Source organism: Strix aluco, chromosome Z, assembly GCF_031877795.1.
Source record: "Strix aluco isolate bStrAlu1 chromosome Z, bStrAlu1.hap1, whole genome shotgun sequence".
NCBI classification, from domain to species: domain Eukaryota; kingdom Metazoa; phylum Chordata; class Aves; order Strigiformes; family Strigidae; genus Strix; species Strix aluco.
In genome coordinates, this window is record NC_133971.1 from 75805958 (window position 1) to 75909636 (window position 103679).

Sequence of the window (103679 nt, forward strand, 5' to 3'; positions counted from 1 at the left end):
GGGTGTTATGTTGGAATTTCAGCACTTATTACAGAAACAAGTATTTCAGCCCTCAAAATCCCTGGAATCTGTAAGTTACAAATTGTATTGCTAGATGGCATTTATTTTATTAAAAAAAAAAAACCCCAAAAAAACCCTAAAAAAACCCAACCAGATCTGAATGTTGAAAAGCAAACCAAATCATTTAGATACATTTGCACTTACATGGTGATCTGCCAGCCATGCAACTCCAGACTAGTGCTCCCAGCCTTTAACAAAAGGCATCTCTGCCAGAACCTTTTTCTTTCCCTCATGTCACTCCTTAGACTTCACAGTTCTGCTATTTCTGTCTCTCCTCCTCAGCACCTAATGAGCAGTGGGGCCCTGAAAACAGAGGTGTCAAAGACCCTGATGCTGCCTATTGTCCTATGTGCTGACCACTGTCCCTGTCTCCAGATGCCCCTTACCTGTTGGGAATCAATGCAGCAAAAATTCATCTGCCAAACAAATCGGAATGGCTGCATTACAGAATTGACTCTTGGCATTAGCACTGAAGGTTTCAAAGGCCAGATTCTATCATGAGTTTGACGCCAAGCATGTCTTCAGTGAACTCCTACCACCATGTGTCTGTATGGCAGTGTTTTCATTGGCATTACACAGGTGGGGTACACTTAGTGACAAGCAACTTTCCTTTGCTGTCTACGTACAAAAAAAGAGAACTGATTGGAGCAGTGTATCACTATAAGGAAACTTCAGAGTAAGATAAAACAGAGAGGGTCAGGACTGAGGTTAAAAAGCGATTCAAGGAAAGGGAGCTCCTACGCTCTGGAGAAGTGCTATAATGTCATTGAACACTGGGGGGCAAACAAGCACCCAGCCTTCGGGGAGGAAAGTGCTTGATTCTTACTTAAAAAGACAGCAGCCCCATTCCCTCTTCCCCTCGGGGAAGACATAGCTTTTGATAATTATCCTTTCAAAAAGCAGTCCATTTTTTAGAAGAGGTCACAGATCTCTCTCTTTGAAAATAACATACAGGATCTGCTTATCTCAGTCTACTGTGCAATCCAGAGTGGAAAACACAGAATTTTGTTTTCCCACTACTACAAGTACTTACCTGAAGCAAAACAAGGCAATACTCTCTGGTTTGATGTCTCTGCATGATGTGAAGTCATTATCCTTAACACACAGGTAAAATATTAATACATGGGGAGGTAAAAAGTTCATTTCCAAGAAGAAACTTTAGGAAATACAACCGATGAACACACCTTGCATTCCTAAAGGAGCAATGTATGAAACTGAACACTCTGTAGAAAGCAACAGAATTACAAATAGCTTTTCACAGTTTGGTCTTGGACAAGTGGCCCCAAATACTTGCTGCTTAAATAAACAAAGAAGGAGCAGCTAGGGAATAAGAAATGAATGCTGGAAACTTGGAGGGAAAAGTTTTGTTTTATAGATAATATTTTATAATAGCATTATCATGCCAAAAATCATTTGAAGACGTTTTATAGCAGATAATTTCACCCTTTTCCTCCATGAAGCAATCCCTCTTCAGTTCAAATGTCATCATTGCCACATCCCCTACTCACACCATTCTCCCTATCTTTTGACATGCTACTGGGACTGGTACCGATTCATGGGCACCGATGCTAAAGATGTGAGTTCTGCCAAGGCAAAGACATTTATCATTCATCCTGACTTGTGTATCTGGAAGAAAAGTGTCTCCCACAAATTACCTGAGTTACTTCTTTTCAAGGAAGTCAAAGAAACTTAATGAGATCACTGTGAAAGACAGAGTGGACATTCAAAAAAATCCAATTGTGACATTATTAATACTGTAAGTCCTCTAAACAAGAGGACCACAATTTTCTTGAATGTCCACTGTTTGCTTGCAGGACATGCCTGCTTATTAAATGGGAATAAGTGGCAGGCATTCATAAGAGAAAGAAAAATAAAAGTGTCATGAAGATAAGATGGCAGACTTTTTACCTGCCTTGTTTCATTCAGCCATGACTAGTTCTGTTAAAGTGGGAGGAAGGAGAGGTTTGTTATCTCAAGACATCTTGTCTTCATCTAAATGTATCATTTGTGTAAACACGATATAGAGGAGATATTTATTTGATTTTATGTATATGGAAATAAAACCAGATGACAAAGATCAGACCCAGGGTACTTCCAACTTTGAAACTCATATCATTGCAAAAAAAGCTGATATTAAGTACATCTGATCATATTAACTCAAGTCCTGAACTAATGCAAAAGGACAGAAAAAGTGGAACTTCTTAAATTACTAGCAACACAGTACAGTTCTTCAATGCCTTTAACATTTTTAACATTTTAGAATGTCTACTGCTGAAAGAAATACTTATCCTCACAAATTAGTAACATTTTAGATTGTTTTCAGTAACACCTGAAATACATTTTTGACTTCAGAATGAGCACCATCATAATTTTTCTGTTTTAAACACTGCTTTTCAAATTGTACATAGTTTTCTGTCTGCTTGCTATTTCTGATGAAGACTCATTAGGAAAGATATTATTTTGAAGCCTTAGAAACAAGTATAGGATTTTCATATGGAGAGATTTCCAAAGAAAAATTGACTCTATTCTGTTCTGTGTTCTGTAGCATGCAGTGAATTTTAAAAGGAAAGATCATGAGAAAGATGATAATGTGAGTTCCTGGAACAGTTTTCTCTGAATTTGTAAATAAAAGCATTGATATATGTGATGGTTACATCTCTCCTTTCTCTGAAGATTCATAATTCTTGTTATGTTGCTACAGGTCTACAGTCACTCCGTGGGCCTGAATCAATGCCAGCTTTCTCTTTGTGTAACAGAGCAGAGATAGCATTGACCACTCAAATTTTGATGTTCTGATGGCATTAAACCTCAAAGAAAACATTGACAAAGACATAGGTAAACATTGCAAAGTTCCTTTCTCAGCCTCACACTGGAATCAGAGATTTATGACCTCAGCTCCTGGAGCATGGGTTTACACGGTACTTTAAGTCCTGAAGTCCTGTAAAACCAGATCACCTCCTCCCTTCTCCATTTTTATAGCTCCACAGAAGCCTTGCTCTTGCCTTAAAAATTTCTCCTCCCAGGACATACTGAGTTAATGGAAGTTAGTGAGTTAATGATGGCATAAAGTGAATTGAGAAGACAACCATTCTTCATTTTCCGGTCTTGTCCTGTTTGTCCCGGTTGACCCTTGTGCTCCAGCCATCTCAGCACCTACAAAGTGTTCCAAGCACAGTCTGGGGGCTCAGTCTTCCAACCTTTTCTGTTGCATGGGTGTGGCATGAGGGGGATTCATGAAGAGCCACAAAATGAAGAAAACGCTAAAACATGGCTTTTTCATAAGGCAGGATGAAGGAGCTGTGAAAAAAGGTAAGCTTTGTCATGCACTGAGCCCTGTTTTGGGCCTACAAATGGGGACACAATCATCAACAAGAAAAGGTAGCTGAGGCTGTCATGAGCTTGTTATAATTAATAAGCATTTACCTAAGGGAAAATTGTTTTTCCTGAGAATAAATGACCCGTTCTACTCTTGAAAACATATGAAAAAGATGAAGTTGGTACATCTCAGCGGAGGCACCTTATGCTCAAATCTAGCCATTTATTTGTGGTGTTGTCTGTTTGTATCAAGCAGAGCTCCTAAGAGCTGATAAGCTTAACAGTGCATTTGACTGAACAGTGTTGATTATATGTGTGCAACATTAAAAAAAAAAAAAATCTAAACCAAACACTATACCGGGCAACAATATTGCATTAGCAGATGGCTCCATGTGGCTTAGCATATAACATAGCATATGGATATGACAGTTTTCAGGACAAAAGAAACACAGCATAAACACAGTTATCACTTTCACAAACATGGGATTTTCAAAACTGTGGGAATATTATTAAATAAGAATGAAGCTTCATATGCAATTAAATACAAATAACTGGACTTAAGTATTTACTGTACAATAATTCCTGATAGTGCTTTGCAGAACTGAATTTATTTACAATATTCTGTAAAGAACAAACACCATTTCACTCAAAGCTAAATGCATGAAGGCAAACAGAGAAAACAGAGATGCTACTTTAAGGTAAATACCATCATATCCAGTGTCAAGATTTAAGTGGCTTACAACCATTCATAAAATTGTTATGTTGGCCAAGTTTATGTTTTCAATCACAGTATCAAAGTCAAGAGGCCAATTTTTTAAGAGGGAAGAAATGGCAGCTGTTTCCCATAGATGGATTGTTTAGGTGCCTACACATGGATTTGCAGAGCAGCCTTGGGCAGACTTTTACGATAAGCTCAGCCAGTACTTTCATTTCATTTATACAGAAGCAGCAGCATTCAATATAACATAATTACTTTACAGTTATGCTTTTAAACAATAGGCTTCAATCTTTTTTATATTCCGATCATTTTTCACACCCAAACCTGCTTGTGACAGTAGCTGGGAATTAACTGATCCCATTGAACAGTACTACTAATCATAATGCAATTGCACCTTTCATGGCCTCTGGCACCTGTTTGATTGTCCTGTAGCTTTTGACTACCAGACATAATATCCCCAAACTTAAGATACTTGAAAAACAAGATAAATAACTTCCTAACTGTCCATTTTTGTTACTTCTTCAATTTATCGCATACTTCATCTATTAACTTCCACAAATTGGTAATGAGTAGTTTTGTAATGATGCCTCATGTCGGGCAACTGAGATACCATGGGTATACACATTGTCATGTGTAATAGCACATTAATACACTGATGTCAGCAGGAATGAAGAAATAAAGCAGTAAAAATACAGAAGCTTTCAATCTGAGCCATTAGGCAGCCAGTATTATCAAGTCTCCATTTCATAAAGCTCTGGAATTCCAACTGCTTCAAGGAGGTAAGAGAGGAGGATGTGCCAGCAGTATCAGCACAGCAACAGCACCAGAAAGAAATTGGGAGATTTCTTCCTATCACTTCACATAGTCCTACTCCACATATCGAACACAAAAAGCAACAAAGCAGCAGCCAATCAGTGCCACTGTAGATGCAGAAATCACAGTGACCACGCTGCCGGCAACAATAACCAGGAGCCCCAGGCCCACACCAAGAATGATCTGGGCCAGCTGGACCATGCAGGTGAGAGCAGCACAGTCAATGCCCTTCCCTCGCCCCTGCTCTACAGCTTGTTCCCCATTCTGCAGCTTCAGGATCTGCAAATAAGCACAAAACAAAAAGCAGTGAAATGAGACAGTGCCGACAACTTACAGGTCTCAGCCAATGCTCTGTCACAACCCTCAGGTGCGCCAAGACAGGCCAATAGCTCTCTGCTTCCCTTCCATTTTTTCTGTTTGTACCACAGAGGTTACAGAATTCAAACAGAGATTTTACAAGTGATAATGAGTTTTCCAAGCTCCCTCCAAATTGGCCTTTTCTCCCATCTGCAATTTTTCCTTCTATCCCTTCTCTCAAGGAAAGAATTGAAACTTGATCAGAAAAATTACCCATTTCCTTCAAGTTCAGGTCTATTTGAGCTTTGGCAAACTGACATTTCACAGTACAGGACACCCCGTCATGGATAATTTAGCTCCAACTCTCATGGTTGAAGGAGAGCCTCAAAGGGATGTTAAGATGAGTCATACTATGTCCCACACACACACAGAGCGTTATTAGTTATAATGGACCACTGTGCTCTGAAGTTATAGCTCAAAGCACATAAAGGAGTTCAGTACTAAAATCTACATGTAATGCTTTTATTGCTGGGGAAAAAAATATCTGAAAACAAATGTCCAGACTAGGATTCTTTTACACCATCAAAGACCATTATTGATTACTGATTATCTATTTATCTGCCATGATATACACAGCAGAGCAAAAGGCTCTGCTCATCTCACATATAAGCACCCTGTGAGGGTGGTTGATCACTGGAACAGGCTGACCAGAGGGGTTGCAGAGTCTCCATCCTTGGAATTATTCAAATCTGACTGGACATGACTCTGGGCAACCTGTTCCAGGTGGCCCTGCTTGAGCAGGGGCGTTGGACTGCATGATCTCTGGAAGTCCCTTCTAACTTCAGCTATTCTGTGATTCCCTCCAGAAGGGAACTGTTCTGTTTTGTTGTGAAATTATGTGACAGTTTACATATTTATTGTTCTTTTTGCATAGACTGTTGAATGGAGAAGGTTGTATTGTAACAAACGAGTTTTCCATTCTGTAGGCTAGCTGTGCTGTCTTCTGGTATCCAAACACTCTCAGCCATTAAGATGCTTTTTGCTTTTCACAGGACCTATTAACATTGCCTTTGAACCTTTACCACACAAAGCTCAAAGTACACAAAGTACTGGAGACAGGGTCTCTTTCTAATCCAGTAGACAAAACTGAATTTGGATCCTAGGGAACAGCAGCACAGAACAGGACTCGAAATGGCAGCACTTTAAAACCCAGCACATGATTTTGGTAGAATGCATAGCGAGGAGAAATGTCTGCTCTTTGTTCTGGAATAATACAGTCCTTTCACCTGACGTATTTCCAATTTTAGACATGATTTCTTTGTGACCAGTGTTCCTATATGCCAGTAGTTCTGACCACAATTATATGAGTGTAAATGAATGCAATCTTGCACTTGATGTTTCTTCTTTATTTTTTTCTATCTTGTACATTATAGAAGATTTGAGCTAAACCTAATTCTGTTAATATCAGATCTAACATAGAATTATATATCATTTAACATCTGGCATAGCCAGTACCATGCACCAAACAAGAAACAATTGGTTGTCTTACAAGTAACATTTTAATATATTAGCCTATTAAATATAAAGTCCATGCACACTTCAGCATATTTTATTTCAGTTTTGACTTGGAACAGCTCTGAATCAGAGCTAGACTACAATTTTGTCTTTCTTCCCTCTGAGTTGGCTGGTCCGAGGTTAGGATCGTGATCTCACCCTAAACTGGGCTCATTCCCTGTCCTTTGTTGTATCTTTCTGAAACTCTTCATCATCATTCTCTGTTGGAAGGAACAGAGAAATTAACTGGAGAATCAGGAATCAGATCTATGAAATATTTAACCACATTGAGACAGCCTCCCAGGATTCAATAGAATAATTAAGAGTCTTCTTGTATTCATCATTCAGATGGTGATGCTTAAAAGCTGTACAGAACAGTAGGACATGTTCTCAAGGACTTGATCTAGCCCTCTGTTGGTCTCAACTATGTTTCTATGTTGTTTTTCAAGCATTCAGCATTTCCTTTATTAATGTCCCCAGATATAATGAGAACTTTTCCTATATCCTCCCAACTCTCTTTAATACTTCTTGTTTCCATCTTTCTCACTAACTTAAGAGACTTGAGAGAAATTTTCCATCAAAGAGCTCAAGACTTTACAAGATATGAAGATCCCGCTGTGCCTGGTAACATGACATAAGGAATGCAAGCTTTTCCAGATTTTCCTTGGAAACAGGATTTCATGCTGTGGAAGACCAAAAACCAACCCCAGACATTTAAAGAGATAATGAGAACGTGCTATATAATTTAATACTGAACTATATAAAACTGTTTGTACTTGAATTTCATATCTTTATTAGCTAACAGCTTTTGTAACACATTGCAGTTAACTAAAATTCTTCCAGCCTTTACAGTGTGGTTATTAACCTTAGGAACTCAGAAGTCAAATCCCAGCTAATACAGCTGGAAGGAAGGATATAAGGAAGGTTGCACTTGAAAACAACATAAGCGGAGCTGTGTTACCTGCTTACTACCCAAACATGTCCTGTGATCGGCTCTGTTTCAGTTGTGATGATAAATAATTATTTGTTTCACTGCAGGTCTGTTTGAAGAGTTTGGAGCTGAGACCTTAACTCTCTCTGACAGAAACTTTCCATTCATAACATGTGTCACCATAAAGAGTTTGAAATTAAAATTAGAAGCTGCTCACAAGTTCTATCCAGTTTTCTAACAAAATAGACTAAACAGACCTAGACAGATAAAAACTTACCCCTCCTTAGACACTGAACTCACCTCTTCTTCCCTGTGATACTCTGCAATGAGCTGGAAGGGCACTGTGTAAAGCGTGCTGGACATGACACCAAAGAGGGAACACAGAGCCAGAGTGGCATAGACATTGGGAAACAAGCCAATTAATCCAGTACTCAATCCAAAAAGTAGGTATCCAATGAAATAAAGTCCCTTTAATCCTATGTATGGCAGAAGGATTTTCTGCACATCTGTGAAAAGAATGAAAATGCTGATAAGGCTGAAACAAAACAGGTCACGTTTCATCAGGGAGTCCCTTTAAGGGGTTTTATTTTGTAAAATGCAATGAAGGAGATAATCTTACTGATTTTGGAACTTGCCTCAAATTATTGTAGGTATAAACTTGCCAAAGAATACTTGCTCTCTCTGGGGATAGCCTTATTCTGGCATAGTCAACTTCAAAGAAGTAGTTCACCAGTCTGGAAGAACTGCTCCCATTGACAACCTCAGACATTTCCACTGTTTGATTATAATGCAAACGTTTGGCATCAGGCTCTCTCTGACCTGAGAAAGGCGCTACAGAAATGCCTGTAGCTAAGCTCCAAAGGGGTAAAGGTTTCCCTCAAGCCTCTTTCAGATGCTTAATTAAGCCCCCCAAATGCTACTCATCTGAGTTTTCAGATCGCAAGTAGTTTTTTTAATCCTTGGAAAGAGCTATGGTGAAATCTAGCTGGTGAACTGTGCTAACATATTTACACATAATTTTGGAGAGCAAGGTTCATGCTTCTTGCAAGAACTTACACTGCATTGTGAAAGAGTTATTTTATGAGGAATGCAGATGGGGAGAGGCCATCAGAGGCACCTTTGAGAACCTACAGCTACAGCACCGCTAGGTGAAAGAGCATCTCAGAATGATGCCCTGGCATCCATTTTAGTCTGGCATTTAACTTCAGGATGATTTTCAGTGTTCAGGGTCAATTCACATGCAGAACAATGCCTTACTCCCAAAGTGACCCCTGCTCATGTGGTCAGGAACTGTTCATGTTAAGATACAAGTTTCTCATAATGCTGAGAATGCAACATTTCTTAAAGATTTATTGTGGGAAAAACCCCAGTGAATTTGGCATTGCTTTATTTTTTAAACAATGGCAAATAGTGAACAGTTTAAACACTGTTTCAAAACACAGTGTTGGAGTACATTCCTGTGTACTTACAAGAATAGACTGATGAAGAAATTGCATTGATGCACAGTCCCCAGCATCCCATCTCTACTCCTGCTTTGTAAGTAAGGTAAAGAGTGGAGTTATGAGGAGCATAAGGACTACCCTGGTATACAACCTGAAAGAGACCACAAAGATCACAGAAGACAAGGATGGACTGCATGTATATAATACCTCCTTCTTATGGGAAGAGGGTACTCAACACAGAGCCTTGTTCCTGGCAGGGGAAATAGCACCCAAGAAATATGTTAAGCAGTGCCCTAACCATCCCTTCACAGTTCTCCAGGTTTCACACTCATTTCTCCCAGATTCTCACATCCCAGGCTCCTCATCATCTGTTACCCTCTGTCTTTTCCTGGACTGTCCACTCTACACTGACTTGTTTGGTCTTTTACCTTTGGGTGTCTCATTTCCCACTCTCCTTCTCTCTCCCCTTCTGCCTTCTTGTCTTAGGCTTTCTTTCCCTAATTTACCTACAATTAATTTTTTTGTTTTCTCTTTCAGGCTTACCCCAACACACTTAGTTTTCCACCCACTAATTGTCTTATTCATTTCCTTATCTAGGCAAGCAAAACTTTTTCTTTCAGTTGTTCATATACACTGCATGGGAGAAAAAACTTCTCTCTTGCCTACAGAGACAAAAAAAGGCAAGGAAATGGGAATACTGCACGGAGACCATGGAAAAAAGGAAGTGGCAATGAGAGGATTTGTGCCAGGAGTACACTGGAAGAAAGGAGGCAGATAGGATCGTATTGGCAAGAATCACTGGCAGGGACATACAGTCTTACTGCCTGGGAATGGCATGGAAAAGGGAGCACTGGGTATCACAAAGGCAAATAATTGCTGGCAGAAGGGACTCAGGGAAAGGTTTAAAGAGCTATGGCAAGAACAGCCAAATTCAAGGAGACAAGAGCTTTCAGCTACCAAGTAGCTCACTGTGTGCAAAGTCTCTGTGCTGCAGAGCCTGAAGCCAGGGAGGCTGCAGTGTAGGTGAACAGCCTAGCTGTTTTACAAAACTCTTGTTGAGCCATACAGATACATCTGGCTCTGCCACCACTGTCATTTCTTCAGAACTGTGACACTGTCTCATTTCTTTTTGGTCAAGGAGGAGATGCTACAAGGAAGGATAAGCGAGAGGATTTTACACTTTTACCTGTCCCATGAAATCCGTGAAGAAGAGCATGTTGGACAGGAAAGCCATCCATCCAAAGAGGTGGCTCACACAGAGATAGCGATAGTGGGATGGCATGCTTAAAAGTGTCTTCAAGAGTGATTTAAGGGTCATCCGCCTTTGATCCTGAAAGCAAGTATTTGACAATAATACTGTATTATTGCCCTGAAGGCTAACAAAATAGCTGACAGCTAATGAAGAAGACCTCAGCATCTGTTCATTGCTAAACTTCTAAAGTTTTAACTTTGTTTTTACTAGGAAGGGCTGCTTGGGTACTGGATGTCCTTCACCATGTATTCATTTGTAGAGTCGTTGCCTAATAAAGTAATCTGAAAGATTCACAGAGCCTCTGGGAGAGCTGGGGTACATCAGCAAGGATGTAACATTTCTTGCTGTTATAATCAGTAGGATTATTGTTTACTTGTAGAAGCAAGTTAAAAATTGTCTGCCAAAACAGATTTGGTGGAGTTTCAAAAAAAAAACCAAAAACCCACAAACCAGAAAAAGAAACAAAAATAATTTCTTTCTGGACACAATCAGCTTTCCATCAAAAATGTAAAGCTCCCATGGAAAAAATTAAACTCAAAATACTTCCTGAGAATTAAAATGTAACAGTTGTGGAATTCAGCACTTCTGAGACCTTATTCCTATTCCCTTCTATGTGCTAAATTCCCTAGAAAACTTCACCTCTTCTGGTGTATCATTACCATGAGATTTCCACTATGCACTCTCCTCCCCTCCACGAAGCCGGGAAAGACTGTGATACACCACAGGAGATAAGCACCACTCAAAATCCTAGTGTCCAGAGAACATGAGCTCCAGCATCTGAACACCTCATCCCAAGGAAGAAATAACTCATTTCAAAATGAAAATGTTTTTGGTGCTGGTTAACAAATCTCACTGATGGGTAAAAATGAAATTTCTCACCATCTTCAATGTACCACCTTATCTCCCTCCTCCTTTTTTGAGCTCTGTGCCCCAAAACTCTCTCTCAGTTTCTTTTTCAGTCACAGTCATCAGATCATTTCACAGAATCACAGAATCACAGAATCAACTAGGTTGGAAAGGACCTTGAAGATCATCCAGTCCAACCGTTAACCCAACACTGACAGATCCCAACTACACCAGATCCCTCAGCGCTATGTCAACCCGACTCTTAAACACCTCCAGGGATGGGGACTCCACCACCTCCCTGGGCAGCCCATTCCAATGCCTAATAACCCCTTCTGTAAAGAAATGCTTCCTGACATCTAGTCTAAACCTTCCCTGGCGCAACTTGAGGCCATTCCCTCTTGTCCTATTGCTTGTTACTTGGTTAAAGAGACTCATCCTCAGTTCTCTGCAACCTCCTTTCAGGTAGCTGTAGAGGGCGATGAGGTCTCCCCTCAGCCTCCTCTTCTCCAGACTAAACAACCCCAGTTCCCTCAGCCGCTCCTCGTACGACATGTGCTCCAGACCCTTCACCAGCTTCATTGCCCTTCTCTGGACATGCTCGAGTAATTCAATGTCCTTTTTGTAGTGAGGGGCCCAAAACTGAACACAGGAATTGAGGTGCAGCCTCACCAGTGCCGAGTACAGGGGTAAGATCACTTCCCTGTCCCTGCTGGCCACACTATTTCTGATACAGGCCAGGATGCCATTGGCCATTTGTATCACCTGAATTTTTTTTAGTACTATAGGTGTGCTTGATGTCAGGCATTTGCAACACACAATTCTTACTGCTTTAAAGCTCCTGCATGGTTCTTTGCTTTTAAAGAAAAAAAGATACTATTTTATCTGCACATGATAGAACACTTCCAATTTTCTCTAGTGATATTTGAGGCAACAGTGTTGGGAGAGATGGTAAGGGAAGCTGCATGGTCATGAAATGTGGAAGAACTGTAAAAGTTCGTTAATGGAAAGCTGAATTTTGTCTTCAATTTGCTGTAAGATAATGACATTTCTTCCTTCTTCAATGTTCTACTTACTTTTCACAATTCTGCTTTCCTTTGAACTAGGTTATGCTGCAAGCTACTTTATGAATAATCACAACATATAAAGTTGGAAAATAATTTGCTCTAGTGGGAGGCTTTTAATCCTCACAGGAATGCCAAAATTCAAGTTGCTGACTTTCACCTTGAACTGCATATTGTCCAAATCCCTTGGAATTTCTCTTGACATCACCGTCTCTTTTAAGCAGGGTAAGCTTTCTATTCTTCTACGGTTATAAAGAACAAATCAGAAAAGGTTCCACATTGTCTCATTAGTGTTATTTCAAGGATAATTACTATCATTTGACTTGGCTTCTTTAATTTGTTCAACTCTTCCACTCAGTTCTTTAAAAAAGCCTCTCCAATCAAAGTGCTAACATAAGGCCAGGGAACTACAAAGGGCACTGCTGTAACTACAAACAATAATTTGACAGCTAGACAGAAGTGCTTGCTTTCTATTTAGATATTTTAGAGAGTGGAAATGGAAACTGAAATATTTAATGCACACATGCAATACACATCAGCACACAAACCCTGCACTGATTTAAATGACGTGCTGAAGTTTGCCTACATTTAAGTTCCTTATCCTTTAGAAGCTCACAATACCCAAGCATTTTCTCTATAAAATCACTACAACTCAAGGCCTAAGATGATTCATAAGGATACAGCAGAATCAATATGACCTGGGTTTTAAGGCAGTAAATCCTGAGTAATTTGGCACCAAACTAACGAGCAAAAGATGAATCACTTTGGATGCCTGTTCATGTTGTAACAGGTCAAATCTCATTAATAATCATGGTAGCTATTAGCATGTAAGAGCACAGTCCTTAATTTATAAGATACAGGGCTATGATGGGCCTGCAGCAAAAAAAGAGACACAGAAAAACAGGAAGCCAAACCATTTCTTCAAGGAAGCAATTACAGTAATGAATTAACTCCAAAAACATGTGCCACAAGAGACAGACCATTAAGGCAGTGAGTGTCCAGAATTTATACATTCCTAGGCACATCAAATAAACATGAGACAGATCAAAGCACTGTGAGCCTCTAATGGGCTGTCTAGCTAAAAATAGAGAGAGGAGGGCAATGGCACAAGCTTGCCCACAATGGAGATCAGAGATTCACCTTGGGTGTCAGATGTTACTGATTCAGTGGAATTAGTTCTTGACAAGGTAGAGGCTACCCCAATCTATAGTCTGCTCCCCTTGCTTTCACTGCATCCCTTCATTTACTCTCCTTTCTTTAGAGCCCACATGGGTCAAACAGTCAATGACACTCAGCATCTCTGACAATTTGGAGGATGATCAGAGCAAACAGTGCTGGTGAAGGATGCTGGCTGCTCAAGCTGGCCTATGGTGGGGAAAAAAGGACAGCAACACAGTGTGCTAGCCATATTCTCCTGACAAACTGCTGCTTTGATGTCTGACCCTCTCTGTGTCTGTCTGGTGTTCTCATCAGGCAGCATTCATCTTTTATTCCACCTTTGTGTTGCATCTGGTGTAATAATATTTTTCTTCAGGTTAGAATACCAAGTGCTATTATAATACAAACAATAAATAGTAAAAGATAATAAATCCCTTTAATCTGTAGCTTAAACATGAGTTTAGGTTTCTAACTTATAACCATCTGCACATTCTCAGGTTTTTTTACCCGATTTATCAAAACCTATATTGGGGATAGATATACATAACGCCAAGAGATCAGAAGTGAGATTAAAACAAGCAACTGTTTCATGGCTTATTGCTACACTCAGAGCCAGACATACACATTTAGCCTTTGCTTACCTAGGGTACCATGAGAGTGCAGTGAGAATTTCTAGCACTAAAAGTCATCAACAAAACAGTAAAAGGTATTATCTGTTCCCAAGACCATTCTAGAAATATGCTCTCCAGATATTTTTCAGGTAGATTCACCTTTTCCTAGCTGCCTTAGATTGAAGCAACCTCTTATAAAAATGCAGTAGAAACAAAATAATAGTGATGATTTGAAAGTACTCACTATTCTCTCCCACCTAAAAGTTCTGCCAGGGACACAGCTACAACAGCACTTCGAAATAAAACTAAAACTCCAAAAGTGAGGTAGCACTGATATAGAAGTAGCAATTTTAAGCCTGTCAGTACTGTCAAAAAATCCTCAATGAAATGTTGAATAGCAGTAAACCCCAATGTTTACTAGACTAGGGAACAAACACTTCTCATGTACCACATATGAAAGTGTGCAGACTTCAGCGGGAGTTACAGATTTATATCAAAGATTAATTGTCTGTAGTCCTTGTCCACAGTTTTATGTTAATTCTATTGAGACTAAAGGACAAAGCAGATCCTATTGACAAAATTCACATGGCGAGGATATCAAAGCACTGACACAGAGCAGAAACCTGAAGTTGGTTCTCCCTCATCCCTGCCAATTGTTCAAAGCACCAGGACTAGTCTGTCTCACCCCTCTTGCTGGAAATACTTTATAAATAAAAAAAGTGAAAAGAAAGCAGCCTTTCTCCTGACCCTGTATGCTGGTGGAGGATTCTTCTTCCATGTGTGTGAAAGGGCTTCATTCCCTCCATGCCAAATAGTCAGCATTAGCTAATAAAAGGGTCTCCAAGGATGCAACGATACAGTTTACAAAATCATCTCTGCACTTACCTCTGTACATGACGTAACAGCACATTTCCCTGGTTCAGCTGCAGCCTTTATTTCAGTACATGTTGATTTTAAGTAATCATTCTTGATTTCCTCCTCTATGGAGCTATATTTATAGGATTCAGTCACTTCCAACAAGAACTTCGTCTCTTCATTTTCGTATAGGAGTGGGACTTCAGGAATACTGCGTAGATGTACAGTAAGGCAGATTATGAAAACTAAGGCTGAGATGAAGAAAATCACCTGGAATTCCGATATCAAGGAATATCCTAGTACAGTTTGACCCCAATCCACAGCACCTGTCAGGTAACCCAGGGCTCCTCCCAAACCTATAGGGGTGGGAAAAAAGGAGAAAAAAGGTCTACTGGCATTGATAAACAAACAGTACACAATACCCTCAACATGTGATATCCTCTAGAAATCACTTTTAAGATATTAATCACAAGAAACAGGAATACTGAGCTAATCACATACATGAGCAGTTACCAAAACATCTTTTGAAAAATCTCAGCGCTGGTGGACAGAGCTCTGCAAAAAATACCTGAACATATAGCAACATGGGCCTCCATCTCTTTTCTTGACTCTTTGAAGCTTTGTTTTCTTTGAAACAGTGAGTAATACAAAATAAAATTCTACTGAAATTTATGGGTTTTTTAAAACTTCACAGAACAAACATTTTTAAAATTCTATCGAGACTACCTACAGTTTAGACTTTGTAAAATGTATTTTATGTAGTTGAATCTAAACAGAAATATTGTCTCCATGTGAAATATTAAAAAAAGGAAATAAACACAAAAGCATTGTTTGTAGTTATCAAAATCCAAGTACCTCACCACTCGGAAAAGAAAACAAGAAGGATCAAATACAAATGTGTAAGTCCGTTTACTGATTTTCTCAGAAAAGTTAGAATAAAAAGTAAAATGAGAATGCTACCTTGTGTCTTGGAGTTACTAAAACCAGCATTCAGTCTTGATTTTTTTACAGTGTGTTCTTGTTACTAGTGCACAGTTTCAGAAGCACAAGTGCACACTTACTTACAGTACAGAGCTCTGGTAGGGGAAGAAGCTTTGTAGAGTCCTGACACCTTGTTAACCAGGTGGCTCTGCAGGATGTGGGAGTTAAGGAGGATAGAAGCATTTGAAGGACTTTGAAGTATTTCTACTCTTCTGCTTAGGAGAACTTAAGGCAATGTATGGCACAACCATTCTGTCTAACAGGACCTACATTTGTTTCACCTACAAAACATGGGATTTTTATTTCATTCTGGGCTTCCTGTACTTTCTTTTCCTCTTGGGTCTGACTATGGGCCTTCTTCATTGTGTCCTACTGCATTTTACAGGGAACTGTATCCTTGCTTGTTCTCATGAAAAACAATTAAGCTGTTAATAACTTTCTGAAGAAAACCTACACTAAATGTTTGCACAGAATGAATGATGTTTGAGGTCATCTTTGCACACTGTTTTGGCAAAAAGCAATTATGATACTGGAATACAGTCTGAGTGTTGCATGTTGGATATGTGCACTCTTTCTTCCACTTGTCTCAGTGGTCATAAATTTTGTAAAGCTATTGAGCTTCATGTTCAAACTTTAAACTGGAGAACCTTAAACTGGAGAGCAAAATCTTGGATATTTAGTATAAAAAGAAGGAACTAAACAGAGGAAACAAAATAATACCTAAAACATAAGCCAGAAAAGAAATGGGAAGATTGCTGTCTGTGTCTAATAGGGATAGAACAAAGAATGATAAACGTAAATTGTAGGGAATGGATATTAAGATTAGATTTTAGCGAAAACTGTCTAACAACAAGGCCAGTGAAGTGCTGGAACAGACTGTCTTGGGAGGGCTGCAGAACTCCTGCCAAGGGAGGATTTCAAGAATGGGCTAGGTAATTACGTGTCAGGAAGGGTTAAGATCCCTGTGAACTCACTATAGAGGGCACAGAGTGCTGGACCAAATAATGCAATGTGTTCCAGTCTTATTTGATGTGCTTTGACCCACATCCCTTTCCACAGCTCAGTACACAAATGAATCAGCTATATCAGTAGCTCCAAATTTGGAAATCAAGCCTTTTTAGTACCATTCAAGGAAAAATTGCAACCACAGTTCTGCTAAAGGCAAGAATACACATAGAGACTCACTCCCCTCTCTGACCAAACAAGCGATTGTTAAAAATTGTATCTCTCAGTTTCTAATGGATTATAATGATTTCATTCCCATATGGCTTTAAGATTCCCTTATAATCTGTTTCGTATGTCCAAAATCAGCCTGTTGTCAATAGCTACTACACCTCCTTCCTTGGCTAGAGTAACCTGCCACTGAATCTACATGCCTCTGCTTTTGGTACAGCTTGGTAGCCGCAAAAATCTGCATCAACACAGATTGCGTGACTTCTCATCTAGTCTGCTTTTTGTCTAGTCCTTTCACAGTGACTGCTCTCAGACACGGCTGGAAGATCCTCCAGATGCACATTACAGGTACACAGCCCTGTGTGAATTCCCTGTGCATTTTCTTAACACAGGGCTCATGTACTGCAGAAGGTTTCCTTCTGTAACTCAGCAACATTTCAAATGTATAAAGGCAAATGAAGCTCTTATGTCATTTGCAAGAGCCTGGACTGAACCACTTGGACTTTTTTTGTGGAAGTTGTGAAGTTCTGAATTTTACACAGAACTCCTGTGTAAGGAAGGCAGCACATACTGGAGCACTGCTGAAGAATAGAAATTAACTGTTCTAGTCTGTGCAGCTCTTGATTGATGTCACATGCCAAGTCAAAACTGTTATTTTTGTGTGCTATAGCAGGAAACAAGTTATGTCCCTTAATTTTTGCTTCACAAAAAACTTGAAAAAAATCAGAACAAGCTGAACAAACACTACTTCACTTTTTTAAATAATTAATTGCTCTTACTTAAATCGTGGCTATGTTGCTGTAAATGTTTATCTCTGCAGCCTTCTGCAGCAGAATTCTTTTAGCAGCAACCACAAGTTGCAGTTCTCTGGAGTAGTGAAAACCCAGCAACAAAGGACTCGTGACTGAAGCGCGGGATCAGATGATCAGTTCATTCAAGATTAGAAACACAGTGAGGATAAAATCCATGCAATTACTTCCCCCCCCTTCAAGAGGTAGGGAGGAAAAGAAGGGATCTGAGTACCTGTAAAGAGGGCGTGGTAATGCAGACCCTTCTCTTTATCCTGATGAGAGCAGACATCAAATAAATATGCTTTGATGGGGCCATCAATAAAATCAGCTGCAAAATCAAAAAGTACTACTCCCAGCATGGTAACGACTATTGCCCACGTCCGCTGCTTGTCTCTCTCACCGATGAAAGCTACAAAAAGAAAAACACCCTCATTCTGACAGCAACAGTGCCATGTTCTGCAAAACCACATTTTATCTTTCCTGATCCAAATCTAAACAATGCTTACTTACGTAAGAGAGAGCAGTGATACCAGAATCACATCAGAGAAGCAGGGTAACTGAGTCTGTGCAGCACTGAGCTGTGCTAGGTTGAATTGCTGCCTTGAGTCAGCACAAGCTCGGGGTACTTCCAGCTCCACAATCAAGAGCATCACTAGCCTTAATCTACTCCCTTGCACCTTCATGGTTAGGCTCTGGCAGCCTAACACACATGAATTTCACAGTACTTTTTTGTTTTATTCTATTTGTCCCACCCTTCCATTGTTTTAGATAATTGAGAGGTGACTGTAACACCTCTTTTGGGGCAAATCAATACAAGTGTGTTCAACACCAGTGATATCCAGGAAGAGAAAATAGATCAACCCATGAAAACACACACCTCCCCCCCTTGCCAAGACATAATGACAGCAACAGCTTTCCATCAAGACTTTGAGAAGTTACATCTCAAACTGAAATATAACAGTGTCTAAGGATGTCACTCCTATTTGATTTTGCACATTCCAGGTACAAGATGGTTTCCAATGAGTTGCAGATTTCTGTTATTCACCAGGATAACACAGTCCTGAGTCAAGCCAGTGCTGCAATAATTAAAGACGTGTATTTTGAATGCTAATCCATCTACAATAGGGATTAACAGATACTCAGTTTGGATGTGTATTACATCACACAAACAATATTGTTAATTTAACTTAACAAGGAAGATTTTAGTTTGTAAAAACTCTGGGCCTGAGCAGTACTTTACTTGTATGAACTGATCAGGCAACCACACCGACATACAACACACTGTAATCACGCGCAGAAACCACAGAACACTATGTACAGGGTACATAACATGCAGCATTAGGATTGAACGTATATGAAGATTTCAGTGTTCCCCAGCTCCTTCAACGCAGCCGAGTAACATGACACCCAATTTTAACAGTCCATTTTAGCAGGGAGAAAAGGAACCCTTCTTTTTTTTACAATTCAAAAGGCTAGGACGAGTTTTGTCTGTCAGCACAGCACATGCCCCTCACTCACCTGAGATCATCACGTCCCCATTGAGGTACAAAGCCATGCCTAACAGCATTATGATGCCCAGACCCAGAATGTAAGGCCGCCTCCTGCCCCAGCTACAGGTGCAGTTATCACTGGCTGAACCTACCACGGGCTGCAGCACGAAGCCCAGGACAGGGCTGATGAGCCAGACCAGGCTGTAGAGGTTCTTGGGCAGCCCTACACTGAGCAGCACCGGTGTGACAAAGGCGGCCTCCACGGCATAGCAGAACTCCCGGCCGAACATCGCCATGCTGTGCATGACCAGCCTTCCCACCGCACGCTTCCTTGGCACCACTGCTCCAGTCCTCGACACAGATTGCAGCCCAGCCTCCTCCTTCTCTCTGGTGCTGTCCATATTGGCCTTGGCCACCTCAGAAGGGGGTGGAAGAGCCCCGTGGAAACTCTCTTTCATTAAGGTCATCGCTCTGGCTACGCACAGCACTCCGGCAAGTCAGCGCTGCCTGCCCTGGCTGACATGGAGCCCAGGTCATATGCCAGGTGGGATTGGTCTGTGCTGGGGGAGGGACTCACATACTTTCATGGCTCTGCGATCACAAGTTATGCAAGGAAGGGGGCGGGGAAGCGTGTGTTAACATTAGCAGATCTGAGCTCTTGGGTGTCTGCAAAGCTTCCAACTAGCCACAATTAAAGAACTATTTAGGCATGAAACACAAATATAACGGGAACATACATCACATGGGCAAGGCACAGGATTAGCTGGACACAAAGCTGTTCCTCTTGTTGCTGTAAGACAGCAGTGATACTAAGAATCTAGAGCCCTCATCTTTCCTGTTGATCAAAAGGGGAAAAAATCTGTAATACGTATCCAGAAAAGGATTTCAGTGCATTTCATGAAGATAAGTAAGTGAACCTACCTATTGTCCTAGAGTGTTAGTGGGAGATAAAAAGCTTGACAGAAGTCTGTCAAACAGCAACTCTGAGTATATTTTTTTGTATCTGCTGCGTGCCCCCCTCAATGCAACCAATTATTTTCTCAGTTTCTGAAAAACAAAGGATATCAGAATCACTTTGGGTTTTTTTAAACAGTCTTACCTGCCAAGAGAAGGCCTTAAAAGAAATCTCTAGTGACATACCATAACTGCACCTTTCAGGTTAGCCACCTAGGTGAGGTAGCTGATACAACCTATGCTGAAGTTAACATGAGTTTTTAAGTTGACTTCAATTTTGGAGTCAAGGGTGCACTGGAGATTACATTTGACAACGTTTATTGCTCTCCAACATGATCAGATACATCTGGGACTAAGCAAATTGTCAAATCTTACTGTAAAGGCGTATAATATTCAGTAATTTACATTAGAGTGATTATTAGCTGGAAACTTATGATGACTGTTGACTGTTTATCTAATTGGTCAGGACCTATCAGATCGTTCTTGCTTCCAGGCAGATGTTTATGTGGTAGAATGTAAAAGATTTTTTTATAGTAATAACGCTGACATTCCTGGCATGTAAAATGAGCCAAAGTATATCTCAACTTTGGAAGTCTTTGTAAGCAACAAACTAATCTTCAGCAAGGTAAACTGACAAAATTATCAAAAAATCCAGCTCCTCATATCATAATTCCCGACAGTCAGACTACAGAAAGCTGCATTAAGGCCATATAACTAATTCTTTTTAAAAGCATATTTTCTTTTGCCTTGAAGGAGACTGTTTGAAACGATGGTTTAATTTTGAAGGAAATTAAAACCACCATGGAATAACCACTGTTTAAAATCTGTGCAGCTAAGCTGCCTGCCATTTTTCCAAAAAGAGGGGAAAGGATTAATACTTGGCAGCTATTTTAAAATAAGAAATTTTATTGTGAAGTGATTTTCTAGGCAAACTGAAATTCCAAATGTAATATAATCAGGAGACTGCAATTAAGAAAATGTAGTCAGGCTATTAAATAGAATTACTTTATGATAATAACTCTGCAGCAGCACATAAGAAAACAGCATTATTTCGATCATTATTTTGGCATAAGGCAAATTAACTAATATGATAGGATAGAGAAAAAAAGCCCTTCTACATAACTGTATTTTATGAAAAGTATTGCCTTCATGTAATTACAACATCTATTACAAAGCCACGATGTAATTAAGAATCAAAAGAAATAAACATTTCAGAGGATACAATATTTAAAGAAACATTTTGAAGATTTACAGCTGCTTACTAAGCAAACTGTGTACATCTTCAGAACACAATCTTGGTATCATTCTAGACTGCAGGTCTTCCAGGTACACAAGTACATGATTTCCACTGTCTCAATTAAGTTTAAAACTTCAATAATTTTAAAAAAATTATTTAAAAGCAGTATCAGGCAAACATTTATTTGTCATATAATTAAATTTTAATGCATAAAAGTTTACTGTATCAGCCTGAAATCTGTCTGATCTGCATAGTTAGAGATTATAAATTAGCTTTTGGTTTATTGGATTCTATCACTTTATCAGAATAAAGTTTAGAAATCTCTTGCTTAGTAAATCCATATTCTAGAAGTATCTCTTCTGTGTGTTCTCCTATAAAAGGATCTCTTTTAAACGATGGAACAGCGGGGGTCCTTGATAGAAGAGGAGCAGGTCTAGGACTTATCTCTTCCTGATCATTTTTGATAAAAGAATTTCTTTGTTTGTTATGTTGATGTGAGGCAACTTCATCAAAGGATAAAACAGGGGTCACACAGGCATCAGTACCCTCAAATATGCTGCACCACTCAGCTTGTGTCTTCTGTGCAAACGCGGATGCAAATTTTTTCTTCATTTCAGACCAGTCAGAGAAACTCAACTGACTGGGAAGTTTATCTGAATCTAGCCCAAGACCTGAAAGGAGAAAAGCAGAGTTTAACTATAGTATAGCTTAGATAAATTACCAAGTGCTGCCCTCACCTAAGTATGTTACTCAAGAAGCTAATATTTTGTAGGCAGTCCAACACAGCAGAGCACACTAACTGAAAGTCACTTCAAACTTTATTAGGTTATCTATGAGGAGGGAGCAGAAGAATAAAATGTTCTACTACTTGACTAAACCACAACAGCTACAGCCTTTTAACTAAGTACATACCATAAACACTCAGTTGTATAAACATAAGAGCAGCAGCTGCCTAAGGATAACATTTTGTCCTGAGAACATCTTTCTTTAACAGGTATTGTACTCTCTACCTGGCAGTAGCAACACAAAAGTCTGCTGAATGGATCTTGGACTACAGTAACATACTTACCTCATAGAAGCCAGTACATCTGCTGGAGCTGGACATTCAGTAGGCTAGAGTGTTTGAAGTCCAACACGATCGGGTTATTTCTAGGCCAGTGATGAGAAGATGTTGTGGATGGATATACCCAGGCTTGATGTACATGAGGTAGCTCAGCTGCAGGTGCCTGCAGGCTAACTGACTTGCTTCTCGACCCCCTCCCTCCAAATGGACTCCAGCAGTGTTTGCTGCTCTGCCTTCTTCTGCACACTTCCCAGATTCCAACTCTCCACTGCTGCTCTTTTGGAAAAGTGAAGCCCATAGCTAACCCATAGCTTTTGGAAAAGCTAAACCCATAGTGAGTTACACTCACTAACTGCTTAAGAACTCTGTTCCCAGATCAGTCACATGGCCCATGTAGGTATGCAATACACACATCCCTTCTAAAACACAAGAGCAGAAGATGGACACACAAGCTTTGTACTGAAAATTCTCTGAACTAGGCAAGCCCTAGGTCCTTCTCTTAACTAAGCACCACCTTCCTTCTCCCTGGGGAGTTTACTTCTCTCCTGTGCAGCCAGTTTCCCATCTCTGTTTCTGTTCTCAAGGATTCTGCTCTCTACATTCCCTACCCTTCCATTCTTCTACTTCAAGGAGATACAAGAATTGTTATTTCTTGTAGGGTTTATCTCAAAAAGGAGGTAAGAAACAAGAAAGAGAAAAGGCAATTAAACCACACTTTCAGAATGGAGATAGTACAAACAGAGGTACAAACAGAGTCTGTGATATCAAACAGAAGTGGTATATTGAAGGCTGTCCAAACAGCCACATCTTGAAATTCAGGAGCATGAATATAGCAGGAAAAATTCAGAAAAATCAGGGATAAGAAAGAAGTTAATGTGAGAAATTAGAAAGGCTAGAGAGCAACTATCATAATGCTTCACAAACAACAAAAAAAGGGAGCTGCTTAGAGCTCTGCATAAAAGGCAGAGAAAATGTGGAGTTCTGCAAAAATTTAATTTTGAACATTCTCTCTTTTATCTTTGGATATCTGGTATCAGACTGATGATTTGACTTGCAACTGTTAACAGGCTTGGCTACCAGATGCCTGTTTACAGGTAAATTGACACAGAACTCCTCTAATCTTTAGGTGTAGATAGGCAGAAAAAACTTTCTGTATCTTCTGTTTCTATAGCTTCCTTATCCCTAAGAGAAGACATACAGCTATTGAAACATAAAGGGGAGAAGAAATGGAGATAATGTCCATTCTTCTGCTCTTTAAGTTCTTTCTTTCTGTTCATAGACTTTACTACATGCACGTCTTGGGGCTCATAGTTTCCCCCAAGTTATCATAACATTTAAGAATTTCACTGTTGATCACAAATCCTTAAATAGTAACTTTGAAAACAAATACATGCTTTGAAATCTTACTTTAGTACTGCAAAGGAAAACACAGAGAAATTGCCAATCTCTAGACTTAGAAATACAATAGTGCAGTTGATGTTTAGAAGAAAATCAACACCATCAGAATAAGCATCGTCATACCTTATGAGAGATTCCTACAAATGTCAGGATAAGAACTGCTACAAGGTACGCGTCAGTCCTTATCAAGTTACCAAGTCACATGCACCTTAAATCACTAAACTTACAACCTAGTCTTCATAACCATTTATATCATCCTAAAAAAAGATCAGCTGAAGATTACTCATACTGGTTGTGCATTCAAATTAAATAGAAGCTAACAATGCTTTCAAAATTAATTTGATTATTAATCTTCAAAGTACAATATTAAAAGATGAACAGTGCTATACAGTTTACTTAAGAACTAGGAGCTTAGTCAAATTTAACTTCCACAATAAGTAAAGCCAAGTAGCAACACACTATCTGAGGCTCCATCTCAATGCATGAAATCTCATCAGTTGGAAACATTGTTTCATAAGTATTTATTTGCTTATTAATTATGGTTTGTGTTCCAGTAGCCAGTCCAACATGAACAGAGCCCTACCATTATTATCCCATTACACAATTATATTTGAAGATCATGCCAGATGGAAAGTTGGCTGAACCTAACCATACATGCTCTAGCAAAATAGAACAATATGCAGAACCTGGAATTTAATATTACATGCTCATTTTCCACTGACCACTGAAGACTTCAACTTTAAATAGCATGAACCGACAGCATTTAAGCACTACAGCTTCTCATTTTCCAGCCTGTACTAACCGTTTGTGGTGCAGACAAACAGAATCACAGCTGGAGTGACTGAGTCAACAAGGAAACACACAGCACAGAATTGTTTGGGATACCACAGGATGACAGGTTTCACCCGACATAATCAAAAGCAAAGTATCTTTTATACAGAATATCTGGTAAAGCAATCACAACCTGTTTCCAAGGTTTTTTGTTCAAATTTTCATCTAAGGATTTTTGTTTAGAAAAGCCCAGTAACCTACTCCAGCACAACTCTGAAATTTTTGAAAAATTAAAACTATGTCTCCTTATAATGATATAGCTTTAAGTCTCCTTTAAATGCTATAGCTTTATTGACATATTATCTGCACGTCATTTATTAATTCAACAAATTGAAATCTCTATTTCTACAGAACTTCTTAGACAAACTGCAGTAAAATTAGGCACCTATTTCAAGAGAGAAAACAGTAGAATTCATACATAAATGAGCGAAGTTGCTCTGGTATGTTGGAAATAAACACTATTTCAGCCATGCTATTTTAAAAGATTATTTGGGATCCCTAGCAGAACTTTGTTCAGGATTTGCTTGCTTTAATTTGCTGATTTTCCTTTCAAAATTATATGTTGATAGCACAGTAATTTTGAAATTATGTTGCCACAACACGACAGAACAGAACCATCTAGTACGGGAATCCTTAATTTTAGCCCAAACCACCGCCATAAGGTGTATGTCATTGCTCTCTCTCTAAATAGAATTCATTCTCACTCTGAGAGGGAATTGAACTTTAGAATATTCCAAGACAGCAGTGAAGTTCATTAAAGTAACTATGCAAAATTCCTTCTCTGCTCAAAGTTTCCAGAACTAAATAATTTTCTAGAAAGTGACAGTTCAGCAAAAGGTTGACCAGGCCCAGAGTACTACCAGAGCATCGCTGCAAATGCATCCATAGCTGTACGCCAAGTTTACATATTTAATTACCACAATTGCAAATCTTCTGGTGCAGCAAGAACCTGATCCTCTACAGTACTTGTACAGTGTTTAAGGCTTATCATCAGTAAATTCAAGTAAAACTTAACGTTATGTATTACAGAGGGTGTCTAAAACGTGATGAGGAAACTGTGCACTTTAGATGTCTTAATAACAATCTGGTATTGAATTCAGTACATTAACAGATTTTTAATACAGTACACAATACAGTCACAAAACTGAGAGCCCTGTGGAAATCCTTCATAATGATGTAAACTGTATTTTTCAAGAGCTTCCTCATTTTTTTCCCTTCTTTTTAAATAGAAGTCACACAATGCAGGAGTATCAAAGTAATATGAAAGGAGTACTATGAAATACATGTTCAGAACTTTAGTGACTGTTAGTGCTTTCTACATTGATGTAAGGTGATACTAAGTTCACCTTATGTAACTGAGTTTACACCACATGGTAACACAGAATCAATCAAAATTTACTGTGTTCTGCATGCCTCTTGTAGTCTGGCTACAACAATACTAAGCATATATTGCTAAAAATCAAGAGAAACCTGCAGAAGCAATTTGCAGGTCAGCTGGAAGACACTCTGTCTCTTTCTGCTAAAACACTGAGACTTAACATTAGAAGCACATGTTTCTTACATCAGATTTTTCATAAGATGCAACAGCATTTTAGTTATTTATTGGCTGACTTTTGTAGTAATAAAATTAATATAAGCAAGAGGATTACAGCATGTTTGTTAACAGTAATAGTCTATAGTGAGCCCAAAATACAACTCCTTATACTACAGCTACTACAGCAATTATTTACCATATCTATTTTATATAGCTTCAGTTTCTCATATATAACCTTTTCTTAAAAACTCGTAATTTGTGGTAAGCAGAAATTTTATTTTCCCTGCTGAGCACAATCTACAAAGCCAACCATCTTCTCAAACTAAGATGCTGTATTTTCTTAAACTTACTGAGTTTCCCTCTGCAGACCCCTTAAGAACTTTCCTCACAATGTCATTAACTGCACACTGGTCCAGTAGTGGGTTCTTAATTCTGCAGGGAAACACTATAGTGAACCAAACCAAAAGAAATTAAGTTTCACTTCAGCTAACCAGAATTCTGTGACCAGTGACAAATGGTTCAGAAATCATGTCCCTTTCTCAATTCTGCAATCTTTAAATCTCCACCTCTTACATCTGCAACAATCATACCTTTGTGTTCTCATTATAGAGGAGTGGCAAAAGGAACTCACTCTCTGAATATGGATAGAGAGACATAAAGTGGCTTTTGAATATATTTCATCTGGAACAGCACCAAATAGTTCACCAGCAGAACTGACCAGAATTATGGGAAAAAAATACGAAATAAAATTACAGAAATTGTAACTGGAACATAGAATTTTAGAACTACTTCAAAGCAGGGAATTAATGCCTGGAACAGACGACTCAGCCTAAATCAAAGCTCCTCGGGTCTGTGAAAGAGCAATACAATTCTCACAAGCAGCTTTTTCTTCCCTATAACATTCAAAGGCTTAAATTCTGAATTGAATTTCTGAAACAGATATCCCAGAAAGCAAAAAATCCCTAAGACACAAGAAGGATCTGCTGTTCTAATTTAGTACACTATTGCTTCAGAAAGCTTGAAACCATAAGTACTGAAGGGGATAAATATTTCCTATGTGAAAATCTGAGCAATTCATAATATGCACCTAAAATGCAATTAAGAAAGACCACTTATTTTAAATGCAATATCATGAAAAAAATCTTGAGTTCCATCTGATACTTTAAACCACACACTTTTACAAAATAAAGAAAGAAGATATTGACTGTAAACAAGCAAAGATTGTGATACAATTAAAGGCAAAAAGTAAAATTTCCTTAGAAGACTGTAGTCTGTACATTGGATTTTTTAAATATGACAGAAACAGACTGAAACACAAGCACAGCTGTGACTGCAGTTGTTGTCTACTTACAAATGGATACACCAGTTCTTTATTGCTGGAATAACTATTTTTGAAACTTCAGCTGTGATTTTAACAGCCATTTCTGTGGATTGTAACCATAAGGAATACCTTCAAACATGAAAATAAAGTTTTCCAATGTGGGTGCTCCAATATAGATAGGTAAATTCATAGCTGCTGCTCCAACTTTATGTTCCAAATTTCTGAGAAACAACTAAGAGGAAAACAGAGAATTTTAGCATTTTCCTCAGTAAAGAGTTACCTAAATAAGACAGAGATCAGCCAGTGATCATGTTATATTGCCTGACCTCTGGAGTCTTTCTAGATAAGCTGGCTGGCTGATTGAGAGAAGAAGAGTGACAAACAAGACCAGATTCTATTAATTACAGAATTTGTTTTCTTTTTGAACAAATACAGATGCTGTCCCACTCCTATAGCTTAAAAGTAAGCACTATTCAAATTATCTCTAGAGAAGAATAGAATACTGCAGCCATGAATACTGCAGGCCAGTGTTTGATCACTTTAAGCCAAACATATGGGTATTCGAGTAGGCAGCTTTACTCTTTTCTTGTTTCCTTTTTGTTTAATACAGGCATTCCTCCTGAAGACATGTATTGGAATTCCAAATTCCCAAACTTCCAGAGCAAGGATTTACATTTTACTTTGATACAGTTTTATATTTATTTTTGTTCTCCAACTCCATTTCTTGCAAGCAAAAATATCTTAAGGGATTGGATGAGAATAACATTTCAAAGAAATGCAAAGTATGGAATAATCAACTATACTTTCTTTTTCATGACTGTGTAGCTTAGAACTGGAGTTCGCAAACAAGTTATTGTCAGGACAATGAGGGACAAAGTACCAGCTTCTTCAGTCAAAGACGTGGCTCTTCCAAACTTGACATCTGATCTGGGGGCAGCACTTAATGCTGGACATGTACCTGAGACACTCCAGGAGCCTGCCTGATGTGTTTCATGTATCAGCATGTACCAATTTGGATATTCTACACAATTGCACAGTGCTTTTTAAACTACACAGAGAAGCAGCCATTTACAGCCACAGACGGGCAAGAACTTTGGGAGCACCACAGACTGCAAAAGAACAAAGCCAAAGTGTATAGAAAAAGATTTCTCTTTGGAATCCTGCTCACCATACCCCACCTTACAACCCTATACCTTCATTTCATTTTACCATGCTTCTGAATTTCAAACATTCCTAGAAGTGCAGGCCCTGGCACTGACTATGCTCTTGTTAGCACAACATAGCTGATTGGGACTGAGCTGGCAGTAATCGACTGTGACAGGAATCATCATGGTTTAACCCCGGCCAACAACTAAGCACCACACAGCTGCTCACTCACTCCCCTTCCCCCCTGTGGGATGGGGGGAGAACTGGAATGGTAAGTGAGGAAGAAACTCATGGTTTGAGATAAAACCAGTTTAGTATCACAAACAATAAGTTTAAAACCTGTAAGGAAAAGAATGAAAAAAATAATAACAAAGAGAGAGGAAAATAAAACCCAAGAAAGACAAGTGATGTAAATGAAAACAACTGCTTGCCATCAATCAACTGATGCCCAGCCAGTCTTCAAGCAAGTGGCCCCCCTGTCAGCCTCCCCCCCACCTCCATTTATTGCTGAGAATGACATCATATGGTATGGAGTATCCTTTTGGTCAGCTGGGGTCAGCTGTTCTGGCTGTGTCCTCTCCCACCTTCCTGTGCACTCCCAGCCTAGTTGCTGGCAGGGCAGTGTGAGGAGCACAAAAGTCCTTGATGCTGTGTAAGCTCTGCTCAGCAAACCTAAAACATCAGTGTGCTATCAACACTGCTTTCAGCACAAATCCAAAACACAGTCCCATACAAGCTGCTGTGAAGAAATTTAACTCTATCCCAGCCAAAACCAGTACACGTATCAATGCTACAACTCAAAGAACAATCAGTGGGGAGAGACTGAGCAAGAATAAGGAGCTACACCACTGCCATCCTCACTCAGCAAAGATTTACCACATATAAGTCATGCACATACAAAAGTGGTTCATATAACACTGGGTATATCCACTTCATGTATACCCTTCCTTGGTATTCCTTCTACTCATTAAGCAAAACTAAAATTAGACTGAGAACTTTTTATATGCTTCATATTCAGAATAACTGAAAGAGAATAAATACCAAATTCTTTTCTGAATTTTTTATATTTTCATATATTCTGTATGGAAAGCATAATAATCTACCAAAGGAACACAACAGAAGAAATTATTTTTAAATAACCAGTAAGAAGCTAAAAGCACATCTAATCAAAAGCTTGAAGCACACAGATTAAACGTAGAGAGACACCTGCAAATTTCTGGTTTAACATCACACAACTATTTTGCATGACCCATTCCAATTTCTCAAAGAGATAAATCATATTTTACAGTCATATTTAAAGAGTCTTCAGTCAAATATAAAAATTATATCCACAGCTTGACACTAAAAGCTGAAATTGTGTGGTGGAAATTAATTTATAAAGCTGACTTTGCTTGTAGAAAAATTCCATTCTATAAAGAAACATTTTTTTAAAAAATATAGCACAAATAACTGAAATTGCTTGAAATTTTATTTGCAACACCAAAGAATTAGGTCTGGTTTTTAAAGTATGTTCACAATCCCTTGAAAAAAGTGGTTTCCAAATGTAGTTGTTTAGCGCTCCAGCCATATCACAGACTACCATTACCGTAACTCCAGAAGAAAACCTGTAATTTAAGGGTATTTTCTGAGGGTAAAATGAAGAAGGGATGAAAAAGAAAGAATTCAATTGCTAGAAGAAGAAAGTCAACTAAACTGCTACACTACTAGCCAATTAGTTTCAAGAAGTGTTTGGCTTTTGCAAAGATATTAACCTAACCAATGTCATAAATCAAAACCAAGTATTGAAGAATTCATTCAGTCATGCTTTGCTGATGTGAAACAACTGCTCCAAGCTACCTACCCTTTATGAACTGCTCATAGAATTGAGGCTCAAGGGCACCAACAGCCATGAATTTTCCATCAGAGGTCTTGTAGGTTTCAAAAAAAGGTGCACCACTGTCCAGCAGGTTCTCACCTCGAGGTCTATTCCAAAGTCCCAAACTTTGTGATTTCCACAGGAAAGAGCTTAGGTATGCTACTCCTTCTACCTTGAAGATTTACCGGGAAAAAAACAGCTTCAGCAAATTAGTTGGCATGTTACCTTAATTCTACATAAAACAAAACAGCAAAAAACTACTACCAGTTCTGTCCTTTGCTAAGATTTTTAATGACAAAATCTCTGGTAAGCAGTTTTAATTTCTTAGAATTTTCAGTTACTGTTTATATAGCATATGTGAAATCAGCTAGAATTAAAGAAGGAGCATAAAAGTAAAAATGCAGCTTCAGATGGATAACACACGTTCAACGCACAGAGTTTTATAGTTTAGCAAGTTTATAATAATTAGGAGTTCACAAAGACAATGTAAGTAATTTTAAGACAAGCTTCTTAGCTCCATAGAACATTAAGTATCTGACAGGTGTCAAGCTTTCTAAACCTCTGGAAATCAAGATGCCTATACCAGTCCTCTAAGTGTCAAATTTTTATCTCAACATTAACTTCTTTGAATTTGCAGATTAGAAGATGACTGCTATTTTTAGAATAAAACTGGAAGGAAAACAAAGGTTAAAGCTCTTTTATACCATGGGAACTGGGAAGTGCATCTCCATCACTAAGTTAAAACAAAAATTCTCCAACTGTCATCACTGGCAGGTACATAGACCTAGCAAGGTAATCTCTAAATAGGCAAGTGTCTGATGAATACAGCACTAGAAAACACAATTAATCCTGTTCCAATTTGCTCCTTAAAATTTTGGCTATGTGGAGAACGACCAGATGAAAATTCAGTTTCTTCAGCCTTTCAACAATTATCAAGCTTCTACCTGTCTTTCTAAGCAAAATCACATCCTAGTTTTTGCTCTCCAGCAGAATCCATTTTCTTCCAACTGCATTAGAAAAACTGTAAGAGAAGATGAGGCAGTAACAGTATATGGTCAGAAACATTCCAGTGGAAGAGAGAAAAATCTGAGCTGTATCATTTTGAGTATCATTTTGATTCATGCATTTTCAGCTGTGTAAAATTAACCCAATATTGTCTATAGAGAGAAGCACAGAGACTGTACCAAAATAAAAAGCTACTGAATTTTCATGTGGAAAGATCTATTAGTTTCTACCTTTCTAAGCAAGAATTTAAAACATGCAAATCTTTGCAGGATGCAGTCATGAAGGGTTGTTCATTTAATGTGTATTACTCGGCCTCTTTCTCATGTACCCACCACAAGGACAAGAATACTTCTGTCCTGCTTGTCATATGTTACAGTCAAATAAAGTACCTTCACATGATAAAATAATGTATACCTTCATCTACATGTTTGCAAAATGACTGCAAGGATATCAAAATAGTGTTTGCTTTACTACTGATCTGATCTTCCACTGCTCATATTAACAAAAATATGCAGAAACCATTGGAAGTAAGGATAATAATATATGAGGATAATATCAGAATAAACTCTAACTGCAAATTAGATTTTGGTGCTGACGGAACTACTTCCAATACCTATGCACAGCGCTACTTGCCCTGGAAACACTTAAAATAGCACATCTGTTTTGGACCGGTATAGGGCCTTTAGAAATATCCCTGGCTGCACAACTGGACAGCTACTTTATGCGTGAGGCCCACTGCAATTCAGAGACAAGAGAAAATGTGTCTAACATCTGCACCAAACCTCCAAAGGTATGCTCAAATAACACCACACACACACACACTAATGTGGTCGCTTTCTTTCAAAACATGAAAAGGACAACCTGGGGAGACTCCACTTAGCCATAATTGCAGAATGATTACAGTAGCAGTTATGTGTTTCACTTAATGGCTCCCTCAAGCTAAAAGCATCAGCAGACTCTGAAACAGAACAAGAATCCAGAGGCATCACCCTGCTAGGCGACCTGTCTGCTCCATAAGTCTTCTGTTCCTTCTGCAGAGTGAAACAGTTCAAACAAAACTGAGAACGAACCCACACCAACCTAATCTTTACCCTTGTGACTGATGAATGCCTCTACGATGTGGGAGTTTTGGTTTTAAATACCTCCAGGCTGAGAAAAAACTGGAACGCCAGTCTTCCGTTGGACAGCTAAATGGTCTTGCCATGAGACTCTTATGCAAGTGATCACTACCACCATCTTCTACTGTGGCTCTTTTCACAAAGAGTGTGTCATGTTTGGTCAGATGCCTACCATCAGCAGAAGACTCTGTGTCTGACTTTAGAGTGAACCTAAAGTGTGGCCCTGACTCACATGCCTCTATTCCAGTGTGGTGCAAGAAAGCAGATGTACAAGTGTGCCTACTGTATCATATTGCAGTGTCCACTCCACGTCCTACTCAGCACACAGGAACTATCAGGCTCACTGTAAGATACCTATGATCCCTATACAGTCAATGAGAAGAGACACTAACTAACATGAATCAATTCAGACCAGGCATTTAATTCTTCTGAGGTAGATACCTGGAAACACAGGCCCTGGTGTCTACTTTTTATGCAGTGCAACAATAACACTGGACACTGAATAGGTGATGCAAATCTAGCCCTTGGCCTGATCCTAACCTCTTCTTGTACCAGTTCAGTTTCACTAACTAGAGGAGTTCCTCATGTGTGTATTACTGATCATAATAATGCACCCAAAGCATTTTTCAGCTTTCAGTATATTAATTAGAAATAAAAGATAAATAACAAATTCTTCTATCACAAAAATTTGGATCTCAATTCAGAATTACTAATCTCAAAGACAAGAAATATTTAATTTTTTAGATTACTTCTGAAAAATAGACATTGCAATAAAAGGGGAAAAATAAACAAGTGGTCAGTAAAACAATCTATGAAGATGAAAACTCAATAAAAGAAATCCTGAGGACACAAAGCTGTGAAAAAAGAAATTAATTCTCCCTCTTCTACTATAAAAAATTCCACCGTGTGTCAGAGCTGTTAACACTGAGACTACCTAAACTGTACAACAACTTAAGTAACAGGGCTATTAAATAAAAAAGAATGTTAAAATGAAATGACAGCTGAAGTGCTGTGGTATTGTCATTTTAAAAATATCTACCTCCATGAAACAAACTTATATATAAAAACAGGGTCATCAACCCAGTCTATTTAACTGTCTTTGCTGTTGATGATGCATGTATGTTTTTCATTAACTGTCTCACTGAAAGTCTGTTCAGGTGAAAGGAACATAATAAGATGTCAGGTAAAGCACATGCTGTGACACTGGACAATATTACATCTGTTTCACAGGACACCAGGAACATCAGCAGGGAACTGTAAATTCCGCAAATATAATGAGACAAGAAAAAACTGAAAGAGGTAAGTTTTGATGTCTTAAAACCACAAAAACCTATACACATTCCATTTCCAATGAGCCACAGATCTCACCAAGACATTACCGGACTTACACTGATTTTCTTATAACAAATTCTTTTAATGACTTAAACTACTGATAGTGAAATAAGGTAATACTCTAAACTTCAAGAAATGTCTTTTTAAATATTTGAAGACTTGCCACACTTCTCCACAGTTTCTGGTTCAAAAATATACAAAAATCCTTCAATTTTTCTTTGTAGGTCTTATTTTCAGACTCACATCATTTTTGTGGTGTTTCTCAGATTTCCTCAAATTGGTCATTTTTTTTCAAAGATGATGGCCAGCATCAGAAACAGTATTTTCCTGAGGCCTTGTAAATGTTGAATAGGTTAGAAGAATTACTTCAGAAAGTTTGCTGGCTCTATTTCCTGCTTATACATCCTAATACAGTGTGTATGTGTTTTACAACAGCATGATATTGTAGACTCATGTTCAGCTTGTGACTACTACAAACCCCAGGATTGTTTTGTAGCCAATTGTTCTCATACTGCATTTGTGCAGCTAATTGTTTTTGCCTAAGAGGACTACAGACCATTGGTCTCCATAAATTTCAGCCAATTTTTTTCAGGTCATTTCTCCAACTTGAAAAGGTCATTTTCAATTCTAATCCAAATGGCCAACATACTTGTAGTTCTTCCCACACACGTATCATCTGTAAATTTACTAAACACAATCACTCATCCATTTTTCAGCTTATTGGAGAAAACAGTGAATACAAAACAACAGATGTCTGTAGAACTCCAGTTTATAAGCTTTTCACTTCGACGATCAACTACTACTAACTATTGTCAGGGTAAAAACATTTTTGCAAATGTTTTTAAAACAATCAGTTTTGCACTGATCCCACAGAATTTTCATGTAGGACAGTTTCTGAGACTGTCATGTGAATTTGTCAAAAAATTTCTCAAGTCAAGACAGCTAACATCTCTTCCTATTCTTCTATCTTCAAGATCTCTTCAACAAAGGGATTTTCTTCAATTAATATAATTTTTTCCAATATATATTCATTTTATATTATTTCAATTATATTGATATATGTATTTCAATATATATTCAATTCATATATATATTTTGTATATATAATGTATATATAAACATATATACATATAAATTTATAAATATATATTTATATATTTTTAATATATTCAATTATATATATATTTCAATATATATCAAATTTATATTAGTCCAAATGATAGCCTTCACTGTATCACAACATCTTGAAGGGAGGTCCCATTTTAATTGCAATGGTCTTTAAAAAGAAAAACAGACAGAGAGACAGAGAGAAAAAAACACTTGTATATAATATAGGTTTCATGGATAAATGCAAACATGTATTTTTCCTCTGTAAGTGGGTGGCCTTGCAATGAAAAAATCCACAGTATTCATTATTAAGCTCATTCAGCCTTTCATTTATTTTATAGTACATTAATGCTATGTACTATAGTTTAGCCAGGATAGGGTTAAGTTTCCCCAGCAGTAAGGGGGGAGCTCTAGCCAGGTTATTCAGATACCATGTGGAGGTCACCTCCTGGCGCTGAAGCGGACAAGGGGTTACCGTGTGTACTGTGGGATTTGCTCTGTTCTCACTGCTGTACTGGTAGATATTTTGCTCTGTTTATTGTTATTACTGTTATTCTTACTGTTATTGTTGCTGTTTGTTGTGTTGCTGTCGCTCTGTTGTATTAAACCTCTCCTTATCTCAGCCCCGGGGCTTTGTATTTCACTCCCTTTGTGGGGGAGGGGCAGCGGCCGCGTGGTTTCAGACCCTGGCAGGGGCTAAACCACCACAAATGCAAACTGTTTGAAATTCAATTCTTGGAAATAACCCATGGCAGTGTAATTATTCGAGGGCACGGTGCTTCTAATAAGACACGACCTGTCACAAATTCATAAGCAGATGTATCTTGGATAAAGCTATTGCAAATCTTCATTTTATTAGGATCCTCATGTTTGCTGCTATGCACAATGTTAATTGTTTATTAGATACCCTACTTCATACACCAAGCTTACTCATCAAATATATACAGTTAGTATTTTGTGAAGAAGGCAACCGGTAAAAGGAATAAGAGGGAATGGTGCAGGGGGAAAGCCACAGTAGGTGTCCCATGTCTTAAGGATGTTATGGCAACAGGGATATGTAAAAAGTGCTTGAACATGAAGTAATAGCTATTTTATGTATTACTTACTTTCCCTTGACCAAGTTATCAATTATAAACCTTACAAATAGCTCCTATTTCCTCCATTTTACACACTGAGACTGGGAAAGTAACCCAAGCAAGCAACCTCAGAAACCCCACCTACCTTTAGACCAAACTTACCATACTTGCGTCAATGATTTGCCCTTTGCCAGATCTGGTACGTTCATAAAGGGCTGTAACAATGCCGAATGCGCATATGACACCTCCACCAGCAAAATCCGCCAGAAGATTTAAGGGTGCATAAGGATTTTCACCTTTTCTACCCAGCTTGGACAGCACTCCTGACAGTAGAGCAAACAAAACAAACAGAAGTATAAAATTAATTATAAACATTCATTTCTACATTTCTACAATTAAAGTTTCATTCTTTTCAAACAAGGGATAAAGCAAACTTCTACCAACAGTTTTCTGTCTCTAGTCGGCTGTGTCTTAGCAAATACTCTTTAATTCACAAAAAGATAGAATATATGAAATCTTATCAGTGAAGATGCATTTAATTGAAGAGATTAATAAAAGTCTCACAGAGAAACCATTGATAATTTAGCTCTATAGGGACAAATTTCATCCAAAAAACATTATAACAAAGGATTTCACACCAAAAACTACACTTCTGTCCTATCCTCCCTCTTCAACTACCTTTGGGAAAAAAAAAACCAACAACTTTGGGTATAAAAAGAACGCGTGAATAACACAGAAAGATTACCTCTGACTGCATACAACACAGACACAGGGAACCTATGTTCATACCAGCAATTATGTAGAAATGAAAGGGAACAGAGCAAAGGCTAAGCCAGTTTACTTCAGAAAGAGCTTTGCATCTGTTAGCATTTCTCTGCCATCCTGAACAACCTCTTTACTGTCACCTTACTCTGTAGTTCCCTCATAGCAACTCCCTTTGGGCAGGCAAGAAACTCTGCAGTATGATCATGTCTCTCCTATGCCTGTAGTCTAAGATCTGAGACTTGAGGCACACATGGTCAAAATTTCCTGAGAACTGCATGACTCTGATGCGCTGTTTAGTTAGCTAATGGTCTAATGCACTAAGTGCAAGCATCTGAGTGCACAGTATAAAGAAATTTCCAGACCCTGTAGTGCTAGCATAAAGCCCTGTTCCTGACTAAAACCTCACTTTTAACATTCTAAAGGCTGTCACGGGCACCAGCAGATTAACATATTAACTTACATCTGGAGTTTCCAATGCAAGCGACTTTTTAGTTAAAGAAAAAAGGCAAAGCTCATCAGGAAAATTCTCAGAATATGAGATCTCATTTTGAGGAATTATACCTCCCAAACACCTTGCCCTGTTTCTTTTAAATAAGCAGAAAAACTTGACCTGTGAAATTTCAAGCAAAATGATTTTAGGAAGATGAAACCCATAGTAGGTGATACCAGATCACCCCATTTGCAGTGCCTCTGCTCTGGCCCTTTGCTGGGACTAAAAGAAATGCTGTGTCCAGTGGGAAGACAAGAAGCTTTGGGCCACTTTTGCACCTCCCTTGCAGGCTCACAGAAGCAACAGAAACAGAAGCAGTGTCAACAGCAGTAGCTGGGCCATGCATGACACTGACTGCTATCACCAGAGTTGCGTAATTTTGTTATTGTTTGTTACTACACACTTGTAGAATAGTGACACTTAAAACCAGCATACCGTCTACAACACCTTAAGGAAACATAGCATTGCCACTTTATTTTAAGCCTGCTTTCCTTTTGGTTAGTATCAATGGAGAGATATTTACAGCAGAAATGCACAAGAGCTCAAATGGGTTAGGCTGCCTAGTTTTCTTCACTCAAAAAAAGCTGCTCACAGACATGCAAAATAATGTGTAGCCCTTTTGGGATTATAAACACACAGGTTTTCTAGGAGAGAGGCCTTGAAGAAAGACAAAAATGCATGAAAACTTCAGTCCTCTCTTCAAAGAGAAAAACTTTATTCAGATAAAATAGCACAAAGGAAGGAAAATACTGTGTAGCCTGGGAAGACATGCTGATCCAGTCTAACAGCTCACTACTGCTGCCAAAATGAAAAACCCGTGCAGTCCATGTTCCTCCTTTCTTGTTCTGACTTTTTATGTTTGTTGGATCCCTTAATGAACTGCTTCACCTCAATAACCTGGCAGAAAAACATCCTTATTTCTCCTGGCCAGTTTCTGACTTGTGAGGGAGCTAACAGGGGGGTTAAGCAACCATCAGAGCTGACTTAAGAGAAAGGAGCAGGGAGAAGCACACAGAAGGAGAAGAAAAGCCTCCCTTCACAGACAGAGACGCTTCAGATCTGATCAGCTATTTCATCAGACTGCACCCCAGGTAACTTGAGCTATCTGCAAATAACCTTTCAATAAATTCTTGCACCTTGATTTAAGTGGGGAAAAAAACTTATTTGACAGGAAATTCTACAGCCTACCTGATAAAGCCAAATAATTGATGTCATGACCTGCACACTTGGCATATTTTCCAGACTGGCCAAATCCAGTAAGTCTAGCATAGATGAGTCTGGGATTCTCCTGCAGAAGGACATCTGGACCAAGCCCCATTTTTTCCATGACACCTTAAAAAGACAAAGACACAGAATCCTAATTCACATTTATTTTTAATAAGACTCAAAATATATATGGTTCAGAGTTAAATTACACGACAACAGAACTGAATTGCAATTTATGAAGTAATATATTGTAATTCAGTATCCATATTACAGTGCGAAAAGCCAGAATGTTAGCAATTACCAACATACTGCATACATTTTGAATACAAGCCAATTAAGTGGAAATAAGTTTTAAGGTCCCTTCTTTTTCAGCTTTTTTTCCAGTTTTACTTCCCCAAAAGATTGCCAAACAGCTTGCTGTAATCCCTGTACTGTTGAATGGGACAGAAAGCTACCAAAGACTCGGGGGAGGAAAAGGAAAAAAAAAAAAAAGTAAACTCTTCTGGATTCCACATTAAAATGACCTGCAATTGCTTCAGTCTTTCACTAGAATATTCTTTCCTCACCATATTAGCCTCTCAGTACCTCGTGTGTTCCTCTGTCCTTTAACTCACTGATGCAAATGGACCATGCCACTATTCTACAACAGATCTGCAACAACCGCACAGAAGAAAACGTGTTCTTTTGTAATGCAGAGAATAAGGAACTTTTAGAAATCAATGAGATGTAGGTTGGTCAGCATGGGTTTATAGTAATCAAGGCTAAAATTTTGATCTTGCAGTTATAAAATAGTGGTTTTTAAAAGAAGAAAATTCAAGTTGCAAATAAATTATGGATTTTTATTGGGTCAGTGGAGCTTGGTCAAACTATGTCCTACAGTCCATACTGGCACTGCAGGGAGACGCACTTTGGAGGGGAATGGTTAATGTAATTTCAATGGCTATTCTGCCCCAGAATCTATTATCGCAACTTGTTTCATGGACTAGGCCATAGTATTACTAAACCTTCAAATGCCTTAAGAACTATTTCTATCATGTTACTTACTGGGCAGTGGCACGTGATTAACGCCAAGAAGAAAGCAGTGAAATTTGATAAAGAGCAAGAATTTCAAAAGCATAAGTGAAAACTGGGTGCCAAATAACCCTGGTGTCACAAAGTCATTGTCGGAAGGTCAATGGTACATGTGTGTTTAGAGAAACTCTGCTGCCACTTGGGCTCTCATCTTGTCACTGGTTCACACCAGCTTCATGCTGGATCACAGATTTTCATAGTTCAGTTACAGGCCCATAAAACCTGGTGTCTAGTTACAAGATTACCTGCATTTCCAGATTTTTTTTTAAAAAAAAAGTGCTTTTAAAACCAAAGAAAACAGAAATTTCTGTGATAAGAAAAAAAAACAAACTAAATAGTAAGAAACTAGCTACAGTGAAGAATGGAATTTAATGTCTTAATTTTGTTTGCACAGCTTCTGAGGAACAAAACAAAAAAGTCTTAAGGTAAAAAACATCACAATCATAAAACCATTTTCAGAATGAAAAAGCATTATCTGTGACACAGAATATGTAACTTGTTTATGATGTGTGATGTTTAACTGATACAGCCTTCTATTTCTAAAACTGACTGCAGGAACCCCAAAACACTTCAGCTAGTTCCCCACTGAGGCATGATCACAGAATCACAGAATGGTTCCAGTTGGAAGGGACCTGTACAGGTCATCTAGTCCAAGCCCCCTGCAATGAGCAGGGACATCTTCAACTAGAACAGGTTGCTCAGAGCCCCGTCCAACCTGACCTTCATGACCGTCTTCACAAGAGAACAGCATCCTCAAGGAACAGCAAGAATACTAAAATAGCCTGTGCATGAGCACCAGATGACTGCCTGTGTACAGTTTATAAACAAAGACAGCATGTTAGATCTGTTGTCTTCAGAGGAATTTATGATTCCTGAGACTTAGACCACTATCTGCTACATCTTACGCAGATGCCAGCTTTACAAATGTGACTTGAATTACATCAGCAGGCCTGAAAAATCACTGCAGGACTGATGCCCAAGCTCGTGCATGATTCCTCAGCCCAGACATCCTCTGGTGCCATCCAGAGATATTTGCTCAGCGTCTCAGTCAGCGGGGCAAGGCCCCGGCTGAGCACTTTCCATGGCTTCTTCCCTGTGGTGTTGCAGGGCTGCTGAATTTCACAAACCCCGGCCCGTCCCACAGTCACACGAAACCAGTCACACGAAATAACCCGCCAGAAGTTGTTCTGTTCCCACTTTCCTCTGTGCATTTCAAGAGGTCACAGCCTGATCCGAGTCCCCTCAGCACCGCACCCCACGGCCCCCTGACTGCCACCTACCCGACCGCCCGCGTACACCACACTACCTCCGTGAGGCTGCCCCCACGCCCCGCCATCACCGCCCCCCGCCTCACCGTGGCGGAAGGGCTCGAGGAGCACGTCCGCGCCTCGGCACAGCCGCCTCAGCACCGCGGCGCCCCGGGGTCGCTTCAGGTCGAGCGACATGGAGCGCTTGCCGCGGGCCTGCACGTCGGTAGCCACGGCGGAGCGGGGCACGCGGTCCACCCGCACCACCCGGGCCCCGAAGTCGGCGAGGATCATGCCGCAGAGCGGCGCCGGCGCCAGGCCGGCCAGCTCCAGCACCCGCACCCCGCTCAGCGCCATGGCCGCCGCCTGCCGAGCGCCGAGATATCGACCCGCGCCGACATATCATCGGTCACAGCCGACGCACGGACGGTTCCGGTGACGCGCTCCGCGCCCAGAGGTGTCCCCGGAGGAGCGGGCGGGCCCGCGCACGCCTCTCCTCTTTTCCTCTGCTGCACTCCCCGGGGCCTGACGGGGCTCTGTGGCCCCGCGCCTGCCGAAGCGGCCTGCGTTCCCTCCCGATCCCCCGCCGCTCCGTCTCCTGAGCGGCAGCCTGTGCCGTGATACACCGCGGGTCGCCCCGGTAGCCCTCAGGAGGTGGGCATTCTCTCGCTGCTGGGGGTGGGGCAGGCAGCAAAGTGTGTGAAAATCAGCAGCTAGTTTGCGGAAAACCTCCCCAGTATCAGCCGTCGTGTTTTACAGGGTGGCTGACAGCAATGCCGGTTGTGTGCCCCGTCCTGGGGCTGCCGCAAACAGTCCAAACCCACAAGCACCTCAGCCTTTCTGGGTCACATTCTTGGATATTCGCTGAAGAGCTGATAAAAACTGCTTTTTGGCACCAGATGTGCCTTTAAACTGGGCTGCGTGGATCTGTTGCTCCTGCTACAGCAGCTGTAGCCTCTCCTGGAGGGGCAGCTGGAGTAGGAACATCTTAAGCAGTCCCTGATAAATCTGATCAGGACAGGGATGGAACAGCAGCTTGTGGAAAGTATGCCACCGGGATTTTAAATAAATACAGATTTTAATCAAGATCTTGATGCTTGCAGCTCACCCGTGCAGAGCCGTTAGCTCAGTGGTGCCACAAAGGGAAGACTCTCACAATGGAGGCCAGCAGCCCGGCAGCCTTCTGCCTGGCCAGCAGCGTGGTGGAGCTTTGGCCAGAAATGGCTCCCGTTTCCCCTGTGCAGAGCACAGGGGTTTGTGTTTGGTTAAATCAAACCAGGTTTAATAAAGCCTGCATTCATGCAGAGTTTCTCTTTTAATGCAGCCTGCCAGAAAAGCAGCCACGTTTGACTGGAGGCCATGGTCGTCTTGTTTTTGTTTAGGCTGCTCTCAGGAACAGCCATCCATCCAGAAGAGGTGATGAAACAGGCATTGGATTAACACAGCTTTTCAAACTTACCGGTATTTCAGGTTACCAGGTAGGAGACAGCAAAGAGGCCCTTAAAATCAATTCCATGCTCATTTTATTTATTTCTTTAAATTAGTTGGACCACAAAAATGTGTAAAGGCTGCAAATATGAATGCAGAATTTGTTCTAACTGTGCAATAACAAACAGAAGAGGTCTATTGCCAGAATACCCCTTTATTTTCCAGGTCCTGGTCCTATAATGCAGGCACTGATTGAATCCACTGCTGTACTGCCACCCACAAGAAATGGCAGAGATAAAAATATGTGCATTTTCATTCAAATGAAGCTAGCTTGTTTTGTTTACCCACCTCCCTTAGAGATGCAATTCTATATAAAGGTTTATTTCCACAGACATCATCATGTTACTGGGACACTGCATTTCTTTAAATGATTTTCAGTTTCATTTGTCTCCTCTAACTTTTGAGTCTTGGAGTTTGTGTTGAATAGGAACAGGCAATTTCTGTTGTGTCACGTTCTTTCATTTCACTGGATGCTGTTTGGTTTATCATATCCAAATAACCATAATCACACACTGGATAAGGTCTGGATTTTGCTATGGTTTAACCAAGCAGCACTTTGCACCTGCTTTTTTGTTGTCATTCACCATGACAATGGGTACTCTGTGGCAGAAACATTCAGGTCAGGACCTTATTAAATTCAGTTTCAGGGGTGTGAGGGGAGCATCTTATGAGCATTAAATCCACTTTGAAAAATTGGATTTTAACAAACTAAGAAACAGGCATGAGAGAAACAAATATTCTAATTAACCAAGGCATGCAGTGCTTATCTATGGTGATACCATTTAATACTCATTAATGCACAGCAGCAAATAGGTGGCTGTATGAATTCACTGCAGAGGCAACAGGTGTAGGAAATGAGATTGTTTTGAAATTAAAACCCCAGTGTGGGTAGCAGGACACTGGGCTGAGTTTCACACCCTGTCACACTGCTTTTGTGAGCTTTATTGAATTGTGTCAGTGAGTCACTTTTTGTGTCATCCTGTGAAATGTATATAATTCCTATACTGAAATTAGTGTATTCTACAGTGTTAAAAAAATGAAATTATATATACTGTGTGCTATATCATCATTTTTTGCAGAGGTACAGGCAATTCTGGTACAGGTTGGCTATACTTTATGCCAGACTTTTACAGTTGTATCAGATATGTTGTTTACAATTACTCTTACTTTTCAGTCCTTTGGAAAAATACCAAGGTGGGAATGTGAAGTTATAGCTGTACACAAAATCTTGATTCTCCCCTTTCAAATGTGTATTGTTTATAATTTAGTCCATCTTAATACATGGTTAAAGAGATACTGGTATCAGTACAGTTTTTATTGGCTTTGTTAAGTGAAAAAGCGAGAATTTCTCTCACCTGTTTTAATATTTCAAATCTTGATAATTGCCTAAAAATTCAAATAGTAGGTCACTGCTTAGGGTGAAACTTCTCTAGTCACTTCAAACATATCAGCATTAATCTTAAACTGAGAACTTTAAACAGTCTTATGAAATTTATGGTGATATTTTTGTGTGCCAAGTTTATCAAAGCTTTCAAGCATGGGTGCTTTATCCCAAAGCCTGCATTTATATCTTGCCTGAGTAGGAGCTGTGCTCCATTCATAACACTTCTCGATATCCACAAAGACCGTGTGGGTGATACTCCACATTTCTGACCTCATATTGTGTGCTGTTGTGACACACTGTCTCTTGTACAACGCTCTTGTCAAATGCAGCAGCTTAATCTCTGCAATTTCAACAGATTCTTCAGTTTGGAGCTTCTCTTTGCCTTTCTGTGTTTCTCTGCTTCTGTGTGAGTGTGAATTCACGTATTATTGCTCACTCTCTTAAGTGTACATCCCACCAGACACCAGCAAAAAGTGCCAAGATTTTGAATTATAGATTGAGCTATAGTTAGTGAAAGCTCACTCTCATCCACGGAAAGGAATTGCATAAACTGCCTTGTGCTACTTCGTTAAAATCTACATATCCTAGAAAAACTACTGTTTGTGAGTTGTTTAGTGCAGTCACTGGGGTGATGATCTGGCCTTGCTGCAAACAAGCTTTGCCACGAACTTTCATGGAGTCAGAAATTTGTCCTCTAATACTCTACTAAAGTAGGAGAACAAATTACTGATGCCTGTGATGGTGACTTCTGTACTTTGGTCATTTACCCTTGTACCTGAACCAAAATACTCAACTTTTATCTCCTCTGAGTCACAGTCTATGGTATTTCTGTGCTTTCATGATTTAGATTAAGAGACTGGCAATTAGCTAATCTTTATATTGGCTAATCAGTAGAAAGTAAATATTTTCCTGTGTGTGTATTATTAACCACTGTTGTAGGGACTGCAGACTCTAGACCAGGGTTATTCCCAGATTTTGTTTGCCTGGATACTGAGCTTCAGCTCTGTGCCGGGCATCACATGTACTACTGCTTGGCAATCATGCCCTAAACTTATTTCCAGTGAGCCATTACTGCTGGATAGTGTTGTCTACTGCATTCATTAAAGTCAATTTCTCCTGCATTGCTAGTGCTTTGGATTGATAAGCCTTTGTTTTTATGAACTGCTTCCATCACCTTGCCCATGCACCTTTTATTTGCGCCTTAGCTGTGGGATACCTACTTCATGTTATTTATTTTGTGTGCCTTTGGTAATTTTAGAAAACAAACATGGACCATTCTGAGAAGCAGGTAGTCTTGGAGGGAAGAAAGCATTGATCTGAAGTGATGCAGTATCTGAAAGATTTTATTCAAAACAATCATACTTCTACCCTTTTCTAGTTTAAAAGATGAACAGGAGACAAATAAAATTCCATCCAGCACTTTCAGGTGCAGACCAAGACTTTTCACATGACAGAGTGGCACAAACACTGGATTCCCATCTCCTGGCCTGAAGTTCCAGTCCTTACAGACTTCCTTGACTCTCATCAACTTTAGTATGCTGCGAGAGTCTGGAGTGTTTTTCTTTCAAAGAATTACTAAGATTGAAAAATGAAGCTCTTAAAAACAGAAAATTCTAAAATTAAGGTTGCTGCTGTGAATTTAATTCTGCTGTTCTTTCTTACATATTAGTATGCTCTATTTTCTGTAGTAACAGTACTTCATTTGGATGAAGTTACTGAATGAAGCTGTTCTATATTCATCTCTTGGCATGACATTCTAGTATATGGCCCATGCCTTATTCAACAATCATCATCTAATTGCTGCTGGATGAGGCTAAGGAGTAGCATGTGACTAGATGATGAGACACATTCACAGGAAACAGGAGCTGTCAAAGATGATTTTAACATGGGTATTTCCATTCTTGGTGTTGTAACGAAATGATTCTTTTAAAACACTGGTTTTTGTGGAATTTCTCACATCTGCTGGATTGTTTTCAGAAAAGCAGGATAAAACTCCGTTTGTACAATTTTTCACCAGTTAACACAAGAAGTCTCTTTGTTTAATAAAACTTTGCATCACAGAGGTTTTATTATTCTGTGAATGTGTTCATGGAGGATGCACTGCCCCATTTCAAATGCAGATGCACATATTGAGCCTCTCCCACTGTTAGCAGAAGGTCCTGCGAATGCCTTTAGCCCATAACTTGGAGTTATCCCCCAAACTTTTCTTTCCTACAACTTGAAAGTTAGTGCAAGCCAGGGATTAGTCCCAACAGACACTTTTGCAAGCAGACACCCCGCTATGGAGGCTGAGAGAGTTTAATTAGCGTTAACATAGTCAGATGATAACTCCAGGCTGGAGAATAGACCCTGGTTTTTTAGTATCAATTTAACCAGAGAGCAGGGTGATGAGGCAAGTATGGCTGTCCTCTGCTGCTATTCCTGTGCTGCGTAATTCCCTCAAGGAAACTATTTGATAATGAAAATTAACATGGCACTGCAGATGCTCTAACTCCTGCTATGACTGTGTGGTTTGGCCCAAAGCCTAAAGGAGCTGTAGCCCTTTGGCGTAAGAGGGAACCTGGTCACACTAAGAGGTGCACATTGTATTGTGTTCTTTTAATTTATGAAGATAGTTTCTAGAGTTTGTCTTCACTGGTACCCAAGTATGACATGCAGCCTGGAGCACTGCTTTGCACCATTCATTTTGTTGCCTCAGACTTTTAAATCTGAGCTGGTCACTGACAGTTTTTCTTTCCTGTGGTTGCTGAAGCAGAATTAACTGCAAAATAGAGAAATTTTGCTACTGATTTACCAAAATGAAGAACTGTGGGCCTTTTCACACACCACTTATCAAATCCCTGCATGTTTTGTCCTTGTGTGATTTTTTGGGGGTTCTGAGCAGAAAGCATAATATGAGCTAAGTAGGAGAAAAAAGTGTTTTAGTAAAAAACCACTTTTATTAAAAACTACTTCAGAAAGCGGTAGGGTGTAATGTAGGAAAGTCAATGCAAAATTTCATGGGGAAGGTGAAAGATTTGAGTGAAGAGTGTTTTCCTTATTTTCGCTTTAGAAAACTGATACTTTATTTAAAGTCCTCTCTTTGGCTCACATGGTTTTCAGTGGAACAGGCTGCAAACTGTTGTCAGTCTAAATTGCTTCCTCAGAATCAACTCAGTCACCTTCAGGCCATGGACTAGCCTCTGAAACTAAAACCATAGATGGATTTTTTTCTCAGGGATTTCCAATTAAACTGAGCTGCTTTCTGCTTTCTTTAAACACTCATGAAACTGTGACTCAGACCTCAGATGTTTTCCTTCGGTTAGGTTTCATTTTGGTTCATGTTTTTCATGCACAGAAGTTGTGTTTTACCTCTGCCAAGGGGGTCCAACTATCATCTCTCAAGTGGCACACAGACCTGTTTTGGAAAATGCAGCCCTTAATGCTCCTAATGAAGCTGGAGATGAGAGCTGCTACCTTGCAAGGATGTCACAGGGAAAGACAGCAGTCCCTGGGTCTCAGGGGGAAGGGAGGACCAAGAGTGGGAGCTGGTGTTTCACACAGAGCAGAGCTCAGCTTGTCTGTGTGTAGGGCAGTGTTTCTTTCTGCTAGGATGCCAGCTCCTACCACAGAGGCAGATATCACCTACCAAACCACAGTTCTCCTGGCAGGCAGGGGCTTGCAGCTCTTGCGAAGTTTTGGTTAAATCTGAGAGCTCATGGAGTGGGAGAGAGATATAGACTCAGCTTAGCAAAGACAAAAAAACATTAAGTATACTCCAAATTGCATCTTTTGAGTTTCCAGAAGGTTTCTCACTCGTAACACAAATTACAAGATACCACCTATTTTATAACAGAGGACAAAAGTCTCTGACAGAAGACATTTTGTCTTTAGCATCTGCTAAGCAAGAGGCTTTCATTTATCAGCAGCAATGGAAAGATGACTAATTTTCATAAACATTTATGAGAAAAAAAAATACATTCCACTTGACTTTCTGAATACAAAACCTGATAATTTTGAGGAACAAAACCACACACACACAGATTTTTACATCAGTTGCTATATTTTGAAGGATCTTTGAAATTAATATGTAAGTTAACAATTTATTTTTTAAGTATTACAATGCTCAGCAGAGATTGCATGCAATAACTTTGCAGAGAAAAGACTGTAGAGATTTCATACAAAAACTAGGAAGTTTCAACCTTGATGTAAAAAACCTCGTAGCTTTAACCTTTTAACTGAGACCATGCTGCTGTTTGTCAGAAGCTTTGGTGATCATTCTTAGTTGCTTTCTGCTCTTAGCAGGCCAAGTTGTACAAAACTTGTGAAAACAGCATAAAATGAGTATGGCAAAACTTGGCTTTCTTTTATATCATCGCCATTACAAGAGATAATGTAAAGAAGCTTAAAATGAGTATATGTATCATAGTTTCTAAGTGTTTTATTCTGACCAAAATGGATTAAAATGGTCATGCCATAAAGGAAAATTAAGTCCCCAAAGGAAACTTTAGGAATTTAAATTTTATGTAGATATATATATACACACACACACACACCAGTAAAATAAATATCTTTTGAACCTTAGTGCTGGCTTTCTCATGTTCAGTAGCAAAATAAATGCTTAGGAAATACCTATTAAGATTATATCCCCATAGTCTCCAAATGGCAAGGTCCTTGGTAAATATAGACATGAACAAACCAGTATAGTTTTATGACTATTAATCTTTATTGGGTAAATGTATGTTTTATAAAGTAAACAAACATTTCTAACACAACAGGAAATACTTTTTCAAGATTTTTCCTACTATGAACATTAGCTTATGATGCCATATATCTCATGCAACTTGTGCACTTATTCCAAAAGAATAACTTTAGCTCATTACCTGGTGGGTGGGTTTTAGTTTGAAGGCATGCCAGAATTTTACTAAAATGTTTATTAAAATAACATGGTCTCAGGTTTTGAAAACCTATGTGGTGCAAACCTGACCCAGGTTAACAAACAATAAAACTCATTGGATGACAGTTCATTAAAGCTAATATTTTCAGTGGTTGATGCATAAAACTAAAAAAATCACAAGTCATAATCATCAAGTATCAACATGCATTTTTCATCATAGGATGTGGTGTACATACACTAGGAATATGTACAAGAACATAAAAATTCATAGGGCAGATTTTGATTCATTTGCTCTCTTATCATGCTACTGATACCTGTATTGACTATAAAAGAATTTCAAATAAATGTTTTCGTAACCCTACCTGCTTATTATACATTAATGGCAGGTAATGTCTGGTTAAAACGTAGTATTTGTCAAAATGTAATTTATATTTCATTAGCTTGTGTGTGGAAAACCAGAATGTGCAGAAGATACATTCAGACTTCAGTATTGTCTTAGTATATTCAGTGCTGATTCTGATGAAAACAGCAAGAAAGAATTTCAGGTACCCAAATTTTGAAAAGCGGGTGGCAGATAGTAATGCTGAAGAATGGCCCAGTTTACTGTGACCAGAACTTCTGAGCCAGCCAGCATTTGTGTTTGCTTAAATATTGAATTGGGTTAGCTGCTGCTTTGCCAGGCTGCAGCGTCTTTTCCTGAAATACTGGTTCTTGGAAGGCTGCTAGAAAAACTGTATCAACAACTCCACTGTTAAGTAAATATGCAATATTAAAAGGTACATCCTTCTAAAAGAGCTTCAAGCTCCATAAAATGTATGTTTCTCTGTTTGTGCTGTTGGCATATCCCAACTTCTCCAGCGTATATGCCTCTGCTTTGACACCTTGTAGTTAGTTACATCAGGTTTCAACAATTTGAAGGCTAGGAAGAAGCATTGCAGTTCCCCTGTCTGATCCCCTGCACACTGCAGGCTAAATTACCTTATCTTCAAGCTGCTACTAAGGCAAGAATTACTACCACTCTTTTTAAGAGAGAGAGAGTGAGCATAAATATGTGCTAAAAATCTACGAAAAATGATGCATTTTCAGAGGTTTGAGAAGGAAATGCAATAAACCTGAATCCTTGACATCTTTATTTTCACATTTTTTCTTCTATTTGTAAAGTTCATTCTAGTCCAGTAAAAACTTCTTCCTTTAAACCTGGTCTCAGCTGAGCCTACTTATAATTCATTCAGGCCTGTTTCCGTGATGCAAACATAAATGAACTTGTAATGAGAACTGAATAAATGAACCGAAAAACTTTAATCAGTTGTTAAATTCCTGACATATACTTAACTAAAGTATATTTACAGACCAAATTGACTTTACTGCGCAAGCTGTTCTCTAAATTATTTAAGCTCCTTTTCCTTCGTTTTTCAGTCACTTTGGAGAAGGGAGCAATATCAACATTTAACAATTCACTAGGTACAACCCACATGACAATACATCTTCTGTGAATCTGTGTGTCAACTGCCCAATGTATTCAGCTCATCTCTGATACACAAATAGCAATGCATTGCATCAAAACAAGCAGTCCAGAGAAAAATACCAGTTCCAAAAAAGAAGTTTCCTCAGATAAACATCTATCGGGTTGTTTCTTTTTTTACTTGGTTTCAAAAAGAAGAAACCCAGCAAAGGTGGAGAAGCGTTGATGGTCCCCATGGAGGGCTCCATTTCCCATTCGCAGCCAAACTTCATCTCCCTTGGCAAGTTTTAGGACTGCACTGTTTCCTGAAGTGTCTGCTTTCCCTTTTGATTCATAGCTAAGGATGAATATTTGAACAAGTCAGCTTTTTGTTTCTTAACAATGGTCAAGCAAACAACTTTTAAAAAAAAAAAAAAGAATCCAAGAAAGCACATTGTTATCCCGAGCAAAACTTCCTTGAAAGACTTGCCAACGTTTTCTCAGCTTTATGAGTAAATTTTGGCATCTTTCTTCATTTGATCTCCTAGTCACATTTTGCAGCTTACCTAATTGCATCATTTCATTCCTTTCTGAAATTCTGGAAGTTTAACTTACATATTTTTTTCCAGGGCACAGGGACAAATTTGTTGTTTAAAATAAATCTCTGCTTATTCATCACAACACTCCAGATTTCCTGTGATGCTCTTTTTCCCTTGGATTCAACCCAGATAATTTTAAATGCTTCCAGGCAAGGAGTCTCATGTTAGCTGAGCCCTGTGCTCTCTGCACAGGCAGTAGGCAGTGACAGGCAGCTTACTCCATCCTGAGGTCTTTCATTGGAACATAGATATGTTTGATGTGGACTAACCTGCTGGTTTGCATGAGCTTTGGTTCTCTTCCTTCTACCTGTTGACTTTTCTGACATCACTGCTTCAGGGGAAAAACATTGGGCACTTTTGCAGGAAAAATCTATTAGGGATGAAGTACCCTTTGGTGATGCTTCAGGTACGGGCTGTTGAAGAAACCTGGACAGCTTAAATGAACCTACTGTCATCTAAGTGTCTAAAATCCAGTGTGATCAATCTAAACTTTTGTGTCTGTTTATTCAGGCTCAGGAAAGAAGCCTGGTTTTGGCATCAGGCCCCTGGTTGGTATTAAAGAAATAATATTTTCTTCAAACACGTTATTTTTTTCAGATGTCCATCTGGCCACAAGCTTCTTGACCCGATCCTTACAGAAGTTGATAAACTAGAATTGGATTCTGTTCTTGATGATCCTCCAGCTAACATAAAGAGTTCAGAAACTTTTTATTCGGTGTGCTAATGATAAAGCCTGTAAATGGGGGACCTTTGCTTCTTACTCATCCTTACTACAGCAGTTTAAATGCTTTCCACCTTTAAAGTAAATTTCTCTCTCCTAATCTTTAATAAAACTGTAACTAGTTGCTGAACACTTCATTATGCCCTTTCTCTGACAGGCAAAATGAGGCTCCAATCCTGACTTGCAGTGCTAATTTCTTTCCCCTGAGCTTTGAGGAACTTCTGATCAAGGCTGAATTTTAGGTCGAGGATCTGTAGCAGTTATGATCCAGATTTGCAAGTTAAGGAGGTCAAAATACAATAGTTTTTCTTTGTTGGTTATTTTACCCAACAGAATTTCTTCAACAAATGAACAATTTTGTGTTTCTTGAAATATGATCAAGCTATCATATCTGTGCAAACATGTCCTTTGCATTAAAATGGCGTGACCTTTCACTTACCTATATAAGCTGAAAACTGTATTACCATTATGCATCAGGTACACGTACACTTCCTCCACATCTTCATGTTTCATCATATTGAAGGTGAAGAAATACACCCCTGAAAAGATTACCAAATACAGTGTGTTTATTTCATAGAAGGAGGTAGTCATGCTGCAGACTTGTGCTTCTTGCTTAGAAAACATAACAGCTGAGGCCAAAATTACCTTCCAGTTGTCAGTGGGTATTTTGCTTCTGCTTACATAAATCTGATTCATTTTTATTCTGCATATGGCAGGGGTTCAGCCACATCCTGTTTCAGGGAAATGACTGTATTTGAACATGGCAGGACTGCTCATCCCTTCTCACTAAAAGGGAAATTTCCCAGAGGCTGAGCCTAGTGACCCTTCTCTCACCTTTTTTTCCTTACCTTCTTGCTCTTGCCCTCTCCCAAAAGGGCAGTCTCCAGGCCAGCGAGGGTTCAGCCTCAGAGGCTGTCAGGCAGCCAACATGTTGCCCATGTCAGGCAGGGCATGAGTGGTTTTAGCAGCACACACTGCTGCTCACCTGGCTGTACCAAATCCTGGACAATGCAGACATAGCCACCACTTTCTCTTCTTGCACAACACATCCTTACCATTACCCTTTTTAGCTCTTTCTCTGTCTCAAAGGTGCCAACAATGTTGTCAGTGCAATCATGTTATGTGTCATGAACTCTGCAAGACTCCTTCAGATGGGAAGACAGGTCCTGGTTCCTGAACAGTAAGTCTGTAACATTGACCCTACAATGGGAGCTTTGAGTTTGTGTCAAAGTCATTAAATCATTGTGGGCCAAAGTTTATTGACATCCGCATATACATTAGCCTCAAAAGGAAGCAGCTCTGAAGACATGCACCCCTAACTGTCTGTAAGATGTGCTACAGCAAGCTTGGAGGGCCTGACCTTTATTTAATCTAACTTCCCATAGCAGTGAGTAAATAAATAGCAGGGTGAGAAAGACCGAATGAAGGAAGGTGGTTTCAGGCTTTGCATAGACACGTTTTTGGTTATGGCCCTGCCTCTCCCATCTCCTATAGTTCTTCCTGCCCCAAGCTGCATCAGCTGGGGGATTGGTGCAGCTGAAAAATAAGTCAGGAAAAACTGTAATGCCTCATTTCCAGCCACACATCTGAACTGGTGTTGAGGGAGGATGGGGATGAAGAGAGTGACTGGAGGCAGGAGGCAGCTGTGAAGCTGCTGCTGCTGCAATATCAAGGCCATGGTTATCTCATCACAGTGGCTGAAGGGCTAAAGGTCTCAAAGCAGACTGTCCTGCTCCTTCCCCAGCTCTGGCCATGCCTCTTCCTCCTGCCTTTGTGCCAGCACTAGTCTCACTGGCTGGCAAGCCCTCTCTTGGCTCGCTCAGTTTCCAATTTAATTTTTCCTGAAAGTAGTTAGCAAGAGCTATGCAGATCGAGTCTCATCAGTGCCTTGTGCAAAGGCAGTTAACTAGTTTCTCATCATTATTGACCACATTTCTTCCTATAGCCCCAAGAATTGCATATTTTGTTTTTCAAACACTCACCATTCACTGGAGCACCAAATCTCCCGGTCATGACATCAAAAAAATTCCCAACGTTGGTTTCGACGCTGCTGAAGATGATCCCACTGTTCTGGTTGCTGAAGTGAGTAGCCATGGAAGCCATGAATGCAACCTGCAAAAATACAGTTCTTATTCAGGCAGTCGTTCATGAAATGCACATGTGTAGAGGAATCACCTACAGAATTTTTTCCTGTATTTGCAGTCTGTTTATTTTCCTGACAGAGATGTTCTTCTAGGGCCTGCTCCAAAGCCATTAAACTCCAGTAACAAAACTCCCATTGAATGAAACGGGAAGAGGACTAGGTTTATTACATTCAATTGGACTATTCATGACTGTAAAAGTAAGTGTATGGGCAAGTGTTTGCAGATCAGGACCTGCATTTGGGATTTTATTTACTTTTAAGTCTCTCTAGAATGATGCAACAGAAAACTGGTATTGAAATGGGTGGTGTTTCTGACAAAAGTGGTTTAATTAGTTTTTATGTGTTCCCCAACGCATTTAGACTGGATATTGCTTTTAACGGAATTTGTGAAATAAATAATGCTCGGTAAATTCCATACACATTATTGTTTCTTGTTAGCTACTTTCAGAGATACATTAAGCATTTTTATTAGAGGTCCTCTAGAAGTGCAGTTTCTGGGACTCAACATTCAGTGCTTTTTCTCTCTTACCAGTTGCCCTGTACCCTCAGTCATGACAACAGAGCATGGTGAAGACCAAAAGAGGACACTAAGAAAGTGAAAACTGTGCTTCAACTTCATGTTACACTTCTTGCAGTGAGATGTATTGGCTGTGGAAAATGTTTCATAGAAAACAGTGCAAAATCTTCCACACTGGACAATACAAATTACCCTCAGCAAGACACCAGGGAACAACCCTGCCAACTTGCATGGGCAGGGAAAGGAATTACCTCTTCTGTGAGCCTGTGATTCCTCTATCTGACAGTAAACAGGGTACAGGCACCTGGATGCCAGAAGGTCACATAGTGACTTGGCATTTTATCTCTACATCTTAACTTCTTAGATGAGAAGTGTTCAATTACAGTTGTTACTGCCCCTCACAAAAATGACATTTTTCACGAGATTCCAGTTATACTGGTCTTTACAAAAAAAAAAAATCCCTAAGTTCTTTTGATTTCAGATCCAGATGAGAACAAAACCAAAACAGGCAAAATCAATGTAAGTCTGGATCCAACAATGGAAATCATTAACCATCTGCTCAGAAATTTGAGGAGCTCCAGATGTGAGCTGAAAGCTTGGGCTGATTTTCCTTATCCCTGCATGAATACATTTTCTATGATGGCAAATTGTTAACTTCTTGCTTCTCAGCCAGGATCACATCAAAGTTCATCATATGTTAAAAGAAAGCAGCTGCAATGGCAGCTTGATAGAATTTATTGCTTTTTGTCTAGATTCCATTTCATATTCTCTTTGACCCCAAGCTACTTTTCTTGGGTTGATCAGAAGAGTTGAAAAATATGTCCTTTCTCTCTAGGTCTCATTTGATGTAGCAGATTAACATGGACACACCAAGTCTTTCAAAATAATCCTGTACTTGACCAGTATTGTATTAAAAAGTGTTTTCTCCTCTACCTACCCGCACTCTAAAATTCTTAACCATGATGTCAACAAGAAATGATATGCTATACTGTGTAAAGAATTTTTAAACACATCTGTTAAAAACAGTGATGGAATTTTACTTGGAAATAGGTATTGCAGTATGAGCTTCTGTTATTCACCCTCTTTAATTATTCCATTTTTAACTAAATTATTACCATTATGTTTATGTAAGAAAAAAATGCTGATAGCTCATTTTAAAATTGCAAAAGGATTTATGTTGAATGTAATTACAACAAATATGTTTTTAAGATATTCAGCTATCATGTTAATTCCAGTTAATTCTTTAAGAATACTAAAATAATTCTGTGTTGTTACAGAAGTTCAGTAGTTTTGGAAACTTTTTTCATTGAAAATTTTAGTCTCTGCAATTGTCGCATGTTCGTGCAACCCAGAGTGAAGAATTCAAGCATACACAATGCTGAGAAATCCAAAGCCATTTTCCCACATTGCATACATTGGCTGTACTGCTGATTTTGCTGTAAATTTGAATGCCTTTTATGAGGATATAAAACATAAAGGAGTGACTGTTATTGGGAAAAAGTATCCTTCAGTTAAAAGGTGTAGCTCTGTAAATAGATCGGAACTTCAGTTTTCCCCATAGTCAGAGTGTTTGGAAGTAGGATTTTTTCCTCTGTGTGTTTGCTATATCCCATTTTGTCCCTTCTGTGGTGAACTTGGTTTGGAGGGTAGGAATCAGATCAAGACTAAGGCACTTCCATTAAAGTGTGTATGTGTGAGTGAGGATGTAAACTCCCTTATAGTTTCTGAAAGTCTGTGTACTCTGTGGTGTTTGAAATCCCATTTGCCCAAAAGCAGCACTGACTGTCAGATAAAGCTGAGTTGTGCTTCTAGATAGGAACTTAGATGCTTCCCTCACATATAGTCTCTGGAGCTGAATCTGACTTCGATCACTGGTCCACACAAATGCACCTAGTGCCACCTGAAGTGCTCTAGAATTCCCCCCCATGGGGCTGGCTGATCTGACCTACAGAACCCCCTTCCACAGTGGCAGCTGCAGACCAGGAGGGATACATCTCAAAGGTTTGCCATGCATCTAAATCTTGCCTTTAGCACCTTAGCTGTGCTATGTCATAGAGATAGTCAAGTCTTACAGCTATTGCAGATGAACTGCTCATGTACTGCTGCAGTATACAGTGTGGACAACTCTTTTAAATCCCCTGTGCAACAATAACCAAGGGTCTTAGTTATCCAAATCCCATTTACTTTCAGTTGTCTTAAGAACAGGACTATGCTACATCTCCACTGTCTGCAGGTATATATACATTAGCTTTCTGCCATCTGCCAGATTCCTGGTACATAAAGAAGCTCTAATCCAAAAGCTATGTGACTATGCCAACACAGCATTGAACCCAAAAAAATATATCCCGTCCCCCAGCAGACCTTATCAGCTCAAGCTTGAACCCATGTTTTAATGCTTATCTGGCTTTTGGGTAGTTCATTCATAGGCAGAACTTACATGCTTCTCAACATATTTAAGGTATATAGACATATAAAAAGATAGCTACTGAGGGGTGTTTTTCAAAACGAAAGGACTTCTGACTGCACTCAGAGGTTTTGACTTGATACTTTGAAGAGTTGGATACATATGCTTCTGAGAATCCCACAAAGCCTGACTGACCTGAGAAGCACGGGCCTGAGAGTCTCCTTTACTCTTTTCATTTGCCATAGGAAGCGCAGTTATGTATGTGATACAGCTTGATAGAAAAATTATAGTCCCTGCTATTCTCCTTTAATGACCCAGATACTGGCTTTCTGCCCTAAAAGGGAACCATATATGTTTCTTCCTGCCCATTTCTCAGCTGGATTCTTACTCTAAAGAAAGACTAAGCCCTGATGACTTTCTTGTCCAGGAAGATCTGGCAGAGCACATTTGTCAGTCATGACAAGGGCTACACATGTTGCTCGTTGCAGTAATTTAAAGGGGGATTTTTTTCTTAAGTACCTTACAGTAGTTAGGTGCTGTTTTTCAGAGAATAAAACCATAACCTGAGAGCTGCTGCAGCCAGCACAAGCCAGAGATTTTGTACCTGTAGCTCTGGGGGAATCCCAGGGTAGCCCTTCTCGCCTTTGGGTCCATGATGGCCACGCTCTCCCCTCGGTCCCATATCTCCTTTGTCTCCTTTCTCACCTTTGGCTCCTTCCTGGCCAGTTGCTCCATTATTTCCATTGTTTCCGTGATTTCCTTAAAGGAAACAGAGCTTTCTGTTTGACTTAAATAATTTAATGTAGTATATTTTAACAGATAGCTGTGACAGGGTCCTCTTCCACCAGTTTGCAACGCATGGACTTTTCAGTACCATAAAACCGTGATTGAGCTGTGATGGATAAGAAACAGCTGTGTGGTTAAGCTGAAAGTGAAGGTTTTGATGAGCAAGTTTCCAGAATAACACAGGTTGATGTTTAAGAATTAATCCTCATGCTATCTTGGTGTTGCTGTATAAACTGGATGTATCAACATACTGTGTTATTGGGAAAATCTGCAAGGACAAGACCTCAGCAGCCGCAAGGCTCGGGCAAAGTGAAAGCCACCGCCTATTCACACATACCAGCTAACCTGCATAAGCACTCTTGCTTTTCCTTTTGTGTAAAAACTTCTTTCCTGATAATTTGAGCTAATTAGGATAGGATAAGATAATTTTCAGTAACATTTTGCTATCTTTAAAGCATGTCTACACAAATGAAGAATGGCTGTAGCCTTGAACTATCTAAATGACCCATCTGTGCCAAAAATGAGACAGTGTGCGTTCTCCGGGTATTGGTTAGCTTGAACGGGTTGATTGATTGCATACTCCTATATTTAAAGAAAGGCAAAATTTTTATAATGAAGCTTTTCTGAGATGGCTTCTTGTGAAAAGGGTCATTATAAAAACACGTTCCTGCATATTCAGTATTATTTCCTGGTGTTTACTGAGGAAATGACTGAGCAAATGTCTATGTGACTGACAAAATTTTAAAGTTGTCTAGAATTATTATGCATACCTGAAGCAAAAGCCTGACCTTTCAAGTAATTACTCAGGGAATTAATTAGTGTCATCATTGTTCTAATGCTATCTGAATTGAAATTAGATTCTTTGCCACTCTGCTTGTTCTCTGATTAGTCACTCTGGTTGCAAATTTACAAGAAGAATGGTGTTGTCTGAGATCAAATCTAATGATTAAGTGATTCTTCAGAGTTTTTGTACTGAGAAAAGAATTTACTTCAAACAAAGAAGTTAAATGGTGAAAGAAATTAAGCAAATTTTTGTTTGGATAGAGAAATCAATAACTCTTAAAAATAAGAACGATCCTTCATGTAAAGCCAGAACTACTTATCTACCAGTTCAGAACAGAAGTTTGCAAGTGACATTTGATTCAATCAAAGGAAAAACAGCTGCCGTTGTTCCCCTTACAGGCACAGTGCTATGAAATATAGCAGATGAAGGAGACAGAGAAATTCCAGGGTGCAGAAGGTTGCTGTCAGCCATACGTTTGTGGCATCCTGTGGTGACAAGAATGTGTGACCAAGATACATCCTTGCATGAGGAAAGGGCAAAGCTGGGACTGGGCTGTGTCCCAGTATGTCCACTGCTGCCTTGAAAGTGTGGGTCTAATACAAAATCACGTTCTGCTTCTAAGAAGCCAACAATTTATCCATATGTAATGCAATATTTCTGCACAAGAGGCCTCACCATTAGATTTCTGTAATGGTCGATGGTATTTTTATAAAGCGTTGATGCATGAATAGCTCACAGCAGACTAATATCAAATATGCCTATGACATTATTTTGCCTAATACCCAAATTATGACAAAGTAACAATTTCTTTCAATATTTTGCCAACTGAAGATAGTTCTTGAAACACTTCATTCACTCAGATTTAACTTCATAGCAGTCAGATTTAACTGTTACTGTAAACTCCTTCTACCAAAAATTACTACATGATTTTTTTTGTTATCTGTCATGTCTGTTACTGTCAGTACATTTGTGAGACAGAAGGATTATGAAATTACATTTTTATTGTGATAACAGAAGACGTAAGCTTTTGAAGATGAGACAAATCTGTCAGTCAATGACATGCTCATTTACATTACACATCTGCTTTAGGAATGGTGATTTTCAAATCCCTGGAGGTAGCTGAAGTAACAACTTACACCAGCATGCAACTAACTACTTTTTTCCCTTCTCTAGGCTCTTTTTTTTCCATGCCAATTACCAGATCAAAGTATCGCCTTTTCTTGTGTATCCTGTTATTCTGTATGCATTTTTAATGGGAAAAAAAAAAAAAAAAAAAGAAAAGGTACTGTTTATTATGGAAGACAAGAAGAAAGAAAGAAAAGAAGAAATTTCTGTGGGAGAAGAGAAGCATTTGTGTCTCTCTAAAATATTGGCTAGCAGTATGCTAGATGAAAAAAAGCTCCTGAATACAGTATACAATAGCATAGCTGGATATTCAAAGGTGATCACAATGACCAACTCCAGGGAACAAGTTCTTTCAACTTTAATGGAGGCTTCATGTTGCTTTAGGAAGAGAGACTGATTTGCCCTATAAATGTAGTAAAATTACTTTCAGTATGAATTTGTAAAAGCTGAATTTTAATAACAAATAGGTTTTCACTGGAAAATAGAGTCTAATTGAAAATCTCTGTCTGCCCAGAAATTATAGAAAAACTTGTTCCTGAATCTGTCCCAAAATGCTGATTTTTGGACCATTCACTGATATTCATAGAATAGCCTGTAATCTGTAGCCTGTAATTAGACTGATCAAAAAATGAATTAAATGTCATCTTTACCTGGCATCCCAGGGGGTCCAGGAGGTCCTGGGGGCCCTTGGTAGAGTCGAACTCCAAAGTCACCACGGCAGCAGGAACTACAGTCTGGATTCTGCGGTCCAGTTTGTGGGGGCTAAGTGCACAAAAATAAGCTTTAAGTAGCTCATTCATGGATGGTATCAATCATATGCATGTCAGTTACAGGGTCTTCATTATATATTCTCTGTTTATATATTTGGTGAGTTTTCAAAACACTTCTTATCTGTGCTGAAATCTCCCATACTTGGGTTGTCCCTGAAGATGTTATTTCTGAAAGATTTAAGGGAATAGCTCTTCAAGTGTTCTATGAGCTATATGCATATTAAAAAAACAACTTGTCCTGTCAAATAATGAGGGTTTTGAAAATAGAATAATACCAAGTAATGAAAGTTAGATGAATATTTCAGTTAGGTTCCTATCCTGCTTTTCACTGAGCCCACATTTCAGCTGACCTTTGTTGACAAACAAGCCTGTGTACATGTGGTAGGACACAAGTCATCATTTGACCTTCAGCAATGAACTATTCTCCACTAAACTTAAAGAAAATTGTGTTGGACCGCCCAAAGGAGATATTAAAAAAAAGTCTGTGCAGCACAGTCCTGTTCATGGCCCCAGACTTGCATATTTACAGACCACTGAAGTTGGGAGAACCTAAAAAAGTGCCAGGATACTTGACAAAATTTTGAACTGACCACAACACCTGGTGTTAGGGGCGTTTGATTATTTGTAATTGTGGGTGTGTAAATATGAAAGCCTGTTTATGTGATGAAACTAATACAGCAGCATAAATAAACTAATGAATTTATTATACACAGCTCAGCTACTGTAATAATAGTCTGATGATAGTTTTGTTTCAGTGCTTTTCTTTCCCATATTACTGTATTTATACTAATGGAGTCTTGTTCAATCCTGGCTGGATTTTGTAACTAGGCTCTTGTGATGATTTAGTGGTCACAAATCTTCCAATGTCTCAACTGAGGTAGAGGTCCAGGGTTTTATTTCATTTCTCTACCTCCTTCTCATTTCTCTCTCTTTGATTCTTTTTCCTACAATTCTTTGCTGTTATCTGAGGTGCAGATCTGCAGTTCTTGAATTCTGGAGGGTGATAGTTACACCAATCCGACTACTACTTTTCTCTAATCATTTTACTACTTGTCTTCCTTTCTATTTCTTTTCATCTTTATTATCCTCAAATTCCTTGCCTAAGGAGCAAGCCTTGGAGCTTATGTTTATGGATACAAGAAACCCCTTTTATGCCACCAAAATACTGCTACTCCTCCAGTGGGATAGACACATGCCCTCTCCAGCTGGAACCACCGACAAAACTACAATGGGAATAAAGGCTGACCTGACAGCTCAACAAATATGCTTCATATTCAAAGTTCTGGAAATGTTAAGACTTGCCAATGGGCAGAAGGGCTTCATATTTATGGAGTTTTGGTCAATACTATGATTTTTACCTTAATTCTGGATAAGGTCTATACTTCATGAGAAAAATTATTTCTGTCTGTTGGACTGTCTGTTCCTGGAGAACCTGTTTGTACCTTTATTGCTGTTTTATCTCTCCCAGTTGTTAGGAAGAACATAACTGACAATCACCAGACACATTGTTTAACCTAATATCAGAGAAGTAGCCCTGCTTTCAGCCCATTTTCAGTCCTTGAAGGGGAGCCAAATACAAGAGGACTGGAATTGCACAAGCATTTTGCACCACCTGAAATGCTAATATTGAGTGTTGCACTGAGATTAAAATCTTCAGCTCTTTTCTGGTACTGCTTCATATTCGTGTCAAATGAGAAAGCAACTATATACACACCTGCCCAGAGCAAATAAGTCATATCAGCCTAGAAATTTCCAGAGACTTAGAACTGTGAATTGTAGGTAAGGGAAGGCATGAATCCAGCAAACTGGACTGCATGTGAGACTCTCTCTGTGCAGGAATGATCTGGTTTTTTACCCAATGCCCTGAAATCCTGAACAACATTATTAGCTAACCAGCTATGTTATAAAATAGATACCAATGCTGGTCATAACCAAATGCTATTTGGCATTACCTCTCAAAAAGCTCAGCAGGTTATTATATGCGAAATGAGGCAAGTGCTGCCAGCCTGGTTGTATGAGAACAGTTCCACTGAGTTCAAAATAACTACTTATGCAAGTCATAAAGTTTTATTGACCTATTATCTTTACTGATCCTTTGACTAGGAGGAAAAAAATGTTCACAGTCAGCTGCCAGAACAATGAATATTCAGGATACTCTTTTAATCTGTAAAAACAGAGAACTTCATTACTACATTTAAAGGAAAAACCTGTTCCTAAAGTAAAATTACACTTAAATGGGACAAAGAGATTAATTACAACCTACTTGCCAAAGGTGTCCTATGCAGCCATTTGCACATAAATTTTGTTGCACAATGGACCTTTGGCATCGGTCTCAGAACATCAATGTGATTTAGGAGCTCGTGAAATGCATCTGCCGCATTGATATCCTCATAACAGATAGAAAACTGGAATATTTCTGAGGCTGTTTGCTGAATTTCCTGTGATTTAGTATGTAGGAGGCAGTTCAAGGCAACAGACGGTCTATAAAATTCCCTTAAGTTAAAGCTGTGAAGGAATCATAATTGGAGACCTGGCCCTTTTTCAGTTCCTGATTAATTTTATGGGTTTCTGTTATATTGTCTAAGCGAATGCAGAGGACAAGTAATCTACATCCACCATTCTTGACTCCTGTTCTGAATGCAAAATACCATGCGTATGTGGGTGCTAAGGCCCTCCATGCATCTTCTCTAGCAAAGAATGAAACAAACTAAAATTGCCAAAATTCAGGGTAAAACACCAGTAGGTTGAGGGATACCTGAAGGTTTTCAAAGAGCAAACTTAAAAGAAAGAATGTGTCTGGCATGGTTTTCCCAAGTCACTAGCAGTTCTTGTGCTTGAGGAATGCACAATTTATAATTATATTTTATTATTTATAATTATATACAAAATTATATTTTACATGTTACCAGCAGTGTGGAAACTGGCCTTTTACCCAGTGCAGCAAAGACAAATGCTATTGTCTGTATTTCACAACAGGAATGGGACTGTTAAAACACTTTAGCAAGAGGGTGAAATTCTCCAGCCAGAGTGAAGACAACCAAGAAAGTAGACACTTGGTGGTAAGACAGCTTTCAGATTGTTCAAGGGGAAGAAAGAGGTTTGACATGAATTAAAACATGTCTGTGCCACCTTTGCTCCTCCTCTGCCTGGAAATCCCTGGAGTCTGGAGATGGAAAATACCTATTGCATCAGCCACTCTGTGATGGATTATCCCTGTCATGCATCTGCTAGTGCTTCATTTCATTTCAGTAAGCCAAAAATTGCATCATTTCCCCAGCAAAGATTGTTTCTTAGAGAGGGTCTGGCAGGTAAATGGCTGCCATCAGCTGTACTCGGACTCGGTGGGCTCAGTTTTAATGTCACAGCGTCTTCCCCCAGCAGGCAACTCCAAACATGTTGCATTAAACTCTCTGATGAGAGACACATGCACCCCAAACACAGTGAAACTTTGTGGGGGAGAGTTAAACCCCTAAAAAAGTTGTAATTTTGTATTAAATCCTGCATTATGTGAAATTATGTTGCATTAAAGGGGAATCTTATTTAAGTACCAATAATACATGGTCTGTAGTATGCAGCTCCACAATTCTCTCTGCAGTAAAGATGTATGCACACACTAGCTGGCTCGTTGGACTATATACCTGCTGATTTACACTGTTTATACTGCAAGTGCAATTTAACATACCTACAGTTAAATATATCTATTTTGCTAAGTGCACTGGAGAAAATATAACTCCTCCCCAAGAAATATGAAATGGAAAACACTATACAATTTGAATACAGGGAATACAGTGGTGTATTAAACACATTCCCATACTTGGATGTGTTTCAGTTCTTCAAGCCTAGGACAGGATTAAAATCAAATCTCTTCTCTGCTTATCGTGAAGTAGGTTACTATTCAACACTTGTCTGCATGTCTGTGATGTTTTGAATTCAAAATACCACAGTTTGATCAGAAAGCATTTTAAAAAAAACAATTATAAAAGGTCAACTATACAGGAATTAAACATTTGTATCAGCAATAGGAACAAAAACCCTCATGTTCTTGTTTCTAAAAAAAATCAATTAACAAAAACTTAATTTGAGTGGAATTTTGTTTTGCCTAGTGCAAGAAAAAGCTTAATCTTCTGCCCTTCAGATTTTTCTTTTAAAATTTTGACTATAATATTTTATGTATAATCAAATTATGCCATTTTCCCTTTGCTGTGAGCTAATGACTATAATATCTAAAATGTCATATAGAAGTCATAAAAAGATTCCCAGTTTAAAACACAGGTACTACAGATTGTTTCATTCTGAATCTTTTTTCTCTGAAACTGTCAAGCTGATATATATTATTAAATCTACTCATTACTTTAGTAACTGTTTTCAAGCTATTCCTTAGAATAAAATTTTTGAACATTCAGAATTTCATCATGTTTGTCTCAAGCTCAAAAAATATAATTTATATAGTAGAAGTTATTTTCTGCTAATTGAATCTTTCCGAATACCTCTATAAATTCTGTAATTTTCCTTCACATCCAAATAACAGAATATAAAACTTTAATATATTAAATAAGTAATACCTTGAAATAATTAAGAGACTATTTATCAGAATATAGGATTGCACGATCACAGTTTCATCAAAACAAAGGGCTGCTGTCTATGTTGAAACCAGTGTCCCCAACCACTGCTGGTTCTACCAGCTCATTAAAAGATTGTACAAAGCAACCCAGCAGGATACAGACCAATATACAGCTTTAATAAGAATAATTTCATAAATATATCACTAATAAACTTAGCAAAAAAAAAAAAATCTCATTAGCTTTAAAGATATCTTTAGAAGATTAATTCAGAGTACCTGGACTCTATCTGAGGTAGTCAGTTCTACATCATCTACCTCTGGTCTCAGGACTTTTTGGTCTGTAGAAGTGCTATTATCAACAGTCCACTCTATAAGTTGACTCCGCTGTTTCAATATTTCCCTGCTTCTGGAACCTTTATGGCCAGTCTGGTGGTGACTTTGCAATACTTTGGCCACTGGTTTATAAGATCTTCTGCTCACCTCCATGTATTCATCTTGACACAGGCAAAATGGAAGAAAAAATAAAGCCAGTAGATGCCAATTGATGAAATCCTTCTCTGCCATGTTATTAAAAATAATTTTTCAGGAGTTCAGCAAATGCCTTATGGAAGGAGAACCTCTTTGCTGCACCAGGAGTTATGTGGTCCTTTCAGCTTTTCCACTAGTAAGCCTGGCACTGAGACTAGTACCAGGTTTTATACGGTTGCGTGCAATAAATAAAACTAAAAATGCCAAAGTGACAGGTTCCTTCATCCAAAATCAGTCATGCTCCTTTAAACAAACCAGGCATTATTCACCACTTCACCACCACAAGGAAAATTGATTTGTATGCTGGAAATGACCACAGCATTTAACGGACTCCCGTGGTTCCTATTTGGGGGCATTAAAAAATGTAGCACCTTTTCTTTGGCATGTTTTTGTTTAAGTATGAAAAAATGTAATGGAAATGGAGAACATGTGGCTAATGGTTTACGCTCCTTGATTAGACATGGAAAGGCTGTGAATTCACACTCTTAAATGTCTTTTGGACACAGTCACCTTCCTTATTTGCCAGGAAATTCACACACAAAACTGCGTCAGCCCAGTCCGAAAAATCCTTCCAAGAGCAATTAGGAAACAAAAGCACAAGAGGAGCTTTTGCATATGATCCTGACCCAATGGCTGTTTCTGACTATGCTTTTCATTCACTAAAAGAAAAATATTTAATTTCTGTCAAATGGTCAATGGTGGAAGGAGACTGGGTAAGTAACTCTGAAAAACTGGATTGAATTCAGATTCACAGAGTCCCATTTCTCAGCATGAGTTCAATCTACTCAGCCAGGTGATATTTTTTCCCTTGAGTTCCCAGTGTTTTCCTAAATGCAACTGCCAAACCAAGTTTTATATCTTCGCTGCCAAGTAAATATAAATTTACCAGGGGCTTATTTCAGACTAAAAGAATCAAATTATATATGTATAATATCCTTACTATGTTTTTTGAACCACCCACTGGTATCCTCTAGACAGCCACAACTGTAGAGTGCAGTTCTGCAAATGCATACACATCCACATGCACACCCAACCTTCCCAAGAGCAAGTAGCTCCTTTGCTTGTGAGAAACACTTCACCAGTACATGGCTACAACATTACTGAAGGCATCAGTCCCAGGGAGTGATCTCTGGCCCTACAGTGTGATGGACTGGCTCATACTCAAGTTGTTCAAGGCTGACCACCCTGCTTAGTGTTTGGCTGGGGCTCCTCTGTCATCTCTGGGGTGCTGTGTGGCCCTCAATTATCCCACTTTTTTATTTTTAAAAATTTTTTGTTCCTTCCTATTCAGTTGCCTGATGAAATGTGAGGGTTTTGTTGCAGGGTGCTACAGTGGATGTTTTCAGAGCACAGGGCTGAGGTTGCATGTCCAAGAATGGGATGTGAGGGAACTGGGAGCACCGGGGTCCTGTTGGGATGGTGGTGAAGGCTTCATGCATCCAGAAGCTAACGATCACACATCCTCTGAAGCTGACGATCCACAAATAACACCCAGGCTTAATATTGAGGGGGAAATAGTGCACTCCAAAAGACATCGGTGTCTCCTTGCTTCATGCTTTTGTTGTATTTATCTCCCTTATTTTGAAGCTCTAATGGCAGGAATCTTAATTCAATTTCAGCAAAATCTTGGATTCTCGAGGCAAGTGTTAAGGATTATTGAATAACACTTCATAGATTAGCTCTTGAGCCTTGCTTCAGTGTATAAATATTAATTAAATAAATAGCCTTGCAAAAGAGGCTTGTTAGCTATGCTTTATGACTACTGAAAATCCTGATTTTAAAAAAAGGCAAATATTCCAGTTATTTCACTGGGCAAGGAGAGGTGGAAAGGAATTTAGGGAGAGTGAGGCAAGACTTCTGAAAACACAGTTCCAGATTTTGGAAACTGCTGCCACCAAAAATGGGGTTTTTTTTCAAGTAGAGAGGATTTTCTTGGTAGAAAGGGAGTTTGAAAACCCTGGACTCTGTAAAATTTGGAATGATTCAGAGACAAACATTAATTTATCTTGGCACTTAATAATTTGATTCAGCAAGTGCTGGGACAGCACTGATGTTCTCAGCTGCCGTTAGGGCTTTCATGGCTTTCCAGACTCCGTTCCAGGAGCTTCCTGTGGCAAATGTTTCCAATGTGAGTAATGAACATCCACAGCACCCATGTCCCTGAGGGAGGAGGAATAAAACCAAAGACATTTGGGCTTCAAAGCCCCCATCTATCATTTCATGCAAAAGCTGAAACAAGCATGTTTCTTGGCAGCTATTAGAAAGAAGAAAGATTCCCTTCCTCGCTTTCTAATAGAGTCCACCTGGTTCCTACCCATCATTGCTCTGGTGGTTTGATGCTGCACGCATTTTTTGGTCCAAATTAATAATACAGTTTAGACTATCCTCTTTTATTTCCAGTCTTTTGAATAGAATCCCATCTGCAGAAATCTGCTGCCCATCATTCTCCTCTCTGCCTTCAGCAAGGAATAGCTGGCCCACAAAATCATCATCCACAGGCAGAAATTTTGGGCTAGGAAGTAAAAATAATGAAGGAACTGATTGTGATTCTCCATTTCTGATCTCCAAATGGTCAAATATACTTATCCAAATGGGTGAACTGAATATAAAATAATAGGACATCAAAATAGCAGTGCTTTGAATTAACTTCGTACTGGAATAAAACACTGAAAGTGCTTCATGCTGAGAAGAACAGATCCTACTGATGTGGAGATGAGAAAAGAACTGAGATAAAAGGTTTGGTTTTGCTTCTAGTTGCAGGGACTGTGTGTGTTGCAGGAGCGCTGACAGAGAGAATAAAATCTGACCCCCTCCCTACCTCTTCACTGTGTGTTTGCACACCAAGCATCACCCTTCCAGCCTTTGCCCGCTGAGCTCAAGTACAGCTGTAATTACCTTTCCCCTGTTGGTCTCTGGCAGCAGGATTTGCCTCTATCTGGTAATCAACCGTTTAAGATGAAATGAAGCACACGGATCTGTTTTTGTCAGGTAATGACATATCAGCTAAAATGTGGTAGCTGCTGGGTGATAGCTGCTTCCCATCTTCTCTGCAAGCAAAAACTGCTCTGTGAGAAGGGGGACTCTTATTACTGTGTTATTCATATTGACATTAGGAAGGTGGGTTATTAGTGAAGTTATTATATAAAACTGTAGGGCACTGTTTCAAGAGGCAACAAAACAAAATTATTAAAATTAAAAAATAATAATTAAAAAAAGCCTGCTGTGGCTCAGGCAGGCTTGTATCCATAATTAAACATTTACAGTTCCTTCACTTAGAAATAATCCCATTTGCAGTGATAGCTCCTCCATACCAGACACAGAGGTAATCTGCACCTGCTATATCACAAGCAATCTCCACTGAGACACACTGAGAAAGCCAGACCACAGGTGAGGGGATTAAGTCCACCCAGCACCGTACCACCATGATGCACCAACTGCCACCATGATGCCGAATTCCTGGCCCGCTATACCTCTCTGGGCTCGTTACTTCCTGGGTACAGTCCCAGCCCTGCTCTTGTTGGGCTGCCTGCTCCTTCAATCTGGCTGGTACTTCCTCCACTCCTGCAGCAGTGCAGGAACAAAGCCTTCTCTCTCCAGTGCCAATGCAAAATGCTCAGGACTATGCTGCCCTTTGGCTTGCTGCTGCAACAGCCACGGACAGAACCCTCAGACCTCAGCATGGCTTTGAAACATTTTCCCACCTCTGTGCTGACCACTGCAAACCCACAGGAAGAACTGAAGCATTTTCATTGAAGGCTTCTGTGATCTGCTTCCTGTTTCTGCATGAGTTTTGGTCAGTAATGGGGATTCAGGCAAAACCCACCACCCCGCCTCCCCGAGGGAGCCTCTTTCCAAGTGTTGTGCACCCAAGAAGTGCTTACAGTCACAGTCTGTGCAACATCTTCTCCATGGTTAAACATTTTCTTCTGTAGCCCACTGCCACTGAGGTCTGCAGATGGCAGTGGTACAGTAAGTGCTTTGGGTGGTTTGTTTCATGACACTCAAGCTGTGTGTAGTTTAATAACTACACACAGTCTAGTTAGTCTAGTAATACCAGTTCCCAGAAGTATGTGGCAGTGAGGTGTGTTTTGTAGCTGTTTTCCTCACTGGTTATAGGAAGCTATTGCTAGCTGTCAGAGGAGGAGATTGGGGCAGATCCAGCTGCACTACATGGCCTCTGCCTTCACCCCAAACAGATGAGTCCCCAAAAGTGTCTGGATCCTCCCTAACTTTGACTTTTCCATCAATCAGGAAATCCTCTTGCGTTGCTTGACACTGGCATTTTCTTTCCAAAATAATATGAGAGCTGGGGCTGAGGTCCTGGCTCTCCCCTGCCTTCCACCACCCCTTCGGGCCCCATGGTGTGCCCAGGGATGTACCCTGGGGTGATGTGCTCCAGCAGCCCTGGACTGCCACTGCTACTTCATCGCTCCACTTTTTACAGCCTAGAAAACATCTTTCTCACTCTCTATACACCTAAACTAAGGGATCCCCTGAACAAAAGAATCAGCAGTGGGCAGAAATTCAGGCCTGAGCTCCTGGCTACAAGCAGAGCCAGCAGTCTGGGTGATCCTCCAAAACACGGCACAGCCTCCGCCAGCTCATCTGCACAAACCCTCAGTCCAAAATACGCACTGGAGACACAGACCCCTTCACTCCGTCAATGCTATTTTCAAGGGTCCGTGACAAATTGCCTGGATCAGACTGTCAACAGTCCCAGACAGGATCACCAGGTGGTTTATCCAAGTTTCTTTCAAACTTGCAGAAATAGATTTCACAGTGGTGATAGGGTGGTGGAACAAATAATGCAGTGTGATAAGCTTTTTCCAGTCTGCAATTCATCAATTATCCATCTCTAATTGAAGAGCCAGAGCACAGTGACTTCCAAGAAAGCAGGGTGGGGAGAGAACAGACACGGTGCCAAAAAAATAGCCGTGGTCAACATTTTTGTCAGGGATGGATATCCTGGTTTGGATTAAACAAGATCTAACCTGAATCTTTGGCTTCATCTTAATTCACCTTTTCTTCCTCAGGTTTCAAAATGTTTAAATTTATTACTTGAAATATGCTCTTCTCTGCAATTCCTCTGTTCTGGCCAGGACCAAAAGTATAACGGCTAAAATACCACAGAAACAACTCCTCATTATTTTAACCACCCAACAAGCAATAAAGAATGTTTTGTGAGAAATCCTGTTCTGACTGCATCCCCAGCTCAAGCTTTGCGTATGCAGGATGTGTGGGCAGTTCAGATAAGGTGTGCTAGTTTTGTGTGGGAAGCCAAGACACAGTTTCAGGGCCACAGATACGCAAAACTGTTCTTCTGCCCTGCCCAATGACAGGCATGAAGCAAAATGCTCTCAGTGTGTTCTCGTATCCAGGAGAGGTCAAGAATAAACTGTCAAACATTTGTCTGGGGACTGTAAGCAGAATTCCACAATTTACGTGACTTGTTGTCACATAAATAATTTTTAAGGGCCCAGATTTAACAGAGTTTCTCAGGTTCCTGAGATATATCAAATACATTATTTCTTCAGGAAAGTGTACCATCAAGTGAAAAACAGAGCTTATATAAATGGTCAAACTCTCTCAGGAGTTCTCCCTACCCTACTTGGGCACTGGATGAAAATGAACTGTGGCTGATCCATATTCTATTAAGCCGGTAAGATCTGGCTACTGAGATAGTTCTTGACTGTTAATAGCAGATTATTAAAGTCTTTGTTTTATGCGTGTATTGAGATGCCGTTGATCAAGAGTGGGTCTGTTAGGAAAATGGCAGTGCTATAGTTTTGGCTTACAACCTTCTGGTGGGCTCTGCAGAGATCGTTAGGACAAAGGTCCAAGCGCTTGTTTGTGAATTCACTGTGTCCAGGCTCCAGCCAAAATGAGAAAACCTGTGTCACCACACTTGTGATCCAAAGGTCATGAAACAGATAAAATAAATCACGCTGTGGTAAGAGCAGGAATGTCCATCATCATCTGATTTTGCTAAATTACCTTCATCTCCTACCAGCCATACATATCCTGAATGGGCCAGCTTGCAAAGAGGTAAGAAGTCAGCCCCTAGAAAAGGGAAAAAGGTTGGGTTTATCAGAACAACCCAGGCCAATCTAGCATATAAAGCCAGCAGCTGTGGTGTGCTGCAGGCCTAGCTTTTTGCTTCATTTCTTCCCCTTGTAAAAGGTTTCTGATAAATACTCTATCCACAGGCATCTGTTACCCCAAAGGAGGCAGAAAATGGACAGACTGGACAGAATTGAGAGGGACATCTGGCACATTCGCTTTCATTCATTGCCTGCCTGTTTGAACTAAAAATATTTTTTAAAATATATGCTGTAATAATAACTGGGAAAGAGCCACATTGACTGGAGAGAAGAGTAACCTCTCTTACAGGGCTGGCAGCCCTTGCTCGGTAAAAGCCCAGCCAACTAGAGCCATTTATAACAGAAAAGAATGAGCTTCCTGCAAGGAAAAGCTGTGTTTGTCTTCCTAATTTGGTTTCTAAATATTCGCTTTCACAGGGAGAAGAAAAAAAGAGATCGTTTGAAAAGGAAATTATATCACCATGGTGAGGTTTTTATGGCATTTGCAAAAGATTATGGCTTTATATACTGATTTCCTTCTTCATCCATAGGAAAGGATAGATGTTCTTACAATGCTCCACACAATTACAGACCATTCCTAGGCCCGTTGCCGACCACATCCAGGCCTTTGTTCTCAAGACTGTCAGTAATGACTCCCTCTGGTTGAGGGGACAGCTCTTGCAAGACTTCCAGGAGTTTGTCCACTTTTTGGCTGCCACATTTGTTATCAAATGTTCATCCCCTTATGACAGCCCTTGGGCTGATTCAGAGTGAGTGAAGTGGAAATAAAAGCAAGATAAACCTAAAAGTTTTGGCTGGACAGCTCAGTTCTCTAGCAGTGCCATAAGCATACCTACTTCTGCTGTTTCGAGTGTTCATGTTACTTGAAGTTTTCACTGTATTGAAGACACAAGATCAGTCTGCCAGCTCCTGGGCTCCTTGCTGCAATTAAGGGCTTGAGCAACCTATTTATGGCTATATATCAAGGGACTGATGTTGTAACCTGACAAAGCTATCAGTATTGTCTCTTCAGGACACAGGGGTGGTAGAACTAGGTGCTGTACAGAGTTGAGGGTACCTCTTAGAGCTATGATATCATTTCAGCACTAGCCAGGTGATGTGAAGGGTGTCCTTCAAGCCTGGAGAAGTCCCTTCTCTTGCTAGTGTGAGCAGACCAGGCACAGCGAGGCAATGTCTCCAACCCTTGGTGTGCTGCCCTGGAGGGAAGATGCATCACATAAGTTGATTTCCATGAGCACAACCATGCACACTGATAAGATGAATAAAATGTTCTGTCACGGTGTAAATTAAATACTGACTGCAGACAGTGTAAAAAATAAGTGGGGAAGCAGTGGTACCTAAAGTTCTTGCCCTTTAGGCCTGCAAGTGCTGAAGGATCTCCCTAAATTCATCCAGCTAGCAGCACTGGAGTAGTGTCTTGCCACTTTCTTGGTAAGGCAGATGCTCTAAGATAACCCAAAATAGGTTAGAATAGCTTTGTGGTGGTGTCCCAGCAGCAGACTGGGGTGTTTCCATCCAAGATGGGTGTAGGGTTGTAGGAACATGGATAATTCCTTTTCAGAGCAGTTATGGCTCTCCCTGGGCTTTCACAGGTGGGGAAAGCTGTGAACTCCCTTGAACTGGACAATTTGTTACACTCTGCTTTCAGTCCTCTTTCGCTGTCTGGTTCATTGCTTTTAACAAGGATTAGTTGTTTCTCAAGTCTGCAGTGACATGATCCACACAGTGCCAGGTACTCCATTAATTGCTCTGTACCCTGCCACTGAGGACAGCAACATCCCTTGCTTTGCTCTTCCCATGTACAGATCCTCCAGGAGTTTTGTCAACAAATAGGATAGCCAAAAAGTTTCTTTTTCTGTCACATAAAACTCAAAGTCACACAAATGGCTGAGGACTTTGTATAAGCAATTAATCCTCTACAATACAGTGTGATCTGCACACACCCAACATACTCAGAGGCAGGGCAGTGAGAGGCTGTCAGAGCTGCCCCATCGCCTGTTTCAGGTGACACTGACCCTGCGAAAGTTGCAGGCTTAGGTACACACCCTGAAGTTTTATTTTGGGAGACTGACTCCAAATAATAACTAAAAAATATTAGGCTCATTTAAAAAGTGGATGGACACTGAGCTGGTATCTTTGCTATCATCTCATGCCAGAATGTTCAGTTTCAAAACTACTTTCCCTATCAGCCTGTATTTGCTGTTTTTTGACCACCCACAGCACTGTTATATCTATTTATGTTGTTAGAACATTATGGAAAGATATGTTGCTTTTAATATGCTTTCTGCAAAGAAAACATTTCTTTCTACAAGCCTTACCAAAGAAAAACTGACAGAGATAAGGCTTGTTTCCTAAATCAGTTACCCCCTAAGATGTATAAATTAATCTGGTTTCTTGTTGACACATTACTGTTTCTATTTAGGAGAAAAAATGTGTTTAATTTTTTTTTTTTTTTTTAGAGAAGCTGATCATCTTATCAGCTTTGGCAATTTAAAGCTAAAAAGTGCAGAAGTCTGGATGAGTTCATAGGAGGTGTAACTTTCTCATAGAGAGCTCAGATTCATTTAGCCAACACAGGCTCTGTAGAGAAATCAAAAGACCTTATTTCTCTAACACATGTTTAGAAAAGCCTCAGAAATCTCAGGACACAGAAGCTGCTAAAGCAGACATCAAATGTACTGATCTGATTTTAATGTTGCTCATTATTCACAAGAAAAACAGATGGGACTTTGAATTATGGCCAAGAGATCTTCTGCTGTGGGACACTTTTGGCTCAACAAGTTTCACCCTGCACCTGTAATTTCTATTAACTTCATCAGTAATGTCAAATACAGTTTCTGGTGGGAAAGAAACCCGAGTATTATTATGAATGGCTCAGCCACAGGATTGTTAGCAAATCTCTGAACAGAGACATTCCCAATGCACAAGGCAGCAAGCCCAGCCTACGCCTCCACCTTTAGGCTGAGTTGGAAGGATGGTACGTAGGAAAAGCAATGCTATCATTGCGCTCAGTGTGTTTATTTTGCTGCACCCCGTGGCCAGCCATAAGCACAAGTAAAGCAGGCAGCTGCCAGGGTGCAGGCTGAAAGATAGCAGCAACATCACAGAGGTATGCAAGAGAGAGAAACTCTGAACCACACAGCAGCCTTTGGCAATGTATCTGCTGTCGCAGCAGCAAAGCCAACAGAGCCTGCCTGCCCGAGGGGAAGCTGGCAGACCACAGCCCTCCCAAAGCAGCAGAGAACCAGGACAAGGCTGGCCAAGATTGATCCCACTCCTTCCCTACCGGCTGAGGGGACACTGGGGGAGTGCAGCTGGGGCAAATCTTCATTTTACTCCCTATCCCCAGGGCAGCAGCTTTCAGCTCCTCTTGGAGACTTAGTTTCACCTGTCTGATGATAAAATTCATGCAGAAGACTAGCCACAGATGCTCCTTTCAAGTAATTTTTTTTTTTTTTCAGAGAAAATCTGTTTCTCAGAGTGCCTCTGAAGAACAAAATTGAATCCTTTCAAGCAACTTCTGAAAGTCTTCAGAGTGGTATCGTTACCATGTGCTCCAGCTGATGGGATTTTCTGCTGTTGGGCCTTACCCTATTTCCCTCTGCCTCCTGAAACACACCACGTTGCACAGATTACCTGTGTCCTAGGCAACAGGCAAGCATGTGCTTTCCTGAAAACCAGCAAAAATCAATCCCCACCAGCGGAAGTATGCCAGGAGGTTATGCAGGCAGAGCAAAGATGAACAGCAGAGACAGAGGCTAAAGGTGTCCACCCAACGTGGCAGGAGAGAAACACTTGTGCAACTCAGAAACACAGATTTACTTCCCACAGCAGTGTATGGGACTGGAGCTGGGAGGATCTGAAGTAACCTGCTAAAGTTTTAAGTCTAGCTGGCCACAAACACTTTGCTAGGCTCATAGCTTCTGTCAAACAGTGTTTGCACAGCTGTCCCAACCGCCTCCAACACAGCAACCACAGGGGAAAGGGACCTCATCTGGTTCCTTCATAGTAGCAAGCCTAAACTGAGTCCTCAGTGTAGGTAATATCAGGCAGAGACTACCCATAGCATGTCCAAATGTCACTTATAACATGCTTTTCTGCCTGGCTGGGTCTGGGGTCTTGCTGTAGATTCATTTCTGCATCCAAACTGAGGTTCACACCCTGCAGGAACCTGCAGTGTGACATGGGCTCCTGCTATGATGGGCACTACAAAGGGGAAATGTTTCCTTTTGGGGAGGGGAAACCTCAAAAGCACCAGAATTTCTAGTGGTCTGACCTTACTTTACTATCAAAGCAAGTGGGGTGCTATGCTTGCAGTGAGGAGATCAGCAGGAGCTACCATGGGATTGGTACTCCCCAGCACTGCCCAGTGTGGACCCCTGCAGTGGAGTAATGCGCTGGGGACAGTGGAGGGAGTGAAGGGAGGGCGAAAAAGGGGAAAGGAGCATTTCAGCTGAGGCCAGACTTAGCTATCTAAAATACTCATATTTTGTGTACGGACCATCTATAGAGAGAGGAGGCAGCCCAGCTTGTCTCCATGCCTAGAGCACATAGAGTGCATGCAGCTTGCTGACAAAGGAGACGGATCCTGCCTGGTGCCACACATCCCTTTTAATTGAGGAAAAACTGGAACTGAACCTGGCGTCAGATACAGCAATGGGATCTGCAGGAGGATGTCGCCAGGGAGCGGTCAGCCACTTGCGCCAGCTGGATCATGCTGCTGGAGAGCACTGCAGACAGCTGCGGGGCAGCTGCTCTCCCTGTGCTGGCTCCACGTTGTGTCACAGGAGTGGGTAGGGGTGAGTTATTCCCCATTTTCTTCCACTGTCTTCCTGAGTGTCCTTCCATGCTAACTTGAAAGAAGCTGACTGGAGCAAAAGCTACAACGCTGTACATCTATTCATGGCAATGGAAATAATAATAACAGGGGAGGGATCAAATGTATTGAAGTTAGGGACAAACCCAATTTTGATTGCATGGGAACAGAATGTTCCTTCTGTATGAGTCACCCGATACTCCATAATAGGGCCACAAAAATGATCAGAGGGATGGAACACCACTCCTATGAGGACAGGCTGAGAGAGTTGTGGTTGTTCAGCCTGGAGAAGAGAAGGCTCTGGGGAGACCTTATAGTGGCTTTTCAATACTTAAAGGGGTCTTTTAAGAAAGGTGGGGACAGATTTTTAGAAGGGCCTGTTGCAATAAGACAAGGGGTAATGGTTTTAGAGGGTAGATTTAGACTAGATATAAGGAAGACATTTTTTAGGATGACAGTGGTGAAACACTGGAACAGATTGTCTAGAGAGGTGGTAGATGCCCTATCCCTGGAAGCATTCAAGGTCAAGTTGGATAGGCTCTGAGCAACCTGATCTAGTTGAAGATGTCCCTGATCATTGCAGAGAGGTTGGACTAGATGACCTTTAAAGGTCCCTTCCAGCACAAACTATTCTATTATTCTATGTGAATTCCAAATGTCAGACTGCATGCGTTCAAAGGAATGGGATCAGGAGAGCAGCACATTTGCCTACTAAATAACCCTCATTCCAACCCTGAAGGGCAGAAAAACATTATTCGGATTCAGATTCAGAGACCTTACATGATACCTCTAATTCATACCTTGTCCATAGGACCTCCTGTAAATGTAGTAAGAACAGTTCTTATCATTCATCCATCCACACATCTATCCACCAATGGCTTTAATACCTTACTTCAGAAACCCACGTTGAAAGCTCTACATAAATTGTCTTGCTCATGGTTCATGCTGTGGATGTCATGGATTTGAATTTTGTCTCTTCTTCATACATTAAAGTAAAGAATGGAATCTACATCTAAGAAGGATGTAGGTTTTATGTCACTGTATCCATTGCTCTGTGCTACAGGTCACAGACATTCCTGTGGAAGCTGAACAGTCTTTGGACATTTACAGACCATTGCCCATTTACACATTGATCTGAGCCCTTGTGTGAAGTAGGGCTGGAAACATCACTGCAAAACTTACTTGTCTTTTTCTACTGTCACAAGCCAAAAGGTCATGGTTTAATGCAAGTTCACAGACCTGAACACTGAGCTTGTGTCAAAATTTGATTAACTCACGTATAGCTGTGTGATAAAGAACATGCGAAGATCAAGCAGACTAAAGTACTTGGTCTCTCACACACACACAGACAGCAGAGCCCTCTCCTGTGGCCAGAGCAATGTAAATGGCTTTTAACATAGGAGAGAGCCTCAGGAGTGCACAGGACCTTGGTGAAATGATACTTGCAGCATAGTGAAATGGGTGATGGTAGTGGCAGAGCTCCCTCCATTGGGTGCTTGGCTTTTACCACTTTCAGCTCCTGCCGTCAAAGAAGGCTCATCCTGGAAAACAAAAACTTTCTCTGCTTCTGCTCTGACACCTCCATCCCATCCCTGGGAAATAACATCACACAGCAGGATATCTCCAACCACTTTACCCAAGAGGGTGGGCAAGGAAGAGTTCATTTTAATTAGTGACCAATACAATTTGCACCAAGAAATGTTTTAACATCAGGCTCAGTTATGGCAAAGTTAGCTTCTTTCAGATTTTTTAAAGGTCCATTTTTGCAAAAAATTAGTGGAAAAGATAGTGACTGAAACCTCTGAAGTACTAAGCAAATCCCTGCCACTCCAGGGTAGCACCAAACTTCCAATTCTGGTCCCAGTTTATGAAAGTCCTTAAACCTGTGTTTTCATCTACCTTAACTGGCAAAGTGTTTATGTTGCTTTCCTGTCTGGGGCTACATCAGGAGCCATAACTCTGCACAACAGGTAGAATGCTAGAGGGGCTCAAGAAACTGCCACTGGCCCCATGGGACAGGGAGAATTTGGGAATTTGACACTAAGCCATATCTCAGAGCTACTTGTGAAGGTCATACTTGTGAAGGCCCGCAAGACGAGAATGCGTCTGAGCAACTGTGTTGGTTGGATATGCTTCTGAGAGGGAAAGAGCAAATTTGGAAAACACAGAGAGATAATGAGTCTAGACGACCAAAACCATAGATGAATAGCTTGAAATTCTCCTTTACACAGGAGATTTCCTGCACGTCAGGATTTGCTTGCCAGCCCTGCTATGGTTTGTCTGTGCAGAAAAAATTGGGTGTAGAAAATTCATTCTCTGGGAAATCCAGGATAGGAACTTTTTATCTAAATTACCCAGGCACAGTATCCCCTCTTATGCCAATCCATTTCAAAATAATATCTATAATTCCTCTGGACACACTCTCAAGCAACTAACTTCTTTTGTTCTTCTGAAACTCATTATGTTTTCTAGCCTCCCATATGTGTTACATGGTACAGCGTAGTGAGTAGTATCATCCTTGAGCAATCACTAGGGAATTTTGCACCATGAATATGTTTCTGGGTACTGCAGCACCCTTACTGATGCTTGTATGAGAAACTATCTGCTTTTAAACTTGTGAGAAATACTGGTAAAGAACACAAGCCTAGAAATGTTTTGGGTTTGGTGTTTCTTTAATTTAAAGTTGGTTTGTATCTGAGTGCTTGTCTTAGAAGGTATTGACACAGCTCATCACAAAAAAAGTGACTTTAAAGAGATAAGGTTAGAGTGATGCCATCAAATAGTCTTATTTCTCTAGGTTTCACTTGAACAGAAACAGCACCATCTGTTGCTCTCTGTGCTGTCAATCACAGCAGCTTTTTCTCTGCCCAGATGATGATTAGGAGAAATTAACCATATGCAACAGAAATTAAATGAAGAGGAAAATGTTTATTTTCGAGGTGGGCTTAGACTGGAATAATTTAACCTGATCCATTGGATGTGTAGGGCTGACTCACAGCTGCTTTTTCATTTTGCAAAAACAATGCCCAATCAATGAGGCTTTTTTAAAAACCTGGTAAAAGCAGTGCTGATTTCACGTTTCTCCAGCAGTCCTGCAGTGTAGGAATGACCCTCATAAAATTATAACCACTAGGGATGGAAAATACTTTCTAGGTTTAGTCTGATCCCTAAATGTCAGTTTGAGTGTATTTCTCAGGATGCATCTTATCCAAGTAGCACCACCCATTATTACTAGGTTGGTTGAGACGCTGCATTTCTCCGGACTGCTTTCCCGACAGCTGCTCCCAGAGGGTTAGATGACACTGTGCTGAAAGCCTTGCTACCAGCTGGAAGCTGTCTCACAGTAGGGCTCTCATGTTGCTGTGGCTGAACCCTGATAGCAATGGTGGAAAATTTCTCTCCTCTTTGCTTGGTGCAGTGTGAGCCAATATATGAAAGAGTGTCTGGGCTAAGCAGCAGACATGGGCAAACCATAGCAGAAATCTGAACAGGGAGCCTTTGGACTGTTATGCTTGAGCTGTTCATCATTTCACAGTTCCTCCTCAGATGTGGAGATCCTTGTCCACAGCTTAGGAGGCGTAACACTGCTGTTTGTCTAGGTTTTGCAGCTCTCTCTTAAATGTGAGAGCTTCCTCTGGGGAGTCCAGACGGTGCTGATGGCTGGAGCCAAGGCAAGCTGAGCAAGCTCTGCACACTCACACACCCAAACTTGGGAGAAAGGATGTTTTATTTCAACTGATCTGCTGTAAAGAGGGTCTTACAGTCTAAGCTATTCAGAAAAACATTTGGCAGTTATAATCTTCAGGTCTGATTGTTACTTGCATGGCAAGGAATGTGCTTTTTTGCAAGCAGTGAAGTAATGTTACTGCTATCCACATGTCTGCAGGGCAGAGAAGCAATGATCAGGAGGTCACTCCGGACAGAACTGCTGCATCTGTCCTGTGCTCCCCAGTGTCCAGCCCTAGTGCTTGGTGACATGAATGACCACGGGGCCTCCAGGTGCCCTGTTGCAGATCAGAGGAGAACTAGCAGGACCTGCACCTCCCTGCTGCAGCCCTTGCCTATTGCTTTGCACAGGCCGAGAGCCAGTAATTTCCTTTGTCTGAATTTTGAAAATGAGGTGAGGAAAACAAATTACTCTGTTCTGAGCAATCAAAGGAGGGTGCTGAAAGAGTCAGAGGAGACTGGCAGCTGCTGTTCTCCTTTACTTCAAAGTTGTGTTTGGAAAATTGGACATCAGCATTATGGTTGAGATACCTTGAGGGTGCCTGATGGAAAATGTGACTTTTTCCTCTCCCCTCTTCTTTCCCCACACTTAGGTGTTTGGTTTCTTTACATAAAATATCAGAATAAAACTGACATTTGTTTCACATCAAGTCCCAGTTTTCACTTCTAGTTTTAAAATGTGAAGAAAAGAAAAAAAAAAAAAAAGGTGGTTTGCTTTCTGCTTTTTTGGAGTGGTTTCTTTTGTCATCCCACAGAAAAAGTGGTAAGATTTTACAAAAGAGGGAAAAAGTGGAGATTTTAAAAGGCAGAAACAGAGTAAACTAAAGAGCATGGTGAAACTAAATTACTAAATTACTTTCTTTGTTCTTCATCTGTTTTTCAGAACTACAGTTATGTTGCTTAAATTGCACTTTTCATGCTGAGATTTTTATCTGAAATAAAAGCTGTTTCGCAAAAGGTTTCAACATCAATTACATTACAGATTTTGATGGAAAAATATTTGTCAAAACTGTTTGAGAATTTCTTCCCGTGCAGACAGAACATGTTGGGGCTGTCTGAAATTGGCAATAACCATTCAAAATGTCCATACCACTTGATGAGCCCAGGCTGGCACAAGATGGTGGAGGTGGATACATTTTCTAACCACTTGCTTTAAACTCGATGGTGAAAGATGGTGGCAGTAGGCTGGCTTCAAAAACTCCACCCTTCAACACAGCCAAGGCTTTCTGGCAAGCATGGCACACCTCAGGGACCTGCCACCGTATACTTGGGATCTTCTGAGCCAAGGGTGAGGACTGGGAGAAAGAGGAGTCTGAGGGAAGCTTCCAACCTTGTCTCTGGTTCCTTTCTTTGGACACGGTTTGCAGTTTGACTGGTGGTACTCATGTCAGCCTTCTCTCCACCATTTACCTTCCACTTTCCCCAGCCCTGTGGGAAATGTTGGTTAGATCCCACAGAAGAAATCTCCTTTTCAAAATAACCTTCAAAGCAAAGAAACAAAGGTAGATGGCAAGTTGTTTGATTGCTTGTAGCTGTCAGGACACATCAGCACTGTTTGCATGTTTCCAAGTCTTTTTCTCTACAGTATGACCCAACACCCCTTACTCTCCAGTCACTCAACACTATTTACCTCCATGTCAGTATAGGTCCCAGCAAAGAAAACCATAACCTGGCTTCAAGGAGTCCCACAGAGACCAACCACAGCTGCAGATTAATCTGAGCCAACATTGTTCCTGCTGCCAGCAAGGGCAGCTCCAATTGTCCTGCCTGAATACTATGATCTCAAGCTCCAGTGCATTCTCCAAAGCACCTGTATCTCTGAAAATGGTTGCTGATGGAGAGACACCTGTCATGCTAGTCCAAGCACAATCCTTTTCAGTACTTAAATTCAGATGCACACACTTCACCATGTATATCCAGGGCTAACATATTCTTTATGTCCTGAAAGAAATATAAAAATTACTCTAAAAAGTAATAGAAATGCATTCTTAAGGGTGAAAAAATAAATTATTGAGTTTCATGTCCAAATGTTTTCTTGTGTTGCGGAGTTCAAGCCACTGGCTACTTGTTTCTTACATGTATGTTCAGTGTCCTGGTGTGATGAGACCTACAGTTGGATACCAAGGTCAAAGGCCTTCATGCAAACAGAGAAAAAAAGGGAATAATACTCAAACTGATGGCACTGCACTGCCTGAAGTAGTATAGGAAGAAACTGAGAGCAATATTTGACTGAAAGCTGAGCTGTCTGCATTTTCACATCCGCTATATTTTTGGTCCTTTGACTTCCTATTCTTTTTATGCTACAACAGTCTTTCATCCACACTCCTGAGGGGAAGATTAATTGTTAACAAGAACCATCCTTCCCCTCGCGTGTCTCTGTGATAATACAAAGGCACCTCTCCTGCAGCTCTCACACACAGTCAGAGCAGAAAATCAGCATCCAAAGGGTTTGATGAAATAGTCTTGAGAAGTTTGAATAGACTTGAAGAGTGGCTGGTGGAGAAACCATCTCTCTCCCTGGTGCATTCTGGGCACTGCAAGGAACTACCTATCCTGCTAATTCCAACTAACCTTCAGACCCCTGCAAGACCCATTTCCACCAGCCATCAACACAGCAACTCAACAGCTGTCTCAACAGCAGAGATAGGCTCAGAAGGAGCTACAAGCCCATGGAGCAGCTCTGTGAAAGAGAGTGCTAGACATCTAAGTGCCATGGTCAAGAAATAAAAAGTACAGCATAGAAGACTTTGGTGCTACGCTCATATTGAAATATAGAGAGGGACTGGGATTCACATGACTTAGGCTGATTGAGAGCAGCAGCAATGTGTATCCTATATAACTGTATGGACAAACACTTTAGGCTTATACAAGCAGCCCAGCTATTCAGATGAAATTGTTACCTCCAGGCTCATCTCTGAGCTTCTGTTTTGAGAAAACAGCCCCTCACAGCTGTGAAGAGAAGCTGAAAAACATGAGCTCAATGTAAGCAAGAACAGATGTGCCTTCTTGATAGGGCTGCACTAAAAACTCTGGGATACATCTAACACAGATTGACATTGCCACAGATGCACCCACCTGAATACAGGAGCAGAGTAAATCAGTGAGCTTGCACAACTGTAAACATCCTCATTTATCATTACTAATTGCAGGCCTAGTTGCTGTTATCTCCCAATCAGGAGTCCCACTGAACCTGCTGCTGCTGACCTTACAAATAACTGAGAGGCTAAGTTTTTCTTTTAAAAAACTACAAGGTTCATTTCTTCACTGAAAGCCTCTCCTCCATGTCTCTGAGGTTTCCACCACAGACCTTCCTTTGCCCAGTCTCAGCTGACATAGCTACTTTGATCAGTGTCAGCATGTATGCCCTGTCTGCTCTGCAGTGGTTACTTGGGTGCTGCCTGTCACTTGCTGGGACATGCAAAGTAATCTGAAAGCGGGAGAAATCCTGAAAGATGAAAGTAGTATTTCTCCTTTATGTTTTTCCATCTCTGCAATGGATGGAGGTTGCTGTCTTTGCTTATGTTGAAGAAGAGGGAGACATCCTTGCCTCCCTCAGCCCCCAGTCTGGGAAAACCACTGGGATGTCCAGTGTTGCTGAAATCATGGCTGTGGCTGAGGGTGGCACCAGCTCCCAGCCCGGGTCCTGCCATGCTGGCATTCACTTCTGCAGCATAAATAAAACCAGAACAATTGTTTCACATGGGTGAGCCATGTTTTTTTAAAGGTTTCTGGGGAAGAAGAGGAATGCTGGGAGTGGGTTTGCATGGGAAGAGTGAGCTTTTGGGGGAAAGGGCCACAGGACTAGTTTAGTCAGAGCTTTACATGGGCTGGATTAGTGAAACTTCCTCCTGGAGTATCAGTTAAGTAATTAGTATAGTATATAAATGAAGTATAATTTATACAAGGATTATAGGTCTGTTATGAAAAGAGCTGTGACAGAGGACAAGGTTTTCCTTGATTAAGTTAAAGTGGCCACTTGGCAAATTCAACAGGAATTTGACTGACCTCAGCATTGTTTACCCATGTGCCATAAAGAGTCTAGAAAAATACATAGGCTTTTCTTTGTGAAATGAAGATATGCTTCTTCAACACCACACATATGCACAACAAGGGGTGAATGGCTCAGCAGACGGTGTGACCTGCTGTTCCCAAAAAGTCCTGTGGGAATATGGAGGCACACAGCCAGAAATCTGCAGGAGAATAAGCAAGAAAACAGGAGGAGAGGCTGGGGGGAACTGGGGAAGGAGCTGTCTCAAAGGGGTTCATGTGGAGCAGAGGAGCCCATTGTGTAGGTAAGTATGCAGACAATTTCCGAATGCGGGATATTCACTTGATAAATTGCAACAGATTCCTTGGAGTCGTGCCAGGCTCTGTATAAATATGTGTGTTTTGGATGAGATGAGAAATGCGTGCAAGGACTTGGGGAGGTTATAGCTGCCACTTTGAAATGCAGTGCCAATGGGGAATTCAGAGCCATCGGTTAAGAGTTTTCTTCTGGATATTCCAGCTGGTACTTGGAACAGGCTTATGTTACAAAAATACTGTAAAATAATGTGCTGTTCATGCACAATAATGTTGGATAATGCTCTGCAGTGTTTCTCCCTTGCTATGGCAAAGTCTCCAAGAAACAACTCCCTAGATCAGAGATCTGTAGATAAAACATACAATTAGTGTATTATCAATAACAAATTATGTTCATTTAGAAACCATTTCCTGTAGTTGATTTGCACATCACAAGATGCAGTGTTCAAAACAAGGGTCATTTCAAAATGGCAAGAATGCAGCACAAGCCTAATTGTGAATGAAGACTATAAAAGAGCTTTTGTGCCCTGGAATCTTGATATTTTAAAGTTTGTTCACAGAGATGTACTAAATATAATAATGGCGAATCATAAGGCCTCCCTAATTAGGAGAGAAGGAACCAAGACTGCATGTTTGCATATATGTTGAAAATAATAGGAGCAAATCCATGCAAGTATGGGGCACATAATGTCCTCCATACAATTTTACTGCTAGCAGAAGACATCACTTTTCACACCATAGGCCCAGTTTACACTCAGTGCATGTAGGTTAATTAACCCATGGGTTAATCTCGTGATTAATAGGATGTGTCAGTGTTGGGTAGGCCATGAGGGTTGCCGGGCTGGGGCATAACTTGGATTTCTGGAGGGATAAACAAGCAGAAGATGCTGTGGTCCATGAAAACATCTGAAACACTGTGTGTGGTGAGGCAAATGGGTAAAATGGATACCACACACAATAAAAAAAGGGTCAAGCAGGCTACCTTCAGCTGACTTCCATGGAAAGGGCTGCATTCATCCCAACTGGGGGCACTGGAGGAGCACTGGAGGGGTCAGCAGGGCTGACGGTGCCCTGATCCCAGGGCTTCTGGAGAGCACCAGCTGTGCAACTGGGGATCAGAAGGAGCTGTATGGGTGACTGATTGCTGCAAGTGCAGCAGAGAGGCTCACGAGGACCTCAGCCACCGAGCCCTGCCATTGCCCAGCATGAGACTGTGTCGTACTTCAGAGAAGACATCTGGAGAAGAACCTCATCTGGGGCTTGGTCTAACCCCAAGGAAAACCACCTGCAGCTCTCTCATGTAACAGCAATGTGTGCACTGATGCTCCACATCCTCTGGCAAGTATTTGAAACTGCTTAGCCAGATATTGCTGAAGGTAGGCAGGTTCAGAAAGAAATGCAATGACCTGCAGTCATGGTCACTCAGTTGTGATTTGCAGGCTGTGCAGAGATCACCCCCAGGGGATGGAATTATACTATAACAGACATAAACAGACGGTGGGCTGTTACTTTGGAGGTGATAAGAGTGCACACGCTGGCTGCTAGTATCCCTAATGTATGTATCGATTCTGGGTATTTGGGGCCAGATGTGTCCTGTACCTTCTCATCTCCATGGAGATTCCTCCCGGGAAATAGGCATTTCTTTCTTCTTCTTCTTGGATCTGTCACATTACTGCCTGCAATTAGGATCATTAGTGATACTTGTGTCCTTGTTTCCATTAGGAGGAAAAACCCGACCATATGATTCAGCTATCTTTCCAGTGTACTACAGTTTATGAACATGTGCCATGCCTTCATCCCATGGCCCTGCAAACAGCTGGAACAAGCAGAAGGAGAAGCAACTTTAGTTGCTCAGCCATGGCCTCCTTGTTTCATCCTGGCCAGTGCTTCAGAGCTCCCCTGGCAGGGGCAGTGTTTGCTGATGGTCACTGACTTGCTGGCATCTCTCCAAGAGATATTCTTCCAGGGTCTTAATTCAAGACAGGTAAAATAAGAGAATGTCTTAAAGTCCTCTGAATTTGGACATGTCTGAAATTGAAGATAGGATCTCAGTTTCACAAATGTGCTGTATCTTTCTTTAGCTGCCAGGTCCCTCCATACAACTGTCTGAATTTCAGAGTCTTAAAGCATGAACCAGACTGGATTTCTGTGGCATGTAGTCCTGACAGACAGGGAGCTAAAGGTGGGATAAGGCCTAAAGGATACAGGATGGCCCTTGGCCACACAGCAGAAGATGAATGCAGCCAGGGACACAGCAAGAGGTGGGAAGGGGAGAACTGGAGTCGTAGGAAAACAAATCGAGGGGCATGAAGAGCCCCTAGCATGTGGCAGAGATTGGAATGGGGGGCACACTTGAAGGACAGTGATGCCAGCAGCAGAGCATGACAAAGTGTCCCTACATCGGCCCTGCCACAGGGTGGGGAGCAGAAGGGTCTCAGGTGTCCCAGAAATAGAAGGATAGGCAAGAATGACTCAGTGAGTCTGCAGAGTGAACAGAAGGAGGCCGCAAGAGCAGGTGATGGGCCTGACCTACACGTAGGTGCACACATGGCTCATTGTCTCTCAGGCATTTTGAGCACTGGGGAGGAGCTTCAATGTACAAGCTTACAAGGGATTCGGCCACATCTGTGAAATACAATGTCCTGTGCTACAGTGAACATCATCTGAGGACTCTTGGCAGGAACATTCCCATTTCTCAGTTTTTAAATGTTTTATGTTGCTCCAAAGGTCACACTCAGTCAGGGGCACTCATGGCCGATGCAGGACCTGTAGCTCTGAGATGCAGATTCCATATTAACTGGATTTTTTCTCAGGAGTTTTCCACCACGATTTGGAGAAGCCTGAATGGAATATGATAGTTGAATGAATTTGCTCATCTTCATTTTCTTCTTAGAAAAAGGGAGAAGGGGAATTGCAGTATTTTCTAAGAGGTTCACCACACCACGAGCAACCATTCAAACAGTATGAACTGGGAGGGGGGGTCTGGCTGTAATCTTCTTCCCTTTCCTCCCTTTCCTCCCTTTCCTTTCTCCCCACAGTTCAGTCATGCATCCTGACACCATGAGCAAAGCTCTGTGTGTGGAGTATAACCCCTGTCACCCTCACCCTGTGAGGGTGAAGTGGCTGTATATAACACCCTGTCACAGCGACTTCAAAGTATGCAGCTTCCCCCTGGCTTTCAGCTCCTTCAGATGGAGGAAATGCTGAGGTTTCTTTTTTTTTTTCTTTTTCTTTCCTTACTTTTTTCTTCTTCTTTCCTTTTTTTCCTTTTTTAATTTTCTTTTTTTTTTTTTTTTCCTTTTCCTTTGTTTGCCTTTCTGCCTAATGACCCAATCTGACATTTCCGTAGCTGATCATTTGTTTAAAGACATGCTGGAGATGATCAGGCTGTCTCAGGAAGGAGGAGGTGGGAGACAGCACACAGAGCAGCACCAGCTACCTGGCAGAGGGGCCTGGGAGGCTGCAGCATGTGGTGCACTACTTGCACTGGGCAGGGAAGGATGTAGGGCTCTATTTAGCCAGGTTGGCTGCCTGGAGCTGGAAGAAGGCAGGCTTATAGTGCCCCAGCCTTTCAAATGGTCTCTGAGAAAGATGGGAGGTGGTTTTCCAGGTCCCCACAGCAATGATTTCTAATGATGAGAAGTTTGGTTTGACAGCAGGAAGGATGGATGCCAGCTGCACTGAGCTCATGCAGCCAGGCAGGGCAGGTAGCCAAGCCCTGCTGAAGGGGGAGGTTGTGAAAAGTTTGGTGGACCCAAAGGGGAAGCACAGGGGAAGCACAGCTCTCAGGGGAGCACAGGCCTTCTCTGGCCAGGCCAAACAGCCTTGCAGCTAAAGGAAGGTCACTCCCTCAAGCTGTCAGCCGGTCTGGAGCATCCCCAGTCAGTGCAGCCCTTGGAGCAGAGATGGAAGTTTCTCCGACTCTTTGTCATCCACTGCTGCTGCTCTGCAGAATGGGACTTTTTTGCCCAGGACTGCAATGGCAATATGAGGAGAATTGCGTGTGTTTTGCCAATCTTTTATATGCACTTTCATAGCTGATATAATGCAAATTGTTTCTTTCCAATCATAAATCCCTGTTTATAAATGTTCTTTCTGTCCATAGGTCTCAAATAATTTTGTAAGGTATGTCAGTACGACACTGCAGTTGTTGTTATCTGACAAGTAGAGAAATCAAATAGAAAAAGGAAAAATGATTTACCCACTGGTAAAAACCAGTACTATAAGTTCCCCAGTCATCTCCCACTTCCAGTCCTGGGACTGGCAATTCTTATTTTCTCTAAAACCAAGTTTGAAGGAAACATAAAAATGTTTCAAATAGAATTTGTAGCAATTTTATACATAAGATAGTGTTACATCAGCAGTGACATAAATTTAAAAGTATAATGTACCAGAGAAAAAATAACTGCTGAGAACAGCATGATAGCAGGATTTCATGTTGTTTGCTGTAATCTCATATAATGTGGCATGCATATTTCAGAAAGCAGACACGCCAACTTGCTTAAGTTTTGAACTGGGAATACAGTCCACATGACAAAGACTAGGAAACAAATGTTTGAGAGACTCAGATTGATCTGTATCTGTACATCTGTCCCGAGGAAAGGCAGAAAGAGAGGGTAAATATAATGCAGAAAGAAAGGAAACATAAAATAGAGAGGACACAAAATTAACCTTTCCCTTATTTCATCAAATAGAAAAAATCCGGGTCAAAATTTCCAATACTACTGTATTTATCTTGGAAATGTCCTGTAAAAATGTATTTCTAACATGAGTGAAGCAAATTTACAAAGCTGTAGACAAAAATATCAGGCATGTGCTATCGAGTCCCTCCTGGGAACCTCTGGCAGTGAAACAACACAACAGTCATAGTGGTTCAACAGCTCAGCAAAAGCTCCCGGTGTGATGTGGCAAAATCGAATTTGTACCGAAGGGACAAACTAATGTGATCAGAGAGGTAATTTTGATCCTGCACGTAGCCATGATTAGTCCAGCTCTGGAACCAGGCAAACTGTTCTGCTGGCAATGTTTTTTAAAGACTTCAAAAAATTTGGAGAAGGTAAGAGTAATAAAATATTCAAAATGCCTTTAAGAACCTCCTCCTTCATCTCTTTTTCAAAATGTAAATTGAGAGGGCATTTGAATGTAGTAATTAAATGAATTCATGTGGATAAAACACTTACCAAGAGAGAAACACATTGCAAGAACTTGTGACTAGAACCTAAAACTAGATGAATTCATATCAGAAAGTAGAAAAGCTGTGCAAGTAGTGCGTTGTCCAGTCCTTGATATGCTTGGCAGGCATCCTCCTGTGAGATATATTTGTTTATTCTTGATGGAGGAGAAACAGGTTGGTGTGGGAAGAGCAAAGATGCATGGCAGATCCAATTAAAAGCTATGCTTGGTCCGTCCAGCACAAGCCAACAATGAGGCACCTCTTCTAGGTGAGGTGTGTAGGCTCCTTCTGTGGCCAATAGAGACAGTAAATCAAGAGAATGAGTCACACCATTTATCTCTGATGTCAGTCCCAGGAGGAGGTGAGTTGTCTTATACAGGTGTCTCTGTTGTTTGGATTGGGAGATGAGACAGCTTCTTCTAGACACTTAATCTTCAGGCAAAGTTCTGTGAGGATAATCCCAGCTCTGCCTGATGGTCCCTTCTGATCTGATGTGACCAGGCAGGAGTGGCTGCCACCACCTGCTGTTCTTCCTCTGGCTCCCAGCCACCCACTCCTTTAACCAGAGTTCTAGGCTCTCTGTTGTGTATGGAGAGAGCAGTGACTCCTGCCTGTATTTATATAAACATTACCCAGTAAGAACAGATTTATTTCTTCAAACCCTTCCTTTTTCCTGCAGTTCAGCTATTCTAAGCTCCAGTGTCCCCCTCACTGTCGCTTACGCATCTGCTCGGTGGGACCTCTTGCTGATTTTACCTTACAGTGGCTCAAGCCCTCCACAGCCAACTTCTTTCTCATGTCCTCTTACTTATTCAGTATAGACCCCAACACCGGCACCTCCTCTCAGCTGCTTTACAGACTGGGTGCATTCATGTCGGTGCAGTCTGCCATCACGGGGCTCCGTGCCCCCGGAGTCGGCAGGGGCAGCCCCGCAGGGTCCCAGCAGAAGATTACGAGGGCCCAGTGAGTCGGACTACTCCGCCATGTTGTACTTCCAGCAGTAATCTCGAACAGAATGAAAAGCCATGGAAAATGGATCTTAAGGAGCTTCCTCTGGGCAGTGCCACAAGACAGTGCTCCGTCTCCCTCTAGTGATGCCTGGGAGTGGGGAGGCGGGTGGCAGAGCTACGGTTGGACGGTGGCTGGTGTTTGAGCATGGTTTATGGCTTACAGTCAAGCCCTGGGAGGGCTGCTCACGCCTCTGGCGACCTCTTCCGTCTCCACAGCTTCCCTCAGCAGCTTCTTACACCTGTGTCCTCCCCCAAAGGGAAGAGCTCAGCCATCAATGCCACAGGAAGGACAAGCAGGCCCAATTAATTGTACAGGTCAGACTGAAATAAAGCACTTTCATCCTCAGGCCACACCACAGACGTACCACACAAGGGGATACGTACCGACACATGAACCCAGTCCCTGCATCCATGCCCAGACAGGCTTTTCCCTCCTCCAGCACACGGTGGGAAGACCAAGTCCACACCTGACCAGTGATTCCCATCTCCATCTGTAGGACAGAGTTTCAGGCTAAACACATCATTCATCATTGTGGGAAGTCATCTTATGGAAAAGCTGCAGTCTCTCAGGCAGCCTGATCTGGCAGAGGCCCTGTTAGAGCTCACACCATCCGGCTGCTGCTGGACAAGAGTGGTCCTCTGTCTCTGGAGACAACCATTCACGTGGGCAGTTTGTAAACCAAGAAAGCAGGAGCTTGCAAAATGGTCTCATGTCCCAGGGAAGGTTAACCCGTCTCCTTGGTGTAGGCATTGGCCCTGCTTTGTGCACTGCTCAGAAAGCCCTCAATTACCCTTCCTGAGCAAGAGATCTCCCAAGCCTTCTCTCTCTAGATAGCCTAATGTGGCAGGGGATGAAATACCGTGTCTTCGGTCATGTGATGAGAGGAGACCTTGGTCATGCATCCTGACACAAGGGGTGAGTGTGTATCCTCCTGGGCTCCTCTGGACAGGCCCTACAGTACCCTGGGACTCAGCCGGTTACCAGCAACAGAGCTGGGCAGTGGGATGGCAGTGACGCTCGATCTGCAAACGCTGGTGGGACAGAGCACAGCAGGGACACACACAGCACAGGGGAGATGGGACAGGATCTTCCATCCAGCAAAGGCAAGAAAGGGCACAGGGCACAGCTATTTCCAGCAAGCTGCTCCAGGAGGCACCGGCTCCACTTGAGCTTGCATGAAGAGCAGAGCCCGCTAGATGGCAACCACAGGTCTGGGATGGCCAAGATCCCCGCAGAGCTCCTCTGGTTTCACTCTCTGGAAAAGTAAAACATATTCTAGTGCCTGTGTCGTGAGCACAGTACTCCTAGTACTTGCTGTGAGTTGCTTAGGGATAACGGTCAATAAATGTGGACTTGCATCGCTGTATGATGTATGCTACTGTAATTGCAAGTGCCATGCTTTTTCTTTTTTGAATGGTCTGCACCACGAACGCTTCGCCAGGGTGCAGTTGTGTGCGTTGGCTTGAGGTAATCAAACCGGTCACCATGGCTGAAAGGAAGAAGGCTCCTTCTCTGACACATCCCACCTGCTCCAAATGCTGTGACCACCCTCACTCTGCCAGAGCCTGCTCTGAGCCTGCGCCACCCCTAATAGCACTCTGCCAGGCTGGGGGCTGGGGTGGCCCCATGGAAGGCCTGATGAGCACCAGAACAAACATGAGGGAGAGGGCAAGACACATCTGGGGGCAGTGATACAAGCGAGGGCGGCAGACCTGCTCTTACTCTTCTTAGTGAGAAATGTTAACTGTTACCTGTAACTTCACCTTTAGAGACTATTTCCTTAAGAATCTGCTTTTCTTTCAGCTGGTTCCATTTATAGAATCATTAAAAATAACCATTTTGGGAAGGACACCCAAGTGGAGGTTGCCCAGTTCAAGACACTGATCCAAGCAGCTGAGATCAGGTTGCTCAGACACTTTTCTGGCCAAGTGTTGAAAATCTCTGAGTGTGGAGATTCCCTACATCTCTGGACCCTGATTCAAGATTTGTTCACCTACGCTATGAAGAAGTTTTTCTTTTTATCTAATGCTCCAGCTTGTGTCTGTCACCTCGTGTCCTACCACCACCTTTGAGGTGAATTGCCTGGCTCAGTCATACCCTCCCATTAGATAACTCCAGATAGCAATAACATTCTCTTCATCTTCCAAAGAACTCACTTGCAGAGAAGTATTACACCTACAGAGTTTTGCTATCAAAAATGACTGCATTTTGTTTAAAATCACATTTTTCTAATAAAAGGCACTTTGCAAAGCACTGGGCAGTTACATACATAAACCCAACCGATATGTGGGTCCTGAAGCAAAGCTTTTTATGTTGCTTCATAAAAATCAGTGCCTGTGGTTCCCCCATGTGGTTCACTACGTCCGTTCAAGGAAGTGCGGTTTGTAACACAGGCAGTTGACACCCACATTTGCATTATGTGTCTGATGCCAGAGATACACCAAAGCTTTAATGACTTCAGCTGGGGTGAGGGCTCTGGCTCACTAACGGGCTTATGACAAGTATGGGAGAGCTGACCTGACCGCCTGCCCCCTCTCTCTGTCCCACCCTTGTTCGGAGGTTCCCACGCCAGCTGCAGGCACAGCTAAATGTCTCCTTATACGCTCCTGAACTGCTGTAAACTGTAATCTGGCATTTTAAGGTAAACCAGCACCAATTTTCGTTCTCTTCCATGCACCAGGGCTGTAATTCATGAACTGCTTCTCCCATTGGTTATCTGGAACTTGAAGGACATGGAAAGCTTCATTGCCAGACTCAGGGAGCTCTGATAATCAGACAGCTGAGTTGTACAGGCTATATTGTGCTCACGGATTATTTGAGCTACAAGGAAAAGGAGAGGTTATCTCTGCACTCACAGGCAATGAATCAACAAAAAGACATCGTTAAAGAACTAAAGCTGAGGGAGGAGAGCAACACGAGTTCAAAGTCACATGAACTCACTGGCCATGTTCAAGCTAAGCCACCTAGGAGGTGGGAAATTCTGCATGACTTTGAATTAACCTTGACAGCGTACTATTCCTTCAAGAAACAGAGCCAGAGAAGAACAGTATCATCCTAAAAGCCACTGTTGTTGCCAAGTATGGCATTTAGTGGCTCAAATATTCAAGTCTCTATACACAAGTAGAGCAGATCTGCAGAAATATGTCTAACTTTTAAACCCTTTATTCCTGATTAATACAAAACTCCCACTGATATGTAGAAGTTTGACTGACCATAACTTGTACTTAAATATTTCCACAGCCAGTTTGCAAAATAAATATTCTCCAAACCAGGAAAGGGACACAAAAGTCTCACTTGACTCCAATGATTTTCTATAATTCATACAATGACATCATGATTCTAGGCACTAACCCTTGTGCTCGCTATCACATGCTGGATGAATGTTACACTGTCTCACTGCCCCTTCCCGATCCCCTTGATCCAGTCAGACTCAGCAGCTGCAGCAGCTGCCGACATATGTCTGGAGGAACAAAATTCTGTTCTGTGGAAGATTTAAAGATTTTCCTGGTTGATTCATTTGAAGCTGGAACAAACCTGAATTTATTTTATGAAGAGAAGTCTTGTCTCAAGCCTATGCAGGTTTAATGTTGACAAAATGGGAGTGTATTGTACTATATCACACAGTTTTAAAATGTTTGAATATTTAAAAACATTGAAGTGAAAGCAGTTTAGTACACGAACTAAAAAGATGAGTTGAAACAGGACTTCTTCTGTCTCTTGAGTTGAAGCCTCAGCAAATTCAATTCTACTTCTCAGAACATCTCAAACTCCTCAGATGGGCATATCCTAGCAGCCTTTTCCACCACTGCTTGTTTCAACCACTTCCACTGCTGGTACCTATGCCAGTTTCAGAGCTGCTTTGCATCAATACTGCAGTTACAGGAGTCCTATCACAGCATATTTATATGTGAGGCCACATTTCTGGGGGTTGTTTAGAGCACAGCTGTGCAAATCTTGTTGAAAAGGCAACCTAGCACAGGTCTGCTTGGGACACCAGCCAGCTCTGCCTGGCATGCAGTGAAACACAAATGGAGGTTTTTCTCGGCTCTAATAATCACAGCCAGACCTGGCGCTGCTTAATTTAACAGCAAGGCTCGGAGGCCAAGATTTTCTGTTAGCAGAATCACATGGGAATTGTAAAAGGCTCAGAATGTCTGAAAATCAGACAGCTTATTCAGATGGCTGAACAGTGGGCTTGGGGACAGCTTTAGGCAGACAGTTTCAAAAGTCTTGGCTCTACCAGCTATAGGAAGAAAGGTGATGAGCGTTGTTCATTTATATTGTGTAAAGATACAGGTATCCAAATAACTGAGTCATACTGCTAAGTTAAGAAACCTTGCCTCTAATCTAGTGCATTCTATATTGTCCTCCTTTCATCTGGGTATTTGTAACTTTATTATGCAAAAGTCAGTCTTCACTAGTGAATGGAAAAGAGATCACATTTATCCTCATAATTGTCTTTTCTTTAGAAATGGGAAAAACATTTTCACTCCTATATTTTTGCCTAGCAGAAACTAGAAATGGTATCATGGAAATGTGCTGGCATGGGAGAACTGGTTCTAAGAGAGGCCAGGACAGAGTTTCAGGGGAGACACAGGGAAGCAGATGCTGACATAAGCAGCAAGAGTGCCCTCCTTTGGCCACGTTAAAGGTAAGTCCCAGAAGAGTTTGCCACCTGTCCAGTTCTAACACCACCCTCCCTCAGGACCCATTTGAACTGTGCTGGCAGCCCACTTCCAGCTGCCCCCTTTCCTCAGGCCCCCAGATGTGCAACCATGTGGCCACAGACACAAGTCCCTTCTCCTCTGATCACCTGTCAGGTTGTTGATTTGACACTCAGTCCTGTGACCCAGACTGGATGTGATGGACACACGTCCAGCTGTTCAAGGGGACACGCAACAGTCTCTGGTCATAGATGAGTTACTCCTTCTCTGGAGCACATCTGATGAGATGCTGCAAGAGAGGACATGGCACATGTCCCTCAAACACCTGGGTGATGTGTGGCCCATCGTAGCTCAGAGGCTGATTGCTGTGTCTTCTGAATCCCACACTTTCATTTGATCCCCATTTTCTTCAGGGAGGAAATGTTGGTGTCCTGGGAGCAACAAGCACAGAAAGCTCATGTTCAGTTCTTGTCCCTCAAAAATAGGGTGGCCACATCCTTGGCCTAGCAAAACCCATCCCTGGTTCACGCTACGCACTGACCCTGTTGTTGTCCTTGAGAGTGCAAGACATGATGTTATGATTAAACAGCAGGGAAAGGCTGTGTGAGCCCCTGCCCTGGCCCTTGTAGTTGGCAGAAGCAGATATGTCCTGGACACACAGTCCCCCTGCACTAGGTCCTCCCTAAGGTGAGCAACAAATGGGCTGGGGCTGCTTTCAGTAGCTCTCCATACCCTTTGCCATGGTGTGAACAATTGCTCTCGGGTCACTGTGAGCTGGTTTTACTAAAGATTTCTTCTCTTTCCCTGACAGGCACATTTTCCCTTGAACGATATCGATGTCTAGGTCTCCACCTTAGCAATACTCAGACACCACTTCACCGGGTGTCAGATGCCTGTTCAAGCACTAAAACAACACTGTCCTTGCAGAGATTTCATTTACCTGTTGGCAAATAGATTGAAATTACTGGTTACAGGCCTATCACTGCTACAGGAGCTTTAACGCTTCACTCGTGGCTAACAAAGGCTGGCAGCAAGCTTGCCTCTCATCCCTCTCTATTCTTTTCTCTCTGCCATATGAAATCACTACAGACCTTTGAGCTTGATGAGTGGTATTGCCAATTAATTACAGCACAACTGTGAGCCCAGCAGGCACCTGCAGGGAGAACACAGCTACCAAGGGTAGGGGGGAGCAAGGTGGAGCTGCTGCGCTTGAGGCACTTTCTACTTTAGTAGAAAGACCTGGTAAAGGACACAGGATTTTGCTCTCTCCCAAACACCAAATCATTCCCACATCCAGGTGTAGGTCCAAAGGACTCCATCCCCTGTGAAGGGAGGGTGCCTCCAAGAATGGGTGCCTGGGGATGTCTTCAAGCAGCACATTTATGAGAGTTTCCTTGATAAGAGACAAATGCCATCACCACAGGGCATCCCAGCTGCCCTGTTGTAAACAGACATTTTTCAAATCCACAGCAAGACCCAGAGCTGCTCCAACATTTTTTTCAGCAGAACAGTATAGTTTAATTTTCTTTGGAGGAAGAAGAAACTTTTCACAGCTGAACCTTGAAATATTCACCTTAAAACCCAGAAGCTGGGATTCTGGTGTTTCCTAAATAGAAGCTTGTCAAACTGTAAATACCACCATCATCCATCATGATAAAGAGAGACAGTTATATTGCAGGAATCATATCACAGGAGACATAGTTCAGCTGAGAAGCCTCAGTACAGAAAAGTACAGAGGTGTAAAGAAACCAAATTGCACCTTTTCCAAGAAAACTCAAATGCAATGTCCAAACTAAATAATTTCAGTGTATGAATTAAAGAGAAATTTAAAAAAACACCTTTTTTTTCCCCCCAGAAAAGACATGCGGTGAAAAATCCCCATTTTTCAATGGTAAAACAGTTTAAGTAAACTGTTAAAACAGTAAAACTGTTCAACTAGTTTTATCAATTTTTTTTTTTTTTTTCAAATAATAATAAGAAGTAAAAACTGGTTAAAACAGCATGAGAAGTCATTCCACTCCCGGCAGACACATTCCCAACAGGGAACAAAACAGTCTGTGGACTCTGGGTGGTTCAGCTTTCCTAGCACAACCTAATCGATAATGTTGCATGCGAACCCTGCCATTAGCACTGCTCAGTGGTAAACACATGACATAATCACTGGCTTCTCAGAGGGAAGGAGTCACCTCTGACTGCACAGACCAACCACTGTGGGCCCGTTCCTCCATGCACATGTGAGTCTTCAGGCAGTGAACTCTGAACTCATCCATAGGGATGTGGCATTTGTTCCAGCTAAAACCATTTCACTCCAAACAGCAGAACCTAAATTTCCCTGTGATTTCTGCTATCCAAATTAGTCTGCTACATAAGGTTTTCAAAGCTGTAGAAAGGGAAGTCCCCCTTGGTAACGAGCTATTAGGACCATATGATATATTCACAGTTCATTCACTCTCTTTTGGAGAAGAAATGTGTTTTCTGGGAGCTCGGGCAATCCTGCCATGTGCCAGCAGTGCAATACTGATGCAAAAATGTAAACACCACATTGACATGTAATAAATAAATTGCAAAAAGTAAAAATTCATCTCAAATCGGCACTAGTAAAGCTTCACCTGCAGAACCTGAGTCTGTTTTGGGAAAATGTTCTTCAGAAAAGACATAGACCAAGAGGAATAAGGATGCCAAGAAGAATGATCAGCTGTCTAGAAACTGCTATCTTTCCAGAAAATTGAAGTAATGGAGCAGGTTGCCTTGGGAAACTGAGGAGATTTCTAAGAATAGGTTAGAGAACATCTGTCGGAAATGGTTAAATTATATTTGCTCTTATCTTGTAACAGGGGAAGGGACTAGCTGGCCCTTCAACATCCCTTCCAGAGCTATTTTTATGTTTCTATGACAACTCTTTTGCAGCTACACTTTTTCATTGTATAAGGTACCAGGGTTCTCTAAGGTGACTCATGGAAGCAGTTTTTAGGGGTTGACACTTAACACCCACATGTGAATTGCTAATAACAGCTTTTCCCTAGATTGATCCTGGTATTAATTATTTGAGGACACTTTCATATAATCTGTTGTGAAACTCTTTCATCATAATTGCATCCTTCTATTGAAATTCAGCCAAGAATGGGATGACAGCAGCAAGATAGCACCCATTTTTGGTAGGACAGAGGGGGAAGAATAACATTTCCTGTAGTCATTACTAAAGGAAGTTCTTTTAAGGAAGATTTTCCAGCTGGAATTTGCTCAGGTATCCCAGAGCTCACATCACTCTGTTTTTAAAAGCAGTATTAGAACGAATGGCCAGAGAGAATTTGAATTTGCATTGCCTGGAGGAGATGGGACCACCGGCTGTGCAGCACTGCATATGACTGTGCCGTGGTAGCCTGGGGAAGGGGTCTGAGGAGCGACTAGACATAGTGCAGACCCAGTGCAGAAGATGCCGCCAGTTTGGACATACTGGAAACAAAGCCAAAGAAGAAGCTGCAAACCGCAAGACCGCAAATCAGCCAGGACTGATAAAGAAATATTCAATAAGCAAATATTCTTGGCCAAGGAATAAGCTCTTACAAGAGGTTTCCACAACAGCATTAGCATAGAAGATGAAAACAGCTATTGAGCGACAGTGAGCTGGTGGTACAAGAGTGGAGGGTGAGGTCAGATATAGCAGGTGAAATGGGGGAAATTCACTTCGTCTTTTAGAGACAAGCTTAAATTTTCCTCCCTAACTGGTATTCTACACCCTTGTTACGTAACTGTAGGAAAATCTGTAATGTAGTTAAACAGACTGTGGACTGTTACCCTGAGCAATCTTTTAACTGGCCTGGCGGGTGGCTTGGCAATTGCCTAGGTTTCAAAAGCCCGGATGGAAAACTCTGAAACAGAAGCTCTCGCCACGTAGCACATTGGCATCCTGTGGAAAAGACCTTGGCCTGGGACCAGTACTTCTGAGTAACAAAATCAACCCCTAGGACAAGCAATTGTGGATACTTTTTAATTGTAATTTACACAGTGCTTAAACAGTTTTAGACAGTGACAGAAGTACAAGAGGAGTAAGACCACACAAGCACAGACATAAAGACAGCAATTATGGAGTGATGTTACACACTTATTAAAAGAACAACCACTTGCCTCTCCTTCTCTCCAAACTGTTTTTCTTTAATTTTTATCTTTTGCTGCACACCACCCATCTTCAGTTTCACACAACATCCCCACAGGGCCCATCCAGGCCACATACCCGTGCAGGGGAATCTGCTCATCCCACAACATATATCCAATACCCCTTCACAGAGCTTCTCGACTAGAAGTACAGTCAGCCAGCCACAGTGAAAGCTGGGCCATCTAGGCCAGGCAAGGTATCTTACCCCATGGCTGCTCTTACTGAGCCAGGATGTAACAGGAACATAACGAGCAGCTGGGCCAGATTCACATCTCACTTGGACTAGTATTTAAGTTGGGAATATACTGCAGCTGCAGTGAGTGAGGTCAAAGTGAGCTCTCATGCACAAAAGGGAATAGAGAGCAGAGGCAGCTCTAGGTCAAAGTCATAGGAAAGGCACTGTGATGCTTAATTGCATTTACAGTTAGTCTATATGTTATATCATACATTATGTTCTTCCTGCTCCTGCAGTCAGCCAGCAATCCAGGACTAAACTGCTGAGGAAATGGCTTTTAGCTCTTCCACCTGTCCCCTGTGTGGCTTGTGGGGGCCTCTCCATGGCTGTGGGAGCATGCAGGACACAGGCTGGGACAGCTGGCATTGCTGAACCTATTTAACTGCTAAAAAACACCTCTGGCATCCAAGGAAGATACAGAAAGCAAAAATGCAATAGGTTAAAAGGAACCATTGGGTCCTTCATAGCAATGTGTGGAAATGAGATGAAGATGCATCACTTTTAATTTTATTATCATGCAATCCTTTCACCACAGAGAACAACATCCAGGCAGCAGAAAGGGTTCTTCAACTGTGCTTCTCAGTATTACCAAGAGTGGGTGATTATAGCTGTAACTCTAGCTACTCCAGATTAGGTATCTCTGGTCTAAGGGATTTGTTTTGATTCCTTCTGTAGTCAACAGATAGAGAAAGGCAGCTGCAAAGGGGTGATTCACGCCACCCTAAAATAGATGGAATGAGTCATCCCCAGACAGGCTTATCTCTTTCCACTGATTATAGAGAGACACCAGACAAATAGCTTAGGTAAGATGCCATGGCTTTTAGATGGCTAAAATTAAGTGAGTAGTACCCCACTCTGTAATCACAAAGGTCTTTAGGTTTCCTGGCCCAATGATTTTGCTGAGAGATGGAAGATTTTCCATCTTCCATTTGTGATAAAATGTTATCAATTGTTCTTGTGTATTTTGAAAAGCGTAGTCCAAACAGAGGTCTCAGCTCTCAGCACAATTAGCAGAAATTCCAGAGGAGGATAAACAGGGCTCCAGGCAGCTGGACCCAAAGAAAATCCAGGCTATGTTATGTGTGCTACATAGTCACTTAACAGAATGAGGAGTGTTTATTATTAGAAAAATGCATTTTGTGGTCCCCCAGCACCACTTGCTGTCACAGTTAAAACCCACCATGAGACACATTCTGCAGACACTGAACAAGGAACTGAAATGCTGGAAAATGAGAAGGTGTCTAAAACCAGGCCTTTTTTTGCAGGCATTTTGTGTAGAGTCTGTATCATCTCCTCTCCTCTAAACAGTGCAGATGTCAAGAAATCTCTGACGTCCTGAGAGAGAAGAGGAGCAAGGTTTGCCACAGCAGAGTAGCTTCAACATGTTTTACAGAAAAATGAATAATGGCCCATTGCATAGCTCAGGGCAAAGCTGTTAAAAACAAGTGAAGTCAGTTTTGCTGGATAAGGTATGGAGCAGGACGGTTATGAGGGCAAAATGTCATGGCCCAGAAAAGACAAGGGTGGTGGGATAGAGCGGGAGAGCAGAGCTCCTGGACTGAGGCAGAGAGCAGAATGATGTCTTCACACTGCCAAGCACATTTCCTGCAGCATCGGTATTTGCTTTGGTTGCATTTTCCATGTGACAAGGTGGCAGAGCTGCGGAAGCGTAAAGCTTACAGACAGTGGCAGTTTCTCTGGAGCCTGGGACAGAATTGAAACATTCCAGCACAAGCAAAAGGCCTGTGATTGGTGCTGCAAGGGACACAGCGTGGGTATAGACTCCAGGAAACAAGGGTGAGCTGCTGCTTGGGAGTGTCTGGAGCACAAACCAAAGCAAAGCTGTTTCAGCACAGCTGTATTGAAACTGGGGAGATCTATAGCTAAAATCTCTAACAGCTGCAAGGGCCTGATCATTTCTGGAACAGTGTAGTGATTTAACATGTTACCTCCTGTGATGAGGGAGGTCTCTGTTGCTCCTGAGGAAAGGAAGAGTTAAATAACAGCATCCCACAGTCCCAAAGCTTCCTAACTTGGGAGTCTTAGACCACCTGGTAGGTAGCTACATAAGGGAGCAATCCACTGACCAGTTGCAGCAGTATGGAGTTAAAATCCTTGCTTCCCCTTTCTTTAGACAAATAAATCTTTCTGTGGTTGCCTTGAAGGAAAAGCAGGCTGTGGTATGCGGACCTCTGGGAGACATTCAAGCCACCCTTTGTGGTGGGGGGAGAGACCAGTGTGGCGAGGTTGCTGCAGGCCATCTCCTGCCCCATGCTTCTTGCTGGAGTTTGGCAGGGGCTGTTCAGCTGCCTGCTCCTGTCATGGCCACGCTGGGATAAAATGTCCCCCAGCAGCTTGCATCTGAGGGAGATGGGCTTGTCCACGCCATGTTATTCTGTATTTACTTTCCTGTCCCTGGAGTGTGTGACTTGCTGAGAAAATAGGTCACTGAAAAACCTCATGGAACAGGAACACAGAACCGATGAAAAAACCAGCAGAATAATGAAGTGAGTGAGTTAATAGCTCTTGGAGCTGCCTTTCCAGCAGTACTGGGTGTGCCTTCCTATTTATATTTGACAGTGTTTTTCTCACACCGTAAGGACAAGTGGCACAGACTTTGCTGTTCTGCATGGAGGGACCGAGGAGCCTGGCAGAGTCACACCCCATGGATCTGCTCGCTGTGCTTTCTGTCAAAAGGTCCCTGTCTGAACAGCCTCCCTGTATGTGTTCTACCAAGACTCCAGAGGCAAAGCAACAGAAAAACACCCTGTGCTAACACTTCCATGCAGAGAGTTGTTTCGGAAACTGTGGTCCCTGCCAAGTGTAAAAAAAGGCATTTTACCTAAAGGAAATGACTCCTGCCAGACAACAAGCTATCAGATCCCTTCCAGATGGAATTTGTACTTTGAAGCAACACTGTGCCCCAAGGAACCATGTTACAGAGCAGGAGGCACTGACCTTGGAGGAAGTGGAAAGGTTTGCATGGCTCCTGTGTGCCTGCTTCAGATCAGAACTGAGATTCCTTTTAGTGGACACACAAAGTTTTTGTGGACAGGGTAAATGGCAATGAAATGACAGGTATGAAAAGAGGTATGGGAGAAGGCACTGAAGGGCTCAATGCTTTTGGAGGTAATTTTGTTTCTCCCAAGATGAAGCAGGGGTAGTTAAATAAGTTATTGGCACAGACAGGAATCCCAGCTGCAGGAACAACATATAATGGGGCAGTAATTGCAATTTCAAATGCAGTGAAAACCAGGAATATCAAAGTGATGCTGATACCAGCTTTATGCACCATGTTGTGGCATTATATGGCCTGACATAGCCATTTTCTGCATCACCTCATTGCACTGCTGCTACCTCAGAGCTGGAGTCATGCCTGGCCATTGTGCTCCCTGGTCTGGCAGCACTCATCTCTCTACCCTGTGAAGAGCTTAAAGCAGAACAGGGCTGCCTGCATGTGATGGAGCCTCAGAGTGGGTTTATGCCCTGTTTTCAAGAGGGGTGTAGGAAAAAAAGCCATCTTACATGGTAAGCTATGCTGTGGAGTGGTAGTCCTAGGGATACGTCTTCATTTCCTAGCTAAATCAAATCACAAGGGAAGCAGAAGGCTTATGACTGTCCAAGAGACACAGCTGCACAGTTAGCCCTGACCCTCACTGCCTCTTCATCCAAGACGAAGTGGTATCATGCTACAAGGTGAATCATAGTGCTGGATTCCCTTGTTTTTATGAAAGATGCAAGTGGTATTGCCCGTGGCTGTTACATGATCTGCTTCCTCTTCAAAATATTCTCCCAAGAACAACATTCCTTCCCCATTATCTTCTCTTTTCTCTCCTCTCCATTTCTTCCTAATCCCTTCTCCACAGATCAGCCATTTTTCACTGTTTTCTCAGACTAAATTCCCCATCAAAACCTCCTCCACCAGAGGTGGAGAAGAGGGTCTGCAAGCGTCCTGCGTACGAGTTCTCAAGGCTTTGCAATGCCTTGCACAGACCAGCTGTGGCTGCCCTCTCCAAAACCTTCCATAGTCCTTCCTATCTCAAAACATGTATCTTGGGGTATTAGGTGGGCAGTACAGTGACTTGTAAATGACAAGAAAGTTTAGCGTGGGGTGCTTGAGGAGCAATGAAGGATCTTGTCCTGCTCTTCTCTGTCCATTGCTTACCCAGGCTTGCCACACACTGAACAGCCAGTAGCTTTTTAATCAAAACAACCACCTCACAAACTTGATTTGATTTTAGTTTTGCAGGACTGAAATTATCAGCAG

At 41.1% G+C, this 103679-nt stretch overlaps 3 protein-coding genes across 6 annotated transcripts; all 3 read right to left on the reverse strand.

Moving 5' to 3' along the window:
• Positions 1-3964: 3964 nt before the first annotated feature.
• Positions 3965-19815, reverse strand: SLC45A2 (solute carrier family 45 member 2). Of its 3 annotated transcripts, none has more exons than XM_074812268.1 (7): positions 19377-19815; positions 18091-18267; positions 14944-15269; positions 10317-10460; positions 9158-9281; positions 7989-8194; positions 3965-5185 (listed from the first exon to the last, which is right to left on the reverse strand). In XM_074812268.1, the coding sequence occupies exons 1-7, from the start codon at positions 19813-19815 to the stop codon at positions 4961-4963; spliced, it is 1641 nt and encodes a 546-aa protein (XP_074668369.1). In that variant the 3' UTR covers positions 3965-4960. The 3 variants fall into 3 exon arrangements, with proteins under 3 accessions (XP_074668369.1, XP_074668371.1, XP_074668370.1); XM_074812270.1 differs by lacking the exon at positions 3965-5185 and adding an exon at positions 6740-6978; XM_074812269.1 differs by lacking the exon at positions 3965-5185 and adding an exon at positions 6897-7440.
• Positions 19816-21188: 1373 nt separating this feature from the next.
• Positions 21189-41532, reverse strand: AMACR (alpha-methylacyl-CoA racemase). Its single transcript, XM_074812680.1, has 5 exons — positions 41212-41532; positions 38769-38912; positions 36488-36648; positions 30673-30859; positions 21189-22210 (listed from the first exon to the last, which is right to left on the reverse strand). Exons 1-5 carry the CDS (start codon positions 41459-41461, stop codon positions 21801-21803), a joined length of 1152 nt encoding a protein of 383 aa, XP_074668781.1. The 5' UTR covers positions 41462-41532; the 3' UTR covers positions 21189-21800.
• Positions 41533-47999: 6467 nt separating this feature from the next.
• Positions 48000-65348, reverse strand: C1QTNF3 (C1q and TNF related 3). 2 transcript variants are annotated; one of them, XM_074812267.1, is made up of 6 exons: positions 65184-65348; positions 60023-60134; positions 57282-57436; positions 53596-53725; positions 52053-52152; positions 48000-50651 (listed from the first exon to the last, which is right to left on the reverse strand). In XM_074812267.1, the coding sequence occupies exons 1-6, from the start codon at positions 65265-65267 to the stop codon at positions 50492-50494; spliced, it is 741 nt and encodes a 246-aa protein (XP_074668368.1). In that variant the 5' UTR covers positions 65268-65348; the 3' UTR covers positions 48000-50491. The 2 variants fall into 2 exon arrangements, with proteins under 2 accessions (XP_074668368.1, XP_074668366.1); XM_074812265.1 differs by having other exon boundaries at positions 64980-65348.
• Positions 65349-103679: the final 38331 nt, after the last annotated feature.

What these genes read in the sequence shown, in the direction of transcription:
- AMACR (XM_074812680.1), bottom strand. Translation starts at nt 41,461, where the DNA reads ATGGCGCTGAGCGGGGTGCGGGTGCTGGAGCTGGCCGGCCTGGCGCCG. An exon ending in CAATTATTTGGCTTTATCAG is followed by an intron (nt 36,649 to 38,768) that starts GTAGGCTGTAGA and finishes CTCTACTGTCAG; the next exon opens with GAGTGCTGTCCAAGCTGGGT. An exon ending in CTATGAGCAGTTCATAAAGG is followed by an intron (nt 22,211 to 30,672) that starts GTAGGTAGCTTG and finishes TTCTCCTTTCAG; the next exon opens with GTCTTGGGCTAGATTCAGAT.
- C1QTNF3 (XM_074812265.1), bottom strand. Translation starts at nt 65,267, where the DNA reads ATGGCAGAGAAGGATTTCATCAATTGGCATCTACTGGCTTTATTTTTT. An exon ending in CTACCTCAGATAGAGTCCAG is followed by an intron (nt 60,135 to 64,979) that starts GTACTCTGAATT and finishes TTGTGCACTTAG; the next exon opens with CCCCCACAAACTGGACCGCA. An exon ending in TGGACCCCCTGGGATGCCAG is followed by an intron (nt 57,437 to 60,022) that starts GTAAAGATGACA and finishes GTTTCCTTTAAG; the next exon opens with GAAATCACGGAAACAATGGA.
- SLC45A2 (XM_074812268.1), bottom strand. Translation starts at nt 19,815, where the DNA reads ATGACCTTAATGAAAGAGAGTTTCCACGGGGCTCTTCCACCCCCTTCT. An exon ending in TTACCACGCCCTCTTTACAG is followed by an intron (nt 15,270 to 18,090) that starts GTACTCAGATCC and finishes CCACCCCTATAG; the next exon opens with GTTTGGGAGGAGCCCTGGGT. An exon ending in CTGTTACGTCATGTACAGAG is followed by an intron (nt 10,461 to 14,943) that starts GTAAGTGCAGAG and finishes ACTTGCTTTCAG; the next exon opens with GATCAAAGGCGGATGACCCT.